This window comes from Fundulus heteroclitus, chromosome 1, assembly GCF_011125445.2.
Source record: "Fundulus heteroclitus isolate FHET01 chromosome 1, MU-UCD_Fhet_4.1, whole genome shotgun sequence".
NCBI lineage: Eukaryota > Metazoa > Chordata > Actinopteri > Cyprinodontiformes > Fundulidae > Fundulus > Fundulus heteroclitus.
In genome coordinates this window covers 3,519,424-3,663,602 of record NC_046361.1, presented here as the reverse complement: position 1 = coordinate 3,663,602, position 144,179 = coordinate 3,519,424, and the positions used below count along the sequence as shown (strand labels likewise).

The following is a 144,179-nucleotide window of genomic DNA, read 5'->3' as shown; positions in this document are numbered from 1 at the left end:
AATCGGGCAAATTATGCGATTAATCGCGATAAAAAATTTTAATCGTTGCCCAGCCCTAACATATATATATATATATATATATATATACAGTGTGCGATTTGCAATTAAACCAGAGGGGGGGATAATTTCAAAAGTTGTATTAATGAATCAAAGTTTTATTAATAATGGTTAGCTAGCAGGTGCTCTTTCAGGTAGCTAGCTAGATCCAGTAGGTTAGACTTTTGTTTTTAAACTTGCGCCATCTACTGTCGGGACTCAGGAGTGGGTATTAATTTACTTTAACCACTTTGAGCAGAAAATTTAATAATACTCTTTAAATACAAACAACAAAATTAATTTACAAATGTGAAGGACACAAGACATGTATTAATATCAATTTTGAAAAATCTATCATATTCAGGGGTTAAAGCAAAAACAATCAATTTGACTGAAAACATTTTCTAGTCAGCCCATATATTCCTGGGCCGTGGACGTCATGCCACCTTAGTAACCTCATTTGCTTATTGTAACAAGTCCACTTTAACCAAATCTGACAGTTCCATTGACAATTCCTGTCTCTCTCCCACCTTCCAGTTTCAGAGCCTTTGCACCATCAAGGACAGCCCTCTGCATAATCTCCTTCACTTTCCACATCCATAACATCACCTGGTTAACTTTCATATTTGCAGCATCAAGCAAGTTCTTCCTTCGCACTTTTGCCAAACTGGTCCACAGTCCACTCACCTTTCCACTTTACAATTTGAAAACCCTTCATAAACTGCAGCTAGTTCAAAAGACAGCAGCTTGCATCATTACATCATCTTCTTCACACCTGTACATTAACTCCACTGTCACATTCAATATAAATCAATCAATGTCCCCACCTCTCGCTCATTGACTGCTGGAGATGGTCAACAGCCCCTCCACGACCTTCTTTGTTACAGAAAAGCGCAGGTGGAATAATATTTATGATTTTTTTTTTACTTTTTCCGAATCAGACCCAGTCAAACCGGGACATCGTTTCACATTCCGACCCTCCTTCTTCTTCTTAAAAAAAAAGCGCGTCATGCTAAATTAGCCGAGCTACAGCGTTACTCTTTCAGTTTTAAATAAAACATAACAGCAACAGACACACTTACCGAGGGAAGTTGTTGTCAGCTGTTTTATGCACTGAACTTTCTGACCTGCTGGTTTGCATAAATCCAAAGAAAACCTTTGACTACCGCTACTTTCATGCATGCATCTGTGGTCAGTTTGAGATTTTCTTTTAAAAGTTAAAATGATTGAACACCGATAAACCTCAGACTGGTAGATTTCCGCTTTGCAAAGACCCGCCCTACTCTCCTTCTGATTGGCTAATGTCCTAGCTCTGCCAGATTTCATTGGTTAAGCGCAGCTTCTGTTTAAAATCTTGAATAAAAAGTCTACACGGAACATTTTGCGCTCATTTTTCAAATGACTAAAGTCCCTCACAGCGACGGAGAACATTAAACCCCTGATAATATTACTTATTCAGATCAGAAGGGGGAGGAATGTATCCCCCCCAGGGATAAAACATGAATGACCAGAGGGGGGGACGTCACAACCAGAGGGGGGGAAACCCCCCCAGCAAATCGCACCCTGTATATATATATATATATATATATATAACAATCATTTTACTGTAATCAGATACTCTCTCTCTCTCTCTCTCTCTCTCTCTCTCTCTCGACTCACACAAACAAGTTCAAACTAACCACCACACTGTAATACAACGATAGCTTCAAATCATTCAGTACGGATGCATATATTTAGCTGGTATTTATACACACTGGGCCTTGGTTTTTGCTTGTAACATAGTTCTCAGGGAGGATGGGGTGTGTGACACTAGCCCGGCTAATATCTATTGCTCTGCAGGGCAAGAACTAGAAAGAAAAGTCAGGTCGGGAAAAAGCGAGGCCCACAAAGGCAATTTCACGTTCTAAAACAAACCCAAAAAAAATGCACCCGCCAACTCATGAAAGTTACAATCGACTTTGGAGAAAAAACAAGCCCAAAGTTGCTTATAATAAGTGGACTTTGCAACACTGAAGCACGACTGAAAATAAGCCAAATAAATGTTACCTACCTGCACAAGACGCTGAATCCGTTGGTATCAGTTCTGGACATTCAAATGTTGGCTCCTTACCACTGATGTAATGTAAAGAGCACGATCGTGTCTTTGATCAGATTCCATAATAAAGTCCTCTCAGTTCAAAGCTCATATCCAACACTGACATTTCTTTCTTTCATTGTTCATCCGGGGTTTCGGAAAATCAATGCAAAAAGCTCCCTCCATTTGGTCACAATCATCATATGACGAGTCACTCTAGCAGACACACGTAAACCTACTCAAGCTTTTATGCTCAACATCTTTCTGAATCAAATTTGGCCATCTACTATGGCCACGGCTGGCACTGAAGCATTGTAGGGTCCTCCGATCCCCCACTCCCCTCTCCCTTCAGTTACAACCTGTCTGTCAGACAATTATGGCAGAAGACTACCAGGCACCAAATAATCAGAAGTGAAGTTGTGCATTAGACGCTGTGAGCATCAGTCTGGGGGGAATCTGATGCCACCCTAGATGAGAAGCTGCCTTGGGTGGCTGCCTACGTCGCCCGTATCAGAAACCATCACTGCATACAATTATTAATATGTAAATGAGAAAAATTGTATCATTCCCACAGGGGGAAAAATAATTAGTCTCAGCGACACGACGGGGTTAAATGCGTGGCTCTAGTAATAATTTTATAATCATTTAATTGAGAATAAATAAATGCAATGAAAAATATTCAATAATCATGAATAAATAGTGAAGTGTCCAAAGAATATAGTAGAGAGGATTTTTTATAATATTTACAGACAATCTTCTCAATAATAACACTTTCACAAAAGGAAAAAGTCCCGGATAAATCTATGCATGAATACACACTCTAGATAAAATAAAAGAGGTGAGAAAGTATTTTCTGCATTGCATGATGATGTCAGTAGCTTAAATGGTTATATGAAGTTTCTTTGTGTGATGCCATCTCCTCTCTGGTTTTTGACTGCTGGAGCACGGAGCACTTCTCACATTCCAGGCAGGTGCGTATAAGCACCAAGACGTGAAGAGAAAGACTCATTATCTGTGCTTCAAAGTATGCCCTGAAAGATATTGCTGGAAAAAGGGACATTTTAGGAAGTGCAGTGCCATTATTAAAAATATTTTTTTTTTTTTGCCAATGTTTAATTTTTCAGCTTGTATGGGGTAATTTTGATTCTATGTCAATGAAAATTCACATTAAAGTTTAATATTTGGGATGGAAAGGTGAATTCTTTCCTATTCAAAAAGAACACAAATTTATCCTTAAAAGTTCAAATAAACCAGACGTGTTGTGCCCATAATGAGTGAATGTAAATTTTTCTATGTTAAGAGAAATTTGTAATGCTAACAAACTAACCAGCCTTCAATAACTGCATATAGTTTGTCTTACCTAAATAACTGTCATCTTCAAAGTAGTCTCCTCTACGACCCTTCTAAAAGCACTATAAGGTTCCTAGCAGTGTAAGCCATACATTACCACTCAAGCCAGCTCTGCCCACAATACATTCTCACTTTCATGTCATTGTACATTCTTGTTTTCAGCTTATTTTGGTGACGCTGTGACATGTCTAAGTCCAACTGTTGTTTGGATGTCCAGTCTAACAGTGAAATGCTCATAGATGTGTGAAGTCTTTGTTATGACAAGATGCTATGACCTAGAGTTGTGAATCTGATTCATGTGCACATGCACAAAGAAGGTGAGTACACAGATAGCGCAATAAAGCACATCAGTTCTGCTCCTTTTTTACCATCAGATTTTATTAACCAGCCAGTGGTCTGAAGATCAAAGATTTGGGCATCGGTTCTGTGTCATGAAATAAGCTTGTAGTTGTTGCTGTTATCTGTGTTTATTCTGCTATGGGTTAACCATCAAATTTCAAAATCTCAGTGCTTTTCCTTTTTGCTTGAGGTGTGTTTTAATTCCTTAAATTTTAAATCTTCCAATGTTCGCCACCCCTCTCTTAACACGTCCTCTCAGCTCATTCAAACAGACGAAATAGAGGGCACACATTTTAGAACTCCATCTGTAATGTAATTTCAGTTTATTTTCCATCAAACATTTGAGATATTGAAGTATTTTGCAATTTTTCAGACACTTTCTTCATTTGTATCCTTGAAATACAGAGTGCTTTGCCTTGTGCCTCTGAACTCGTTCCCATTTTCTCTGTAAAACAGCCTTTGCCTTTCCAGTCAGCTACTTTAAATTCTTCATGCCCACAATGCCCTTCTGGGTTGCTCCCAATTTATACTCTTTGTTGGGATAACATACTGAATACATTTCAACTACAGAGGCAGAGAAAACAGAAATTTTACTTTTGGTCATACAATAGAGCTAATAATAATTTATTCTTAAGCCCTAATAGGTTGTAAAAGAGTGCAGGGAGTAATATTTGAGCAAATGTACAAATGGAGCAGGCAAACAGTGACAGAAAGTCTTTGCATTTATTGTGTTAGGGGTCTGGGGTGTGTAAGCATGGTGGCTGGGTGAAGCACAGGTGTTCTACATCAGACTTCATCAGCAGGAGGACAAGAGGAGCCGGCTACCAGCACTTCTTATACAGAGTGTTGCCTCACAGTGGTAACGCTAGTCTCTGAAACTCCTGTTGTGTATGTCTAAGCTTTGACTCTTTGCTCTCCAGATCCTTTAAAAACTGTGTTGATCTTCCGAGTGTGTTCTACAAGTGGGCCAAATCAATTGGTAAAACCATTAGATATTTGATTATAAATATCATTAAATATTATAATTGGATTTATAATTAATATGTTATTCTTGTCAAAGGTAAGCTACAAGGAAATTTTTTTGTTTTACTTCTAGAAAGGTGGGCTCAGCAGCACAGGGTTCAGGTTACAAACTGTGTTGCCTATTGGGAGCTGCACACCAACAGAAAAAAAAGTAAAAATTAGTCTTCAAAGCAAGTAGAGGATTAAACAAGTACTCCTGGTGAAGTTTATACTTTGGAGGTCATGGAGGGATTTGTCAAGGAGCATTGCAAAAGGGTTAATGCAGATATACAAAACAACTTTTACTTTCTATCTTGCATTTAAATACAGGGCATAAACATGGAAGCAATGTGTCTTATCTAATGTCCAAGTGAATTAAGCTCATCTGATGTCATAATCTTAATTTTATTAAAGCATTCAAAAGATTCACTAACAAAACATTAAACTTACAAGCCCATAAAGAACCTGTAAATATATTATAGTTTATTTTTATATGGAATAATACAACTGTTAATGGATGGATAATGTCATCACCTATCGCTCTGTCATGTTTCACTTAATTAACGTGAACAAACTTCAGTGCATACTTAAAGAGATATAAAACTTTAGCAATACTATACACAATCCATGTCAGTATCAGAGAGAAGAATACATCTTATAAAACGTACAACTTATTTAGCTATGATGCATGTTGGAATCCCGTTCTTATATTTGTAAATGACTCAACGCCCAAAAGATAAAATCAACTCCCATCAATATTACAAATATCTGTTGGCAAATTCATTGTTTCAATCGATTAGGCTAAAGAAACCCAACACATTATAAAAGAATCTATAGTTTAAAGTTAAATTGACTTCGCTGTGACAAATTTCTCAATATATTTAGAAATTACACTTATTTTTTATATAAAAAACTGCTCCTCTAAAAAATAAAGCTCAGTTCTTTTGAGGATTTTTCCCCTTTATTAGTAAGCAGTTGATTTCACTTTATACCAGTTTGTTGACTGAGTGCTTCCATCTTTAACCAGGCTACATTTTAAAATAATTTACACGCTGAAGCCATGTTTCTCTAAAAGTAGTGTGTTGCTTACACAGGTTTCATTTTCAAGGCATCTCTTTAATATTTTATTTAATTCCATTCTGTCAGACATAGCACACGGGTCTTTATTCATTTCTTCTTTGCTTTAACATCAGAAGTAGGGTACCTGTCCTCATGCCTCTACTTCTGTTTTATTCAATTTGTGTCCTCTTATTCAGTGTCTTTATACAGAAACTCGACAAATACCAGTGGTTACATCAATAGCCCTCAGACAGGCCTCCACCTGTGTCAAGAGAAAAACTCCTTATGTCCGAAAACAAAGAAGTCCACTTCTCCTGCACAGTTCTTCGTGTAGTGGCCGACCCATAAAGACACCTGGATAGATTGATCCAGATCTAGCAATTTTGTCCAGTCAGTAATGAAACACTTATTTGTTGAACACTCAGGGTCAAAAGGTTGAAAGGATATACATTAGTTCCAATTACAAAAAATTAACATATACCAAATGCCTAAACATTGTAATTAAGGATGCACTGATGTGAACATTTGGGCTGATATCAATATGCTGTGTAATGTTGTTGTTATAGCAGAAAACCGTTATGTTGTCACGATTCTGAGGTGCTTGGTTATGTTTTTTTATTTGGATTCATGTTTTTTGTCATTTATTATGTTCTACTAGTTTTGTATCTCTGTTCAGCTCTATTCACACTTATTTCAGTGTCAGCCATAGCCACCATCCAGTTAAGTTTATTAAGTTCACCTATTGCCTTCTCATCCCACTCACGCTTCTCACCTGTTCCCCTTGCTACTTAAGATCCAATTTCTCATTGCTTCTTGCTGGAATATATTTTTTTCTGTTCATATCATGCTAATTCAAGCCATCTCTTGTCCATGCTTGTTTGTTGCCATGTCGTTTTTTTTGTAGCTTTTCTTTAATAAGTATGTTTTTTTTTATCCTTACTAAACCCTTCAACTCACTGTGCTGCTTCTGCCTGACTGTTTGCACTTTGGTCCACTCCAAGAAACACATTCTTGACATTTGTACCAAATATAATATATACAGTGGATATAAAAGCTCTACATATCCCTGCTGAAATGTCAGGTTCTTATCATGTTAAAAAAATTACATCTAGATAAATATTTCACAATTTTTTTGTCCTTTAATGTGAGCTATAACCTGTACAACCCGATTGAAAAACAAACAGAAATCTTTCAGGGAGGTGAAGTAAAAATAAACAACTGAGATAATGTGGTTGCACAAGTGTGCACACCCTTTTATAACTGGGGATGTGGCTGTGCTCATATTTAACCAATTACATTCAAACTCATGTTAAATTACAGTCAGCACATACGATGGAGCTGACTGCACTTTCACATGTTAAAGTTTCTGCAAAGGAGAAAGTTTTCACAAAGATTGTAAGGTGAGTTCCAAAAAACATATATATTATTGCCCAAAAAGGCCTTGTTATGGCTTAGATAACATGCAAAGTCCAGTTGTTTTGTTTGTTAACTTTTTTTCAAATGATCATGACCTGGATGACTGAGAATCTTCACCAGCATACTGTAAGGTGAGGCTATTTCCAATTTTGAAGTTACCATTAAAATATAATCCTGCTTAAAAAGGTATACCTTCAGCCGTTTTACGCATTAGGATCTAACTTTATACATTTAGCATGGGTGTAAATGATATTCACCAGCCTATGGCACATGCACAGATTCTACTCCAGACTCCCAATGGTAGTTGGGAAGCCTTCACACAGATACCAAATGAAAGCCAATACCACTATGTTTATATATGAGTGTTAAGTTAGACGGAAGGCTCTGCTGACAAGAATAGTACCAGTAGATCTGGGGCTAGTGTGGCTAAATGATGATTTTGGGATATATCTGATGCACCTTCCTAAAAACTGTTAAACCTAAATCTCTTGGAAGACATCAAAAGCTGGATGACTTTAGATTTCCTGCTTTTAAATTCTGATAAAACAGAAGTTGTAATCTTTGAACCAGAGTCCTAAAAAAAATAAACTGGATGCCATTAAATTGGCCTCTGGTAATAAAGCAAAAAAACGTGGTGTTATTTTTAACCAAGACATGTCATTTAAATCCCGTATTAAACAGGTTTCCAGAGTTTCCTTTTTTCACCTCCGAAATATTGCCAAAATTAGAAATATTTTGGAATGACCCTGAAAAACTAGTGCGTGCATTTGTTACTTCAAGGCTGGACTATTGTCATTCTTTACTATCAGGAAGTCCACAAAATGCAGTTCAAAGCCTTCAGCTGATCCAAAATGCTGCAGCAAGAGTTCTGATGAAAATCAACAAGAGGGATCATATTTCTCCAATTTTAGCTTCCCTTCATTGGCTTCCTGTTAAATCCATAATAGAAATTAAAATTCTTCTTCTAACATATAACACCCTTAATAATCAAGCTCCATCATATATCAGAGCTCTGATTACCCCGTATGTTCCTAACAGAGCACTTCGCTCTCAGACTGCAGGTCTGCTGGTGGTTCCTAGAGTCTCTAAAAGTAGAATGGGAGGCAGATCCTTTAGCTATCAGGCTCCTCTCCTGTGGAACCAACTCCCAGTTTTGGTCCGTGAGGCAGACACCCTGTCTACTTTTAAGACTAATCTTAAAACTTTTCTTTTTGACAAAGCTTATAGTTAGAGTGGCTTATGTTACCCTGAGCTATCTCTATAGTTATGCTGCTATAGGCTTAGGCTACTGGAGGACATCAGGGCCTATTTTTCTCACTCTGCTGAGTTCTCCTACTGTTCTCCAGTTTTGCATTGCTTGTCATCATTTCAGCTTTTAACTTTTTGTTCTCTCTTTTTGCTTCATAGTAGGTACACCTGATCTGCCGTTCTGTTCGCTGTGACATCATCCAGGGGAGACAGATTATCCACTATTACCATATAACATAGAAATGATTCCTGGCTCATTGTGTGGTTTTGTGTCCTTTGCTCTGCACACATGGCAGCTTTTAAGCAGTTGCAGCAATTATGCCAACCAGCACCATCTGCAGCAGGCCCACTTCCAAAACCCTAAAAGAAAAGTAAGCAAATACCTACTGGGCCATAACAGTGCTGAGAAAAGGCCTTTTGAATGCAGAAAGTCTCTCAGAAAACATGAGGATTTTGTGGATCCACCGCCCAATCAGAAACCATTACACATTGTCAGACAAAAATTGGTAAATTCCCCTTCTGAGGGTTTGCTAATGGAATGTGTGGGACAGAGCTCTGTAGTTGAAAGAGCTACAGCTGTTGTGGTGTTAGTGATATCACAAGTGCGGTTCTATGAAAGTCCCAACTCAGCATGGAACTGGAAAATTTTTCAGAAGACATGTGGAACCATGCTTCTTCAAAATCTTTATCTCGACCATTGATGTGTTTGGCTTACAGCTTAGTTCAGCAAACTGAAGAGGTCACAAGAGGAGTGTACAAGTAATCAACCTCTTCCAGCAGCCTTTGTGGAAATAGAGAATTTTGTACTCAAAAGTCAACACCCATGGATAAATTTGTAAAGCAGTAACCACTGTCTGAGTCGGTGTAGAACCCTTTATCCCCTCTGCAGTAGAAACCAGCATGATACCTAACATGCACATGAAGTCCCTTCCCACATGATTTACAGGGCACATCTCCAACAGCAGGAACATGTCTGAAGGAAAATCCAGCAGGTGTCAGACATGCCATGGGTTTGGTAAGTAATTCCTTCATCATCTGACCATCTGATTGAAAAAACAATATTTCCTCTAAGCTTTCGAGGTGTTGAAAACTCATCAACTTTAATAATAGAAGATATTACTCCTGAGTCTATCATAAACAATTTATGCAGAACGAGTCCAAAGAAGGGCCAGACGTATCTCCAGTGATCCCACCCACCCAGGCAATGCGCATGTTTGCCCCTCTCCCATCAAGTAATCGCTTCAGAAACCTCAGAGCCAAAACAAATAAATTTAGAAACAGCTTATTCCCTAGAGCTGTGAGGGCAATTGCCCCCTGATGGGAGACAACAGTCCGATGCTTTAAAATCACCCCATTGTTACAAACCCGTCATACGTTACAATCATCTTAATGTTACTGCCTGCTGCACACTACCATCTCAGAATGTCTAAATGCACATTACTGTAAACGAAGCCCCAAGTCATCATTGCACAATAAGCACCGTATTACCTAATCATCTGCTGTCTGTGAGTCCTGAAGGACAACTAGTTCATACAAACATTTTAATCTTCCTTTTATTTTTTAATCTCTCTTGACTGGTACAGGAACAAAAACAACACTGTAACCCTTGTTCATTGCCTGTTTGTTTGTCTGTTTGCCTTCATTATGTGTACTCTGAACTGGAGTGGCCAAATAGAAATTTCACCACAGTAACACACAGTGACAATAAAGACTCTTTGAATCTTTGATTTTCTGGTTTGAAACTGTGAGAGCAAACATTGGAACAGCTTTATGGGCTTCTGAAGCAAACAGTCTAAGTTGGAGCACATTTCTCAACCTTCTTTTCTAAAACCATTATAGCATATTTTCACTTACTTAAGTTATCAAAGTCACTGCAAAGCAGTTCCTTCATTGCAGGAAACAATGTTTGTGTCAGAGCATGTGCTTGTAAGTTGCAGGTGTACAATGCGACTTACACACTCAGTATGTGTGCATGTATGGGAAAGGGAAGAAAAAGAAAATCCAGCTCCTGTTGTGCATCAGCAGAAAGAAGGATAGTGGTAGCAAAGTGTGTGTTGAGGGGGTGTGGTGCAGCACCACTGCAATGTGATGTCTGGCAGCGTGATGGTCCCCCTCCTCCATCTTAACTCAGTCAGTCCGCATGCTGAGGCAGAGGAAGGGTGGGATTTGGGCAGTTATGTCACCAGTGCCCTCTTCCCCAGCAGCTGAAGCAGACATCAAGATCATAAGTGTCTTTGCTGTCTCTGCACCCACATCCTCCCCAACACCTCTGCTTGTCCCGTCCTCTCGCTCTCCCATCAGAGTTAACGTGTTGACATGTTGCAGTCACAGCCAGGAGATTTTCTTCTCAATTCTGTCCTGTTTAGCCTTCTTTTGCTCCTCAGTCAGATGTTGAGCATGCCTGGGATGCCAGCGAACATTGGGGAGGCGAGGTTGTTCAGCCTAGCCCACATAAGCATCTTTGAAAGCCTGTGACACATCTCAAGGTCCTGGGCAGTCCAAGGTCTGAAAACCAGATGAGGACCAGTAGGCCCCATGACTGGGGTACACTAAAAAGACCCTCTATTATAAATCTGACCTTGCAAGAAAGCAGAGGGTGAGCGGACACTATTTGAATTTATACAGAATATCAAACATAGAAGTTACTTTCAAATTTCCAATCACACCAGACATACACACTAGATTCAATAACATGAATATAGAAAAGCTAATTTAAAATTACATTGTTAAGCAGAAGAGAATGAACATTTCAGAAAGGAAAAAAAAATACTTCACTATTTGTCACAATCCCCAGGTGTTAGGTGTTCAGCTTATTGTTAATTTAGGTTCCTGGGGATTGTGCATCTTTCTGTATTTAATATTATTTATTAGTCTAGATTCTATTCCTTATTTCCTGTTTCCTGTCATTGTTTAGAAATTCTATCCATTAAGGATTTAGTTAATTTATTCTTGCTTCTGTTAGATATTTGTTTTCCTGACTGTCTTCAGTTCAGTCATTAGTGGGTTTATTTAGTTATTGAGTCTCCTTGTTCATTGTGGTTTTTGTATTCTTTTTAAGCTGAGCATACATCATACGATGTTTTGCCCTTTTTGGGCCGATTCTTCAGTCGTGCGAGAATATTTTGGATCGGGCCAAGTTTCAGCTTCATCATGCGTCCTGTGTCATGTAGTATACAAGGGGGTAACAAGGGGGCGATGAGCCTCTCACAAGCACCCCCCTATCAGGAATCTTACGGTCGGATGAAAATCAAATATGTTTGAAATTCAGTTGGCCCTCATGAGGCGATCTTTAGCACATCCTGCTGTTGATGCAGAGCAACGACGTCTACGAGCCGATTTCCCCCAACCTCGCGCACTGCGCATGTGCAAACAAGGTAATTCTTCTTCTTCTTCTTCTTCTTCTTCTCAGATGAAAACATAGGAGTGGAGAGTGAAGCATGGTGGTGAGTGTGACATAGAGTCAAACTACGGTGGAGCAACTTGTAGAGTTGCCAAGGCAACGCGATTCGTTCTAGTAAGCCTCATATTTAACAATGAGCATCACACTTCCATCTTTTTCTTCTTCTACTGTCTACGTTTGGCTTCCGGATAAACCAGTCTGATAAGTGCCATCATTGGTTGCCGCTGAGTCTGACGTGTGGTTTTTGGAGGTACAGTGTAAGCAGTCAGATCGCATCAGAGCATCAGGTCATACAGTGTAAGAACAGATATCAGAATCAGACTCAGAAATACTTTAATAATACCAGAGGGAAATTGTTGTTTCAGTACAATCGCCATAACATAAACAAACAAACATCACAAACATTTCAGGGGGAGACGATTTACTGAGGCCTTGCTGCCAAGGTCACCACACGGTGCCCACATGGCGCTGCCATTACTCTGTGGAAAGATAGAGGCAACAAAATGGATGGAGGGAGGTAAAAAAACACAACTCATACTTTATCCTATAACAGGATACAGTTTGAGATATCAAAAACCTCTTGCACAAAAAGCACAAATAAGACGAGACACATATAGCAGAAGGTCAACATTTGAGGCTAGTCGCGTGTAAGTTCATCAGTTTATATGAGCATCAGTTATGTGTGTCTGTTTGGGTGAAAGTGTTTCTATTTCCGTGAACACTCTCCAGAGGCCATTGTCCTTGATGTTATCAGCCGGCCAACAGTTCAGATAGCATCTGCAGGTGTCAGCGGGGGAGGAGGGAGCGGGGGAGAGTTTCTGAGCACTCTCCGCCATAACAATCCAGGAGTAGAGATAGGGAGGGCATAAACCAAATATTTTATTTTTTATGAGACAAGCTGCACTGACTTTCCTGTCAGCTTTAAGTCTTTTGCTGGCTCCAAATTATGAAATCCAATTTTCCAAATTGTTAGGCTTTTCCGCACTTCACTTCCAGATTTTATCCCATCACCCCTTTGAGTTCAACCACCGAAGCCAGTCTGCGTACCAGCAGATCCAACCTTTCGGCTCTGTTCCTCCACCTTCCAGAACTGTCCGTTCATCGCCTTAGTGAGCGCGTCATATGCGGCCGGCAGCCTGATCAAGGCCAAATGGCTTCCGACATCCGCTGTATTTGCTGATACGTCAAAAATCCACCAAATCCAGTAAGTAGAAATCCAAGTATCCTGAATTTAAACATGCAAACATTTCAAATGTCCAGGAATGACAAAGTCGAAAGACACACCGTTTTCCATCCAAGAATATAGGGTGTATCCCACGAAATGAGTCAAATCAGGACCGTACGGGTCCCCCTTTCGTTGCCTACCTGTTGAAAAAATTTGATCAATAGCATTGAGAGACCAGCTTACCAGATCCATGTTGAGGGGGGGGGGGGGGGGGGGGGGGGGTGTGAAAGCTGGAGAGGAGAGAAAAACACGACCGACCTTGAGTTTTTCTCTCACCTCGTGTGTTTCACCATATCCCTTTAGGATATGGTGAGCTGTGAACTTTTAAACTCTGCGGTTTCATCATATAGTTTGAGCTGTATCTGAGTACGATTAAAAATATCGTGCAGTGTACACCTGTCATTATGTTCTGTTTTCCACCTGTCTGCGTCACATTATTGCTCTCTCTCAGCTTAATCGCTGTCATTTCTGTCACCTGTAGCTAACTACTCTCACCTGTGTACTTCCCTCTCTTCTTGCCTATTTATACCACTGGTTTCCTCTCCCTCCTTGCTGGATCCTCCAATATGCTATGCTTGATCAGATCAAGAACCCATGGAAGCAGTGACATGTTTGTAAACGCATATTGAATTTGTTGGGAGCAGCTGTAAAAACCATACTACAACTTTAATCAACAAACCAACAGCATACCTAACACGAAAACGCAAACCCTAAATGCAATTCTTCGAGACTAACTTTCTTCCACCATTAAACAAAAAAAAAACAGAAAAAGACTACCCATAGGCTTTATCTGATTTAAGATAAAAATAAAATAAAAAATAGATCATTACTTGGACTCTCTTGCAATGATAATGTTTTTCTCAAAGCATGGTGGCCTAAAACTTTGTTCTTGGGTTGGTATGTAGTCAACACTAGGTTCAAGTTTGATGATGATGATCATCATCATCATTATCATCGTCATCATCAGAATAACTCAGTGAATACTGATTCACTGCAGATCTCAGTTAAAGATCCAAAGTTCATCTTAAAGAATGTGAATTGAGGGTAAAATTAGCACAACTAATTCAGAACAACATTTGGTATGTGTTTCAACCCATTCACAATGCAAATCCTGAGTTAAACAAAACATTAGTTGATAAAATACCATTTTAAAGAATGATTTCCTCAGTAAAGATCAGTAAACTTTTAGAACGCTCAATTATTATAGAACGCTTTTATTATTGCGATTATACCTCCAGGAGGCTAGGAGTCGCTACAATCAGTTAATCCTAAAGTTACACAAAACACCATTAAATTGACATTAATACTCCATATTAATGCGGCAATAATGCTCATAGCATTATTATATTTTTTGTACAAAAAATATGTACAAAAAACATCCTTGTGCCATAAAATATTAAACTCTGGCCAATGATGACTTAATCGCTAATCATAACGCCCTGATGTTTACACAATGTGTAAACAAATGTGTAAATAAATACCTGTTTTCATGCCGAAATATTTTTTTGCCCTTTAAACAAAGATGGTATTACACACACACACACACACACACACACACACACTACACACACACTACATATATATATATATATATATATATATATATATATATATATATATATATATATATATATATATATATACATTGATACTAATTTTACAATTGAATAAAGTCAAGTTCTGCTTTGGCCAAAGAGTCTTTACCAATTAGATTTTTTCGGATGCAGCCTTGATCAAACTACAGTAGAAATAAATATGGGAACCAAATAAATACTAAACAAGGTAGATTCTATTCTCCAATAGTCCAGTAGTTTTCCAACAAAATTGTGGCTGTCTGACTAGGCCACACGTTGATCTAGCAGTGGGGAAACGGCTTTATCTCCTTTATGTTTTGTGGCTGTTGACAACCAACCAATGAGCATTACCACCACCTACTGTTTCAGAGTATGGTTCAGACTGTGGAAACACAGCGACTCAGGAGGAGTGCAAAATACAAGAGGAAATGCCCCCGAACAAAAATATTAACCTGTTGTTTTGTTGTTTAATAAAAAACCCACAAAACTAATTATTTCATACTTAAAGTAATGTTCAAAGTGCAATATCAAATTTTATAGCAAAGGAAATTAGAAACTCAGACATAACCATTAATACAACTTCTTTGAACATGATTGGTTAGCTTCATATGGAGAGAGAGAGTAAGCAGAGGAGCCTTTGGAGTGCCTATTGCAGCATGGATGTTTTGTAAAACCACAGTTTATAAAAATGTCCACCTTACGTTCAGACAACGTCAGGCAAATGTCAGAAGTGCACACTTTTTCAAACAAGACAATGATTATTTTTAACCTAATTTCTATTTCTAGCATCCTTAAAGGATTAAAAGATAAAAACCTGATTAAATAAAATTGTGGCAAAAACTTACTGAACATTCAACATTCGACTTATCAGATGAGGTTTGGACAATGCCATCTGGACATTTACCTGCTAGCTAGGTTAGTGCAGCAAGGATTGCTCAGACATTTACACTGGAGACACCAAAAAACAAATGAAGCTGAAGCGCAAGTTCAATAGAAGAAACTCATCGCCTGCCTCCATTCAATCAGAGTTCGATCCGTCTCTGATGTCAGCCAATCAGCTACGAACCGCACCTCCATGAAGCCAATCAGCATCCCGCGCTCATTTTAAAAGCGACTTCAAATCCACGTCTCAGCCTGCTAACCAGCAAGCACAAACGGATTGCATGTCGGATTCAACCCACCCCCAACTCCTTCTCCACCATCGTAGCTGAGTTCATCTAGCTTCCATGACGTTCCTCCATCCTCAACCATCAGAGTGTTTTCTCCCTTCAGTCTTCAGCGCTCCCTATCGCCTGTTATTGGTCCGGCAGAAGACCACCATGTTGGGCCTGGTTCTGCCAGAGGTTTCTTCCCAAAGGGGAGTTTTTCCTCTCCACAGTCGCTTCAAGCTTGCTCATCATGGACAGTTCATGCAAACCTGTGTTTATCAAGTTGGACATCTATCTTAAACAGATTATCATATGGACTGAACAAACTTCTTCTATCTCCACTCCACCACCAGTTTCAGACCTGGGGGGAACATCCCTGTTCTCATACATCTACTTATGCATATTAAAGTATAATTCAGCATTAATGTTCCTGCCGAGGTCTGAGCGCCAAAGGCTTAAATTATTGTGTCAATAAAATCCTTCTAATTGCCTTTTCTTTCCGTCTGAGTTTTTCAGATTGAATTAATATTGAACAGAATACTGATTGTGTAAAACTATTTAAGAGTATGGTTAGAGCAAGAGTGATGCTAGAATATAAATATTATTTAAAAGTAGATTAACTAAGTGATTGTGTCAATAAAATCCTTCTAATTGCCATTTCTTTCTCTGTGAGTCTTTCAGATTGAACTAGATAAACACATCTCATTGCGCACAGACACGTCTATATGAGGTCTTTTGTAGGTTGCATTTGCACGTCTAATGTTTGTCCCCTGAAGGTGCAGAACGTGACGCAAGACAACATCTTTTTCGCATCTTCCAAACATCTTATTTTGACCTCCACTGGACCCCTAAAAGTAGTTCAAATTTGATCACCATCAACGTCATTCCTACTTCCAATTTATACTAATTTTAGATGGTTAAATGTTGCTTCTACGCTGTGCACCATACAACTGAAATTGGGTAACATCTATAGTTGTTATTCAATTTCAGCTTTATGGTTACAGTAGTTTCATTAGAGCGCCCCAGATCATAAAAAAGCATATATTGCACAGAACAGGAGAGCCAGTGGCATGGGGCAAGATTAAGCAGTCCATTTGCACCTCAAGAACAAAGGACTAAAGGACACAGTTTTGATGACAAGTATGCTCAGATTTTAGACAAAGAGGACAGATGGTTTGAAAGAGGTATGAAGGAAGCCATCTTTTGACAAAAGAGAGAAAATGACACTGCTCTGAGGGGGAGGGTTGCAGTTTCAGCTTTTTAGCATCTATACCCCGCCATTAAAATGATTTCAAAGTAATTACACAAGAGGTCTCATCAAGATTCCAGTGAACAAGTAAACAACTCACACAAAACAGACTCATGACGAAGAGGAAGTCAAAGCAAGCAGTTTACATGCATCTAACTTAGGGTTCGCCTAGGACGGGGGTCTGCAACCTGTGGCTCCAGAGCAGCATGTGGCTCTTTATACCTTCAGTTTTGGCTCTTAAAAACTTAGACCAAAAATGCAGGGCGGGAAAAATTGGTTAATGTTTCTAAATGTAAAAGTAATTTAAAATTGCTAGCTTTAGGATGCATTTAGTTCTGCAACATATGCATAACATTTCCAAAAAGAAAGAAATGGTGTATAGAATATGTTACTATAGCTAAATGAAGTATCTTTTTGTCAAATGGTTGCAAACGACTTGCTTTTTCATCATTTTGATGCCATTTGCTATACAAATCAAATTGAAGAAAATGTGTTAAACCTCAACGTAAAAATACTGTTGGTTAAATAATAAAAACTGTTAATAATAATATAGTAAGAGACCCCTGTTCAAGGCACTTTGTTATGTTTTGATGGAAAAAAGTACATTACTAACAGAAGAAAAGAGACAGAGTGTAACCTTTCCCGGAAACTAAAGGTGACCAGCTCACCAGCTTCCTGCCCCCTTCAAAAGAGACCATTGAGACCCATATTCTGGGCAGGCAACTTGTTTGATCCAAAGATACCTCCCTCTAATCCTCCATTGAGTTGATGGGTCATTCTCATGGAAAAATAATGGCTTTGGTGGTCACTGATTGCACCTCTGTTATTGGCAGGGCTAGCACAACACTGCTCCGTGTATAACAAAGAAAATCATACATTCATTTTAGCCAAGGCAGAGAGGAGATCAGTATAGATTTGTGATGAATATCAACTGTTTAATATCACCACCACAAACATCTAATTTGTTTTGTCTGTCTTCATTCCAGAGTCAGTAATCTAAAAAAAAAAAATGGCTTTCCACTCTAGAATACAGATTTCCTAATGTCTGTGTGGATAGATAAGATCGCAGTACCAACAGAAGGAGAATGTCTCCAAACAATCCACCCAGTAACTAGTGGCTATCTCAGGCAAACTTTCTTATAATGGGAGAATAAAATAAATGGTTTCTTGTGTATTTCTAACGGGAAGGTTGCACTGTGGATGTGGGTGCCATAATAAATTGTCTTTGTACATTTTCATCCTGCTGCAGTGTTTGAGTGGCTTGTTGTCACTGTTGGAGTTGGCATTTCTGACTAAAGAGCAGAAAACACTCATGTATTACATTTCACTGGCACAGTTTCCTTCCATGTTCCAACAGCTGGTTTTTCTGTGTTAAACTAAAGTCAGATAAACATTACTCCTAGGGTTCAATTCAATTCACCTTCCAATCTAATCTAGAAATCCATTTATAATCTACACAGGGAAGAGATTACCCAGCATGTGGACTACTTCCAGTTGTTGAGTGCTATTTAAAGGAAAACCGATGCATGCATGATTGAGTTCTTGTTAAAGCAGAACTTGCTGCTGATTTCAGCCTGCAGTTTATCGCTTGAAAAACTGAGTCACACTCCTTGTCTCTGTGCTGACTGGAGCTAACATGCCAGACAAGAATTATATATATCTTGTGCACTTCCATAAAAGTTGGCTTGTTTGTTTGCAGTGACAGACTAGATAATTTGAAGAGTTTTTGAAAAGTTATTTTCAGAAATACTTCCATTACTTGCAGAAGACAGATCACACTAGGTTTGTAAAAAAAAAGTGAAGACAGAGTGGTAGAAGGCTGGCTAGACATTCTAAACTCATTTAAAAAAATTATAATCAAGACTATGTTATTGTATAATGTGTACACATTCAAGTTTACTTCACTCTTGTAGACTTAGGCCTCAACTATATTGTTTTTTTGAGTTTTTTTTTTTCTCTTTGAAAAAATAACATCCAGATGATCTGTTAGAATCTTGTCAAAAACCCTGAATGGCATTGTGTATGTGTTGTTCTGAGTTTAACCACTAGGTGTCATTATTACTTCCATCCATCCATTCATTCTCTATGCACGCTTGTCCCTCATGGTCGCGAGGCTTATTGCGCATTATTCCTTTAAAAATCTAACAAAACAATTGAAGCTTGTGTTCTCTTTTTCCTTTAATCAGTATCTTCTTTAGTTTATGTTTCAACTTTAATGGAAACAAAGTAATGACAAAGAGACTGCTGTGGGAAAAAAACCAAAAAGAAGAGACAACATAGAAGGAATTGTTTTATGGTTAGTTGAACTATGAACTACTACACTTTGGGTCATGCGTTTTATATTGAGTTTAAGTTATAAACCTTTAACTGTATTTATGTATTTTACCAGTGTATGTTTCTTTTAAAGATATTCCTTTCTGTAGTTTTGGATACAAATTTTCGATTTATTTTATTTGTTCAAATACATAAATAATATTGTAACTTGCAGCACAAAACAATTCTCACCTGCAGACAAATTTTTTAAATGCTGTCATTGTTGCAGTCTCTATCACTGAAAGCTAAAGTAGACATGCAATGCTAGCCATGTCTTTAAATCACCGGATTGGGGCAGCAAGTCAAGTCAAGTTTATTTGTATACTACATTTCAGCAGCAAGGTGGTTCAAAGTGCTTTACATCATGTTAACATAAAAACATGTTCCTGTTATTATGGGCTGAAAGCAACTCTGAGCAGGTGGGTTGTCAGTCTTGAGTTAAAGGAACTCTGTGTTTCAGCTGATTTGCAGGTTGCTGGAAGTTTGTTCCATATTTGTGGAGCATAGAAACTGAAAGCTGTCGTTAATACAGCAACAACAGGTCTTTAGTGTATTTTTGGTTTTAAGCCGTTCAGTGATTTATAAACTAATAGAAGTATTTTAAAGTCTATTCTCTTAGCTACAGGGAGCCAGTGTAAGGACTTTAGAACTGGGGTCTATCGTCCTGGTTTTAATGAGAACCCAAGCAGCAGCATTCTAGATCAGCTGCAGTTGTCTGTTTGATACTTTTTGATCAGCGTGACTAAAGATAAACGCATGGAAGAGTTTCTCTAGATCTTGTTGGGACATTAGTCTTTTTATCCTGGAAATATTCTTCAGATAATAGAAGGCTGACTTTGTAACTGTCTTTATGTGTCCTTGAAGGTTTCGGTCTGGGTCCATCACTACATCCAGATAACATTGGCCAGATCACTAGTTTGTAGTTGCAATGACTGAAGCTGCAAGCTGACTCTAGTTTGTTCCTCTTTAGGTCCAAAGATAAGAACTTCAGTTTTGTTTCTGTTCAGCTGGAGAAAGTTTTGCCACATCCATGCATTGATTTGTTCTAAGCATTGTTCAGTGCATGGACGAGTTCAGAGTCACCTGGTGACATCGTAATGTAGAGCTGTGTATCATCTGCATATTTATGGTAACTAATCTTGTTTCTTGTTATAACCTCAGCGAGTGGGAGCATATAGATATTGAATAGAAGGGATCCCAGGATTTAGCCTTGGGGTAATGTGACTTTTTTTCACTCACATGATAAGTTACCTGTTGACACAAAGAAGTCTCTGTTCTTTAGGTACGATTTGAAGAATTGAGTGCTGTACCAGAGAGTCCGACCCAGCTCTCCAGTCGCTTTAATAATATATCATGTCAACAGCGTCAAATCTGTGCTGAGGTCCAACAGAACTAGCACTGTGGTTCTTCCACAGTCTGTATTTATGTGGATGTCATTGAACATTTTGATGAGGGCAGTCTCAGAACTGTGGTGAGCATGGAAACTGCACTGAAAAACATCAAAGCGGTTGATCATTGTAAGGAAGCTATTTAGCTGTTGAAACACAGCTGTACTTGTATATCCACAATGCTTCCTCTGCTAAAGTCCAAGGCAACTCAGCCTTGCTTCTCTAAGTTTGTCTCAAACCTGCCCAGCCCACCTTTCCCTCTGATAAACCTATTTCTAATGTTGTCCCTCTTGATGACACTCAGAGAACATCTTTAGCTCCAACTTCTGTCTTTTGTTAGTGCCACCATCCTCAACCACTCATCAAAGCAAGGCTCAATGCCATCTTTTATTCCTTCCCTTTCTCTTTGCAGCTATCTCTTTTTTCACAGCTCCCTTCTCACACTCATCTCCATTCCCTCCCCTCCCTGCATGCTCTTCTACACCTCTCCTGTTCACTGTGTGTTACCTTTATTTGTTGACCGCAGGTACTTCGTGACACGTTCTCTGTCTCCAATAGCTCTGTTCCTGGCAGCTTCATTGTTCTACTTCTATCCCCTTCAGTCACACATTTTTCTGTCTCATACATCTTCTGATTTTTACTTCTGTTTTCTTCAAAGCATACATTCACCTCTTACCTCATCCACCTGCTCACTCTTCTTGAAAATGCCCAACTCCGCAATCACACATCTCTGATCGAACCCTTCATTCTACCTTTCTACAAGTGCCACAGTTCCTCTCTTGGCAGCACATCATTGTTGGTGTCATTTAAAAAAAAAAACGAAAATTTAAACTTGTATTTTAAATAAATATTCATTTGTGAGTTTGTTTATTACCTCAGGCATACTTTTGCGATTCCCTCCACAATGTTTGAAGGGTACACTGTGACAAATTGCTGTAAAAATACTGGATATTTTGAACAGTAGTATACTTTTCTACATTAATACAGTTGAAGACTGTAAATCTCGACGTCTTTGAGAGACAGAATATTAACGGCAAGCTTCTGTTAACTCTTACGGTACAAAGCAATATTTATTTTCTTTTTTTTTTTACAGAAAGCTACCATAATCTTACAGTATAATCTAGTATTTATTTCCTTTTTCAGTTTAGACTTGATCTTTGGTCCATTCAGTTAGACATATGAGCAAAAATTAGAAAATACATGGAATTTAAAATAGGCTTACAAAACAGTGTGTTTATTCAAGATTGTGGAAACAGTAACAAGAACAGAAAAATTAGTTGTCATCCGGACTCTTAAACTGAAAGCATAAATCTGGACGTAGCACTTCGAGGCACCACCTGTTTTCCCTCTTCTTATCAGCTGTAGCAGTCTGTTATTTAATGTTCCCCATCATTTTCTGCCATGTTCACATCATTCCATGTGGTGGTTATTTAAGGGTGGAACTAATTATTCCAGGATTAAGGTTCTGCACGGCCCCAATTATTCAAACTCAGCGAGCACGGCAGACAGACAGCACAAGTTCCCTGGGGGAGCGAATCAAGATGGCGCTCTGAACGGACGCTTCTTCAAAGGTTCTGACAACCAACATACAGTAAGTTAGAAGTGGACTTTTATCCAAAAAAAGACCTCAAAATACAGTCAGAGTTATTGATGAGCGGATTTACTACCAAGAACGACCATGAGGGGTTCCAAAAAAAAGGAAGAATGAATCCAGCAAGTCATCCACCGCTAGCTTAGCATGAGGGCAGCTAGCCGGGGCAAAGAATGCTGTTAATATTCACGAGTATTTCAGTGCTGATAAGGAAATAGAAGATTTTCCTCCTCTGCCTGTGACACCTTCCAAACCTCCAGCGGAAAAACAAAGGAAAGTAAGTGACCCTGAATCAACCATCCCTTCAGAGTTAGCATCGCTCACATCTCTGATAAATAATAGATCAGATGCCTTAGAAAAGATGACCAGGAGCAACTCTCCTGTTATTGCTGAAACAAAAGAGGCAATCAGGGATATCTCCAAACACATAGAGGGCATCAAAGAAACAATTGAGTTAATCTGTGCTGATCTAAAGGATATGGAAACCAAAGTGGTATATTGTGAAAAACAAGCTAATGATATTCAGAAAATCTGTGATGTGCATGAGAATGGCATTTCTCAGTTGGAGGGATATTCTCGCTGCTGGAATTTACGGCTTTTTGGGTTGGAGGAAAAAGAAAACCAGAATGTAAGAAAGGAGGTTGTCAGAAACTGCCGAGCTGTTCTGCCAGATCAGAAGGATGAACTTTCTCGAGCAGTTGATATCGCACATCGCATTGGACCAAAGAGGGTTGGTGGTGGATGCTCCAGAGGTATCATCATCATCCGCTTTTCCCTCTGGCTGTACCGCGATGCTGTGTGGCGCTCTGCTAAACACTCTGCTTTCCTGCGAGATAATAAACTGAAATTTGAAGATCTGCCGGCTGAGGATAGAGAGAGGAGAGGAAAGTTGAGGCCAGCTGTGGAAAAAGCAAGAAAGGTGAACAAGAGGGCCTTTTTTATCGGTGGATGGACAGAAGTTTTTCCCTTGGTTGGAAAAAGAAGGGAAGAGAAAGACAAAATACTGTTTATACCTGAAGTAAATCAAGAGACATTTTCTGTACATTTATACAGTGTAGCATATCACATTTTGATACTGGCAATTGATAATACTCAGTTAAAGCTTTTAAGGTTTACTAAAATGTTCTTCTGTTAGGATTAGATTTGTGTCACATAATGTTCTTGTTCTCAGGTTTTCCTCAACTTTAATTAGAAAAGTTGGTTGAATGTGAGCTTCTTTCTCTTATTTGTTAGTCAAAGAGAACTCTAATAACTTTTAAACTCATAACTTCTGTCTTTCTGTAATTTTCCTTTAGTTATTTTATGTCTCTCTATTATTTCTTTACATGCGAGAGGTCTTTAAAATAATTTGAAAAGAAAAGTCATATTTTTTTATTGTAAAAACCAAAATACAGATTTTTGCTTTATTCAAGAATCCCACTCCACTTCCCAGGATAACACTTTTTGGAGATCTCAATGGGGATCCAATCTTTGGCTGTCCCATGGGTCAGAGGGATCAGCAGGTGTAGGTATTCTCAAAAATCGTTTTAATGGAAATGTTTTTCTCTTTTCAGAATGTGACAAGGCCATTATGTACTGCTTACAGTGGAAACTGCCAATCATATTATCATATTAGTAAATATCTATGGATTCAATAATCATCTAAAAAATTCAGCTTTTATGAACAAAATAGAAGACCACCTTACATATTGTTTGTCCAATTATCCAAGCTCTCAAAATATTATAGGAGGCAATTTTAATGTTGTCATGAATAATCTTATGGAAAGATGGCCTCTAAGGAGCATTAACAGCTCTCAAAGTAATCCCTCTATCCCTCTTATTGACGGACTTAATCTAGCAGATTTATGGAGAGAAACGCATCCTTCTCAAAAAGAGTATACGTGGGCAAATAAATCTTTGTCAAGCCAATCAAGGATTGATTATTGGCTCGTTTCAAAAGAATTAAATATTGGGGTTGCAAAGATTCTTCCCTCAATTTGTTCTGGACCATAAATGTATACATATATTCACCGTTTTGGTCACTCTAAACCTTCCTATTGGAAACTTAGTAGCAGCATTTTCTAAAACGAGGAGGTCTGTTTAAAATTAGAAACTTTAATTTCATGTTTTTTGAGGAAAGCATCCAGTAAAAAGGCCTTCTGTCTTAATTGGGAATTATTAAAGCATGAAGCCTCAAAACTCCTTAGGAAATACAGAAGTGATTTAGCAGGAAAAAGAAAGAAAAGAGGAAAATGATGTTATTCTACAGATATCTAAATTACCTTCGATGATGGAAGACGCCTTAGATATTATTGAAAAATCAGAACTTCATGAGATGCATCTTAATCTAGATGAAATCTACAAAAGGAGAGTTGAGGCTGCATTTGTCCGATCATGTGGGCAATGGCTGGAAGAAGGTGAGCAGAGCTCTGCATACTCTTTTAGATCAGAAAGACAACAGTCAAAAAGCAATTCTGTTAGCCAACTAAAAATCGATGGTTCTGTATTTGATGATCTTAGAGAAATCTCTCAATTCTGCACAGAATTCTATAGCAGCCTCTACACATTTAGATTTTGTCAGCAATCCACTACCAATTTCTTTAACTCCCTCCCTGGTAATGAAAAACTAATTAAGAATGACACTGATTTTTGTGATAGGCCAATGCTATAGCTCAACTTAAAAACATAAACAAATCTCCTAGGCCTGATGGGCTTACATCTGAATTCTATAAGAAGTTTTCTTCTCATTTAGCTCCGTTTTTACATAAAGTTGCCATTGAAAGCATTCACAAAGGGATGCTACCCCCTACATTGCATCAGGGTGTCATTACTTTAGTACCCAAACCTTGAAAAGATCGTCTCCCCCTGGAGAACTGGTGTACAATCTTTTTATTAAAAAATTATATATTTTTTTGCAATTGTCCTTGCTAATAGAATTAAAGTTCTTATTGAATCAATTATCAAAGAATGCCAATCAGTTTTTTTGAAGAATTGCCAGATTTCTAATAATCTCAGACTAATTTCAGACATCTTGGACTACTACTTTTTTTGGACTTTCACAAAGCATTTGATACCATAACACATTAATTGATGTTTACCTCTCTTAAAAGACTTGGTTTTTGTGACTTCTTCTATAGATGTGCACAGACTCTGTATGCAGAAGGTAACAGCTCTGTCAAGCTTCTCTTCGGTCCCTCTCCTAGGTTTATTCTTTAACGAGGCACCAGACAGAGGTGCCCGCTGTCTGTAAATCTTTTCTTGTAAGCAGGTGAGTTCTTAAACACTCACATTTGGAATAGCAACATACAGGGTCTGTTTCTTAATACTGACAAATGTGAGCTGATGCCAGCGAATGAATGTAGACACTCTTCTATATGTGGCATTCCTGTTAAAGCCTCCATAACCTATCTGGGTGTCATTATCTCTAAGGACAGCAAAACAAGAAAAAAAAGAAGGATAGCTAATTTCACTCCTATCATTGAAAAATGAAGAAAAGTTTTTAATACTTGGTTACAAAGGGATCTGTCCCTGAAAGGTAGAGTTCTGTTCATTAAAGCCGAGGGTTTGTCTCGTCTAGCCAACGCTGTAGATTTATGTAGATGAATCAGTCTGCAAATCTGCTGACAGGATCTAAGTGGCCTTGAATTTGTCCTCCTTTGTAAGTATAGCGTTCCAAAAATACCCACAAAACTTTTCATCAACAGATACTCTTACCATGGTCGCTCATTTATAAGCATAACTTCTCTCCTTACTAATAAAGTTAAAGAAGTTTATTTTAAATTAATTCATCGTTTTTATTCTACCAAACAATTCCTACAAAAATATAAAGTAGATATAGATGTTTCCTGCTCTTTCTGTAAACTTTGTCCAGAGACATTAATCATCTTTGGAAATGTCCTTGGTCACAAAGCTTTTGGAAAGATATCACTGCTCTAATATCTGAAAGCATAAAGCCTAAGGTTCTTTTGTATTTTGAAAATGTTTTGTTTGGTTTTACAGACTTTAGCTCAAAAGGTTCATCTGCTTTTTTCACATAAAACTGATTCTGTTCTTGGCAAAGTTCCATATTCACAAAAGTAAAATAATGAAAAGGAAATCACTTTTTAGTCTATTTATAAATGACCCCAAACTTTATTTTGAAACAATCTCCGACGACTAGAGAGGCTATTAAGACCTTAAATATTGTTAACACACGTCTTTTCCAATGCAAGTATTACGTGTGTGTGTGTGTATATATATATATATATATATATATATATATATATATATATATATATATATATATATATAATTTGTATTTCATTTTCTGACCAGTTGTAACGGGTTGTCGAGAACAAGATTAAACCCTATCTTTCTCTAAACCTTGTGCCATGTTATTGAGGGTGCTACATCAACTGCCCAGCGCTCCGTCATCCACCCTGCCCCCGAGGCTTTGTAAAGAAGGTAAATATAGTTTTGCAAAAGTCAGAATAAAATATGTGATTCTGTGTTGGATTAACATTTTATGGACTGTTTTGTTTGTGTTTGTTTTTTCAAGTCAGTATTATGTGGTGCAAGCTACCATACAATTCATTCACTTTCTGTTGAAACACGTTAATACCTTGAGCTGGCTTGGTCATTTGATTTGGTTACTACAAAGTTCAATTTTACCATTTGTTGTGGTACTCTTTCACGTAAAACAATTTAAAGGAGTTTATTGGGAGATGCTGTTGGTTGATGCAAAAAAGCCAACATGTATGTTCAAACGTGCACTTAATGTAATATAGCTAACAGTTATCTAGTTGTTGGTTTGACTACTTTTTTTCTTGAGAGAATATTTTAAAGACTGTGTAGGTGAAATTATTCGGTTGTGAAGGTCTATAAGTAAAAACATGATAACTTGTAATATATTTGGTAAGGCCTGCAGGACCACATTTGCACATGTAAACACTTGGAAAAAGAGTTATCCCTCACGAGTCAGTGAGCGCAAGAGACTTTTGTTTTAACTTGATGAAAAGCAATGATGTGCTGATCATCACGGACTGTACATGTAAGGTTGATTTAAACAGCAAAAAACACGTAGTGCAGCATCCTAGTCTGTCATTTAAATGAATCATTTCAGACATGTTTTTTTAAATAATATTGTACCTAATGATGAAGTTTGATGGAAATCTGAACCTCGCAGCACCTTAACTTGACCCTGCCGTGACGGTGACTCTGCCCAGGAGGTGGAGGCAGACACTGCTCAGCGAGTCCATTCTGTAATGGTTACTGCTGGTGGAACCAGTACTCAGCCGGACACAGTTCCGTATTTTTAAAAGGTTTATTGAGAGGCTGAAATAATGGCAGGTGAGGCAGGCAAGCAGAAACAGACTTGGCAGATGAGTTATGGCAGAAGGTGCTGGCAGGCAGGGATGAGCAGAAGATGTAGGCAGTGACAGATCCAAAAACAGGTGATGTGGACCGAGGAACCACCAGAACGGGCAGAGCAAGCAGCTGGAACTCACGGAGAAACAGGCAGAACTGCAGCACGCAGACTCAAGCAACCTTTAACAGAAGAGTCCAGCTGTCTGAGCACACAGGATCTGGTAGAGACAGAGCACATCAAACTTGATGAGGCGGGAAGAGACGACCTAGCAGCGATGATTTAGCTGATGACCAGGTGAGCAGAATTGAATGTAATTACTGGCAGCAGACGGATCTGATTAACAGTAAGACATTGGCAGGAAGGACACTGAGCTGATTGGATAGTGGCAGAGAGGTGGAGGCTGATCAGAAAATTCCTGAAAAGTCCAAAGGAAAAAAATAAACAAGAACCCAAATCATGACACATTCTGGGAAATCAACAGACATTTCTGTCTGAAATCATTAAACTGGCCACGACAAAAATAATTTCATCTGAATATTATCTCATATGTACGGAAGAGTATTAGGGCCACTAAAAAAAAAAAAAGTCTACTCAATTCTGACTTTTTTCTCCGAATTCTGACTTTTGTCTCAGAATTCTGAGATTAAAGTCAGAATTTGGAGAAAAAAGTCAGAATTTAGTAGACTTTTTTTTTTTTTTTTGAGTGGCCCTAATCCTCTTCCGTACATATAGAATTTGTTAATTTCATATTTTGTGTAACTGTTCATTTTAATGAAATTATGCTATAATTATGCTATAATATTATTATGTTTTTTTTCATTGATATGTCAATGAAATACATGAATATGTAAATATATTAATGAATAGGGAAATAAAAGTCAAGTAGATATTTGTGTACGTCATTATTTTTTTGTTTTCTATATCAGTTGAGTTTTCATTGCAAGTAAGTATGAGCAAACTATCTCCAAATTATTCATAAATTCCAGAGACATGATGGATAATGAAAGACAGGTTAGTAAAGGCAAGGCAGGTTGGTGTTGATTGAAGATTATTTCAGAAGGTTAATCATTCCAAAGTCCAGACACTCCATTAAACTGGATAAAAATGTGTTCAACAACTGATTTATTTGGCCCTCATAATCTTCTAGTACTCAGTTGAAAAGCATCATTAAAATGAATGCTACCCTCTTTGTCATTGCAAATCAGCCTCTTGAGATCAGCCTGTTGCCAAAGACTGCCCTTGAATTTGATGAATATGTTTCTGCAACATTTGCAGAGGACTTGGATTTATAGGGAAAACTTGAGCCAGGGCCAATAAGAAAGGGACTTGTTTATTTTATTCATCACACAAATGCAAAGCACAGGAAGGATTACAGTGGTACAGCTAGACATTTGTTGTTAATCACAAAACAAAAATGTCTTATTTGAAACATTGAAGAGTTCAGTCTTGATGCTGTAAACATGGCTGTAAATCGTGACGTTAATGGCATTTATTCAAAACAGAAAAATATCAAACGTGATGTGGGTGCACTTGTTCCTTTTCTCTTTGAAGAATTCAATCTTCTATCATTAAACAAACACTGTGACTGTTCCTAACTGTGATGAGCAGTTTCTTCATCCTGCTTCAGATACAGATGCAAGTGCAAACTGCAGGAATACCAATACGCTCTCTTTGCCTTCTCCAAAGAACCTTAAAACTGACTGCCGAAAATGTGTACATAAATGAGCCGCATCAGTGAATATGGCCAGCCTTTGTCAAAAACGGAAGCGAGAGTATGATGAGGTTTACATCTCTGCTTCAGAGCCTAGGATCATAAAATACTGTCACTTTAATTAAAAGAGGCCAAAAGTAAAAAATTCTGTGTCATGGTTGAGTTTTGGTTTGGCTTCGTTTTTCTGTTATTTTCATTGTTTCTCATTTGGGTTAGGTTTGACTTTATTTATTGTTAGTTTTCATTGTCATTAGTTATTTTCTGTCATCTTCACTTCACCTCCTCAGCAGTCAGTCACACCTGATACAATTTACCAGTTAATTAGCCAGACCCTGGTTCCACCTGTTACCTGCTCTATTTAAACCTCCCTCTGCCTTCAGTTCAGCACTGGGCTGTCTTCTGTTATTCACCACTCCATGCCAGTCTGTGTCTTTGCCTTGGAAGTTCTGTTTCTGTTCTCTCGTTTAAGGTTAGTCCTGCCAGTTGCTTTGAAAGACTTTGTACCCTGCTGCTGTTCCTGGAGAAGCTCTGCTCTGTGTCCTGGTGTCTCCTGACGACTGCTAACCTGACTAGCCGCCCTGGAGAAGCCCCGCCTTGTGCCCTTGTGTTGCTACAAGGCCTGCTAACCTAGCAGCACTTCGCTTGCCTAGCCACTCAGCTTTTATGGACTCTCACTCCGGGCTGTCAGCTCCTGCCATCACCTTCATCCCTGTCTTTCTGCAGTCCTGAGCCTCCGGTCGTCATCATCATCATCTAAAGACCCTTAAACCTTAGTCCCGTGTGCGCTTCCTGAGTTCTTCTGTAACAAACCCTGACATTCTGCGCTGTGAACAAAAAAAGACTATATGAAATGCTAGTAAAAGACAAGGAAACCCAGAAGTTGAAAGGTGCTCCCAGCTTTGTTCAGAGGCATCCAAAAAAACTGCAAATGCAAACATTTTGCGAAGGTGTCCATTGTTCGAAAATAATTGGTTAAACATAAAAATAAAATACAAGAAATTAGAATGCGAAGATGAAGCCTTGAATGCCGCTCCTTTGAAAGGCCAGCAATCTATAAATGAGATTTCTGTAAATCCCACAACAGTGGCTATAGAAAAGCTGCATATTTTGTCATCCTCGCCACGTTCCAGTAGAGGAAACAGCATCTGTGATTGAGAAGGCAGTTAAAGAAATCATTGGACTGCAGGTGGAGTCAAGGGCAAATGCAAACAACTGTCGCTCAATTTGCCTATGAAATTGGAGTTCTCAATGATATTCAAATTGGTGAAGCAGTTGTGAATGATGAAAACGTCACCCTTGGATGGGTTGCAACTTCACTGTGCCCTTAACATGTGAATGAAGTTCATGTAATGGTTACTGGGGGTCCTAGTGAAGGAACAAAAGGGTTTGAACTCCAAATGAATTTTCTGCCCGGTGGAATGACGGAGGAATATGTTGGTCATATAACAGAAGCTCTTCAGGATATCAGTGATTCATATGCATCGTTCCACAAGAAGGACCCTCTGGAAGTGAGAAAAACTGTCATTTTAAAAATTAACAATACAGTATCTGATCGTGTTCCAGTGAATAACTGTGTAAGGCAAAAGTTGAGACAGATCTGCTAGGACTCAACTGCAACGTTTATCCCATAGATGGAATCGCTGTAGCAGCCAGGAGAGCCCTAAAAAAGATAGATTCAGAAAAAAACATGAAAGGGGAATGTTAGGAAAGACGCTGAAGAATGCTGATAATTTGATCTGTTCATTATCTAAAATGAGATTCAAACAAGGTACTGGTGATCCAAAAGGCTTCAAATTGTTTCTGAAAAAAAAAAAAAAAACAAGGAATTGAAACAAAACAAATTATGTATTATGTAGGCAATTGGTTTCACATTCTCTTTCATTTGGCAATTTTTTTCACACTGAAAAACAAATGAGTTTAATATCTGCAAGAATGTTGCGATACAAAAAAACAACTTGAGTGCAGCAATTTTAACAAATTTGCGCAATCCCTCAATCCTCCTTCACCTCAAGGTTCCCCGGCTGATGGGCAAGCTCGTTTTTATGGGAATGTAGAGAATAAAACAAACCTTGAAATCATTCCAGAGGAGGCAGAAGAAGCCCCGAGAGACTGCTTCAGCTCCACTATGTGGGATGAGCTGTGTGAACCTTATGGGGAAGAAATCAATCAAAATAACAGAACCCACGACTCCTGAAGAACAAGCTGGAGGGGTCAGAGGTGGACCACCAACCGTGGATACTCGATTACCTCACTGGTCGACCGCAGTATGTGAGGACATGGAGCTGTGTTTCTGACGAGCTCATCTGCAGCATGGAAGCATCACTGGGAACTGTTCTGGCACAGTTTTTGTTCACCTCTGTACTGCAGACTTCCCCATCAACTCATCAGGCTGCCACCTACAGAAGTTCTCTGATCACTCTGCAATAGTAGGTCTCATCACAGGTGAGGATGAGTCAGAGTATAGACAGTGGATCCAGAGCTTTCTAGACTGGTGCTAGACTGGACCTACCTCTCTGACACAGGTGCACCCAGTGCAGGTGGTGGGAGACAAAAGGACTGTAAGGAAAATCACATCACTGATAGACAATGTCTCCCATTCCATGCATGGAGCTCTTCCAGAGTTGGAGAGCTCTTTTAGTGATAGACTGTTGAATTCCAGATGCTGTACGGAGCGCTTCCACAGTTCATTCCTCCCTGCTGCAGTCAGACTTTATAATTTCGGCTGCTCCCAACATGCATAATAACAGCATAACAACAGGTTCTGATTCAACCATTAATTGTTTACACTGTTCCCAGATGTTAAGGTAACTTGCACACGCCTTAGCTAGGGATGCTGCTGCACTACTATGCATATTGTATTATCATACGTTATGTAAATATTGCATATTCTATTATTGTGTGTTATGTAAATTGGCTGGAGTTTTTCCCCCATTGTCAAATAGTTTTCCTTTGTTCAATATTTACTCTTATCGTCTACTCTTGGTATTCTTTACTTTAGATTAGACTGGTTTGCTCTGTTTTCTTCTCTTTTTTTCTCATTGCTAATAATTGTGTGTAACTGTCCGTGTGTTTGCCACTGTGACACCTGAATTTCCCCATTGTAGGACAATAAAATAATTATTATTCCTATTATTCTACAGGCCGAATGCATAATCACAGTCAGCAATATAATTGGTGATGCTTGCCTAAGTTTTTATCCTTTAGGGCCCTTAGAAATTATCATTAAGAAGTAATCACCATTAATTTCTCTTATGACTATCACATATGTGTAGTAAAATATTTTATAATAAATATTTTGAGTGTTTTCTGTGCCTACATTTTCTAAGAAAAGTCCAATCTTATATGGCAGGCTGTGGATGCTTTCGTGTCACTTTAGCGAAATGGCATGGGCTTAGCCAGACGGACATTGAAAGTGCTTGTGCACCTTGGACAATGACGTGCAAAATGGCAGATTTTATTCAGTTTTATTCGGAAATAAAGGTTTTTCAATCGTTTTTGGTTTTAATCGGTTCCTTTAAAAAAAAAAATAGATACTTCTTCGGTCTTAGAAAACACCCGTTCACAGGGAATGAAAATGCTGCCATGCATGAAAATGCAGGTACAAATTTGTGTAAATTGGGGTATAGTAGTTTTTGTCTCCTCCAGTACTCCAGTGGATTTTCCATTCTGCTAATATTAGGCTCTGAAAGGTAGTGCTGGACTTCAGCCATAGCATCTGCAGTTACATGTTGTGTTTTTTTTATTTGCATTCGGAGCACTCATGTCCAAACAATGCAACAGTTTGTTACCTAAGAGAGAACAGCAGATCATGTTAGAAAATGTTCTAATAGAAATAACTGATATTAAAAATGAAAAATAATAGATTACCTCCAGTGATATCATGAGAATATCTGTCAATAAGCATATCTAATGAATCCTAAGAATGTTAGATTTACCTCATTGGGATAAATCTAGTCAAAATATTTTCACATACGTGAAATCCTCCTCCTAGCTGGATCCATCCTCTATCCTCTCCTCAATCTCTTCAATCTCTAAGCTATCTTTCCTTCTCTCACCTATCTCAACTATCTCCACGCTATCAAAGCTGATAAATAATATCTAAAACCTTAAATTATGGCAACTCTCTGAATACGTTGATGCTTTTTCAAATCTCACAGGCAATCTGAACCGCTTCCCATAGCAGTCATGTTGTAAGGCTAGGCAGCGAGGCTTCGGACGTCATCATTTTCGGATCCTCCCCTAAATCAAGCAAGCCTTGATACGCGCTTTGCAGAAATGCCCCCTCGATTACTTAATGCCTCAGCTATCTCATAACATCACTAGTCACGCCTCTCCTTGGTCATCATCATCCAAGTCCTCTGAAACATCTTAATCCCTGGAGCCTTCCTTGGCTCCCCAGTCAACCGAAGCTCCTCTGCCGGCATCCTGCCAAACATCTGGCCTGTCCACCCTACATGAAGGAACCTCTCATCTGACCTGGAACTGCACCTTGGTTTGTCACTGATCACCACAACCAGACTAAAATTTCAGTATAGATATAAATGCTGCTAAACCAAATACACATAATTCTTATGATTTGTATAATCTGACCCAATCTGTATAATACGATTGAACTTGATTTTGTAAAGTGCCTTGAGATGACATGTTTCATGATTTGGCGCTATATAAATAAAATTGAATTGAATTGAATTACAGATAGCAAGTTTATTCTATTATTTTTCTAATTTTCACATCACCAAAATTAGCTAATCTTTGGCCAAATTTAAACCGTTAAGATTTCCAAATATTTAACCTGTTTTGACCCTTTTACTGTAGATAAGACTATGACAGGGCAGGCATATTCATGAAGCTACACATTTTTTTTAGATTTCTGGCTAATGGTTTGTTCTTGCCCTCAGCTTTATCTCCCCACCAAGCAGATTTCTCTTTCTATACGCTGACACAAGCACACCTGTCAATCCCAACAAAGTCAAGACATTTGCAACTGTTTTTGGATTTGGATGCAGTTATCCTACATTCCTACATAATAAAAATTATCCTCAAAAGAATATCTGTCTATCAGAAGAATCAGATTCAGGATGGTATTTCATGTTCATGTTTTGTGGATGTTTTACTGTAACCTCAAATGGCAAAGAGTGGCACTAATCATCTTTTAACTGGTTCAACTCAAAGATAAAAGCACTGAAATCAAAAATCTATTGGCTCATACAATTTCTAAATATAGTTAATTAGGTACTGTGCTAATGTGTGACCAATTATCATAGAAAGTTATATCTCATACTTAATGAGATGAATGAAAAGATGACTATGATTTGATTAGATTTGTGCAGAGTGCTAGCTCTGAGCTTGCTTTAGAAACCATTGCATCACAACTGTTAAGCAGGTTATAGGAATTATTTGCAACAGTACCATGTACACTGTAGGGGGGGGGGGGGGGGGGGGGGAAAATATACCTTTTGTAAGAATTTGGTCCTCTTTCTGTAAAGGCTACAGCAAATAGATTCATCTTTGTCTTAGACTGCTGGAGGACACACTGAACACTTTTCTTCTGTTTTTATGCTCTCCACTCTCTCTCTTTGTGTATTGTTTGCTCTTATTTTTGCCATTAACTTTGTGCTCCCTCCTATGGAAAGTACATCTTGCAGAGTGTTTCTTTTTTTTTTTTTTTTTTGCGTGTCTGTGCCAATCCTCTTAACTTCCAGTTGGTCATGGCAAGTGGACTCTACTGAGCTTAGCTCTGCTGGAGGTTTCTTTGCTTAAAGGGGGCATGACATCACTGTATAAACCGTTTCATGTAGTTGATGTCAATTCTCCGAAGAACTTAATTTAAAAAATAATGGCCGGTGCAACAGCTGGGAGGAGGAGAGGAGGGGAGGGGAGAATGCTGTTTGCTTGATAGTGTGCTCTGATTGGAGAATATAAATTAGGTAGAAACACAACCTATGTAAGATAGATAACCCATTTTCTGATCTGACCATTTTGAGATAAATATAAATCACAAGTCAAGAAATCCCTAATCCTGAGATTTTTTTTTATGTCTTCCAGTTCCTCAGCCGGACTTTTTGTTGTTTTTGCCATATTTTAAATAATTGTGGTTAAAAAACAAAAATGTGTCAGAAAGCCTTTGTGAGCTGCTCTGAACTAGGTCATGTTGTTTTTTCCAGGCTTTGATTTCACTGTTCTCAAAATACCTTTTCCAGTGTCCAATCTTGATGTGATCTCCCAAAAAACAGAACATTTACCAATACTGTACCAACAGCAATGTTGTAGTCCAAGCAGATGCTGTTTGGTTGCAATGATTTTTGATGGATAGTGGAAAAGTCAATGAGCAAGTTAATCCAGCAGTAGCAGCCATCTTGGATCTGGAACAAGCTACAAGAATACACCATTTAGATGGGCACAAAACCATTGAATCCAATTATGATGTGTTTATTTGCACCAGGCTTTATTCAGAATAGAAGCACTCTGACATGCACATTCCACATTTACCTGAAAACCACAGAAGAAGAAGTTCTACTTCCGTCTGTGTTGAAATTGAAAACAAGAAACACGGAATTTGGCTCGTTCCGTCTAATTTGAGTGCCCAGAATGGTTTGGTGTTATTGATATTTGTGCCACCAACCTGAGCACACAGTGAGATTGTGTGTGCATTTAAATCTCACACAGCACTCATGCAATACGTGTCTGGGACGCGCTCGACTGTGCACTCAGTTTGGTGGCTCAAATATACCGTCATATTCCTGCATTACGGGATGAGAGACATAGGGCACACCTCTGCAGGCCAGGCAATTTGGCCCAATCTGAATGACATGATTGCAGCCAGTCTTCAGATGGACGTTGTTTGGATTATGGATCGGGATAAACCACTCGTCTCATACATTTTCATTCTGATTGAGCTGAATACAATTGGTGTGTTTACATTGTGCATCTTTATTCAAAATGGCCCTTTATTCTGGCTACCTATGTATGTAAACATTGCTGTTGTAACAGTTCTGTTATCCTGATAACACTAAGAATATGGTGAGTAAAAAAGCTGGATTTTTATTACATATTGTACATATATTTAATATAACAAAAGCTTGATCTTGAGTGTCTTATTTTTTTATAATCATAAAGATCAGGGAGGCATGGATATTTGAGTTTTTAATAATTATGCAATCATTTTTTACCTGGTATTGGACACTGAATATGCAAACACTGCAGTCCATCAGTGCTTCATCGTCCTCTTAGACTGAAAGTATATGATGAAAGGATTGCTTTTGCACCCATTTTCTTGGCATTTACATAAGGCACAGGTCATAAGCCCTCAGAAATGCTCACTGTTTATGTAGCTGTTAAACGACCAGCTTCTTTGTACTGCTCTATGCATAATAAATAACTACAGATATCATCGCAAATGATTCAAATAGCTAACCATTTGCATTTAAAAAGTAACAGAGCGAACACAATCTGATAGGATTCTGCCTCTTTAAATGTCACAGTCAGGTTAAGTGTTATAGTCTAGTGTTTATTAAAGAGCCCCCAGCGGTGCACATTGCACAAGAGTACGTTCTGAGGAAATATCGACATTATTTCTGTGTAAAAGTAATATCAGATTCTGCTAGGTATTTCAATAAGTTTGAACAAGAGCAGTTTCTATGTATAGATGTTTTGTTGGCTGTACAATGTGGGCAGACTAATTGTTTTTGTACACAAAGGTATGCAATTATATGTGTATAAAAAAGTTTGTGTGTTCAACAAGTTTCTTCCCTTGTTGAACACATGCTGTGTAATTGATGTCCCCAGAGTTCATAAACAACAGGTAGCTTTGGTCCCCACATCTTTTTAAATGCCACAATTAATTTCTAAAGGTGGATACATAAAAAAAATCGTTTGTGGCTGTATTTGACTGGGTGTCTGATGTGCTTCCTTTGTTTTCAACTGCAAATTTTCATCAGCAGATGTATAGTTTTATGAGCTTTTAAAATTTATGATGACGCAAATAGAACCCAAAGAAATTCTAATATTCTAACTTTCACCAAGTAGCTTAAGAATTTCTTGGTTGAACCTTGAAAAATAAGCTTCACATTTGCTGACATTAATTGCTCCAAAAACTTTTTTTTTTTTACCCCTTTAGGTGTTTTGCATTTTGTCACACTACTAGAATAGGCTGCAATGGTCAACGGAATTTATATGTCAACTCAACACAAAATAACACATTGGTTTGGAAGAAAATCATGTTTTTAAAAAATATGTTTACACATAAAAATCTGAAAAGTGTGGCATACACTTGTTTTCTCCTTCTTTTACTCCGATACCCCTAAGTAAAATACAGTTCACATAATTACCATTGGAAGTCGACTTGCAAACACAGTCTGGCTGTGTGCAACTAGACGTTCAGGTCGGGCAGGGACGATATTAATCAGAAAAGCAGAGGATAAAACAACGTTACTTTGGAGGACCTGCAGAGCTCAAGTTGCACAATCTGAGCAGGACCATTACAATTTGTGCACAAATATGGTTTTATGGAAGAGTAGTGAAAAGGAAAACTATTTTTGAAAAAAAAAGCCATAGGAAGTCATGTTTACAGTTTGGCACAAGCAATGTAGGGGACACAAACGAGAAAAAGGTGCCTTTATGCCTAACACTATGTGGTGGAAATGAAATCACTCTGAACACAACCTCATGCTAGGGGATACTTTTTACCCCAAGGGTATATGGAGCTGCTCTTATGCTTCACTGACTACCTACCTCTGTTTGGGGAGTATAGCTGCCTCTAGATGGTGCCTTGTGTTTGTCTGCCTGGGACTGATGTGGCCTTCAGTAGCCACGGCCACCTCTAGTTTGTCACTCTTTGGTGCTGAGTTTTGCAAACTTTCTAGCCATCTCACAGTTGTACCAATTTGCACATCCTGATGACAAATTTCTCTCTCTCTCTCTCTCTCTCTCTCTTTTAAGTTGAGGAGTGTGGTTTGGCTGTTGGGGAACTTGTTGGGTGTGAAAGTGTGAAGGCAGCGTCCAGGATGAACAATGCAGTGGTTACATTGTTGGACTCGATTGACAAGGTGAACAGCGTAGTTGAGAGAGGAATTGTTTTGAGAAACACACAAACTACGGTTTTCCCTTTGATGAACCCTGCTAAAAAGATCATCCTGTCTAATTTGCCACCTTTCATCAGCGATGAGGTGTTCCTGAAGGAATTGTCACATCATGGTCAGGTTGTGTCAGCAATGAAAATGCTCCCGTCGGGTTGCAAATCAGCAAAGTTGAAACACGTTTTTTCTTCTAGAAGACAAGTGTCTATGATTCTCAAAAATAATATTGAGGAACTGAGCATAGTGATGAAGTTTAAGGTTGACGGCTTTGGTTACACTATTTTTGCGACAACGGAAACTATGAGGTGTCTTGGATGTAACCAGGAGGGCCATTCAATACGTAATTGCCCTGTAAAAATTCAAAAAGAGAATTAGTTTGGGTTAACGAAAATCCAGAGCCAGGGACATCAGCAGATAGTGTGAATAGAGCCACAGTGGGGGCAACTGGGGAGGGAGCTCTGGTGGCTGACGCGGGGGAAGGAGATCCAGTGGCTGATGCTGAGGTAGGAGGTCAAGAAATGAACGCTGGGGAAGGAGTTTCAACAGGAGAACAAAAGCAGTCAAGAAGAAATGGATGTTGGTGATTTAGTTCATAGTGGAAGAAATCTGATTAGGGATGATGAAAGTGTTTTTAAAGTACCAAACACTAAAAGAACATCTAAAGAACCTAAAGGGGTAAAACCGAAAAAGACTCAGTGGAAAGAAAGTGATTCAGATGCTGTATCTGATTCTGATAGTGATAGAGAATCTTCTAATTCTTCTATTCCTGATGGCCAGAGTACTAATGGATACAGTGTAGAACAGATTAGAAGTTTTTTGGAATTGACAAAAGGAAAACGGGATGTGGTTATAGATGATTTTTTTTTCCCAAATAGAAAATTGTTTGTTGACTCAGTTAAATGGTTAATGAGACAAAGGACATCTGATGGGACGCTGAAGTTTACAGGCTTCGAAAACTGGTGCAAAAGATCAGAGCCCGATTTAAATAAGTTACATGAAAGTTCAAAAACAGCTGATAAGATGCTGTATTTTCTTTTTTCTTTGGATTTTTTTTATGTGATTATGAGTAGATTTAAAATCTCATCTTTGAACCTTAATAGGGCAAGGGATGTGAAAAAAGGGCTGTATTTTTTTGAACTTTTAAAATCTAAATGCATTGATATAGCTTTTGCTCAAGAAACTCACAGCAATGTTGATAATGAGGTTGATTGGAAGAAAGAATGGGATGGGAATCTTGTTCTGAGTCATAAATCTTCGCTAAGTGCAGTAGTAGCTATTCTTTTCTCAAGGAATTTTCTTCCAGTTTCTATTGAAATTGAAGATGTAGCTGGAAGATTGTTAAAGGTTATTGTTTAGTATGAAAATATAAAGTTGATTTTGCTGAATGTATATGCTCCTGTGAATTCCAGCGAACGTTGTGTTTTCTTAGAAAAGTTAGCAAATACACTATTAAATTGTGGGTCAACAGATTACTTAATTTTAGGTGATGATTTTAATTGTACAATAGATGATTTAGATAGGAATCATTTGGAACCACATATACATTTACGGAGAATTTTGAAATGTATTATTGAAACTTATTATTTAGTTGATGTGTGGCGTTTTAAAAATGGAAAGATAAGGCAATATTCATGGGCTCATTCTAAAGAGAATTATATTACTTTGGCAAGATTAGATAGGTTTTATTGTTTTGGGCGTCATTTACAAATATTTAGATCATGCACTTTGTGTCCTGTGGGCTTTTCTGATCATAGTATCATCATAGGAAATGTGTTTATAAATAATTTAAGACTTAAAGGTGCATATTGGCATCTCAACACTGTTTTGTTAAATGATGGTTGTTTTAAGAAAGGATTTTCTTTTTTTTGGAAAAAGTGGAGACTAATGAAATGTCAGTTTACGTCTGTACATCCATTAGTAAAATTAAAATTCAGGAGTTTTGTAATCAATACACTTGCAAGGTTTCAAGAGAAATGGTAAAATTTATTGAAGAATTAGAGACTGAAATTGTGGTTATTCAGAGTTCTTGTGAGTCCACGGGAAATCAAGGCCATATTCAGACATTCAAACGAAAAAAAGCAGCTTTGGTTGATCTGCTTGGGCTCAGAGCACAGGGAGCTTTGGTACGTTCACGTTTTCAAAGTGTCTCTGAAATGTATGCTCCCTCAAAATTCTTCTTCAGTTTGGAGAAGAAAAATATTCAAAACCGTCTCATTCATTGCATTCATTCTGAAGATGGAAAAGAGTTGACGGATACCACTGAACTGAGGAAAAGAGCTGTGGATTTTTTTCAACATTATATGCAAGTGAGTTTAAAGAATATTCTGTGATAACAGAAGAGTTTCTTGATGACTTTCCAAGGGTGTCAGACCAAGACAATGTCTTTGTGGAGCATGCTTTTAATGGTGGAAGTACTGCAGGAGGCGCTGCTGAGCAAGGAAAATGGCAAAGCTCCAGGAATAGATGGCTTGCCTGTGGAGTTTTATAAATCGTGTTGGCCTGTGTTGGCTGAAGATCTGTAGGAAGTCCTCAATAGTGTGGCAAGGGTAATGTTGCCCCTTAGCTGTCGCAGAGCAGTGCTCACTCTTATTCCTAATAAGGGGGATCTTTATGAAATAAGGAATTGGAGACCTGTCAGTCTATTGTGTACTGACTATAAGATCTTCTCAAAGATTCTGGCATGCAGATGGGGAAAAGTGATTGATCAAGTTATACATGTTGATCAGTCTTATTGTATCCCTGGCAGATCAATAAGGGATTATTTGTACGCCTCTAATTTATTGGGCTTAAACTTTGGTCTGATTTCTATTGACCAAGAAAAGGCATTTGATCGGGTGGAGCACCAGTATTAATGGAATAGTTTGAGAGCTTTTGGTTTCTCCTCTTGGTTCATTGCCATGATTAAAACCCTTTATTGCGACATTGAAAGTGTATTGAAAGTCAATGGTGGTTTAAGTGCATCTTTTAATGTAAAGAGAGGTATTCGCCAAGGCTGTGCAATGTCAGGAATGTTGTTACCCTCGTTATGTCAAATCAGGAAAAGGTGTAAGGGTGTAAGGTTAAATGGAGTTTCTTTACTTTTTCAACTTTCTGCATATGCAGATGATTACGCATGATCCGCAGCTGCTCTATTTTACCCTGGTGCGCTGCGCGCGAGGGATAACAGTGGGGGAAAAGCATAAATAAAGACTGTATAGGGCTCCTTTAGAGGGAAGAGAATGAATATTGGGTCTGAACTGAAGCTCCGATGTTACAAGCTTGTTGAAATGACCCTTAAAAGTGCACACCTAAATTATATGTAACGTAATTTTGCGCACCTGAATTCAAGCCAAGGCAGCACGCCCACCGAAGCGCCACTGGTTCTGTGTCGTTAAAAAGAAAATAGCATGAAACACAGCTACGGACTCTCCTATTGATTTTAATTAGGACATATTGGTAGGAGTGGAGAGACATTAAACGTAGTGATAAGGCTGCCGTTGATAAAAGCCCCTGGGTCCGAGGGGAGGGAGGGGAGAGGAGCAGACCAGAGCGTTGAGGTACAGAAACACAGCGCACGTAGTTAAAAAAAAAAAGCATAATTAATAAAAGCGAAACTTATAAACAGACTAAGTGGCGTTTTAGACTGCATCTTACGGTTTGGATCACCGAGAACATTCATGGTTTTAAAAAACACAGTAAAGTCAGAATAACTTTCGGTTCAAAAGTAAAAACGAGTGTAGTCCAATCAGCGATTTCTTAGGTCTCCCACTGGGACGTACCTCTTCCGGTTTGTTAATGTTGCAGCGCTTTCCTAAATGTTGCAGCGCTTCCCTAAATGTTGTAGCGCTTTGTTATTGTTGGAGTGCTTTCGTTAATGTTGAAGTGCTTTTGTTAATGTTGAAGTGATTTTGTTAATGTTGTAATATTTTTGTTAATGTTGGAGTGCTTTCCTTAAAGTTGGAGTGCTTTTCTTATTGTTGTAGCGCTTTCATTAATGTTGGAGTGCTTTCCTTAAAGTTGTAGCGCTTTGCACCTCAGGGCCACCGTAGTTCTTGAACCCCCGCCAGGTCTTCTGGTAAAATTACAGATTATTATTTAAAATTTATTTTGGGACAGATTACATTGGGTCTCTCAGACTATTTTGTTTTTTACCAAAGGAAGTAGGAGGGCAAGGTTTGATTTGATTATGCATTATGTGTTGTCATTTCTGCTTTAACTTTCTGTTCTCTATCTTTTATCTTCATAGTAGGTACACCTGGTCTGGCGTTCTGTTAACTGTGACATCATCCAGGGAAGACAGATCACCCGCTATTACCATCTAATGTAGAACAGATTACTGGATCAATGTGTGTTTCTGTGCTTTTTTGTCTCTCTTTGTGTCTCTGCTCTGTCTTCTGTAACCCCCAGTCGGTCGAGGCAGATGACCGTTCATACTGAGCAGACGACTCTCCCTGTGGCTCTACGCTTCTCCAGGAGTGAATGCTGCTTGTCGGGACTTTGATGCAATCAACTGGTTTCCTTATATAGTAAATTTTTGACCACTCTGTATAATCTGACCCAATCTGTATAATATGATTGAACTTGACTTTGTAAAGTGCCTTGAGATGACATGTTTCATGATTTGGCGATATATAAATAAAATTGAATTGAATTGAATTAATTTAGATAGTAGGAGTGTAGCCTTTAGATTACAGTTTTTACAGAGTTTTTTGTATGGTGATCAAAATGTTTTGTGGAGACAAGTTGCAGAATATTTTCTTTTCCAAAATTGGTAATTTAGGTTATGGTAAAACTTTGTTTCTTGTTGACTTTTCAAAATATAGTGTTTGCCATCATTTTATGTTACTGTGTTAAAATCTTGGAACCTCATGGAAACAAAGAGAGTTGGAACATCCACATCTTTAAATTGGCTATTACTCGAACCTGTCCTCATGGGATCTCGTTTGGGCTCAGTTTGGGACAATATGGCTATGATTTCTGAACTGATGATGAAAAGGGGAGTGGTTACGTTGAAACATCTGCCTGAACTTGTTGGAACTGAAATGGATGATGTTATTTCTTTGGCTCGAAGAGTGGAGATTCACACTTTAAGAATTGCAGGCATTATGTTAGCAAGATTTATGTGAATGTTATCAGAAGATGACAAAAGACTCATAAAAGGATGGTTTGATGGACTTTTAACACCTGATAAAGCAGATCCTTTTGTTAAGATGTGTTTTAAGCCACAATTGGAAGAACTTGAATGTCCTAGATTTTTTTTTAGAGGAAGGAAAAAAATAATGGACAATTTTGGATTCTGTGAATGGAAAGATAATATATATGAAATGTGTTAAGGCTTTGAACAGCGTAAAGTTAAAAAATAAAAAAGACACTCCATGGAGAGACTTTTTTAAAGTTGATTTGGAGGTGAAACCTGCATGGGTATTACTTTATAAACCACCATTGACTAAAAATGTTGGTGATTTACAATGGAGAATTTTGCGTGGTATTATTGCGGTTAATGCTTTTGTTTCTATTATTAATCCTGCTGTTTCAGATAAATCCCCCCTTTGTTTATCAAGTGAAACTATCTTTCATTGTTTTGTGCAATGTTTTAGAATAATGGATTTATTTACATTATTAAGAGATATTTGGAAATCATTTGGAGAAAGTTTAACAGAACAGTCTTTAATTTTTGTTTTTTTATATGGCAAGAGAAAGAAGAAAGTTGGATGGTTGTTAAAAATGTTTCTCGGTCAAGCAAAGCTTGCAATATATTTAAGTAGGAAATTTAGAAATGAAGCTTAAAGCGGAAATTCAGTTGAAAAAACTCATTGCCTACCTCCAGCCAATCAGAGACTCATTTGCCTCGGACGCAAGCCAATCAGCTTTGAACTGCTCCTCCACGAAGCCAATAAACGTCCTGGGTTCATCTTAAAGGAACTTTGAATCCACATCTCAGCCTTCTGCCAGCGGGCGAGCAGTCGCTGCGCAATGTCTGATTTGGACTCAGATGACCCCGATTCAACCCATCTCCATCCCCTTCGCCACCATCGTAGCAAGCTCCGCCTGGCTTTTCCTACGGTCCTCCTTCAACCTCGTCCCTATCAGAGAGTAATTCTTCCTGGACTCTTACAGAATTCCCTGTCACTCCTTAAAACGGTCCTGCAGAAGACCGCCACGTTGAGCCTGGTTCTGCCAAAGGTTTCTTCCCAAGGGGAGTTTTTCCTCTCCACAGTCGCTTCATGCTTGCTCATGATGGACAGTTCATGCAAACCTGTGTTTATCAAGTTGGACATCTAGCTCAAACAGATCATCATATGGACTGAACAAAACTTTGTTTATCTCCACTCCACCACCAGTTTCAGGCCTGGGGGGGAACATCCCTAGTCTCATACACCTGCTTATGCATATTGAAGTATAACTCAGCGTGAAAGTTTCCTGCCGAGGTCTGAGTGCCAAAGTCTTAAAATATTGTATCAATAAAATTCTTCTAATTGCCTTTTCTTTCCGTCTGACTTTTTCAGACTGAATTAATATTGAACAGAATACTGATTGTGTAAAACTATTTAAGAGTATGATTAGAGCAAGAGTAATGCTAGAATATACATATTATTTAAAAGTAGATTAACTAAGTAATTTTAACTTATCACTTTTAAGCCAAACAATGCACTTTGTAATGCCTTTTGCCTTAATTGAGAAAAAAGACAAACACTTTCCCTTTTTAACCCTGTGGTTACTCTTAAAAATCCACATCGTTTTGAGCCTCGTATTGATACTATGCATGAAACAGCTACACAGAACACCATTTTCTAAGCTGTCTAATTCAATTTTTTGTCCAAGATTTCTGAAAATGCATTAAATCTGTTTTTAGCTATTTTTCTCTGCTTTCATTTTCTGTAAACCAAATTGTCATTCACAAAAAATAAAAGGACCTTGAAGATTGTAAAGCTGTGATGTATCGTTTGGCCTTAGAAAGTCCAAGAAGCAGTGTAAGGTAATTTAAATCATGATGCATATTTGTTTTTCCCAATGAGAAAAAAAGACCTCTGGTGGAAACATATCATTCTTAGGAGGAAAAACGATTTCTCAGTGTAAAACATTTCTGTACAGTGCCTTGGAAGACATAACAGTGGAGCACCCAAACAGATGCCTTACTGTGGGTGAGAACCATTTGTGTGGATGCAATAAACATGATTAATTGTGTGCTTGCAGGGACTTGCTTACTAAAAGAAATTAAGTTATCCACAGCATGGTAAGATCTGCAGATGCACCACTGTTGCTGGTGTGGGAAATAAAACATGTTTTCTGCATGTTTGTTTGCCATAAACAGACAAAGCTGCTTTGCAACGTTGGTTTAAACAGTGCTGGTTATTGCCAAGAAACCATTAAGGCAACATTTCCTCTCTTCCCGTCCAGTGATAATATCTCTGCACACTGTGAGTGGATCATTAGCAAAGAAAACCCAGCCATAAATGAAGTCCTTAGGACATTGTGATACATTGAGGTAAGGTCTACACTTGTCATCTAACATTTTTCCTCCACACGTAAGATATTACCTCTTTGCAAAGAGAGTTAGGAAAGAAAACATTCTCAATTGAACTTCTGCATTTTTTAATTGAATCCTTTTGAATAAGAAGTGAAAGATCTTACAGAAAAAAGGTCAATTTTTTTTCATACACTTGGGCTTGTCATTTACTTTCTTACTGTAGGTATAATGAGGCTAGGTTCAATTAAACTTATTATGATTGATTTTCTAATCCAGTCCAAGAGGTTTCACCAGGTGTTTGCACCACTGGGACATGCATTAATGGAGTACAGATCCATTTATTAATTTGTGTCAATTTTTGGTCTTTTTTTTGTCCTCCATCCTCTACTTCTACACCCGCTCTAATGCTTTTTTCCCTCTGCTCCCTGCTTGCTTGGATTTTCCTGCTTTTAACTTTTTATCTCCTTTTTATCTCTTTGCCAAAACTACAGAAAGTTGAATTTTTTCCCTCCTTGTGGACTATTATAGTTTTCAGCTATTCAACACAAGATGCCTCTTTACACCCCAGAGAAGTTAGAAAGACGTCTCAGAAATGACATTGTTACAGAAAAAAACTCCACATGAAGTGGATATAGAGAAGAACCAACTGATTCCAGCTAATCAGCACAAGACGCCTCTTTTCACCACAGAGGAATTTGATGAGCTTCTACAGAAAGTAGTTGTTATGGATCTGTAAATCCACCGACTTGAAGTGAATTTCTTATGTAAACGCTGCGTATGGAAATTAAACAACCCTGCCTGTAATTCCAAACTGTGACCACCAGCCCAGCAATTCAGCGTACAAACAGTTCCCTGAATAAAATGAGAATAAAACCACCTGCAGACCTCCGTGGAAAACTCTGGGCGCAAGGACAAAAGACCAAGGAACCCCTCACCTAGACAAAGAAAACTGGCCGAAGTGTCCCAAGAAAAGTGAAACAACAACGGGTTGTTCTCACAACAAACGAAAGGAGTAAACCTACTGGAAATGTTGAAATTTCACTACAGAACAGATTCACTCCACTTCAGCATGACACCCAGGGAGACCATGACAACAATCAAAGGCATGTGAATAATCTTCGCTCTAAATTACCAGAGAAATAACAAGTTACAGCGCCAAGAACCTTAATATTGTGCAACAGATCTGTGAGTGGAATGAAACACTATAACAAGAAGAGCACAGAGGTGCTGAGCCATAACTCTTTGAACTATGGCCTGGTGTCTAATGTTACAGAGATCCTTCCAAGGATCATGGAAGAACACCCAACGCTGAAAACTTGGGTGACACTGTCTGAATCACAAAACATCAGAAGTATTGAAAGAGGATTACATTTGTCTGCTAAATTGAGTTAATGGCCTTAATGTCAAGGTGTTTCTCAGTGGCCCTCATGTGCCCATTAATTGTGGGGATGAGTTCTGATGCTTAACAAATGGCTGAAAAACACATGCAAGCAAACAGCTGTAACCTTCACAGACAACATTAACATCTTTTGGAAGAGAAGAAATCTGTTCAACAGAGATGGTTTGTCTCTAAATAGGTCAGGTGCAAAACGCCTGATTTTAAACATTTTATTTTCTGTGAACCATGTCCCATCAGCTTTGTCCTACAAAGTACAGTAAGTGCAAAAAAGAAATGATGAGCCCAGTACAGCCCGAACAAGCCAAGATAAAGATAACCAGACAGATGACACAGAAAGAGACTACATCAGAATTACAGGAAGATTCATCCCAGATTTCAACAGACAAAAAGAAGGCTCCTCTTTAACTCCCACAGTGAACAATAAACCTCCATCCCCACAGACACAAATCCAGACTGCACCCACCTCCTCTTTTTCTCCACCAAGCCTAGATGCGCTCCCTTCCTGGGTTTCACAAACAACATGAAAGATGTTTTTAAGCTCGGCCTGTGATACACACCAGGCCCTAGCGGCAAATTTATCAGACAGGACACTTTCCAGCATCAGTCTAAGCTTTTTGTTGGAGATAGATATGATATATCTGTGATGATATGTGGCAAAAATAAAAAAGCTCACAGGATAGCAAACAGAAATAATCAATTGTATTTAAAAGTCATAAACTGTCAGATGCAACCTGCCACAGAGACAACATCAACCACTAAGTCATATAAACTGGGTTTATTAAACATTAGCTCTCTGTCAGGAAAATCCCTTTTAATTAATGACTTCATTATTGACATTAATCTTGATGTTATGTTTTTAACAGAAACATGGTTACATCAATATAATGAAGCATTCTGATTCATTAAATTGCTATTTTTTTTAGAGAGCAGACAGCAAAAGAAAGGTGGAGGAGTGGCAGCATTGTTTAGTGATTCATTAAAGTGTAAAAAGGTGTTTTTGGGAATGTTTGGCTCTCTAGGTAAACAGCCCGGTTTGAACTATGTTTTTGAATGTTTACAAGCCTCCTAAGTCCAAATCTAACTTTTTAAATGATCCTAATGATCTCCTATCTGGGATATGTGTTGATCATGACTGTTTGATTATTGTGGGAAACTTCAACTGCAAAAGAACTGTGTGACACACTTAGAAACTTTGATTTAACTCAACATGTTAAACAGCCAACACACAAACGGACATATTTTAGAATTGATCATCACTAAAGGTCTAAACATTTCCAAGGTCAATGTAACTAACATTGCCCTATCTGATCACGTTTCTGTTACCTTTGAAAGCATTATTTCCAGTGACTCATTTAGCCGAAGGGACACCATAAGAAAACACATCTTTAAGGACAATGTCTCAGAAACTTTTATCCAAGCTTACTCTTTTACTTCAGCCTTGTGCTGTAACTCCGTAGATGAGCTAGTAGATAACTTTCAGTCTAAAGTTTTAGACATCATTGACTACATTGCTCCAATTAAAGTGAAGATTGTTTCTGGGAAAGAAATAGGGAGTGTCAAAAAGCTGAACGCAGGTGTGTGAGCTGGATACCTCATCGGTTTTTGACTCTGGTCGTGACCCTGGACTGTTTAAAGCAGGGGTCACCAACAAGATGCCCATGGGCACCAAGTAGCCAACGTGGTGCCCATGCCATGCCTGTTCTGAAAAAAACTCTTCCCGTTTATTCACACTTGCATTTATATAGATTTAAAAACAACAAGATCTACAACAAAGCATAAAAAAATATGTTTATTTTACATGAAATTAAGATGAACTCTCACTCTTCTAGTTCAAATGTCAGTTCTTGCAGCCCTTCATATGACACATCAACAATGGTGACCCCTGGTTTAAAGGCTTAGGATTCATGCATAGCCCCTTGGAGAGTTTTGGCTGTTGAGCTCTCTGCATCCTGCCAGTTCAGCCGCCATCAGTCTGTTCTGCCCATCATCCCCGCTGTCACCAGCCTGTCCTAAGTTATGCCTGTTCCCTGCTCACATTGGATTTTCGCATGCCACCTCCACTCTTTTTTATTTTTTATTTTATAATAAAACCTTTTAAGTGCAACTCTGTGTTGGTTGAATTATCGGGTTCTCTATACTAATAATTACCGTTTTGTTTTTGCCAACTGCCAACAAAATTCACAAGAAGAAGGCTAGCTACTCACTTGCCTCTCTAATGCTAATGGAAGCAATTCCAACGCTAATGCCACCATATCAGTGCTAATGAACAGAACAGCAAAGGAAGGGAATTCAGCAGGTGACCAGCCAAGGCATGCTAGTCACCAGCCTCTCAAGCGAATACTCTCCTTCTGATTTTCCAGCGCTGGAGCATAGTTGGCTTCGATATAAGCTCCTACAACAACAAAGTAGCAACCGCTGGGTGCCAATAATCTTAATTTTGGCACTCAAACCACACCATATGCATTTACAACTACATGTGACAAAAACAGGAATATCGGATCGAGTTTGTTTCTGTCATTTTGAAGTGTGTTATGAGTGAGTATGGATTTATACCATGAAAGCTCCAATTCATAAAAAAAAACAAAAAACTTCGGGTTTGATGCTATTTGGGTTAAATAAAACAGGAGTTATATTTCAGTGTATTTTGGTGAGTTTAAGTACTTTGTGGGATGTTTTTGTCAACTGAAGAAGTGCATTGCTGCCACATATTTTCACAACAGGTAAAAAATGTGTACATAACAAGTTGGGCGTTAAACATTGTGCCACATGTTTTTTGTGCGTACACGTTCTTCGTACTTAAGGCCCCAGGTCTTTAAAATGTTTGATGATCTGACGTTGTCTTCCTGTGTGCTGAGAGTTTTTAACCAGCATTTCCTTCTTGCCAGATTGCCCTGTTACAGCCTCAACCACGATGCTGGACTTCTACCAAGATTCTGATTTCTGGACCAGGTCTCTGGACCACAACCAATGAGCCGTGCCTAGTTCCTAGATGTTCTTGCCTTTCTTTGATCGTCTATGTATGACCCAAACCTGTTTTCCAGCCACTGCCAACCAGAATAACACTGAGTGTCTCAAGCCAGCATGCTTTTGCTACAAGCTGCAGCCTCTTGTGACATCATCGTTATTACTAAAGCTGCCTGCTGGCTTCCCCGAGTAACAAAGCAATCACATCACAGAATCAAGTGCCATGTCTTTATACTAAGAAGGTGAGTGGCTTTATTTCTGAGTCTCATTACAATCTTAGAGACCTGCAGCCACTAATCTGTCCTCTCCTAATGCAATGGTTCCTGCCCGAGTATCCAGTGGTTTCCTGCCTCCCTGGTTTATTTTTTATCTTCAAAAATAAACCACTTAAAATAAACTCCTGGTCTGTCTCAATTTTCGGGTCTCCTGTTTGGTGCTTTACAGCAGCTTACCTTGCTGACTATGGTCAATCAACCAAAGTGAAATTATCTGATAAAATTGAACAGGGCTGCTACAAAGCACATTTGCATTTTTATCTGGACTGTAAAAACTTTGTGTATGGTCCACATCAATAGTTATACTGAAAAACATCTGATTAAGAATATAATAAACTTTTATTTGTCCCTTTGTGGAAAAATGTGCGTATTAGCAACATAGTGATAGGCAATAGAAATACACGATCCTAGACAGATAGGCATTCAACTGCACATTCACAATTTACATCTGAACAAAATTTTATTTCAAGACATCGAGTAAAAAACAGGAGACAAAAGAGAAATATTCTAAACACAATAAATATAATACTTGTCATTTGTCAGGCAAAAGACAAGCCATAATAATACTATAAAATATTTACACTACTGAATCTGAGGTGAATATATTTTTTTTTATAAAAAGTATAAACAATTCTCAATTGTTACCTTCTCTACTGTTTTGCAATGACACTCATAAATTATATATTTGTTTGATAATGGGTGCTGGATTTCTACTCATTAGTTTTGCCCTGATTAATCCAAGTAAAATATTGTCATATTGTTATAGGTAATATCTTTTGATTGTCATAAGAAAGAACCGTGAGCCTTCAAAAAAAGTTGCCACAGTGTCAAGTATTTTATTGAGCATCTTTGTCATTTACTATTATGAATCTTTTAATATGAAGTGTACAGGGTTGTCAAAATCCATTTTTTTTTTTTTTTACTTAGTACCGATACTTATAAAGACAGAGTACATGTTTGATCAAACAGCTGTGTGGTGTGGACCAGGATAACCTAGTGGTGTAGCTACAACATATCAGAGTTTAAAGATTATTTCCAAGTAATGACAATGACAATTTGACAGCACAAATAAGATATTTAGTCTCCAATACAACTGTTGGCTATTGTTATGAATGGGCCGCCTATAATTGAAAGTTAGCCTGAAGCAACACCATTAATAGGATATTTATTTAAATCAATTTAGTTCAGATGAACGTGGTAGTGGAGCCCAAAATAATCTGGAATAAATCCTGAGATTATTTCAGTGTCCATGCAGCTTGCTTGCTCTTTTCAACACATAAATTATAGTCAAATTACTTAGTGCTGACTAGCCTCATTCAATTTAATTGTAAAGTAGTTGGCTGGTTTAGTTTAAAGCTCAGTAATGGGGACCTTTATCTTAAAATTCTCCATTACACAATCTTGACATGGTACCATTTTTCTTATTATGACAATAACATTTCTTGATTCTTGATGTGTTACCATAGTGACATTTTTAATGAGACAGACTTGTCTCTCTCAGACATTTTTGATGAGACAGTTTTGTAATCTGCACACAGATTACAAAACGCTACTACTAACCTAGAATTTTGAGTGTACTGATGATCCGTCCCTACAGAATTAATGCCGCCTTTTTAATGTTGAGTTGTGTAGCTGAACGGTTCCAAGGTGAAATAACACGGGGTCCACTCACCAACTATCCCCACGTCATCAGCGCAGCGCCAATAGCGAGCACGCCTCCTTCTGTGCCAAATATAAAAGCTGCTGGGCTCCGACTTCCACATATCAGTTGGGATCTCCTCAGGGAGGACTAAACATATCAGAATAGAGGTCGGGAAACTTGCATATGTATTTGTATGTTTCATATATAAAACCAGGATGGATGTAAACTTTACGCTCCCAGAGCGCAACCTGGTCAGCTTTGGCGCGCTGGCACAGCGGCTTTTTGAGAATAAGTCGCTGTTTTCTGTTGGGAACGACACGGGCGCTCCCAGAACGGAGGAAGAAGACTTGGAGGTTAACACTGACATCTACTCTAAGGTGACAGTCACTGTCATCTATGTGGCTCTTTTCGCCGTGGGCTCTCTGGGCAACTCCATCACTCTGTACACCTTGCTGAGCAAAAAGAGTCTGCAGAACCTACAGAGCACCGTGCACTACCACCTGGCCAGCCTGGCCGTGTCTGATCTACTCATCCTCGTCCTCTCCATGCCCATTGAGCTCTACAACTTCATCTGGTTTCACTATCCGTGGGTGTTCGGGGACGCTGTGTGCAGGGGTTACTACTTCCTCCGGGACAGCTGCTCCTACGCCACAGCGCTCAACATCGCCAGCCTGAGCGTGGAGCGCTACATGGCCATCTGTCATCCATTCAAAGCGAAGAGCATCATGTCCCGGAGCCGCACTAAGAAGCTTATCAGCGCAATGTGGATCGTTTCCTTTGCGCTCGCCATTCCGATGCTCTTCATCATGGGCCAAATCACGCGCAACGGGGAGAAGATCTGCACCACCACCGTCTCTGCTGTCACCATGAAGACCGTGCTGCAGGTGGGTGGGCAATTATCTTTCTGCTGCTGTGTGCGAGGGGCTTTTCGCTGGCGTCTCCGCTGCTGATCTTTTCAGCCCGAAGTACAGTGGATGTTGGATCCACGCATTTACACATCAGTACTTCTAGAATCCCCAGCTCTAATAGAGCATAGTCTTGTGAGGCGGAAATGCCAGGGAGAAATTGACATCAAAGAGCTTGCCAGGTTTTTAACCGTGGAGTGAAGGCTTTACGCACACTTGCGTGTCTGGCGATTCCAGTTTGTGCATTGACGTGTGTGTTTCCTATTGTGCTGTGGGGTTATTTTGTTTAAATCCACCATGAACGTAAATCATGAATGTTTGCCACCTCATCAACCTAAATGTTTCCCCCTGATGATAATTGTTTTATCTAAAGTGGAGAGGATTAATTAGGGACATTTAAATCTGTCAGCGTTGAAAGGATGCTACAGGTGTAATCCAGCTGCCTGTTCACTTTTAATGTGCAAGGGATAAGGGTTAGATGGTTGGTGAATGACATATTTCATATCCGGTACTCAGATGCTATACAGAGCCTTTTCATAGACCAGTTTCTCAGTTAAACAAACAAATCAAAATTATCATAAAAAGAAAGTAGCATTGTTTGGCTAGGCAGTGTGCAATAACTAGTCAAAATATATACAGAGCTTTAAAAATTATTGTATAAATCATGTGAAAATTCCCACCATTCAATGTTTTGATGAGAGCAGCCGCTGTTATTACAAAACGTGCATGCCTGCCGACATTTGAATGCCCTGTCAGGGGAAGGTGCATCACCCAATAAAACCGCAATTGGATGTCAAAAACTGATTAAAATGTTAACAACATAGTTACTTCTTCCTATATTCCTCATATTAACACATTTCTCATTCATATACATCTTGGAAAACTCAAGAAATGGCAATTTTGTTATGAACTTGATTGAATCCATAGTTTTAAATGGTTTAACAATGTTTTAATTTGCGATTGCAGCTCTCAATCCTCACTTTTCCTCCAGCAGAGCAATATTTAAAGCTTTTTGTCACATTCAGATCTGTTAAAGTAACAATTATATGCCTGTATGGATGCATATGGGACACAATAAACGTGAGAGTGCCTTTACATCCGATGTTGATGGAAAGTGCAAAATCTGCTTTTCTGTATAAATTCTGTGAGATTGTGATAACTCACAGCAGCAATATGAAAAACATCCTTACATTAAAGTAGGTGGACATTTAAAGAGAGATAGGTGTGTTATTCACTATTATATGATTTGAAGATACCAAGTTAAAGGAGCAAGAAGTCATAAAAAATAAGATAAAGCAGATTACACTGAATGGTTGCTAAGTATCTGTTGTTGTAATGAAAGAAAGTTGTGCTTTTCTCTTGGAGTTATCTTTAGAATGATGTACACATCTTCAGACTTTTTTTAAGCATCTATAAAGTCATTATATTACTGCAATGTTAAATTATCAATAAGTTTGAACTAAGCCTACCTGAGTGTTTCTGTATGTGTGGCCTTCTTCAAAAGCTCTCAATTCACTTGCTATCATGCAGTTTTCATGGTATCATCATTACAGAGAGAACTGTATTTGCACCGTGGTGGAAATATAAATTTAGTACGATTTAAATTAAAAGTTCTACCAGAATCTGATTCTGAAATAGATGCAGATTAGGGATATTGAGGCCACAAAGTGAGGAAAGGACTTGTGAGAGACAAGGTTGTGTAGCTTTGGTAAAGTTTGATGTTACTAATTACCTAAAATGAACATATTACAGGGGCTGCACAGTGGCGAAGTGGGCAGCACTGTTGCCTTGCAGCAAGAAGGTTCTGGGTTCAAATCCAACCCTGGGTCTGTCTGCATGTTCTCCCTGTGCATGCGTGGGTTCTCTCCTGGTACTCCGGCTTCCTCCCACAGTCCAAAAACATGACTGTTAGTAGGGCTGTGCATAAAAATCGATATAAAGATTAATATCGATATTTTTAAAAACGATTTAATATCGATATTCTGGCTTTCAATATCGATATACCTTCCCAACCTCTAGGGGCGTTATTACAGCGCAACCATTACAGTTCACAGCGAAGGAGAGCAAGTGAGACGAATTTGTGGAACGGCCGACAGGATTTTAGAAGCTCCTTTGTCCCTAAAATCAGATGTTTGGGCACATTTTTGGTTTCTGTGACACGTTAAATGCATTGAAGCAAATGCACTTTATTTTCCTGTTAATATGTCTGTGATCAATAAATAGAACATAAACATAATATTTGGCTGATTTTGGTGATTGAATCACTGAGCATTAATTCAAAGTAATAAATATCGATATTGGAATCAAAGCAAGCTGAGCCATGTATCGAGAATCGTATCGTATCGTGAGCTGTGTATCGAGAATCGTATCGAATCGGCTCATCCTAGATGATACCCAGCCCTAACTGTTAGGTTAATTGGCCTCTCTAAATTCTCCTTAGGTGTAAGTGTGTGCCTGAATGGTTGTTTGTCCTGTTTGTCTCTGTGTTGCCCTGTGACAGACTGCCGACCTGTCCAGGGTGTACCCCGCCTCTCACCCTGTGAACGCTGGAGATAGGCACCAGCACCCCCCGCGACCCCATGAGGGATTAAGCGGGTCAGAAAATGGATGGATGGATGGAACATATTACAGTACAAAACTGTTAAGGAGTATATACTGTTATAAGTACACATTTTTGATAAAGTCTTAATTTTCTTTAAAATCAATTTCTCACAAAATTAACAACAAATCATACAAATTGTGTTACTAGCTTGAACTCGTGTGTTTGGTAACCAAGGCAAATGTTACTCACAAAAAGAAAAATAGGGGCTGGTGCAAGATTTCTCCCACCTGCTACTATGGCAGGTGAAATTTTTTTTTAGTGATGTTACGTGATGTGCCGAGGCTTCGAGGCGTGTGTCGAGTAATGGAGGGGACGTTTCCGTAAAGCGCGTATCGAGGCTTGCTTCATTTAGGGGAGGAGCCGAAAACGATGACGTCCGAAGCCTCGCTGCCCAGCTGTACCACGTGACTGCTTCGGGAAGTGGCTCAGATTTCAGAAGACCGGTTCATTCAGAACCAGTCATGGCTGCACGCTGGATCATAAAACAGTTCTGCTAACCAGATGCAGTTTAAAACGCCACTTGGTCTGTTTATAGGTTTAGTTTTTATTCATTCTGCATTTTTTAACTACATGCACCGTATTTCTTTGCCTCAGCGCTTGCTCCCCCCCCCCCCCCCCTTTCCCTCGGAGCAGGTGGTTTTATCACCGTTCACCATTCAAAACGTGAATCACTACGTTTAATGTCCTCACATCAGTAGCAACGTGTGCCAGTTAAAGTCAATAGGAGAGTTAGTAGCTGTATTTCATGCTCTTTTGTTTTTAACAACATAGAATCAGTGGCGCTTTGGTGGGCTGCTGCCTCGCGCTTTAATTCAGGTGCGCACTTTTAAGGATAATTTTAAAGTAACATCAGGGGCTTCAACTCAGACCTGTCAGTACACCTGTTCCCTTTATAGAAGCCCTTTACAGTATTTAGTTATGCATTTTCCCCACTGTTTATTCGTTGCACGCAGCGCACCAACGGGGGTTAAATCCGCCCACCTCACCGCCCAGAGCGTACTGACGAGAGCAATAGAAATTTGTCTGGTCAGCGACTGACTCAGAAACCTGTCGCTGTGAAAGGTGATGAGAATGTTATAAACTGTAACAGTCTAGAAGTGCATGGAGCTGAAAAGAGGGAGACATCAGCAGCTGGATCGTGCGTAAAGACGCAGCGTGAACCTCTTTTTGCTTCAGTGTTGCTGCTGAGGGGAAAATGTTGACCATAATCCCCCCCCCCCCCCCCCAATGCCTCATGAGGCTTCATCTCACCATCACTAATTTTTTTAAATCTCCACCTCTGACAAAAGCGGTTTTATAAGCCTTTAAAGGCAGAGTCAGTGATTTTTACAGAAATGTAAGTAAGTCCCTTTTTTTAATAACTGCGCATGGGCAAGACCTTCTTACTGGCTCTTTTGCTCCTCAGGGGGTTCATGTGAAACAAATCTCCCAAATCCACTCTGGTCTTATTTCTTTCTACTAAGGCCTTCCTCTTCTTCTCATAAACTTGTACATGGTGTGCTTCTTGCGATTCAGCTATTTTCAAAGTATACGGTGAGAGCAACGGAGCTACAATGTACGGCTACCAACTATAGTTTTATTACAGTGTCATGTTTTTCATGTATGTCAGGATGTATATCAGTATTTACATAAGAAATGAAAGTAGTGTACCACCAATGACCTTCTTGTGCGGGAATAGAACATATAAAATGTTTCCTATCAAAGTAAGTACCAATAAGCAAAGTAAGGCAGTTTGAAAAAAAATGCTCCGATGGCACAGGGGTAGTGAGCAGTGCCCAAGTACGGAGGCCTTAGTCCTCGACGAAGCAAACCTGGGTTCAATTCCGGCTCAAGGTCCTTTGCCGCATGTCTTCCCCCCTTTCCTGTCAACCTACTGTGAAAAACGAGCCACTGGTGCCGTAAAAAGCCCAAAAAACGAGTAAAAAAAATTAAATTCTAAAAACAACTTTCACTTAATCTGCTTTATTTATTTATTTTTGTTTTATAATTAGATTCATATCCATTACTGTGACCTGAAATGCTTTTAACAGTCCAAATACCTGTTTCACACAGGAAGATCATTAGTGGCGCCCTAACGCCATTACCCATGTTAGTACAAGACTTCTGTGTAAGTAATATCATGACGGTTCAAAGGTTCATAACATAGTATTTGCATAAACCAATATGAATATTTTTGATATTCATTTTGTGTTATGTTTTGAAATGGCAGATGTCCACTTTGGCAGAAGTCCACTTTGGTCTTTGCATTTTTGGATGGGCTAGCTGTTCTGGGCTCTGGTCTAGGGTTCATGCTATAAGAATAACCTAGAAAGTTGTCTGTTTTAAGATAATACTTTCTAAACTGGTTTAGGATACCCTTTACAAAATGCTGGGCTTTAGATTTTGGTCTTTGGTTTTGTTTTTGAACTTAATGACAGTAATAATCATGTTTTGTAACTATGGCAATTTTATAGTTCTAACTCAAATATTATTCCCGCTTTGTTGCAGCTTTTCCTGGGCTTTCTCTGTCTTTGCTGTGTTATTTTAATAGTTTAATATTATGCAAGTAAGGCATCGTTTTATTTAACTGGATTGTAAATTGTATATCACTAGATACATATTGTCTCAATACTTTGCAATCTCACTTGGTCCTCTGCATCACTATGAAGGTTTGCATTTATCTCCTAATTTATCTCCTTCCATCTTATCTTTGTTCTTCTCCTTCTTTTATTCACCATGCCTACATAACAATCCCTAACCAGAGCTGTTGATGCTGAAAGTCCTTATTGTAGGATGCTTAGATTGGATTTATGCATAGGAAAGTCTCAAGGATATATTTTGCTCCACAGAAGAAAAACTAACCAAATCCATAGACTGAGGAATCAGTGGCCAGGTTAGCAGCCACCTTGCACAGAATTTTCTTAGAGTGCTTGTATTTTCTGATTACTTGTTTGCTTTCTTTGAAATACTTTGCCTGCTGCTTCTACAGGCACCCTGCTACAGCAGAGGCTCCACACATTTAGGCTCTATCCAGAACAGTGAGTAACCCTGAGCAGTCAGAAGGTACATTTTTGTGCATTACCTAGTTTGTAGATGCTTGCAAAGACAGAGGGCAGGAAAGAGGATGGATGATAGTCCTTTGTGGATTATTTGGAGCATAGATTGAACTTTGCTTGGGGTCCATCCTACTTGAATTCAGCCCCAGCACTGCTAGTTAATGTATGCTCTAAGTGGCAAAAATGAGTAATGCAGCATATCTGGAATTCCTCTATACTCATGGGTTGCAGACATGCCACCCTTTTAAAAATGTTAATTTGTTTAAAAATTCAGTCGTGAAGGTTTCAGAGTTCGTAATTATACATTAAGGACAGTATTATTATCTGGTTGAACTGGATTGAGGTACATACATTTGTTGTTTTTTTCTTTGCTTTAGTACTTTAAAAATCTTATTCAGACAGACATCCCTTGGATAAATATTAATTGACTTCCATATATAAAATAAAATTGTTGATGGAAATCCTAAGACGGTTTGGCAGTGAATTGAAGCATCGTAAAGTGATTTAATACAATTACAACTGACTGAAGAAACGGTGATACAGAACAACAGAGCAACAAACACAGCTATAAAACAGTGAGAGGAGACAGCTCATGATTTTACTTTGATAGTGAGATGAGAACCGATGCTGGTTAAAAGTCAACTTCACTGGGATTGAAAATTGCACATTAACACTTTCTGAGCAGGCTTGACTTGCTACGGCTACCTCTTCCAGTAGATGGCACTTAAACCTATCTCCATAAGACATGGTACAGCACAATCTACTGATAGTGATATTGATGACAATAGGAAACTGGAATAGTTTTTAGAAATAATTTTTTTGCAGCTTTGTAAGAGCATATAACATTCGTAGACCTACATTTGTTGTGTTTACGGGCAGATTTGGTTAGAAAAAGTCTTTGACTTCTTCAAGATACAACCATTAGGGTTGGGTACCTTTCACATTTGAACTGATATGATACCAATACTCAGTACCTGGGAATCCATACCGGTACTTAGCGGGACCTATTTCGGTACATTTGTGTGTTTATGTATTAATAAAAGTCAGTTTATTAATAAAATCTCTAAATTTTTCATATATATTTCTCAATATATAAACTTGTTTGGATCTACAAATTAACCTTATTAAATAGATTATTAATTTTAATACATTGCCTGAAAAACAATAAAGGCAATTTAATAATAAAACATTTTAACAAAACAACAGTTATCAGAGGCACAAAGTGAATGAGGTCAATACAGGACTGAAGCTGTGTGTGAATAAAATTCAGGGAATTGTTTTAGTTCACAAGTTTCAGAAAAAAACAAAACAATATTTAAAATATGTATTATCCCATCTTGTAAATCAGGGCAGAATACATTTAAAATGAGGGAAGAAGCTTTCCTATCTGCTATCTTTGCTCTGACTGCAGGCGAGTTTCAGGAGGAGGCAACTGTCTGTCTGGGAGACTGCTTGGAGAAGCTTCTAGAAGTGCTTGGCTCTCCAAAGACAATAACTCCAGAACGATTGTTACTTTCACGGCCTCACCAATAACAGATGAAAGTGTTTTTTCGTCACTTTTTTGAAAGAAGGTCACTGGATTGGTCTGAAAAGTCGCTAAATATAGCGAAAAATTAGCAAAACTGGCAGCAGTGACCAGGTGTTTCCTCAGATTAGAAGGATTCCCGCTGCTGGCCTTGTACTTCACCTCAAAAAATTTCTAGCGAGTGGTATCTGTTTTCTATCAGCCAAGGTTTGTTGACTGGACCAGTGGCTACTGACATCATCACGCTCTTGTGCATGCAATGCTGTATTTATGTTCGGCATGGAAAATTGCCCACTCTTCTACTCCCTCGGTGTCACAGTGATGTGTTTAGGTACCAAAACGTGGTGTCGTTTGATTTTACGTGTATCGGTGCCCAGTAATACCAACGGGATTTGGTCGGTGCCTATAAAAGTATCGAATTCGGTACCCAGCTCTAGCAGCAACTGTATAATACTTTGCAAAGTTTTACCAAAAATATCTTAATATTTTAAACTTGCAAGGTCTATTAGCATAAGATTAATTACTCTGCTTTCATACACTGAAGAAGCCCCCACAGGCTGTAGTGACGAGCCCGAAGACTCCGGCGGCCATGGGTCCAGAGACCCAAGGCCCAAGAGCACACAACCCCCCAGCAGGGCTCCTACAGTGCCAGGGAGCTCAGGCTCCGCAAAGCAGCCGCCAGGAGTGAGCTAGCACACACCCGAGCAGCCAGCCCTAAACACTGAGAACCACCAATGCACGGGTCAAGAAACCAACCAATGGCAGGGAACCTGACTGGGATGGCCCTGAGACCTGAGATGTTCTGGATTAGAGGGGTCAGTCCAAAACCCAACGTGATAATGAGACAAGCACCTAATCACAGTTAAAAAGTCACAATCACTCGTTCCCACCCTAATGCCCACACACATGCAAACGCTCATAACCACACACAAGAAAGGACGCTGTACACACATGTGAAATTGCCAAACACAGTCAATACTCCCAGGTCCAGGTACTGACACCCCACAGGGGTATCCAGCCCCCAGAGACCAGTGCCGAGCACCGTCCCATACCGGCGACACCCGGTCCGTAGGGATGCATGACATCTCTGTCTGCTGTCTGCATTCATCCACGTACCTGACTAAATTAACTCATTCCATACAACTGTTTCAAGCTCTTTATACTGCAAGTCATTGCAGACAGCAGGACAGCACCAGATTATTGAAAGATTCTAGTGCAGGGGTCAGCAAACTTTATAATCATATAATCATAATTGTTCAAATTTTTCAGTGTATGCCTACATTTAAAAAATTAAATACTGAACAATGCATGCTTGTTTAATCCTTCCCGTTAATTTTTTTTTAAATAAACAGCACATTTCAATATAAAAGCATATAGTTGCAGTTTTGCTGTTTTAATAAAGGAAATATAAAATTAGAAAAACAATTTTCACAAGCCCATTTCAATGGGCTATCATCCTTTCCGGATTTCTTTCTCGGCCAGCCATCAGGCAAAACACATTAAATATACATTAAAAAGCTATATCAGCTCCAGTTTTTTTTATGTCTTATTTTTTAGTAATAGCCTATTAAATGCTACTGTTAATGTGACTTCCATTTCTGAAGCTCCATGCTGATCTTGTTTGGGCTGGAAGATGTAACTTTGATCTTCACACAGGACTGTAGGCTCTTATTTAGGAGGTGGGAGGGGTATTCTGCCTTTAAGTTTATGCTGGAGAGAACTTGCTTGCATAAGTTATGTTGAGCCAAAGATGGAAAGGATTCATATTTTTTCATAGTCATATAAGTGACAAGAACAGCACTCCGTGTTTCATAAACAGGGTTTTTTGGTTTGGGGAGGTTTTCAATATTATTCCATTTGTGCTCTTAGCGAGAGTGGCCTTTTGACGGACAACCTCTTAGAGATCTGCTGTCAGGGTTTTGACAAGAAATATGTAGGTACCAACTTGGTATAGAAAATTGATGTATGGTTGATATTTATTGATCCTCATGTAGAACCCGCAATGGAAAATTGGGGTGAAAAGAATCTCAAGCATACTGTAAGGTTTGCAAACATCATTAAGTGGACTTCATTGTTTTCATGATAAAATAACAATTTGTATTACTTTTCCCCCCTGATAATATGAAGCTAAAGCGGAAGTTCAATAGAAGAAACTCATCGCCTGCCTCCATCAATCAGAGGCCGATCCGTCTCTGATGTGAGCCAATCAGCTACGAACCGCACCTCCATGAAGCCCAATCAGCATCCCGCGCTCATCTTAAAAGCGACTTCAAATCCACGTCTCAGCCTGCTAACCAGCAAGCGCAAACAGCATCGCATCATGTCGGATTTTGAATCAGATGTTCGATTCAACCCACCCCCAACCCCTTCTCCACCATCGTAGCTGAGTTCATATAGCTTCCATGACGTTCCTCCATCCTCAACCCATCAGAGTGTTTTCTCCCTTCAATCTTCAGCACTCCTTATCACCTCGTTATTGGTCTGGCAGAAGACCACCATGTTGGGCCTGGTTCTGCCAGAGGTTTCTTTCCAAAGGGGAGTTTTTCCTCTCCACAGTCGCTTCAAGCTTGCTCATCATGGACAGTGATGCAAACCTGTGTTTATCAAGTTGGACATCTATCTTAAACAGATCATCATATGGACTGAACAAACTTCTTCTATCTCCACTCCACCACCAGTTTCAGACCTGGGGGAACATACCTGTTCTCATACATCTACTTATGCATATTAAAGTATAATTCAGCATTAATGTTCCTGCCGAGGTCTGAGTGCCAAAGGCTTAAATTATTGTGTCAATAAAATCCTTCTAATTGCCATTTTTTTCTCTGTGAGTTTTTCAGATTGAAATGTTAGAACAACTGCACATGCCTAGTTGTAATAAAAATCGGTTTCTTTTCATCATTTCGTTCCAACTCCTCAGATACTGTAGAACAGTCAACAAGTTTTACACTCGTCTCTGCTCCAGCACACCTGAATCAATGATTGCATTACTTCCTCAGCAGCCATAAAGGACTGCAGAGGCCTTCTCATCACCAATTTATTTAAGACTAGTGTGCAGGAAGGCAAACACCTAAAACACTGGTTTTAAGCTGGTAAAGAGCCACATTTAATGTGTGTACTTTATCAAAATACCACTGAAGCTTTTAAATTAAGCTCAGGTAGATGGGACCTTGTGCATTTTTTATGATAAATTTAATGTGCTGGAATTGTTGAAAAGAGCACACAGGGAGAGGATGTGATAAATCTAAAAGTAAACTTGCTCCAGTTCCCATATTTCCTGTATATTATTCTGTTAGATTAAGTTTATTTAGTCCATTGCCTCACTGTGCACTTAGAAAAGCCTGTGCACTTTTAAGCTTGTTTGCCTTTGCAACATTAAGTGGCCTCATGCTGTGATACAAGTTGTTTGTGCAGCACGGTGAGTTTGAACTGCAAACCCACTAGTTCATCCATGGGGAAGGACTTTGCATTATTGCTTTTTTTGCTTAGTTGAAATGTTGATTTTGATGTGTGTTTTCCCCTCCTTGTGGCAGTATCAACAGCAGTTTTCAATATCTTCTTGAGAACCTGCAGGGAAATGTTGAAGTATTTCTAATATAAAGTCAGATTGCTTAAACCCACATCTTTAAAGTAAGTAGACAAACATTCAGTAGTATTTGTGAAGTAGAAGGAAAAAATAGAATTTTCACAAGTTTATAAATGATTTGTAAAGCTACTCAATGCTTTTGCAACTGTAATTACAAGTGTAATACTGTTAGGGTATGTCTCTGCTAGATATGCACATCATTAGATTGCAATCTAGCCCATACCCTGTTACAAATCCACTCAAGCTCAGTCAAATTGTTTTGAGACCATCTTGCCACACATTGTCATTGGGATTCAGGTCTGACTTTGAATGGGCCATTGTAACATGAGTACGCTTTAGTCTAAACCATTCCTTTGTAGCTGTGGCTCTATGTTTGAGGTAATCGTACTGGAAGATGATCCTCTGACCCAGTCTCATGTGTTTTTAAATCTAATAGGTTTTTTTCCAGGATTGCCCTGCATTTAGCACCTTATCCGTAACGACTCTAACAGGCTCTAATATGCTGATGCTGGCATCAGCATATTTCACAGCTGTGATGGTATTTGGTGTGATGTGCAATATTAGTTGTCTTCCACATATATTGTTTTGCAGGTATTCAAACACACTCAGTTTTAATCATATATGAAAAGAGTATCCTCTATATGTTTGCAATGTCCCCTACATGTCTGAGGAAAGCTTTTGGTGGGACTTCTCATGGCTTCTTGCCACTCTCCCATCATAGATTTGTGACAAATAATTGTCCTATTGACCAGTGATGGCTCGTCATTAATGGTCACATAGGTGCCACCCACAAAAAAATTGCAGGATAAAAAAAATATATATTTTAGACATCAAGTCATCATCTAATTAATTCCTGATGCCTCTCAAAGTTACACCCCTGACAGCTTAAAGACACAGGCCCAGATGTCCCTTAAACATACAGAGACAAACTGTCATCAGCAAGATAGGACAGAATGGGGAGAGTGAAAAAACATCTGCCATCTATAGAGTAACGATTTCACGAAGCATTTGCTGGAGCAATAAAGAAGCTTGGATCAGACTGACCAGACTTGAATTCAGCAGCAGGAATGTGGCAGTGGATGGATGCCTGGGCTGTGCCAAACATAGTTGGTTAGCTGGATGTGATGTTAAAAATGCTTTTTATTGCATTCTCTGCTTGTTTTAGCAAAGTGTTGGCACTGAAGTTGTGTGTACAGGCATTCTCATTCTCACTGGTGATCAGGTCCTCTATTTATGCTACCCCTGTGTCTTGTCGGCTTCTGGTTTTTAGTCACTTTGCCAACCCTTGGCCGTAAGTTTTGTTGTTCTGGATTCAATAAACTGTCATTTACTCAACATGCGGCTTCCTAGCTCTTGTCTGGATTTAGGTCCTGCTAAATCTACACAAAAAGTGACACACACTGGCATTGTGGGAAATGAGATTGAAGATCAGCTAGCCAAGGAAACTCTTCTTAAGAATGAAATTGATGTCAACATTCCTTTAGGTAAGCTTGATTGTCATAGTATTTTTAAGGAGATTATTGACCAGTTGTGGCATAAAATGTGGGAAGGAGAGTCAAGAGGTAGGCATAACTGACTCCTTTTAGCATCTTGTCAAAGGGATCAACATAAATTAACTACAATAAGACTGGGGCATTATGGACTGGACATGTCAAAAAAAGAATTTAACATGTCAAGTGCCAGTGTGGGCAATTAGAATACTTATATTGATATGTTGTCCTTGTTATTCCTATGAAAGTCAGAATTTATTTAAAGTTTTATCAGATTTAGGAAAAAAAGCTGTGTTGAAATTTCTCCACTGACCTCTATTCAAAAAATTGAGATGACATAATCAGTATATGTGGGGACACAGCATTACATATTGCCAGTGTATAGCATGCTGCAAGTGATTAGAAAAAGAAGAAGTCTTTATCCTGCACAGATTTGGAAAGCCAAGTCTCAGAAACAGCAGCGATATCAGCACCCATGGAATCAGCCCAGATTCGGACCATCTCCATTATTGGGCGCAAACTACGGACATTTATATGTAATATATGAAGATCACTTGTTTCCTTTTTAAAACATTACATTTAAAGTATTTTTAAAAGTGTATTGCACCCTCTGCAGGGTTTTCCCTGCTGGTCATGGTGGGTTGCAGGAGGTACACTTGGAGTGTTGCGTCATGCAGCTCGAAGGAGGGGCACATCGGGAATGTAGTGTGCATTGAGCAAATAACAGTTAGCATGTTAGCTTATGTACACCGGGAGGTTTCCCCCCAGGTGGAAACTTTAATGTTGCCATCAAACATCGAGGCATTTTAAATAAACATTGCAGTATACTTAAGCCAGGGCTGCAAGGCTTAACTCACCACCCCCAGCCAGGCTTATAATACTTTGGGGGAAACCCTGCTGTGAAAGGACCAGTGTTTGGCTGTATACCGAAGAGCAGCAAGAGCATAACACCGAGACATTTTCGTGTAATCTTTGGCTGCATCTGAAAACATATTTTGGGTAAGGATTCTTCAGCCAAAGCGGAAGTGCTGTCCGAATAGGGGAGTGTGTAGAGGAGGTAGGAAAAGGAGCCTGTATGCTTCCTCTCATAGCTCCTCGCGAGGTCCCTTACCTCTAAGGAGCTATAGGAAACCCCCAACAGCCACAGTGCTAAAGTCCCCGGGATCTGTAGCTCGCGGGCTCCGCCAGCAGCCAGCAACGCCGGAGCGGATCCAACAATGGGCCCAGAGACTCGAGGCCCAGGGGCACCCCACAAGGCAGCCACCAGAAGGGAGCCAGCAAACATCTGACCACCCAGTCCCAGACACCAAGAACCACCCACACCCCAGAGGGTCAAGGCGCCAGCCAACAGAGCACAGCAGTACATGTTTTTTTTTTTTTTTTTTTTTTTTGCATAGTGACATATGAGTTAAGGCTGTCCAAACTCACACAGCAGTCCAAAGCTCTTATACACGTAAACGTGACCTTCCATGGCACTATGACACATACTTGCTGATGCACATAGTCAGAAATGCACTTACTCACTCCCTTTTTTCATTAACTTTGAATTGCAATTTAAAGATGTTTGCATGTCAACATGCTCCTGGCTATAGGCTGGGTCTCTTTTTTGAAGCTGTGCTTCCTGCTGTGGAGGAGAAAAGCTCAAATGGTGTTGAAGTACCAGCAATTGATAAGTAGGACTTGGCCAGCCTTGCCAACGTTGGATACCTATCTCTGCTAGCCTCCCACCACTGCAAAGCATTTCCCCCCCCTTGGTAAGGTTCTTTTCTCCAAAGTATGCAAGGATTTCTCACTTGGTTTTTAACATCCTCCCCTTCTGTTGTTATGGTATAGACGAAGACAGAGCTAGCAAAGAGGGAATCCAGCAGGGGGAAGGAGGTGTGGATTCAGCAGCTGTTGGTGGAGGTGCTACTGCAAATGCCATGCTCCTGCACATTCATCTCCCTTTTATCTGCAAGTGCCAATGTTTGCACATTAGTTTGGGCATGCAGGACTTCAGCGGGTGAAAGAAACGCAAGTCTCCTAAACCGTGAGCCAAGGGCTGTTGCAGGAATCACTGAGTGAGCAGCTGTATCTGCGAAAGCACACTCCCCTCTCCATCACTCCTGTAACCCCTTCACAAGTGGAGGTATGGCAGATATTGTTGTGTAATTCTTTCCACTCATGAACACAGTGGAATATTCAAAAGGCTTTGAGAGTTCCTGAAAGCTGTTCCAGCAGGCTCCACTGTTCTGGTTTCGAACCAAGTATCTTTTTCCTCTCTGTGTGACAGAGCTGTTAGACAATGTTGCTCTTACAGGCCATCTGTGCTCAAACAATTTAATTTCAATTTTATTTATACAGCGCCAATTCATGAAATATGCCATCTCAAGGCACTTTACAAAGTCAAATTCAATCATATTATACAGACTGGTAAAAAATTTCCTATATAAGGGAACCAGTTGATTGCATCAAAGTCCGACAAGCAGCATTCACTCCTGGAGAAGCGTAGAGCCACAGGGAGAGTCGTCTGCATTGTCCATGGCTCTGCAGCAATCCCTCATAGACCAGTTCATTGCTATTGTTTTGATCCCTTTTTTTCACCGGACTGGTAGGCAACAGGGGAACACAATGGCGGACAAAAACAAAGGAAACCACAAGTTCTCGACATATTTTTGTTCTTTAGATAACGTATCACAAGATCGTTATAAGAGTAAGTTGATGGTTGATGGTATCAGATTGCCAGATCCGTCCAGCAAAAGCCTGAAGGGATGGAGCCAGTCTGTGAAATGCTGGCAAAGTGTTCCGTACGGCGACATATACAGCTACCTTATCAACACGCCAGGCCAATACACACGAGAGAGCATGAAAGCCATGAAATCACTTGACAGCTACAATTATTTCATATCAGGACATGTTCAGACATGTTTGTGTAACATACGTAAGCGGAGTCGGATACAGACAGCACCTCAGCAAAGAGGAAGACATTGTTCACTAAGGATTATTTTGGTGTTTTTATCTTATTAATCCTTTTCACAGACTCATGCGAGAGGGTTTGCATACATTGTACATGTACATATATTATTACGAAATGAACGTTTATGTCTTGACTTAAGTATATATCCTAATTTTTTATTTATAAAATTATTTAAGTAGAACAATGACTAGTGCAAAATTAAGTTGTATTTACCGGAGATGAAGTGTAGACTGCAAATTCTGTCGTGGTATGATGACTCCCACAGTCCATTGGGAGTGTCTGCCTGCTTCCTTTTCATTGAAATTATCCATTTCTTTCTTCTTTCTTCGTCCTTCGGTAAAAGAATGAAACGTACATCTGACGATTTGCAATGCCTCTGTGTGCAACCGGGAGCACAACAAGTGGTAGGCATTGTTTAGATTACAACAAACTAAAAGCACGCTCTAAATCAGCTGTCTCGCTGGTAGACAAAAACAGTACTGTTTTCGCCTACCAGCGAGACCTGGATGTAGCTCGTGAGGTCATACGTGAACTGGTCTATACTGAGCAAGCATGAAGCGACAGTGGAAAGAAAAATTACCCATTAACGGGAAGAAAAACCTTCAGCAGAACCGGGCTCAGTGTGAACGGTCATCTGCCTTGACTGACTGGGGGTTAGAGAAGACAGAGCAGAGACACAACAAGACAGACAAAAAAGCACAGAAGCACACATTGATCTAGTAATCTGTTCTACATTAGATGGTAATAGCAGGTGATCTGTCTTCCCTGGATGATGTCACAGCGAACAGAACGGCAGATCAGGTGTACCTACTATGAAGCAAAAAGAGAGAGAACAAAAGTTAAAAGCTGAAATGACAACAAGCAATGCAAAACTGAAGAACAGTAGAACTCAGCAGAGTGAGAAAAATAGGCCCTTATGTCCTCCAGTAGCCTAAGCCTATAGCAGCACAACTATAGAGATAGCTCAGGGTAACATGAGCCACTCTAAATATAAGCTTTGTCAAAAAGGAAAGTTTTAAGATTAGTCTTAAAAGTAGACAGGGTGTCTGCCTCACGGACCAAAACTGGGAGTTGGTTCCACAGGAGAGGAGCCTGATAGCTAAAGGATCTGCCTCCCATTCTACTTTTAGAGACTCTAGGAACCACCAGCAGACCTGCGGTCTGACAGCGAAGTGCTCTGTTAGGAACATACGGGGTAATCAGAGCTCTGATACATGATAGAGCTTGATTATTAAGGGCTTTATACGTTAGAAGAAGAATTTTAAATTCTATTCTTGATTTAACAGGAAGCCACTGAAGGGAAGCTAAAATAGGAGAAATATGATCCCTCTTGTTGATTTCCATCAGAACTCTTGCTGCAGCATTTTGGATAAGCTGAATACTTTGAACTGCATTTTGTGGACTTCCTGATAGTAAAGAATTACAATAGTCCAGCCTTGAGTAACAAATGCATGGACTAGTTTTTCAGCAACAACTGGCTTATAGAATGAACTATTCCATCTAGTGCTAATGTCTTGAACAAGGCTATGCTCAGGTGTTGCCATTTGTTGTTGTTTCTCTTTAAGCTTAATGCAAGCCAGCTCCCTTTTCTTTAAACGGTCAAGTAGACATCTTGCAGCCCCGAAGGCTTTGTCAAGACTCGGATGCTTCAGTGCAGCATTACTCACAAGTTGCAAAGTATGGCCAGTGTAATGCAAAGAGGACCACCCATGCTTCTCCACCAACATGTCTGCTGCTGTCACAATAGTGGCACCATTGTCATGCACTATGGTGATTTTACTTGGAGTAATTTCAAACTTTGCTAGTACCTCCTCCAACCATTCTGCAATGTAAGATGCAGTACACCTATCCTGCAGTGGCATGGTGGTGAGGGAGATTGACTTGCATGTCCCAGTCATCTGTGATGTAGTGGCAGGTAACCCCAAGGTAAGCCTCATTGGATACACTTGTCCATATATCGGCACTGGGAGCAAGTTTGCTGTGATTTGTGTTAATAGCTGTCTTCGCTTCCTTGAAATTCTCTTCATATTTTCACTCATGCAGCACTTTGAATCGCCTTAGGACTATAATGTGCTTTATAAATAAACATGCCTTGTCTCCTTGAGCTTTGAAAAATGTGTCTTTGAGGGAAGAGGGTAACTTAGATTAAAAGTGTGGATCATTTATTGAAGCCTTTGTCTTCGTCCATCAACAGAGGTCTCATGTCAGTGACAATCATGTGAAAGATGCTTTTACTCATGACAGCTGCTCGCCGTGGTGTGCATGATGTCTTTCCCACCATAAGTCCATCATCGTTTGCTGTTTTTTCTGGTATTACAGCACTATTTACAGCAACCCATTAAATGTCTTGTTTTATTTGCAGCATTAGATAAAGTATGTGGCCTAAAGAGCAATTAAACAAGACACACATCTACATTGTTTATTCATACATACACACATCTGTGCAAATAACATAACATTATGAAACAGATTTTTATTCAGGCTTTTCAATTCAAGCATAGGGCACATTAAATATGACAATATTGACATTATTGATGTTACAACAATAAGTAACCCAAAAAGTCATGTTTTATTACATGTTTGTTAAAAAAAAGAGGCTGATCACAGAGAGGTAAAAGACCTCCAAAAATACTCAGCTCTGTTCAAGGCATCCAGCAGGAATGGTTGCTTGTTTCTCTTGCAAAAACTGGCAACGCTGGTTGCCCATTCGAGCATTTTTTTTTCTAAAATGCAGCAGCCTGGGCACAGAGGGATAGAATATTCCTCTGAAATGCCTCCACTGCTGTGTAAAAGTTAAAATGTTAAAAGTCAGCCTTCCTGAACTAAAACAGCTATTCCCTCAGCCATGCAGCTCTGTACACATTCCTCATTCACCATATGTGTGCGTGTCTGAAGACATGACAGACTGAGTGATGGGTGGTTGTTAGCGGCTAGCGTTAGCTTCCTCAAATTTCCATATTTATCATTGGTTTAACGATAGTGAAGCTAATATTTTCTTTTGCAGAATGTTAGGAATTTCATAATATTTAGCAAAGGTTTGTGAAGCTAACCTTTTGGTTAGCTGTGCCCACCACTGCAACTAACAAGCACACAGCAGCATAAGATGAGCTACTGGGCAGACTAGCTAAGTAAACTGAAAAAAGTAACACATGTACCCTGTCACTGTCATTAACCAACTAAAAAGCACACAGCAGCATTATGTGAGCTACCGGAGAGACTAAAGTTACATTTGGTCACATGAAAATGCAACAAACTTAAAACATTGTAGTAACTTACCCTGTTGTTGAGCTCCCTTCATCCTCATCAGTGACTTCAACATGTTTGCGTTTCAGGTGTGTCATTACTGTCGTGCTCCCGCACACTTATTGGTTTTGTGAAGAGTGAAGTGCTCCCAAACATTTGAGGATTTGGATTGATTCTCTACATCTGTCATTTCCATAGTGTAATTAATTTCCATACAAGATACCACCTCGCTCCGTTCAACTCACTCTGTACCCAATTGACAACACTAGGCAGATGACGGAAATGGCTCCACTCCACATGCAACAAAATGAACTGATAATGAAATTCGTTCCCAACGCTTTAAATTTTTTTTTTTCAATTTTATTGATTTGTTGTTGCAGCCCTTAATTTCGCAACCTCCCTGCAGTACTTCCACGAGCCCCACTTTGAAGACCACTGCTCTACACCAAAGTATCAGAAAGTTAGAAGCCTGCTAGTAACAACAGAAATCCCTTAGACAAACGGTAGCTATAAAATTGGTCCTTTGCAGTTTTTCCAAGAAATATTTTTTTATTTAACAGTAGTATTTCCTGTTAGACTGATGTTTTTGTTATAATTTTAAATCATTCAGGGCATATTGAATGTGCTTTTTGGCCTGGAGGTAAGTTGGTTTGTTGTTTCGTTGCTTCGCTATTTATTCCAGCTCTCGGTGAAGGCTTTTTCTTCTCCCATTCCGTATCCTCTATGCTTGTGCTCTCTTTCTGTCGCTTTGTAACTCTCTGAGCCATTTTTTCTGCAAATCATCCGAATAGCAAATCATGGTTCTGGTCAGCTGGTCACGCAACGCAATTGATCGCATTTTTTCAATGAGAAGACATGGCAAAGAAGAGCCCAACCAGTCTACATGTGCTGATCTGGAGAGGCATTCGACCGTGTCCCCCTAGGGATCCTGTGGGGGATACACCAGGAGTATGGAGTACCGGGCCCCTTAATAAGGGCTGTCAGGTCTCTATATGACCGGTGTCAGAGTCTGGTCCGCATTGCCGGCAGTAAGTCTGACTCGTTTCCGGTGAGAGTTGGACTCCATCAAGGTTGCCCTTTGTCACCGATTCTGTTCATAACTTTTATGGACAGAATTTCTAGGCACAGCCAAAGTGTTGAGGGGATCCGTTTTGGTGGCCTTAGGATTGTGTCTCTGCTATTCGCGGATGACGTGGTCCTATTGGCTTCATCAGGCTGTGACCTACAGCTCTCACTGGAGCGGTTCGCAGCCGAGTGCGAAGCGGCCGGGATGAAAATCAGTGCCTCCAAATCCGAGACCATGGTCTTGAACTGGAAAGGGTAGAGTGCCTTCTCTGGGTTGGGGAGGATGTGCTGCCCCTAGTGGAGGAGTTCAAGTATCTTGGAGTCTTGTTCACGAATGAGGGGAAGATGGAGCGGGAGATCGACAGGCGGATTGGTGCAGCGTCTGCTGTGAAGCGGGCGCTGTACCGATCCGTTGTGGTGAAGAGAGAGCTGAGCTAAAAGGCAAAGCTCTCGATTTACCGGTCGATCTACGTTCCTACCCTCATCTATGGTCATGAGCTTTGGGTCGTGACTGAAAGAACAAGATCCCGGATACAAGCAGCCGAAATGAGTTTTCTCCGTAGTGTGTCTGGGCTCTCCCTTAGAGATAGGGTGAGGAGCTCAGTCATCCGGGGAGGACTCAGAGTAGAGCCGCTGCTCCTCCACATCGAGAGGAGGCAGTTGAGGTGGCTCGGGCATCTGGTCAGGACACGCTGGAGGGACTATGTCTCTCGGCTGGCCTGGGAACGCCTTGGGATTCCTCCAGAGGAGGTGGCCCAAGTGGCCGGGGAGAGGGACGTCTGGGCCTCCCTACTGAAGCTGCTACCCCCGCGACCCGACTCCGGATAAGCGGTAGACAACGGACGGAAACATTTCAGTCTGCCTTAGACAAAACAATGCGTTGCTATCTGAATTCTGAAAATATTTATCTTATACTAAAATAGCTATAAAATAAATATTTAAATTAATCTTAGCTGAACACTCATAATTCATTTCATAAGAAATCATTGTGTAATCACTGGTTAAACAGGACTTTATTACTTCATTAAGGATGTTGTTAAATGGTGTGTAAAGATTCATGCGTTGCTATCTGAATTGTTCATTTGCTGGTTTTCTCTGTCGTACTATCTTCGGTAAATTTTTTCCACTGAATGCCCTGTCCTAATTCTGTGTTTTCCTGTGCAAAACTATTCTTGTAAGTTTTCTTTGTAATTAAAACTCTTGAGCCTGATTACAAGTTCTACCATACAATTAAGTCCTCTAAACTGAACCATGACACACTAGCAATGTTTTCATCCAATTATCATGCGATTTTTAAACAGAGCTTTAAAATGTTGCAAAAAATAAAATGCGAACTAGGCATGTTTCCATCTACTGGTTTGGAGTGAATTAACCAGGCTACACCAAGCGTAATTTCATCAGAAGTTGATGTTACGCTAACCTTGCCTGCCAGCTGAATTCTGGCAATATTTGTGCATTCACAAACACACGAGACTCCATCTTGTCCCATTCCAGCAAGATTTTCCAAGCCCACAGCCAAATCAAAACGAACACGGTAGTTATTTGGAATTTTGCCGATTCGATCAAACTTTTTCTAATGTGACTCTTCAAAATGTGCATCGAAAATATTGATGGAAAAATTGCTACTGTCTAGCATCCTAGCACTACTAAACTAAAAGGCTAAATGTTTTTTAATCAATCTACACTGAATTGTATGAGTTGTTTCAAATTCTAAAATACCTTGTCTGATCAGATCTGAACTGGATTATGCTGCTATGAACAGAAATTGCTTAAACATTATTTGAAATGTACTAAACATGTCTTTATTTGAAAACAACAAAATTTAGTTTTTTAGTTTCCCTCAAATTATTACTAATATAGGGTTGCAAGATGGAGAAGTTGGTAGAATTGTTGCCTTGGAGCAAAAGGTTCCTGTGTTTGAATCCCAGCCTACAGTTCTCCCTGTACATACATGGGTTTTTTCTGGGTACTCCTTCCTACCATCCAGAAACATGATTCTGGATGATGAAATCCGTCCGGGGGTGTACTCAGCATCTCATCCATTGCCTGCTGGAGATAGGCATCATTTCCCCTGCAACCCTGCATAGGCGAGCGGATATAGCTACTATATATATATGCTTCCGATTGGCAAAATTATCAGACAGCATGGGATTCATTTCCACTGTTATGCTGATGACACTCAGCTATATTTATCCATAAATCCTGATGAATCCAATCAGTTACTTCGACTGTAGTCATGTCTTGATGACATCAAAAGCTGGATGACTTTATATTTCCTGTACTTAAATTCTGACAAGACAGAAGTTGTAATCTTTGGACCAGAGTCCTCAAAAAATAAACTTCTTAATCAATCACTTAATCTGGATGGCATTAACTTGGCCTCTGGTAATAAAGTTAAATATCTTGGTGTTGTTTTCGACCAAGACATGTCATTTAAATCCCATATTAAACAGGTTTCCAGAGTTTTCTTTTTTCACCTCAGGAATATCACCAAAATTAGAAGCATTCTGTCCAGGAGTGATGCTGAAAAACTAGTCCATGCATTTATTACTTCAAGGCTGGACTATTGTAATTCTTTACTATCAGGAAGTCCACAAAATGCAGTTCAAAGCCGTCAACTGATCCAAAATACTGCAGCAAGAGTTCTGATGAAAATCAACAAGAGGGATCATATTTCTCCAATTTTAGCTTCCCTTCAGTGGCTTCCTGTTAAATCAAGAATAGAATTTAAAATTCTTCTTCTAATGTATAAAGCCCTTAATAATCAAGCTCCATCATATATCAGAGCTCTGATTACCCCGTATGTTCCTAACAGAGCACTTCGCTCTCAGACCGCAGGTCTGCTGGTGGTTCCTAGAGTCTCTAAAAGTAGAATGGGAGGCAGATCCTTCAGCTATCAGGCTCCTCTCCTGTGGAACCAACTCCCAGTTTTGGTCCGTGAGGCAGACACCCTGTCTACTTTTAAGACTAATCTTAAAACTTTCCTTTTTGACAAAGCTTATAGTTAGAGTGGCTCATACCCTGAGCTATCTCTATAGTTATGCTGCTATAGGCTTAGGCTACTGGAGAACATCAGGGCCTATTTTTCTCACTCTACTGATTTCTACTGTTCTCCAGTTTTACATTGCTTGTTGTCATTTCAGCTTTTAACTGTTTGCTCTCTCTCTTTTATCTTCATAGTAGGTACACCTGGTCTGGCGTTCTGTTAGCTGTGACATCATCTAGGGAAGACAGATCATCTGCTATTACCATCTAATGTAGAACAGATTACTGGATCAATGTGTGCTTCTGTGCTTTTTTGTCTCTCTTGAGCCTGGTTCTGCTGAAGGTTTTTCCTTCCCGCTAATGGGTGGTTTTTCTTTCCACTGTCGCTTCATGCTTGCTCAGTATGAGGGATTGCTGCAAAGCCATGGACAATGCAGACGACTCTTCCTGTAGCTCTACGCTTCTCCAGGAGTGAATGCTGCTTGTTGGGACTTTGAAGCAATCAACTGTTTCCCTTATATAGGAATTTTTTGACAAATCTGTATACAATTGTTGATTTTGACTTTGTAAAGTGCCTCAAGATGACATGTTTCATGAATTGGCGCTATATAAATAAAATTTAATTGAATTGAATTGTATTGTTACACTTCTAGTATCCAAATGTGTTGTTAGAAAGTTGACCTAAATTTTTGATGAATGCAGTCTGTTGGTTTAAAAACATTTCTGCCAGTAGAGAGAGTGTGAAGTTTATAAGCAGTTGACAGTGATGTTAATGTCTGTTGGTACAGTTAATCTCAATCAGACCCACTTACAACTGGCAATGTGAAACTGCAGGATTTGCATTAAATTCAAACTGTTGAGGTTCAGGCTCAGTGAGGCACATATTCAGCTCTGCCATCTTTATCTGGATCGGTTTGTTCTGGCTCAATTTCTGCTTTTAAGGTGGGGTTTATCACAGCTGTTGCCTCTGATGTTCTTGAGAAAGGTTAAACTTTGAACGAAAATCTTTGAAATATTTTCTGAGGAATGCTTTAAAAAAACATCTAAAGGAAGAGGGTTCTGCCTTTTTGTATCTTATTGGGACTTATTGGGAGAACAATTGAGATTGATGTTTCAACCTGAGAATGGTATTGTTATTTTTTTTGTTTCACACTTTTTCTTCAGTGAGCCTTGTATTCGAAGTATGATGCTTAGTTTGATAACAGTTTTTTTTCTTTAGTGTTTATTGCATCCGTTTGCATTTAAATTTTAATAGGTTAAAAATACAAATGACAAAATTTCCCATGGTAAATACATGTTCTATGTTTGCATTAAGTCTGCTTTGTTCATGTTAGACACAGCATTCGACAGAAGCCAGGTTCATTGATGTCACTGTTTGTTTCTGCTGGGGCTATAAAACAGCACAGGACACGTGGTATTTGGCTGTGGAAAGACTTTGGTTTAAACAGTGTCAGAATTGTTTAAATATTTGGATTACTCCCTGCTGAAAGCGATATGGAGCATTTATTTACACATTAAGAACGGGGTCAGGCAGTTCCCTTGGAAGGAGTTCCTCAGGGGAAGGAAGTATTGTCTAACAAATATTTTAACCATGGCAATTTTAATGTTTTAAGCTCTTTATAATTTTCAGTGTTTCTGCATAAATATGACGTAAAATATCAAATTATGGCATGCAAATAAACCGACAAGTAAAAACAGTAAATTAAGTAATAGCTCATTAAAGGAACTGTCATGGGAAACAAACTTGGGCACCCTATTAAAGTGTGTGTTTTTATTTATTTACTTTTTTATGTATTTTGTTTAAAACAAACTTCTGGTATTATAATGAAACAATGAATCTAAATTGTGTGTAACAGCTGAACTCAACCTTTTATTTTGGCAAACCCCCGCTCTGCCCGGCCCAGTCGTTGTGTCCTTGGGCAAGGCACTTCACCTGCTTTGCCTACTTATGGTCAGAGGGCCTGGTGGTACTGACTGCATGGCAGCCTCACCTCTGTCAGTCTGCTCCAAGGGAGCTGTGGCTGCAATGTATGGAGGACAATATATCACTGAAAAAGAAAAACAACCATTTCAAATGTAACAGTTAAATCACACATTTATAAATCCAATTTGATTAGCGTTTCCTAATTGCTCTTTTCAATTGACTCATTAAAGAGGAATTGTAAGCTGTATTTATTAATAATTAAATACTGCAATGTGAAAATGTATTTTCAAATCCGATTTCTAAATGGAGATTTAAAAACCGCAAGTAATAAATCAGTTCAATCTGAAAAACTCACACGGAAAGAAAAGACAATTAGAAGAATTTTATTGATACAATATTTTAAGACTTTGGCGCTCAGACCTCGGCAGGAAACGCTGAATTATACTTTAATATGCATAAGCAGGTGTATGAGAATAAGGATGTTTCCCCCAGGCCTGAAACTGGTGGTGCAGTGGAGATAAACAAAGATGGTTCAGTCCATAGACGCTGGTTGGCGAGATGATCTGCTTAAGCTGTATTGGTGAGATCCAGTAGACTGCGTGAGCTGATACCAGTGCTTCACTCAGGGACCCAGAAAGATAGATGTCCAGCTTGGATAAACACAGGTTTGCATGAACTGTCCTTGATGAGCAAGCATGAAGCGACTGTGGAGAGGAAAAACTCCCCTTTGGGAAGAAACCTGTGGCAGGACCAGGCTCAACGTGGCGGTCTTCTGCCGGACCGATTGAGATATGACAGGGAATGCAGTAAGAGTCCAGGAGGAATTACACTCTGATAGGGACGAGGTTGAAGGAGCACCATGGAAAGCCAGGCGGAGCTTGCTATGATGGTGGAGAAGGGGATGGAGGTGGGTTGAATCAGGGTCATCTGAGTCCAAATCAGACATTGCGTAACCACTGCTTGCTCTTTGCCGGGTAGAAGGCTGAGACGTGGATTTGAAGTTCTTTTAAGATGAACCCAGGATGCTGATTGGGCTTCGTCGAGGAGCAGTTCAAAGCTGATTGGCTTGCGTCGGAGGCTGATGAGCCTCTGATTGGATGGAGTTAGGTGATAGAGTTTCTTCAATTGAACTTCATATTATAAATATCTTTCACTATCAAATATTTAAAAGGGTAATTCCTGTTTCTTTTCCCCTTGCATTTTCAAATCCTTTTTGCAGTTGCATTTACTTTTTACTTTACCCACTCCATTTAGTTCTTCCGTGACCCTTCTGTTCCCTGAGCAGACTGAAAACCAAGTTAAACTATCGTAGCTGCTCTTCGGATATAAACGGCTTTCTCATTGGTTAGACATCCAGACTTGGAGCACAACACTACGTCTACCCTAGCCAATGTAACAATGTAGCTTATCACAATCAGTGTGTAAATTTGAGGGAATGGGTGAATGACTGAATGAAGGGTAAAGCGCTTCGGGGTTGTCTCACATGATAAAGTGAGATACAAGTGCACCCCACCCCCGCCTATGGGCATAAATAGGTTAGCACAGCAGTCATTAACTACAGTTACATCTTAAAATATAAGCTAGACCTGAAATCAATGAACCTTTTCAGCCTATTAACTAGAAGATGTCAAAGAGCCTACTATTTGTTCTTCTATGATTCAATATAAACATCAGTTCCAACCAAGCCCTGCACTTTTATCTGCCACTGTTTTTAGGTGGTTCCTGCTCCTCGTCTTCCACCACCTTCTCCTTTTTATCCTGTCCCTCCTCCTCCTCCTCATTCCTATGACTGGCATTATTTTGTCCCTCTGCATCAACTCCACAACCTCGATGGACACTGGCATCCTCAGCTACAAAAAACAATAATAAACATAGAATGCACATTGTTAGAACACAAATACATTCATCGCTACAGCTGTCTTTAATTATTAGGTAGAAAGAAAAACAGCCACACACTAATTCCATTAAACAATTGCACTGTAGAGTAGATCCCCCGTAGTCCCGTGTCCTGGTCCATTTGAGAGATCCAGAGGTGAACGGCCTCTCACCTTGGCCTTTTCTAGACTCGTCTCAGCCTGTCAGCCTCTGTGCAGTGCATATAGCTGCAGCTTGTTCTGACAGCAAACAGGGGTGCCTGTAGTTGCACACTGTGAGGAATTGGAATTTTGGGGTGCATATTATTTTTAATTTCATTTCTTTCTTTTTTTTTTCCTTTTTCTGTGTCATTGAATAAAGTGCCGCCCCGGTCGGCTGCCCGGTTCGCCTGTGTGATGAACCGCTATACCGGCTGCAAGGGTGCCATTTCCTCACACATTAATAGATAATGGGAAACCACTTTTGGGGCGCAGATTATTTTTTTATTTTTTTTCTAACTGCTCATGCTGTCATTGACAAAAATGCAGCCCCAGGCGGCTTCCCAGTTCAACTATGCCGAAGACCGCTACTGCCATTTACCATGGCCTGCACTTGTATAGCACCATGTTCAGTGTGAGTGGCCATCTGCTGAGACCAACTGGGAGGTTTGAGAAGACAGAGCATACACATGGAAAACACAGGACTGTTCCAAGAGTACTTTCTAGGTTAAAGAAGTAGTAGAAGTGTTTCTGCTAAATAAGAAAAGTAGGAGTACTTTTCTTTCTTAGCATAATGTTCTTTACAAGCTTAGACTGTTCAGGTTGGATGTTTTCCCAGCTAATCTGTTGAAGTTGCTATGAAATGGCTTTAAAAGAAACAGAACACAATGAAAATAGTATTTATCTTTCCACTTCGAAGTGTCTTCAAATGACATCCAATCCTATATCATAAGATTCCCTAGATCATATTCAGGCTCATACATATGTTCGAGCCTAAATATGAATATGGGAGTCGAAGTTAAAAAATGGGGACTATTGCCTTGGCTCTATTCCATGTTGGTACTCCGGGGCAGGGACGTGCAGAGGGGGGGGCGGAGGGGGCTTGAGCACCTGCCCCTTTGCCCCTTGGTGCCCAAAGTGCCCTTTTGTCATTTTTTTTTTTTTTTTTTTTTTTTTTTTTTTTTTTTTTTTTTTAATTTTTTTTTATGTGTGCGTGTTTGTTGGTGTGTGTGTGCATGGTGCATGTCCAAAAGAATAATAATTTAGATATACCGTGGCTGGGTGGCTGGTTACATGATCCACATAACGTACCCTCACTCTGCCCTACTTTTCCTCTCGCAGCTCCCAGCTCCGCTGCCTCACGCTGGCCAGTCTGTCCTGCCCACTGAGCTATATTATACACTGGAGTGCTAATCACCGTCTGTTTGAACGAGTCGTTTTGAAGCCACCAGCCGCCATATTGGTACTCCCTATTTCCCCCCAGTAACTAGGGAATATGTGAGCTACAGCATCGAATAACGAGGATTTTCCCATGTTCAGGGGGGGGGCTTAAGACTTTTAAAATGTCAAATGCCATATACTTTTATGTTATGTTCTAAAAATATCAAGTACTGAGAAAGTCATGTGCTGAAATATTTTGCATTTTATTCATTTAAATAATATGTTTAACATTTATAAATATATAAATAACAAAGTACAAAAACATATATTTACATATGTGTATACATATATATACATATATACATATACACATACTTATATATACATATATATATATATATTTAATATGAATAACATGTAAAATATTTCAGCACCTAATTTCCTAGTAGTTGATAGTGTTAGTACATCCACTGACTATAGAATTACCTGTGAAATATTTTCACTCAGCCAGAAAACTGCTTGTTGTTGCAACCAAATCCTATGGGATTCTGTGAGAGTAGGGAGTAGCAAGATGGCGGCCAGTGACTTCAGTTTTTCGGCAAAATCAGCACTCCAGTCAGTGTATTATATAGCTCAGTGGTCCTGCCCCTTTAAATCTGCAGCACACTTGACTGTGCACTGTGCTGTTTAACTCCACTGTCATTGGTTATACTGCTTTAAATCCCGCCTTCCCTCTTTCTGATTGGCTGTTTTCTAGTCTGTCCGTGTGCGTGCTTGCTTGGAGCGGAGATTTCAGTTTTGAGTCATACAGGAATACTGTGGTTACCACAATTAATACTAGGCTACGGAACTAGTCCCAGTTAAGAAACTAATTATCTGCAGTAAAATAGGTGAAAGCTGCTGAGTGCAGTTCTGTAAAGAAGCAGGCGAGAGAGTTTTGATTTATGGAACTTGAGAAATGTAAGTAACCAACGTTAGCATCTCAAAATAGCATCTAATTCTGAAGTATAATGCATTTATCTACAGAAACCTAATCTGTTTTATAAAACTAAATATTTTGTGCCAGGCTGGAGTTCTGAAGCCGGCTGGAAAGATGGAAAAGCAAAGACTGTAGACTATTAAAAATTCTGATTCTTAGCCACAGCTGCCTGAAAAAGAAAAGGTGAGGGTTTCCCTTTTACCAATATTTCGTTGCTATTATTGTTTAATTTTTTTGTTGACCCTCTGATGCAGTTCAGGTATAAATAGCAGGTGATATTTCTTTTATATGATATACAACACAACAACACTATATGCTGCCTAAACAACTGCTATATTTTGTTTAGACTTTTACTTATTTATAATAGCGTAATTAGAGTTTCACATAATGATAGTGCTATTTATTTCACTATTTCTACTTCTAGAATTAGAATTACGACAAATACAACCGAGGAACACCATTTACATTGCTTTTATTGTACAAAGATTTCCACACTGTCTATTAGTAAATTAGTGCAAACCAGGGGCGGAGCTAGACATTCTTATCATCAGGGACTTAATCCATAAAATATGACTTCATTACGAGGGTAATTTGGTACACCAAAAAAGGAAAAAGTATTTAATCTGTTGATATGGTCGTAAAATTAATTTAATATAGGCCTTAACATATCTGAAAGTTTTATCTGCTGTTCTTTATTAGTCTTACTAGTATATACCAATAGTATGTGGTTCTCATTTGAGTAATGAAATGGACAACCACTCATGAAACAATTCAGTTTTGGTGTCACCAATCTTACTCAAAGTACAGTATTGGGTCCTCCATGCTCCTTATGTATTAAGATTTACTGCACATTTAAACATCGACAACTCACTATTGTTAGGGAAATAATTTAATCGTCTGAGAAGATGTAGGTAAGGAGAAGCTGTTATCTACTCTTCAGATATATGATGTAAGAAATGTGTTTGGAATGTTGCAGATGGTAAAAATTGATAGGTCTCTGTTGCTGGTAAGTTCAAATGCAAACTTTTTCAAAGTGGGAAAAAAGTCTCAATTCAACGTTCATCAGAACGGGCGCTGCTTTATAATTTATAATAATAATAGAACTTTATTGATCTCACAATGGAGAAATTAACTTCTGCATCTTTACCCATCCCCTTGGTGAGCAGTGGGCTGCCACTGTGCGGCGCCAGGGGAGCAATCGGGGTTAAGTGTCTTGCTCAGGGACCCAGAATGGTGGTCTGTGGGAGTTGAACTCAGAACCTCTGGGACCCAATCTCAGTGGTCTAACCACTAGGCCACCAGATTAACAAAAAGCATCTAGTGTGTGTCGTGCTTATAAAATTTGTATAAATGTAGTAAGAAATACTGCTTTTCTCTTTAGACAGAAGAAACACGGCCTGACGCTCAAGTCAAGCATAAAGAAATAGGAGCATGCATATTGCGTAGGACCAATGATGTCAGAGCAATGAAGTGTCCCTAGGGTTAAAGTTCAAATTAAAGTTCAAATCAAACCTACGCCCTTGATTCCATGTTACATTCTTTATAGTATGGGTTGGTACATTTCAGCCGGATGTATAGCAAGGTATGTTTCTGTATCGTGTTTTAAATCCGTGCCCCATGTGCCCTCTTTTAACTTTGAGCACCTGCCCCTCCAACGGTCTCTGCACGTCCCTGCTCCGGGGCATTGTGCAGTTGGTATGTCCCGATTATGAATATTCTCACATGATTTGAGTGACATAGCATGATTTGATTTACCAAGGGTCCCAAGATGGCAGCCCCTGTGAAAAGCACAGAAAAGATAAATAATACCTGCTCTATATAGGCTCGCAATGGTACAAGATTACTAGTGATAATTCAAGTTCACCATTATATAATGAACAAAAAATAACGTTTGCAGGGTTTTGTTTGATTTTAAGCCAGACATTATTCATATCTCTGCAAATTTAGTTGCAGAGATAAAAACAGTTATTTTGTCTAATAAATTTAAATGAGATAGGGATTTCTGTAAAGACAGCAAAGTAGTGTAAAAAACTATACATTTTTTAAGGAAATAATTTCTGTTTTTAATCAACATTATAGGGAACATATCAAATATGATTTATACTCTTCTAAATAATAAAACGGAAAAATCTTTATTGGCAGTACAACAATAAAGGCTCCACTTTCTGATGATCTCAGTCTTTGAGGTTGAAAGGCCCTCCTACCATCACCCTATTAGATTCAAGACACAACTCTGGATGAGAAATTATATCCAAAAAATGGATGTAATTTCCTGTCAGAAAAGACATTTTGGTCAGTAAATAATTTAAACCAAAATAAGCTGTGAGTTTTATGTGTTGTGTAAGTAGTTTTCAGTCTTTCAATTTACGTCACTTTAAACCAAAATCTGCCTGCGGTGATATAATGTCATGTTGTGTGTTCTTTGCTGATCTGAATGTAATTTGGTCTGTAGCTTTAGGTAGACCTGGCCTTAATGTTTTGTGTTTTTCTAGTTTTATTGTCAGGGTTATTTAAATATCATACTGTAGTTCAAAGTTAATTTCAGTTACTGTATCTGGCAGAAGTTCTTATTTACTCATTATGGGCAAGAATGTTATATGGGCTTTAATGGATTAAGTTTGATAGGGTTTAGGTCAGGTTCAATTTTGTGGATTATGGGTTGGATCAAAATGCAGACGAAAGCTTGGAGCGTACGTGGTTGAACATTAATTAATAATAATAAAAAAAACTTGTGAAGGATTTTGAGAAAAATGTGAAAAAAGAAATAAATGTGAAAAAAGAAATAAAACTTGTACTGTAAACTATTTTTTCGTTGAACAAACAAATGATCCAAAGGAATATTAAAACATTCTAAATTATATCAATTTCCATAACTACTGGAAGTAAGGTTCTCACTGTCACTGTAATTGTGGTGGAGAGTTAGTTTGAAGACAAGGCAAGGCAAGTTTGTTATAGCACACCTCAGCAACAAGACAATTAAAAGTGCTGTGCACATGAACAGAACATAAGAAAAGGCCATGGAATAATAGCAGTAGGTCAAGATAAATTGGACTACAAACTTAATCTAAAGAAGCTTTAATTAACTACAACAGTTTGAATTGAACATTAACATTTAAAGGCAATCTAAACAAATAGTTTTTTAACCTTGATATAAAGGTTAAATTGAATTGGTTTTGGTGGGGCTCCACACTTGGACTCTTACCTAATGGACTTAAACACTACTACTTCTACGCTTGCCCAAAAAATCTATACAATAATATCCTTGACAGTTTAGAATAAACATGTCCTGTTTCTGTTGTTACTCTTTTTGTGTTCTCAGTTATATTCTGTCCTTTTCTCATCTCTCAGCCAGTTTACCCGCAAAAGTCTAAACTAAATACTAATTTCTGAAAAGCATCTTTAAAATGTGTTTAATTACTTTTATTTCTTGCATTTTGCCCAGTACTATTAATATTAACAAATACCAATATTTTTTATAGCTAACATTTACTGATGCGGTGCCACAGCAGGGCCTCGTGTTTTGCTGATTTACTGTCTTTAGATCAGGGATGTAATTAACAAAGGGAAGTAAGTAATTTGTTGCCGTTGTAATGTGCATTAAGCTAAAAAATAGTAATGAATAAAATACATACTATATGTCTATTCCTGCTGTAACATTCCATTTGCAGGATTATATTAGTTACAGTATAGGACCTAATGGGATACATCGGATAGTTCAGATAATTAATTTTTCAGTGCTTTCCTCATTTAGCTTACAACTTCTGTCAGGAATAGCTTATAACATGGACTTTCTATGAAAAATCCAAACTATATACTGTATTATGGTTGTAGTAATACAACCATGCATTAAATTTCTCTGTGATTGTTTGAATATCGACAACAGGATCAATCTTGTTGTGTTCTCTCTCTGTCCGTTCCTGTCTAATAGGTACATGAAGTTAGCAGGTTTTTTCACGAACTGACATTAATGTGCACAAAGAAGGCAGAGAGCCAGGTTTCCTCTAGGATTTCTAGCTTTTAGCTGTGGTGGTCCACTGTCATTAAAATCTAATTGAAATGCAACATACGTTACCATTACTTTATGAAATAATGTATGAATATGTATAAATTGCTTAAATGCACACTACCTAATTTGACCAAAAACATAGTAATCAGAGGCACACCCATTGAGCGAGGTGAATAAGTGATTCAAGGTGTGCGGTAATGAAGTCATCTGTGCAACAGTTTCAGAGGGGAAAAAAAGAGACTATTAAAAACTAAATGTATTATATTTATATCCAGCTTTGTAATCCAGAGTGTAATAATCTAGTCTGGCCAGCCTGACTTACACCGTATACACTGTATATCAGTCTAGTAAGGAGCTGGTAGAGCCCAATTTTCAAGGCGGGACTAACAGGGTCGGATAACTACAGATGTGACGCAAAAAACCTCCAAGTGACACGCTCTGTTTTTTCAATTTTTAGTCCGTACAACATGTCATGCCATCGAGTAAACTCTCCAGTGAACAATCTTTTTGCTGCTTTTGTCTAAAAAAAATCAGAGGATTATGGTAGCAGACAGGCAATGCTGCATTATGAGTAATCGTAAAGTCCCGACTCCCGCTCTGTGATTGGGAATGGAGCCTTACCAGACTGGTTTCCGCTTAGTGTAATTCAGTCTGGCTGGCCAGGCTAGGAATCAGCAGCAGCTTTGCGTTATACATTTGCAATGTGTAAGCAGAGCAGGTCTCCTCGCTGTTCTGGACTGTGACTGCATGCAGGCCTTTCAGAATGAGGCAGACGCCTGTGCATGTGCAACAGTGCTGAGGAAAGCAGGGGAGGTCTCACAGCAGCTGCCTGTGCCAGTGAGACAGGGATGAGGAAAAAGCAGAACCCACACAGCTCTAGCAGCTATCCTGACTCAGTAATGTTATACAGTTTGCGGCTTTCATGTGACGTTGCTAAATTGCCAAAAACACAAAGAAAATTCACTAGACTTGTTTCTAGTAGCTTTGTTGGATACAAGTTGATAGAGGGGTCTGAAAAGTCCCCAAATACAGTGACAGAGCAACTAAAATGGCATCATTGGAGTGTTGTCCTTTTTTCCTTCAGTACGAGCACAGCATCCAATCGTCACCAGTAGGTTCGTACACTAGCAGCGAGACGGACAGGAGCCGGAGCGGTTGGTTCTTAAAAAAAAAGTAAACTTTAACATTTTATGATGTCTAACTTCATTGTAAACTCTAATTATGATTGGAATAAGTGCACAAAAATTATAGTAGCTCTGATATATCATATGCTTTACATTGCTTTAACATATCTTTGAGTTCATTCTGAAGGTGTGGCCACTTTTATTTTTGTGTGGCGGTGCCCTACAATCAAATATATGCAGCAGGAACCCTGGAGAGGAAGGGAAGGTAGAGCTACTACTTATTTTATATAACCATGGTAATCTTGTACGACACTTTTAATCAAGTTTAAACACTAAATTAATTAATATTCATGTTCCTCTGGCCAAATGAAAAATTAACCTATGTTGTAGTGTTTAGTGTTTTACCTTCACACTCACGCACCACACCTTAAATTAAAGCAAACCATCTAACTGAATGTATCAAGTTACTCTGGGGTGAATTGATAAAGGTAAAAGATTTCTACATGGCAAATCTCTTCATGCTTATTTATCACCATTGTATTTGTTAAAAAATTTAGAAAATCACATAACAAAACTGCATTTTAGAAAGTTTGACAACTATTTCACTTGTACTAGACAAAAAACTTGATTAAAACAGATATAACAGGCAACAGTTATTGCTCACATTGTAGAGTCTCTGTTGAATGTTGTACATGAATTTGGTAAACTATTAAAATGGATTCTCCGGGAAATCTGATGTTGAGTGGAATTGGCCAATTTTCAGCTTTACCGGTCCTGACTGGTGACTGGCCATAACAACAACAATTAGATATTTTTCCAATTAGTCCACGAAACATACATTAGCTTGTACAGTGCTGCTAGGTTGTGCTCACAACAGACCATTCACTTTGGAAGTTATTACTATGAGATGATCCAGTTAGCTTTTTTAGTATCAGTGCAGTAGTTAACAATATGAAATCAGAAGAAGCACAGAGATGTAAGAAGTTGTTTAAAAGAAAACTGCATTTCTCACAACATATCGAAGCATTTAGGCTTACTTGAGTCTGCAAACGTATTTGAGCCAGACTCAATGTGGACTCAAACCGGACGTCTGCCGGACATGTGCACACAATGCTCAATTTTTATGACCGCATACGTAACATCACTCTGTTAGCTGCTCGCCGGGAAGAAGTCTTTACTTTAAAACTATTTAATTAACTTTTACATGTGACATTAAGCTGCTTCAAGTGGTCAGTCATGAGGACCTACAGTGCCACTTTGTGCCACACTGACAGGTGCAGTGGGTGCATGGTGGAGAAGAAACGTCACTAGGCGCTCAATTAGATCATCAAACTTCCCCTTTCTCATCCCACGGGCAGAAAGTGTGGGAAATATAGAAATTTGTCACAAGAAATATAGTAAATTTGTATGCTTGAGTATGAAGTCTAAAACGTCCGCAATGACAACATACTTGGACAGTGCGTCCAGTATGCAAGTGGGAGCGTTTACTGTAAGTTAATAAAGCTGTGAGAGCCTTTGTCATTGTTTATGCTGGGTTTGGAAGTGTTGCCTGTATTTTGGAAATTCAAGCACCAATTCACCACACAAAAAATACCTCAAGGCACTTTCCAAAGTTCTTTCTATCGAATCCTACAGACAGATTGTAAAGCAATTACATAAATTCTAATTGGTGGTAATTATCAAACAATGCAGTTAACTTCAGTTTATAATTCAAATTGGTTAAAAACGTTTGCAGCAATGCCTCATACTAAGCAAGCGTGTGGCGTTATCAAAAAACAAAACTCCCCTTTAACAGAAATAAACCTTTGGCAGGCCGTCTGAATGGCCATCCTTCACGACTGACTGGCTGATGGTCTCAGAGCTGAGATAATGCCCTATTTTGTTGAAGGAATACACAATCAGTAAATGCTGTTTTACTATTGCTGGCCATGCTAGCTGTGATACTCACCAATAAACAATACCAAAGACAATATAAATTCCATAATCAGCTACACTCAGTATTGGCAGGTCTTTATGGCTTTATGAAAACAGCAGCACAGAAATATGCTGCAAATGCATATGGTGATCATTGCATCTCTAATGCATCATTTGAGTCTCGTTTTTTAAATAGATGCATAGTTGATGTTGGTGGATTGCCTGCAAACTATGACAGTTGTATCAGTAATTGTGCTGTGTGAAATTGTACTTGTCATTGATTGAGATGCAAGTGGAAAACAATTTACCTTCATATTCCCACAATGAATACATTCTTTAATTTGTTTATGTATTATTGTTTTTTTTTTACATCCTGACAGTGCTTTTTTTATAAGGCTTTATAGGCCTTGAAGTGATACTGTTTGTTTTTTAAGAGTGGTATGCTTAAATAGTTTTCTTAAAAAAACATGGTTGCATGCTTATACTGGGAGATACTGATTTCTAGTTTTCTTTGAGGTCTGAGCTATTGATTCCAACTTTGACAGAGTCCAGTTATCTTTCTATGTAATACAATGTTGTAAGGTTTTATTTCAACCATTAAATGTATGAAATGTTCACCATGAAGCTAATGAGTTTCAGATTTCCTCATAGAGATAGGGGTTTTATGTTGAACAGATAATGAAGGAATAAAAAGAGATTTGCCACATTTCTGTATCAAAGCACATGTCCCTAACGTTTATGGAAATTTTACACAACTCAAAACCAAGAAACATGCAGTTTTATTTTCTTCTATTTTACAACTACAAATTTTGCAATTTTCAGTTAATGTATTATTAACAGGGAAGAAAAGAAAATCAGATTTATTATTTGTTTGATCTGTAAGCCCAAACAGATTAAGGGAAAATTGTCTGATTTTGATTACTTACCATCAGCTAAGAGAGCTGAGTTTATCAGTGGCAAGCCTGACAGTTTGCTCAAATCTTTTTCCCCTGATGAAACTCTTTTTTTTTTTAGTCACACACTAGGGGATAAACAACAAAAAACAAATAGGCCTACTTGAAGTATTTTACCTACTTTGTAGTGAGCTTGATGAATGTGGACTTTAGGTCTACGAGGTCATCCAATTACCTTTGGAATTTACTATTTCAAACAATCTTGTTGACAATTCACATGTAGAAACGGTAATCAATGGTTGGTCACAACTAAACTGTCCCAGTAATGGTGTTAAGCTTGAGCTTAAGTGTCCAAGAACCAAAGACTGAAACACTCAGCCAAAGCAGTTGTCTCTTCTTGTTGCTACAGTATAAGGTGGTTTAAAAATATAGCTATTTTATAGCTTTATTTCAGGCACAGAAAACATGCTTTTGTGTTCAAAATAAAAGCAGTGTGTTTAACAAAGTTTGTATAGCTTCACATTTTTATTCCAAACAAATTTGATGAAGACAAATTCATCAACGTTGTTCTTCAGAAAACGAGGTTAGAGAAAATTAAACTAGTAAACAAAAGCACTTTTCTTTACAAACCAAGATGTTTACTCTGTAACGTGAAACATGTTTTAAGAGTTAGCTTTCCTCTGAATCAATCAACTAATACATTAAAAACATTTAGTTGTATAACCAACTTTTGGCACCAGCAGTTAACCAGCCATGGTTAATTAACTGCCAAAAAGCAATGTAATTTCTACCAAAACTGACTGATTTGGCAGTGATGTTGAATTGCTGTTATTTTAAACACAACTGAACATAGATCTTGTTGTTCTGCTCTCCCTCATGGTATGATCCCCTTTACTGTTGTATTTAAAAATCCCATTGACCTTGGATTCAGGGTGAAAAGATGAACACAATTCATTTTCGTCATTCTCTAGAAAAAAACAAAACAAATCTGGTCAATGCTGTCAGAGGGCATTTTCACCTGCAGACTGATGAATTAGACGTTTTTATCAATAGAGCTGTTAGAAACTAACCTCCTTTACTTTATTTTATGCTTTGATTTCAAGGCAAAATTTATTTTATAACGCTGAAAATCTTTCACAGATTTTCTGTGGCTGTTGGTCTCTTTTGCACTCAGTTTAAAATGTCAGCATATCATGCAGTATTTGCCCACTAAAATGCATGAAAGCTTAGGACAAAGTAAAGTCAAAGAGGCCCAAAAAAAATATATCCAGCAGATAAACCGTATTTGATACTCATGTCTTTCTATAGAAAGAAAGAAATCCAACAAAGACGAAACATAGGACCTGAGAAAGGCATGATTCTGTTTATCATCTAATGTATAACAAGTTCCTCTGGCTTTTCAGGATCCTTTTTTCTGTCTGTCAAACTGTTGCCTGTGTGTGTTCTTGTACTTGCAGCTGTGCGAGAACATTTTGTGCTAATTTTACCAGTAAAGTGAGGTCTTTGATATAAATTCTGGGCTAGAGGTTAGGTTTAACACTATTTATAAACCCATATAAGGTTAGGGTTAGGGTCAGGGTTAGGCCTTAGAAAGGCTTGAAGATAAATGGAAGTCTATGGAAGACAAGGCACTGTCCTCACTATGTACATGAAAGAAGAATATATATGTGTGTGTTTGATCTTTTACTTGCAGCTGAGTAAGAACAGTTTTTGCTCATTTTACTAGTAAAGTGAGGACTTTGAAGTAAAGTGAAGACCATTTTTTGGTCTTATTTTTCATTAAGACTATGCTTAGTTGCTGTTCTTCCTCAGGGTTTGATCCCAAGTTGCCAGATGCATAGGTTGCAGTGTACGCAAGGCGAAAAACAAGGTCAGCCAGTCAGAGTCCTTCAGAATAAATGCAATGTTGAACAGCATTGTGCCTGTGTAAAACAGCTGACCTTCAAGCAATTTTTCTCCTTTGCACCTCAACATATGGGAGCAGCTGAGCTTTTAAAAACACACAAAAAAGCCTCTGTACCAACTGTAATGTTTATAATGTTCAATGTAGGCTTTTACTTTGAAGTCTCAAAACCGAGCTAAAGACAGAAAATGTTGTGAGGTGTCGAGGTAACATGTTGGAAATACCCTTGGCTAGTGAATTGGTCCAATTAAACATTGATTAGACTCATTTTGTCAACAGTCAATCACACCGATGTAGAAATCAGCTCCTCTCTGACAGCATTAGTTTTTTTACTCCACTGTATGGGCCAAGTCTATAACAATGGTCACACATGTGACGTCAGCACTGTATGACACACTCGACCCTAAAACTCTGTCTTGTCATGTACTCACTCAGGCTGAAAAACAGAGTTTTTAGAAATCTCCACTTGGGCCACTGTTTTCAGAATCATTAGTTTTTAGAGATGCAAAACGCTGTTTATGTGTGGATGAAGGGCCTAACCGCATAAAAATGTGTTTGTTTTCACAGATATCTGGCTACGTGTGGACCAGGCCTTAGACTTGTGGCTTTAGGCTTGATACTTAGACTTGGAGTTGCCCCTTAATGACTTAAAAATACATGTGAACATCTCTGATAAAAATCCTATTAACTGCTTTGTAACAATGCATGATTATGCTTTCTTTTTCATTTCTGCCAAGTAGCTGTTTATTTTTTGGTGTTTATTGTATTTGTTCATTATGAATATCTATGTATTTTCTCTGACAAGAGAGTCTCCATTTTATTTGTTTTTAGTGAGAATAAATGCATTCTGACAGCTGAAAGCTAACATGGTAATGTCTCATTAATTCTGTTAATGTGGCCGGGCTGTTGTAGCTTCTTTGACATTTTATTAACAGAGGTCTCTGACATTAGATCTTGGTGAATACATATAATACATTAATGTCATTAAATTTAGTCAGACCAAAATATTTATCCATTTTTACAAATTAGTTTTGCTCTGTTAGCCTAATCAGATCCAAAGTCCAAATGTCTGCTTTGTTCTTGATTACTCACCTGCTGAGCTCTGTCTGCCTTGGTATTTCACCAACATTGCAGCAATGTGAGCATAACCCTAAACAAGTTATAACAGCTTTAACTCCTTCTTTACCGATTGCTCCCTGTGCTTCAGCTTCCTCCATGCTGCATGGCCTTTTTAACTTAACTTAGTGTCTCAACAATCAGCAATATCCACACCATAACCCTGAGTTAGAAAATTAACTATCTACCTGGTGAAACAAAGGTACAAATCCTTAACCTGCCAACCACACAGAGGAGCCAGGCTCTGTGAAATCTTACTTGAAATTTGAAATTTGGAATTTGGTTTACTTCTTGTGAATCACTGGGAGTTACGGTCATTATCTGACAACCTACAACACGAGTACCTGTTAAATCAGACGAGTGTGCAACAAATTACGTTAATGCTTACCCTGGAAATAGTTTTAGTCTTTTTATTTCCATCAGGTGACAGAAACAGGAAAAAGGAATAAAGACAAAGTCTAAGAAAATGGTACAAAAGAGAACATAGTATGATTCAGATATCTACTTTTCGGTTTGACTTAAAGAGGAAAAAAAGAGAGAGTTTAAACAGAGGAAATTGAAACTATTTAAAAACACACAGATCAGACAGAACATTATGACCACTGACAGGTGGACTTGATCAGAGGCGTGATTTCTCCATCATGCCACGTGTTCATGGGTTGGATGTACTATCAGGGAGGAAGTGAATACTTTGTCTCCAAGTTTATGTTTTAGAAGCAGGAAAAATAGCAAAACGTAACAATCTAAATTAGGCCGACGAGGATGACATTGTGAGTTTACAACAATATAATGAAATAATGGAAATAGAAAACTATCAGCCTTCCCAGTTCTAAGTGTCTTCTTGCTGATAGGTTCTGAAGGTCTAATGAGTAAGACATTAACGTGAATTTGGGACTCTCACTTAATACATTTTTTTATTTTTAGGACCCTTTTATATTGAAAGCTTGTGTCAGATGGAGATTCTCAGAAACGCATGAGCATTATTGGACAAAGAAAAACTGATCTGTAAACAGGTCAACAAACATATGTTTCTGTTTCACATAATAGTGTTAAGATGCTGGAGATGGTGATAATGGTTCAGTAGCTTAATCCATTAAAACACTTTCGTATTCATACAAAACTCAATAGCCTCTCTGTTCTGTTCACTCTCTGTGTTACAGTTTCTGAAAATTGTCATGGCAATTAGTTATATTCATTAAAGGAGTCAGGATGGGGCTGCTGCCTGAGATGCCTTACATTGGGATATACAGAATGTCTGTTCAGTCTTCTCAAACCCCCAGTCCGTTGTGGAGAAAACCTCTTTACCAGAGTGGAAAGTATAGCATCATCCTAGACCTTCCTTGGACCCTCACCTTTTGTCTTGTTATCAGTATTAATATTTCAGTTACTGATACTGTATACATATAATAGTATCTGTTTTATTTTGAATAAAATGTATTATTTTATGCCCCCATGAGGGGTTAAGCGGGTCAGAAAATGGATGGATGGATAATATTACATAATACACATATTGTTGAGAAAAATAAAGCAATTCGTTAATATTTAATAGGTCTTTTTTTGTGATCATTTGCTATGGTTCATTTCTTTTTATTGCTTCAACTTTAAACAACCCAACTGAATTGGCACAGAAAAATGTGGTAGAGAAGAGGGAGGCTCACCTTTGAACTTAAAGTGCAGATGTGTTATATTTTCTCAGTTTATTGTGCAAAACCTTTTTCTGTCAGCAGATAATTGGACCTGATGCAGGAATGAAAAGCAACATGGTGATTATATATTTTTAGCTACTTTAGGAATAATTGCTTTGAATTTCACTGTATCAAACACCTTATAATTTTCTTATCTCGATGCAAATCCATCTAGAAGCTCCCAAATAGGGTTCCTTTTGTTTTCTATCATAGCCAGAGCTTTTAAGTCTACCTGAATATCAGGTGAAAGTCTGTTCCTCAGAGAACCCTGCTGATGATTGTTAGAGTAAATTACTGATTTCTTGCTATAACAAGAGTTGTATTGTCATTTTGTAACCAGAATTACATTTTTTAAATTGTTTTATTAATGATTAGCCATGACTTATAACCAGTCCATTCTAGGTCAGCATTTAGCTTTTACTGCTAACTTCAGCCCGGGTTATGTTATCTCTTGCTGTATGCACACACGCACCTGGCTCCTCTCTTGCCTCCGCAATTGCACTGAAATAAGCCGTGTCCCTTTATTGTAGCCCAGTTTGAGTAATGAACAAGGCAGGCTGACAGCCCTGGACTGTCAGTCCATCCCTGCCTGTGCGTGACTACGCATAGTTGCGCAGCTGCGATAACAACAATTTTTCCTGTCTCATCGTCAGGTTGTGGTGGAGTGGGTAGGTACAATAAAGCTGTCTATTTTGTTCACTCTTCTCAGTGGCTTTTAGCTAGTGCCTGGCCAGCAGCCTGAGTAACACACAGTCTGTAGTCCGACCAATCAAATTGCATTATAAAGTAGATGCAGGTCCATGAGAATTCTTTGTTTCTACCAAAGGTGTGGCACAGATCCAGGGCCAGTTTGATAGACATGAGAACAGGCATGAAACCCACATTTAATCTGACTTTGGATCAGATAAATAACCAACCACAAAACATGAATCTATAAAAATCAAGAATGCTGGACTGGGGGTGGGGCATAAGGGGGGCTGTTTGCAGGAGGGTCTTAAGATGGAGTTGTATCGATCATAAATGCTTGAAATACAGTATGTGTGATTCGAATCCCTGTTTTTGTAAAGTGCTTTGAGATGACGTGTTGTGAATTGGTGTTATGTAAATAAGTTGAATTGAACCTTGTATGGGTTTGAATATACTGGCATCCTTATCATTCCTAGATGCCAACAGAACATGTAACAACCAACCCACTTTAAGTCACAGAATCCCAACCACTTCTTCGTAAATCGCTGGTTACAGAGATGAAGCAGAGAAATGGTTCCTGAGCCCATAGAGTAAGAGGTATTTACTACCCACAGATGTCTGCTGGCACTCAGTGAGAGGAACATTCAGGTCTAAATGGGACTACAGCTGGTTCATTTAAAGTCTTTTTGACCTCACACTGACTTTTTCTGTTAATGGTGGTAAAGCATAAAAAACAGGTAAGGCCTATAATTTTCTCTGTAGGTCTCTTCTACCCCCACCCGTTAAATTTGCCTAATATCTCAGTTTCCTTCCACTTCATTCCTAATTATCCACATCCACCAGCTTCCCTCGCTGCTTTCTGTGATTTTCTTCCCACTCAGCTGGAATTTGGCACTCAGAGAGACGCTGGGCCTCACCTTGCAGATTTTCCTCTCTTCTCCTTTTCAGCTTTAATCAGTCATCAGAGTCTGGGAGGAAAGGGAAACTTCAGAAGTCAGCCACCCTGTTCATTAAGACCATTAACATTTTTCATCCATGATAATCCCCTTGAAAAACAACATCAAATCATCCGAGTGTGTGTGTGTCTGAGTCACGTATTTAAGGGAATGTTGTCAGGAAGAAATGATGGGAAAACCATTACAGGTGCATTGATTACGCAGACGTCTAACCTAATTACTGCTCGACGCATCTGTGCGCATTTTAATCAGCCAGACATCTCCATCATAGCTGCCAGAACTGGTGTCTTGTACTACCTCCTCGTTCATTCCTCTTTGTGTTATTTTTTTTCTTGACTTCCACTAATTCTTTGTACATTCCCTTTGTTATTCAAAAGCAGATAAGCCAAGGTAAAGTGCCTATGAAAAATAGTCAGTTTGCTTCACTAAAACCCCAATTTTAATGTATTTTACATGATAGACCAACACTAAGCAATGCAGATTTGAGAAGTAAAATGACATGGTTTTCAGAGATTTTTTACATAAAAATAAAGGCAAAGTGAGTTTTGTATTTAGATCCTCCTGCATTCACTCTGACACATCTATTAAATTTCATTGGAACAAATTGCCCTCAGGGGTCACCTATTTATGAAATGCAGGAACGTAATGTGTGTATAAATGCAGCTGATCTGAGAAAGGACATTTGTTCGCAGACAGCATGATGAAGATCACAGAGGACAGCAGACTGGTCAGGGAGAAAGTCTGTAGGTTATAAAACAATTGTTTAGTGCATTATCTGCAAATGGAACAAGTAGGGCACAACTCCATGTCTGCCAAGATGTGGCCATGCACCGATACTAACAGGGAGGTAAAATAGAGCACGATGCAGAGAAGCACACAAGAGGACAAGGGAAACTCTGAAGGAGCAACAGAGATGCGCTGCTCAGGTGGAAGTATCTGATAACAGGACGATTACTGGCCATGTATTCCACAAATCATTTTGAAAGAGTGGCAAGCTTGGAAGAAAGCTCTATGAATTTCTATTAAGGTGTTTTGGAGTGTTTCATAGAGAAGTTTTGAATGTTGTTAAGAAAACAAGACTGAAAGGAAATGGGTTCAGAATTTTTCCAGGCAAAGGAAAACAATAAATTAAACAGGCAGTGTACTTTATTAATTAGAGAAATGTGTTCAAAGGACATATTGCTTTGGTGCATGGGTTTCTTTTTTATTGTGACAGTGTTATTAACCTCCTGGTTTGTTTGAATCAACTTTACATCTTTTTTTAGTGTCATTCATAAATCTCTTTTTGGTTCATTTTCTATCCAAACATAACAACGGCTGCCTTTAAGTAGTAACCTTTTACATTTGTGTATTAGTTAGTTTTCACATGTAGCCTAGCTACCTGCCCACACCTTATCACAGTAAAATAAACTTCCAGTGACAAAAGGTGTTCATTGAGATTTGAACAAGATGTTTCTTGATCACACGAAAGATTGGATTCATAAATCCTTCATTTAACTTTAGATGCATTTTGACACTTATTTCTAAACAAAGATAAGGTTAGCAGACATTTACTCATCTTTGACCTGCTAATACAGAATTTAGCTCAAATTTCTCTAAAAACTGAAATAAAACAGAATAAGAAAAGGATATTTTTTTCCAGCTTACCTGCTGCGTGAAGTCATCAGCGCAGAGGCAATATCATGCCACATGTGCCGGAGAGCAGTTGCAATAAAACCGTGTCTGTTTTAAAAACCATCAATACGAAATGAATACAGAATCAAAATTTTAAGCTTTCTATTGCATCTTATTCTAGCAATTAGCGTGGGTAAGACAGCTGATCTAAACTCTGTTTTTGTTCCCTAAAGCAGTGGTTTTTAATCCTCTGCAGCAGTTTGTAGTGTTCTGAAGAAATCATGCAATCGTTCGATTCAGGTTTGCTGGAGAGGAAAAGAGAAACATCCAAAACATGAAGGACAGTGTCCCTCAGAGCCAAGGTTGATAACCACTGCGCTACAGAACATGGATTATTTTCTTAACTATAAGAAATCCAAAATGCTGCCAGCACGTCCAAACCCAGTATGTTCCATAACAGACTGAGGTTGAAAGCCTAAATAGACAAAACAGAACAACTTTGCTGTAACATATTCTACCTTCCTGTTATCCCCTCTCTCGGTCAGTCTCTCTCTGTTCACTGCATTTTTGCTGCCCTGACCAGCTGTCACACTAATAATGGTCAAATCCTGGACAACATCTGATTTCTTGGTGCCGGTCTAGTTTTACAATGAAAATAAAACATGCCAAAGCACTTCTAAGGAAGTTTTATCTTTTTTCACATAAACATGGTTTGCAGTTAAGCATAGATGACAGCTTGGGACATATGTGAATCAGCCTCATGGTGCCTGTGCTCCAAAGCAGGATTAGTGGCTTAGCAAGGCCATGTCGGGTTTAATGAATGTGTTTCCCATTTATTGGGCCATGTTGTCATGGCAGCCTATGCTAGAAACTGAACCTTCTGTAGTGCAGGTTAGTTTCAAGATAAGAGATGCTATGTAAAACCCATTTTTCTAAAATGACCTTCAAGTCTTTTCTTTGAACTAACATTTCTTTAGTTGCGTGAACATATGAGTATCAGTGCATGTAAAGTGTGTATTAATTATTGGAAACACACCTTCAAGTTTTTAATCCCAGACACTGCAGCACACAAATCAATCTTTTTCCACCATCACACTGTCCTGATCTGGTGTCTGCAGAGGATTTCAGTCCCAGATTGATGTGTGGTTCTGTAGGCTAAAGTCAAAGATATTAAACAGTCTGACTCTTGTTATAAGTTGCAAATATCAGTCTTTATTCCTTAATAACAGAGATCCGATCTGTTATTACTCAGCGGAAACAGGTCAGAACCAATCAGACTCTGTAACTACAGATATGACAAACTCCAAGCAACATGCTCTGTTTTTGCTTTTAAACACAGCCAGATGTTGAGTTTTTAAAGCTATATCCAGCTCATTTAGTGTAATGAACCAGAATTTGGACCGAAATTTAACCAGACCCAAATACTTTTAAGAGATTTATTGGAGAAATAGGTGTAGCCAGTGTGGGAAACGTCTGCAACCTCTCAAAGGAAGAGAGAGAGGTTAGTGGCTGTGAGTCCAACAGTGGGAATTGTTGAGCATTGTATTAAAGTCACTAACCTCTCTTGAATCCGTGGTGTAGCATTGAATCCAAGAAGTGGTTCCAGGAGGATCTCGGCTTATCCTTTGCTTGCAGAAGCAGGGTCCAAAACTCAACTAGATACAGTGGAGAAAATCTGGGGACAGTCCATGGTTATGCATGGGGATTCTGAAGCAAGCTGAGGTATCAGAGGAGGAATACAACAGGCAGAGTGCAGAGTCTGGTCCAGGGTCTAGACCAGGGGTGGCCTACTCCGGTCCTCGAGAGAACCGGTGTCCTGGAACTTTTAGAGGTTTCCCTGGCCCTACACACCTGAATCAAATAGCACAATTAGCTCCTCAGTATGCAGTCAGGTTCTTCAGAGTCCTGCTAATTAACTGATTATTTGACTCAGGCAAGTCAAACCAGGGACACATCTAAAGGTTGCAGGACACCGGCTCTCGAGGACCGGAGCTGGACACCCCTGGTCTAGATCCTCAGGGCAGAAGTACAGGAGAAATACAGGAGGGCCTGGCAGAGAGACGGAGTCGGGCAACAGGCAAAGGTCGATGTCCAGAAACTGAGAACAAAAAGGAGAGTCCTACAAGGGCGAGGCAAACAGGCAGGAGTCCAAACATACACAGTCACTCACAGGAAGGCAGTCAAGGACCGCTGCTGGAAGGTCTACTCACACTACGGTTTGCGAGAAGCTGGCGCCTATAGGCAACACACAGGTGTAGCAGCGCCCCTAATTAGAGAAATCACAGGTGCAGGAAATCAGGGGATAATTGCCAGAGGAGCAAAGGGAGCGAAGTTTAACATTAGCAGCAGAGACATAGAATCACAGCCAAAAGCTGTGACATTCAGGACATAATAAAGGACATCATTAAAGCGTTGCTCCATTGCAGCCTCCATCTTGACTGTTATGGTTGGCCTGTCCAGACTGACAAGCTGTGTGCTAAACACACGTAGTGTTAGTCAGTCTGGCTGGCCAGGTTACCTTTCCTCACTGATCGATGGCTGAGAGGCAAAAACATGCAAATTCCAAAACCCCAAAGCCGAATTATAAAAGTAATTATTTCCATTTATTTCCATGCTCACTTAATTTTCAAAAAAATTAAGTGAGCAAATTTTGAAGCGCTTTACTAAGCCTATATAGGTACAGGGAGAAGATAAACAAAGCAATGTGCATGCAAGCTCTGAGCTCCTCTGAGCTTTCTCACACATATTTACATTTACAGAGTCATTAACAAAGAGGTTCCTTTGATCTGATGTTTCACTGTAGCACCTGGAACTGATCAGGATTTATCAGGATGGAGTAGGCCAAAATAATAAATCCCTTTGTAACCTTGAATTCAAACAGCATTCTTCCTTGCAAAGCTTCATTAAATCAACTTTTCATGACAGGCTGTAACACAATAAAAGATGCACACACATCCACCCCTCCAACTCTCTGTAAGGAGAACACTTACAAATAATAGCTGTGTATTAAATGTACCATTACACAGTATAACAATAAATCAGACTAAACCGTCCTTCTTTTCCTCTTTCCGATAGGTTGACCAGTTTTTTTACTATGTGCTAAATGCTAGGACAATGAGACATTTTTAGAGACCTTTTGTTGACCTACATTTCTTAATATTTGATGGTATGAGCTTTTAAACTAAATAACTTCGATCAAACATTTTGGTTAAGCATTTAGTTCCACGAGCTGTAGTTGACTGTAGTTTTGGTCCATTCCTTCTGACAGAAGTGGTATAATTGAGACAGTTTTGTTGTCTGCCTGGCTCTCACATCCCTCAGCTCTGCCCCACATTTTATGGGACTGAGATCAGGGCATTATGATGGCCAGTCCAAAACATCAACTTGTTGTCCTTAAGCCCCTTACAACTGATTTGTCAGTAAGCACGGGGTCGTTGTCTATTTGGAACACTGCTTTAGCCTTAAAGGACCAATTTGACCCACAAAATCTTCAATTTTAGTTTAATCAGAAAACACAACATATCTATTTGCAATATGTAATCTGGCTTTTAATGCTGCTTTTTAAAATATATATTGTACTTAATCTTTATATCTAAAGTGATCCACAAAGTCACTCCACAACTTCATATGCAAACCCTTTTATTGTTGTTCTTATTTTTATGTTTTTTAAAATGTATATTTCCTCTTGAATTGCATCCTCCATCTCTTTCTTTGAACATTTCCTGCATGTTTTTTTTTGTAATAAATTATGTCTTGCTTTGTATATTATCTGCATGGTTTTAAAAAAGCCAGAAAATTCAATTTACGTCATTTTATAAATAATGCATTTGTATGTTGTTTGTATCCTACTTTGTGTGAGTTCTTTATTGCTTTTTTCAGAATTTGAATGTCGGCTCGAGCTATTTCCACACACCTCTGCAAAATAAGATAGTTATGGTGAAAATATTGATGGGTGTAGAATATACAGCAATTTAGGATCCAGACTATGGGTTATTCTTCCAAGAATTGCTGTGCATTTTGCCAATTTTGCTCTTACATCACCAACATGACTTTTCCATCAGAGTTTGTGATCCAGGTTTACACCAAGAGATTTTATTTAATTTACTCTATTTGTGCGTTGTTAATTTCTAGTTGCACATGAAATTCTATTTTATGCCTTCCAAATAATGTTGTGGATGTTACCTAAACTTTGTGTGCTGCTGCCAGTCTTGGCCAGAATTCGCTTGTAAAAGAGATTCTTAATCTACATGGGATTTTCTTGGTGAAATAAATGTTAAATGAAGCCTAGAGGAAATTCAACTGAAGAAACTGAATTACTTACATTCATCCAATCAGAGGCTCATCCGCCTTCGACACAAGCCAATGGGCTTTGAACTACACCTCCACGAAGCCCAATCAGCATCCTGGGTTGATCTTAAAAGAACTTCAAATCCACGTCTCATCCTGCTACCCAGCCAAAGCGCAAACAGTGGTTGCGCAATGTCTGATTTGGACTCAGATGACCCTGATTCAACCCACCTCCATCCCCTTCTCCACCATCGTAGCCAAGCTCCATCTGGTTTTTCCATGGTGCTCCTTCACCCTCCTCCCTATCAGAGTGTAATTCCTCACGGACTCTTACTGCATTCCCTGTCATATCTCAATCGGTCCGGCAAAAGACTGCCATGTTGAGCTTGGTTCTGCCACAGGTTTCTTCCCAAAGGGGAGTTTTTCCTCTCCACTGTCGCTTCATGCTTGCTCATCATGGACAGTTCATGCAAACCTGTGTTTATCCAAGCTGGACATCTATCTTTCTGGGTCCCTGAGTGAAGCACTGGTATCAGCTCATGCAGTCTACTGGATCCCATCAATACAGCTCAAGCAGATCGTCTCGCCAACCAGCGTCTATGAACTGAACCAACTTCATCTATCTCCACTGCACCACCAGTTTCAGGCCTGGGGGAAACATCCCTATTCTCATACACCTGCTTATGCATATTAAAGTATAATTCAGAGCTAATGTTGCCTGCCGAGGTCTGAGCGCCAAAGTCTTAAAAAATTTTATCAATAAAATTTTTCTAATTGTCCTTTTCTTTCCATGTGAGTTTTTGGGATTGAAATAATATAATCTTAGTTTTACTCACATTTATTTATTCAAAACACATTTTTAATTTGTTTGTTTCACTTGTAATCATTTCCAAGATCTGCTGGAAACTTTTCCCAGAACAAAAGAATATCTGGATCATCGGCAAGCAACAAAAATGTCAAATTTGATACTTTACATATGTCATCAATGCACATTATAAAGGACGTTGGTGCTATCCCATGTGGTACTCCACATGGGATTTCCCTGTATGCTGATTCATGTTCATTTATTTACACAAAATGGTACCTGTTCATTAAGTAGCTTTCGAGGCAGCTCAACCCAACCCTCTTATGCCATACTTTTCAAGTTTAATCAATAATGTATTCTAATCAACAGTATCAAATGCTGTTTTTAGGTCTACAAATATTCCTACTGCCATTTTTTTTGTGTTCTGTGCGATTTTTAATTTCTTCTATTAATTCTACTAGCATCTTGCCGTTTTTGTGAATGTGAATAAAGCAATAAAAACTATAGGTCTATCTCTGATTATTCTGGCATTTAGGTAGCATAAAGTATTACGGTAATCCCTACCGACCTAAAACAGAAAACGTTTTGTATAATTTAATGTCAGTCGGTTTTATCTGTACCTGTGTAATAGTATTCTTACCTGGTATTAGTCCATTCTAACTTAACCTGGCTTTTTTATTTGTCCTTCCCTATACAGGTGAATGCATTCCTGTCCTTTGTGGTACCTATGGTTGCCATTTCTGTGCTGAATGGGGTCATAGCCCGTCAGCTGCTGCGGATGTTCCAAGAAGCTGAGCAAGATAACCGTGTGTCTATCACCAGAGGAAATCCTACCATGCTAAACATTACAGTGGAATCCAACCGTACTCAGTCGCTTCGCCATGGAGTTCTTGTCCTCCGTAAGTACAAACTACTAAAAATTTTATTTCCACAAAGAAGAAAAAACAAGTTTGAGAACATAATTTGCTGGCAAACTGTAGTTACCTCCTTTTTCTTTTACCTTTCAAGTCTCTCCTTTCACTGCCATGTTTTCTGCATTCTTCGTGCTGTCTTTAGTTATCAGAGGCAAATCACAACATGAAAAAAAAAAAGGTAGTAGAAAATATTTGAGGGTCAAAATCTGAGACAATAGGTGGTGGCAGAGGAGGCAGACATTCCTTTTCATTGAATTCTTTTCTACTTTCTGTATCCTCTACTGGGAAGCATTGATCAAGTTCTGAACACAGTAAAATGACCGGCCATGCAGCAATCAGGCTCTGATCCTCTACGGTTTGGTAGCTCAATTTTCTGCTTGTTTTTCTATTCCCATTTTCTGCTCCATGTCTGCACTTTATTCATAACGCAGATAGCTTTGATAACTGTCCAGTCATATATCAAGTCAAGTTTATGTGGCAGCTTTCCTAACTTATCTTCGGTCATAGTTTTATTACTTCAGAAACAGAATAAGTTTTGTTGGCCAAGTTGCTTCACACAAGGAATTGAACTTTGGGCCGACTTTGCTCACAACAAGGACATTTTACGTACAATATACAAGAAAGGTAAATAAAAATATTTTTGTTGTAAATCTGAATATATACAGTTTAACAAGAAAATAATTGGTGCAAATAAGCAAATAACTCTGTCAGAATACTCGTTTAACAATCCAGGTTTGACCTGCAACACTAACAAATAATATCAACAAGAATGTGGTAAAAATGCCTCTTACCTTATGACGGAAAAAAAAAGGTATTCCTGAAAGTCATAAGAACAACAATCCACTAAATAGAATTTGTATAACAGTGATTGATGGGGCTGTTTTAAAACGCATTGCAAACAGCAAACTGATGTCGTTTTCCCCATGTTGGTGTTTTCAGTATTTTAAAAAATTAAAGGAAAAAGTTATTTTTATAGGTATAGATAAGCTATGATCATGGTAAATGGCTTGTACTTGTATAGCGCTTTAACTAGTCTGATGTCCCCAAAGCGCTTTACACTACAGTCAGTCCTTCACCCATTCACACACACATTCACACCCTGACGGTGGTGAGCTATGTTAGTAGCTACAGCTACGCTGGGGCAGACTGACAGACATAATGCTGCTATACATTGGCGCCAGCAGGCAATGCTGGCGAAGTGTCTTGCCCAAGGACACAACGACTGAGAACCAGCAACCCGCCAATTGTGGGACGAACTCCCTAACCTCTGGGGCCACTGTCGCCCCATCATGTCCCTTAATGACGCTGTGCAGTCTGTAGTCATGTGACTCCACCCCATCCTGTCTGAAACAGGAAGCGAAACAGATGGCTTGGTTGAGAAAATGGAGGTCATTTTCAAATGTTGAAACGACGGAGGAGTTGCTCGAGAAGGAAGAGCTGTTAAATACGTTGCAGCCACATCTGATCCCTGGTCCAGTCGCACAATGGACCCGTAAGTTAGTCTGACTGTATAACACATCTATGATCAATGGAAACTGTACACCAGAGTGCTTGAGACGGCATATTTTCCCCGCCGATACCTGGAAGACGCCCGGACAAGTTTTAAGCGGGATGCTGTCTGCATGGAACATTAAGGAAGAGGCCTTGTCGGTATTACTACTGACAATGGTACAAACAGTTGATGCCGTAGAGCTCAATAGATGGATGCAAGTGCAGTGTATGAAGGTGAGTTGCCACGGTCATTCACTGGGAGACAGATGCATGAATACTCAGGCAGGAAACGGTAGCCTGATGGGGGGGGGGGTCCAGATATCAGATTGGCAGTAGACATCCATTATGGGAGAGGCAATGATGGACTAATCCAAGGGCATAAACATGGTAAATAACAAGGAGACAGGGGAGAATAGGGAAAGACCGCTGGATTTCTACTGGCACGGGGGGGGGGGGGGGTCGATAATCTGGTAGAGAGGCAGAAATTGGTAGAGAGTTTCAGAAGTGCTGTGCACAAGTGAAATGGAGAGCAATTAGGCATGACACAGGTGGGCATCATGAGGCTGATGAAACTGATAAACATAGCAGGAAGAGTGTTGAAGCAAAACAAAAATTCCCAGCCATGGCACAGCAGTAACGTAAATCATCACATTTCCCCCAAAACACATCACAGGCCTTATTCAAATGTAGCTAAACAGCACTGAGATACAACGTATGCATAGTTTGATTAGCAAAACTTTATTCATGAAACCTTCAATTAAATTAATTGAATAAAACATAGTGGTTTGTATGAATTGTGTGTGTGTAAAAGTTTGGACTGGATTTGCTTGGCTGTATTACGGACAAAAGATGCACATTGTTTTGATTTTATGTTTGTTTGTTTTTTTAGCAAAACAAAGAATTGTTAAATTTGAAAGATGTTCTAAAGTGTTATGAAATCCAATCTTTTTGAAATCACTCCTGTTGTTGCTATGGCGCTAACATGACTACTAAGACATTGGCAAACATGCTGCTCTTTGCCATTGTTCCTTTAGCCAGAGTGAAAATACTTTTCCTTTTTCATATAAACTGTTGTACATTTAGCAATGAAGACAAATAGCAAAGAAGATTGTAAAATTACAGAGGGAAATTAAAAATGTATTTCCTAGAGTTAGGAGAACATGTACAGAGCAAACTGCAATATCTGCCTCATGATTTCATTACTAGTCATAAAGGAATATGTGACATTTACTAAATAAATTGAAGAAAAAAATGGAAGCAAAGGCCACGAAAATTCAGGAGGAGTCCTCTGACATTTATGTAATCTAATTTAGAAAGTAATGTAAAAGTGAGCAAGGGTCCAATTTAACTATAGTGAAGCATGCTGATCTTCAAATCACACCCTGACAGAAAGCCACTTTATCTCCTGCAGTATCCCAGCAATCATGTAACTCTAAATTTTCTTTTCAATCAATTATCAAACTGAGCAGAAACCCATGCAGAATGATTCACTTCAGTTCCTTTGACTTCAATGAGCAGTTGTGAAATAACAGGATCAACACCAGCACGAAACTGAGAGGGGAAACAAGCTACATTTAAAAATGTTAAATACTGTGATTTCATTAAGTCAAACTTAAACATAATTAGCATTAGCACAGCGCACAAGTTCCACCTTAAAATTATTTACCTTGAAGAGACTTGAGGTTAAGGTTTCACAATATTTTAAATATTAAAATTGTAACAAGCCAAAAGTGTCCAATTCTTTATATCCAGAAGAAGACATTTTCTATTTCACAAACTGATTGGCTCTATCCAAATAACCTTAATAATAGCCTCTAGCTCCTACTCCCAGTCCTTGACCTCTCACGGGGTCAACAGTAAGAACTCTGTTATGGGGAAGAAAATTATTCGGACTGCTGTGTCGATTTCGGACAGCCTTTAACTCCGACGTCATTACTTGATGGAGACACACTTGAATGATGAGTCATATCCGGGCCTACAGCCTTCTGAAAATAAACTACAAAGTGTACACTCTCTTCTCTCCGGACATTTTCGATGATTTCCATGAGGGGCTTGTGCTTATACGTCATCCCACGCATAGGATTGTGGGATACCTTAAGGCTTCTTAGCACCGGTAAGGGACGTCATTGGGTTCCTAGGCAACACTAGCTGCGAGAGGAAGCATACAGGCTCCCTTTCTTACCTCCTTCCTTACTGACTGCACTATTCAGACAGCACTTATGGTGACCGCTGACGCTCTTCCACTTTGGCTAAAGAGTCCTTACTCAATAAGGATATGCAGATAGAGCCATTACCAGGGTTACCTGGTGGGAGGGTGTCAGAGGTAGTGTTGGTGTTTGAAAGTATAAGACCCTGTTGCTGTTTGTAAATTTCCCTGCATCATAGGGACCATTTCTAAAGATATGCCATGTTTTTTTCCTTAGTCTACGTGGAGATGTTCTCCAAAACAGTAACTATTCTGCTGAGGGGCAGACTTCCAGCAATTTGACCAAACTCCACAATGTTTTAAAATCGCTACATGTGGAGTAAAACCAAAACTGGTTGTCACCCTGATAACAACATCCTCACAATGACAGATGGTAATGGCACCATCATGCTGTGGGAATCCACTTTTTCAGGAGGGACAAGGAAGCTGCTCAGAGTTGATGGTTAGATGTATGGCGCAAAATACCTTAATGTTATAAAAAAAAAGGTTTCTACAAAGTATTAACTTTGAATGGCAACAACAGATGACACGCTTTTCAGAGACCATTTGTCTTTCACTTAATTATGCTCTAAGTTATGCTATAAATTTGTCTTGGATTAAAAAATAAATAAAAGTACACTGCAGTTTGCAACATGACAAGCTGTGGAAAAGCTTAGGCAGGCAAAAGCTGTTGTCAGATCAGGGGATAGTAATGCCTTTGCAAGACATGCTTCCTTGGGTCTGTCTGATCATGCAACCTTATTTCCGTTTAGAAATAGCTAAACAACATTTTAAAAACATAAACATATCTTGGTTTGGACTGATTTCATCACCTTATAAGGAGTACATGATACTATTGTAGTGTAAACTCTCAATAATACATTTTTTCAATTGCTTTTTTTTAATTCTTTTTTTTTTTTTTACAACAAGATGCTGAATCTATTCAAAAATTAATCACTAGCACATTTAGGAAGATTGATATTGATCCCAAGTGATGTACTTAGTTTTTATCTAATTAATTATCTTCACCAGTCTCCTCTACGTTCTCCTTTGATTAGTGTGTGCAATCAGTGCTTAAATCTGCTTGGTGTCTTTTTTCCCAGTGGGAAGTGCAAAGAACATTTACAAAGACTTGGAGTGAAGCTCATGATCCCAAACACAGTGTGTATGCAGCGAGCAGACAGACAGAACACAGCAATGGAAACGGCATTGTCTTCAACGCCCCTGTTCAGACACAGAATAATGTGTTGATAAATGTTGGCAACTCAGTTCCTGACCTGCATATTGATGGACCGGTTGCTTTTTGCCCCAGCTGCTGTGTCAGTGCACGCACACATGTTATTCAACATCTTGTGCATATCTTAATAATGCTATTAGCACTAAATCTCAAGCGTTAACCCTAATGACTAAAATGACTGCAGAGAGCAAATAAAAGAAACATTACAATACCCAATGTTTTGTTTATATTCACTCTGGATGATTTTGTTTTTAAAGTGAGGACATTTCCACATGTTGCTGAACAGTGATTCACTCAGCTGAAAATACTGTGCGCCCCCTTGTAGGTCCAAGACGCCTGAAATAGTAAAACGCAATTCATTGATATATTGAGTCCAATATATCTCTTGAGTCCAAGAGAAAATAAAGGGATTACAAGTTATCACCATTAATTATATTTTTTTCTATTTATGCTTTTTTGACAGTTAATGTTTCAGATCATACAAATTTAATTTAAAATAATCTGAGTGAATACAAAGAGTGGTTTTCAACTGCTGATTTAATTTATTAAGGGGAAAATCCAGAGTAACACAATCATTTATGAAAATATTGCCCATATATTAAATCATAATTTAACTAATTAACCATATCCTCATGGTTTAACCTCACCAGTAACACCCAGACCTGATTATAGCTCTGCTCTGTAGAATCAGGAAATAACTTACATATGTCGTCTGACAGCATGAAAAAGCCTAGAGGAAAACATATGTTGGTCAAGAAATTTAAGAAAACAAAGTCCTGGATATCTATCAGCTTTGTGGGTATTACAAAATCAATTCTTAGTTTTTGGGACTCCAGTGAAGCACAGTGAGAGCCACCACCCACAAATGTAGACAGCATGAAACAGTGGTGAACCTTCCCTGGAGTGGCCAGGCCACCAAGACTGTTACCAAACGACCCATCCATGAGGTTACAGAAGAATTAAAAACAACATTTGAAGCACTGCAGGCCTCACTTGCCTCACAAAATTAAATTGTTCAGAATTCAACAATAGAAATAGACTGAAAATGCCTCCACGCTGTTCAAAAAGAAAACGTCGCTTGCCTCTGTTTTGCCCCCCAAAAATCCTAATAATCCTTCACAACTTTAGGGAAAATATTCTAATGAGACAAAGTCTGAACATTTTGGAAAGTGTGCATCCTGTTGCATCTAGAGTAAAAGTAACTCTAGATGTAACAGGATGCACACTAGATGTCTAGATATTTTTTATGTATTCATCATCGTATAACTCACCAAGACGAATAGGATGCCTTCTTTTGTTAATTATATCTGTCTGGGGAAACGTGTGTTGAAAAGGTAAAACCCCAAAAAAAGTAAGCAATAAGTGAAATAACTTGTGTACTTAACAGAATTTGCACAGTCTTGAGATAGTAGCAGTAATTTTTGTACATATTCTTTTTGTATTTTGTCATTTTATGGCAGTGGTGGGCTAGTTGTTAAAAAGCCGAGCGCTAGTTTTAACTACTTTATCTTATTAAGGACTAATTTTTATTTTAGGTATGCAAAAATCTAACTTTATTATATAGTTTTAAATTTTTATATTTGTATTTTTTCTCCATTTATGTTTTGTTTTAAAATGTGATCTGGTTTTAATGCTGTTTTGCTGGAGGGCTACAAAATACAATGTGTTTTGGTTTGAGAAAAAAATTATTACTGTTCATTTCAACAAGAACAGACACCAACAAACTGCTAAAAAACTCATTTTACATGGAGAAACATAGATCACTGAGAGTATATGAAAACATCTAGTTCCTTACAGATCTTTGGCAGAAGTAACAGGACTCCAACAGCAGGTATCTATTCTCATGTTTCCACTTCTGCTTTCTGTCCCCCCTCACTCTGTGTTCACAACATTTACGCTGCGTCAAACACTGAGTCACTATTGTCATTACTCAGACAGGTTCATTTGAAGAGTCCCTTTTGGCTCCATAACTATGAAGGGAATTACCTCCTCGCATGCTACTCCATATTTGGCGGCGGCTGGAAAACCTTTGCCCGTGTCTATCACCAGCAGATCTCCAGCAGTTGCAGGCAGGTGCTTCTGCTGTGTGGTACCTCGTTCTTTCCCCATGGAAGTTCTCATCTGCTGAGTGTCTAAAGTGGAAACATATCCTGCTCGCAACATCTCGAACTGTGCATTCATTCTGCTTGCAAACAAAAAACACACCTGGAGTAGCCTAGTCAAACAGTACATAAATTGATTGGGATGTTGTGTAATGACCTGAAGCAGGCTTTTCATGCTCAAAGTTCTTTCAGCACTAATGTAAGAGAACTCCTTATGACTTATTGCAAATGTCTGATTGCAGTTGGTGGCCAAACCGGTTATTAGAAGTTAGGGGTAATTACTATTTCAAATGGGGCCAACTTGGTTTGGATATCTTTAGTCTATTAATACATGGAACCATCATTTGAAACCTGCTTGTTGTATTTATTCAGGTTATCTTGGATAGTAAAATGTGTTTGATGATCTGAAAGACTAAACTGGTATGGAAAAGGAAACAAAAAGTGAGAAATCTGCAAGGGGCAAATATCTTTTCACAGGACTGATTGTTATGTTTGTTAGATTTTTACAAAACAAAACGAACATGCAAAAACCATAAAAACATACATTTTGGTCCCTTTTATAGGCTTCAAATTCTGGATATGTTTAATTAGCAGGAAAAAAATGTAAATCCTAAAACTGCTGGAATTTTAAAACTGGCAGATACTCATTTGCCAGTGTTATTCATGTTATGTATTAAGTCTGAGTCTATATGGGATTTGTATTTTCTTGTTAGTTAAAACTGAAAATTTTTACTGGAGCACCACTGAGCTCAGGGCCACTCATCCCCGCTTGTAGCTTTAAAATTATTATTATATTTACTTTCTAGCTTTTGACTTTTTTTTTAATAAATGAAATTCCATAAAAAATACAACTTTTCTATTATGCCTGTGTTATATAAAGTGTGTCATTTACGTATATTCACCCGATGTACCATGATAACCCTGAATAAAATCCAATGTAAACAACTCTCTTCAGAATCCACCCATTTAGTCCTCAGAGCACTCCTGTGTGCAACAGTGTAAAGTAGAGTTGGGCAAGAAAACTACATCCCAGGATTTTAACATCTCTTGGAGCACTGTTAAACACAGAAAACAACATGGTACCTTTGTACAATATTTTATATTCAAAAGTCTTTTACTAATATGATGGTTATATAAATGCTTTTGATCATGTTATGGACCAAACTTCATAACAGAGATGTCAGATTTCCTTTAAGATTAATTAGGGCTTTCTTTGGGTTAACCTTCAATCACAGTTACATTTGAAGGACTCTGCATGCCTTATTGTTATTTCCAGGAACCTATTTTTTTCTACTCTGTAGAGGATGTTATTAAATTTGTAGAAAAGTGAAAGTAACAGAATTATGGCTGGCTCTCTTCCTTTTTATTCTTCTCAAGGACAAACAGACTCCTGAGTTCCTTCATCACTGTCTTCTCTGTTTGCTTTGTTATGATCAAAAGATGATGTGCAAACACAGTTGTGATTCTTGAAATTATTTTTTTGTTTGTATTCATGAAACCTTTTGTGTTTAGCTGCACTTTTGAACACATTTTAACTCTTTTATTTACCAGCTTATTTAAGCCCATTCCAGGCTGTCAGAGAAGCAGCGATGAACTGGCATACTAAAAACTCAACATAGCCACATTGCCCACGGTACATTTAGATTCATCAGCAGTGGCAGATTGGGCACTAGGCCGATGCCCCGATTAAGATTGCTGGCAAAAAAAACAAACAGAGTAAAACATAAATTACAAAATAAAAAGTACGTATATCTTGTCACTCATAAAATGTGTGTGACTTTTATTTTTTAGCGTTGCCAGTCCATTTTTAGTTTATTTGTGGTTATTTAAGATTTTTGTGTAGGTCTAATTTTAATGTTACAATGGTGAAAGATGCATGCCAGATTAATGTTTATATATGTTTTTAACTTTCAAGAGGCTTTTGCTAAAAGGAAAAAAAAATAGAAAAAAACAATTTTGACCAGACCGACCAGACTTTAAAATCTAGCAGCATGCAAGTGGCTATGGATGGATTTATGTTCATGAAGGGTGTATTGTAATCCCTTCATCACTTCTTCCTTGTCAGACAGGGTCACATTACCACCTTAGGGCTGGGTTGTTGGAAGAATTATTGGTGGACATTTTTTATCCAACTTCTTACTTGTGCCACCATTCTTAAGCAGAATCATAAGAAAGCCCTTGAGATTGTTTGAATCACCGCATTATAGACTATATGGGAACTTCGCAGCTGGCACCATCTGGTACTCATGGACACTGTCATCTATTCTTTTCAAGACAAATTATTATCTTTAGGTCAGCATGATTTTTCAGAGCACACACCTCTTAATTTCATCCTTGTACTCCCTGTAGGACCTCAGTCAGTCTCTGATATTTGACTTGGACAACATTCTTCTCTTTGGAACATTTCTTCTCACCAAGGTGTTGTCAAAAGCCTTTTCAGGTCACAGCACAGTCTTTTTTCTTTTTCTTTTACCCACCTCTTGCCGAAGTTTAAGAAGCCCAGCTCCAGTGGTAACACAACTCTGAAGTGCACCCATTCTTGGCTGACAGTCCCGGTGCTTGCTTGACTCTCTTGGACATTCTGAAACTTTCTTCAAGAGAACATCTTAACTCATAGTTTTTAATGATAGAAAACTGTTCTTTCAGATGCGGTGTTATCAACAGCAATTTCCTCTATGTGAAGCCATTTTGATACAAAGCAATTATGGCTATATGTGTTTTCTTGGAGGTAACCATTGGTAACAAATAAAGACTGATTTTTCCCTCTTTGGCAGCAATCAGTTACTAGAGTGATGGGCGATTTCAGCTGGACTCTCACAGCTTGACCTGTTTATTTTTGGGCCAGGACTGAAATACAGTGAAAATGGCCTTCATTTGTGACCTTTTAAGTATGGGAATAATTATTATGTAGGACATTTTAACTCAGTTCTTGCTAGCCAAAGAGTAGTCGATCGTATCTAAAATATTACCAGATGACGCTACTATGGTTTGTGGCAGTGAGTTGGTATTTGTTTCTGTAAACTGTTTTTGTAAACCTCAAAAACAGAAGCCACAATTTTTGAGTAAAAATGTCACGTTATAACTGTATGGCAATGGTATTATTGTGTAATCACTAATGTTTGGTATTCATTGTAAACTTTTTGAAAACAAAAATATAATCTGCAAAATATACCTATGAAATGATTCGGCTATTTTTCAAAATTGAATGACAAATTATTCGCTGTTGATAAAGACAAGGAAGGAAAAAAAATCTATTTTTTTTAATTATTCTATTCAATGTATTAAGTTACCGCCTCATAACAAATGTCAGAACAGTGCACTTTACACACCAACAAACAGGTCCAAACCAGATCTAGTTTCTTTGTCCAAAATCTATACTGGTTGTACTCCAGGTAAATTCATCTAGAACAATTGGAGAGAAAAAAAATATCTTTTTGTGACACAAAAAAACCTTCAGTAGAACCAGGCTGACATGCAACAATATGTCTTTTTCAATGATGTGAAACTCTTAGGCTTAGATTTACAGTTTTTGCCGCAATTAAATGCAGTTTATTTATATTGCAGCAATTCACAACACATGTCATCTCAAGACACTTTGCAAAGAAAAGAAAGGGAATTTACATCTAATCATACAGACGGATTCCAAGTGAATCTGTTGGTATGTATTGGTTACATACCAATGGATATGTAACTAATACATACCAGTTGGTTTCACGTATTTTGAAAAAATACAGTAGTTTGTATGTTAGAGAAAAGTAAATAAGGAAACAGTAGTTGTAGCTCTATTGGTAGCTTTATTTTGGTGAAAAGTACAAGTCTATAGGAAGCACATGCACATGGAGGAACACATGGGTGTGGGTGTGTGTGTGTGTGTGGGGGGGGGGCAGTTAGCCAATTTTGCTCTTAGACAGGAAATTGTTACACACAATGACGGATTCAACAACTTTAACTTTTCAGAACAGGACAGTAAGGGAGAGTTTCTGCATGGCCACCACAAATCCCAAAACTGCCGATTATGTAATGCTTTGCAAAGCTGCAGCCGTGTCACTGGTTCATGCACTGGCTGCATGAACCAGTGTATCCACTTCATAGTTTCCTAGCAATCCAGTGAAACGGTTGTATTAGGTAAAGTACACATGGTCACACACGTGTGCATTACCGAATGGATTGACCCATGTTTTGTCTTATTTTCTGGACCGACTGAGAAAAACGTGTTCTAGCTCACTCCAAACCATAGCTAAATACATTATGAGTATCATCAAAGGGAGAGCACACCTTATTCCAGCTATTACCAAGTTGCTCCACTTGCTTCCTGTTTGTTTCAGAATTGATTTGAAGATGTTTTTTGAGGTTTAAAAAAGTGTTAATGGTCTTGCTTTGCTTTTATCCTTTGAACGTTGCTGACTCTTCAGGTCTACACAGCAGCTGTCTGATTTTACATCTACAGCAAAAAGAAAAACAAACAATGAAGCATCCTTTTATTATAGTGGTTGTAATTATGAGAAGGTTGCAAAATTGTTTTATATTTATACATGAAAAACAACCATCTACCTTTATTAGATTTCTCTATTTTATAATTTTCCCCCATTTGTCAGGTTTACTGCTCTGGTTTGTATCCTATTTAAGTTTTAGTCTGGATTCCAAATCAATGTGAGTTTAACTGTCAATACATTAATTCAATTGTCAATTTGTTAATTTGTTCTCTTCTAAGATTTATAATTTATTTTATTGGTTGTCTTTTATCATTCATGTTATTATTATTTAAAATTTGTTTTTACTCCAGATTGTACATTGTTATGTTGTCCACCCATGCTGACACTAAGTTTCCTCACTTCCTTAATGTTTTTAGGTTTCATTTAAGAAACATGGTTGTGTATTTGCTAATCAGAAAATTATAAATTAAGTCAATGTCCAGACAAAATGAATGTTGAAGGTTTTAATACAACTAGGTAGATAATTGTGTTAGAAAACAAGTGTGTTGTTCTGTCCTTGGAGCAGGTCGGGCCACACTTCCTCTCAGTGAGACGCTTCAGGGGGATATTAGAGAAACATGTTTTTGGTGGTGCAGCAGGGCCCATTTATTTCATTATCTTAGATAATGAAGTACTGAACATGTTCAGAAAATTATTTCAAGAATAGATGCCTGTAAGCCTTAAAGTAATCTCAGTTGTACTTTCCTTATGTTTATTCAGTAGTTTGTAAGGAAGTTGCTTCTTCCTGTGTTCTCAAATCCAAACACATGCTCATTTATGGAGGAAACCCTTGCATGACCCTAACAGGATATATGGGAGTATTGCTTTGTTTCCCAACCAAAGTTACCCTCTCGTCTGTGGTCTGTGGCTTTCAAAGTTTACTAAACACTGTTAATACATCAGCTGCTTGTGATTTAATGAAATTAGACCATTTAAAAACAGTTTTTATAATTTTTGCCTCCTTTAATGTGACATACATTGTGTACAATTCATCTGAATAACAAAGAATGCATTAAAGAGGGGGGGGGGACTAATAATAACTTTTTTAAACAAACTCCTAAAACAAATACATTGTTTTACACACCTTTCAATCCAAATTCATAATTTAGCCCTCTTAGGTTCATACATAGCATCAGTTAAAGATATTAACCTGAAATAAAGTTCAGCTGTCACTGTCAGATTTTCTTGACACTAGCGTCTTCTAGTTGAAGTCATTGTTTGCTGAGAGGAGGTATTTTACAGGAGGTTACAAAATAATCTAATTTCATACAATTTTATGTAGCAAGGCAAGTTTATTTATGTAGCACTTTTCAGTATCAAGACGATTCAGTGCTGTTAATCCCAAAATTCATAACAGTTAAGCCCTTAATTACTCATACACCTGGCAAATTCAGGTTTGGATCCATCCATTGTCTATAGCTACTTATCCTTGCAGGCAGAGCTTTAAATGTGCCAGCATGCACTGGCAGTACATGTACTTTTAAATTTTACTTCTCAACATATCGGTACTTTTTTTCCAGTGACTTAGAGCAGTTTTGTGCTGTTTTCATATGTTGTATTTGTTTTATGCAAACTCTTAAAAACATCAAAAAGGTCTGACTTTACAGAAGAAACGATGCCTTGCTAAAATAATTTTTTTGTCTCCAACAATAAAAACCCCCAAAGGTCCTTTCTGTTTCTCTCCCTGTGAGTTGCTACTGAAGGGCACCCACATCTGCTCTGATCACACGAGTAGGAGGTAGACAGAAGGTGGAACAGAGAGGAGCTGTCACCCTGACTTTTTAAGAAATGGGAGAAACAGCTGAAACAGAAAATGAAATGAGTCAAACTACAGAGTAGGCCAGGTCAAAAAAATACAGAAGCATGTGTGTTAATTGTGCATTTAAAAAAGATGCCCGCATTAACCTGCATTTGTATTTTAACTTTGACAGTCCTTGTTGCAAGGTTGTTTCTAGATTCACGTTACCAAGTTGTTTTCTATTCATCAACTCACAACTGTATCTCCTCTAGAGTACTTTTTTTTTCAATACTCAAAGGGTTCATGGGGGTACACCATGGGTGAGACTAGAGAAAGGACCATCTTTTTCCTGAGCAAAAATATATATATATTTTTTTATATTGCTTACATATATGATTACTATAATAACGATTATTTTTCACAAGCCTGATTTATTTGCCTAGGGTACATCCTGGACAGGTTTCTGGTCCATCACAGGGTGTCACAGAGACAAACAGGAAAAACAAAGATGTTCTCCGACTGCAATCTGGAGTTTGTGGCTTGGAGGAGAAGCAGGCCACCTGGTTGTGATCTGGTGTGGGAGTGGGCATTGGGTCCTGGGGGTCAGCTGGGGCTGTTGCTTTTGCTCTCCTCTGGAATATGGGGGTAGAGCTTAGGTATGGAGGGCAGGGTGAGGGGGGAGGTAGCGCCTCAGGGTTCATGGGGTGGGCTCTGGTTGGCTTATTTTATGGGTAGGAGTGTTTGTATGTTGGGGCACCAGGGTGGGAACATGTGAATATGACGTATATATACGTAGTTTTATGTTTGTCTTTTTGTCAGGATGGGTTTGGACAGCCCCCTCTCCAGGGACATCTCAGGTCTCCACTAAGTGTGGAGACCACCCAGTCCTAGTCCCCTCTGCTGGCTTGCGCCTTGACCTGCAGTGTCCCGGGTTAGATGCTCGCTCCTGGCAGCTACTTTGCGGGGCAAGGGCCTCCATGGCTCTATTGGGGGTATCTGGGCCCAATGTGGCTGGATCCGCTCCGGTGTAGCTGGCTGCCAACGGAGCCCACGGGCTCGTCGCTGCGGCTCCCGGGGTCTTTGGCACTGTAGCTATTGTGGGTTCCTGGGGCTCCTCTCTGCTCTTCCCTGGGGTGGGAGAGGTAGCTTTCCATGTGTTGGTCCCTCTCAGGCACCTATGCTCGGGGGGTCCCTTTGGACATCTCGGGTTCTGGTTCCCCTGGTGTCTGCCTTTGGCTCCTCAAAACCACTTTGCTATTGAGCATTTTTCTTATGGATAAACCATACATAAACAGGTACACTCTTGCAAACACCTACATGTGTTTAATCCAAGTGATTTTCCAATGATTACAGGGGTATAAATGTTTTTTAACAAGCAATAAATAAAAAAATCTGATTAAAATTGATGCTCTTTTTACATAGCTTTTTTCTTCTTCTTTTTTCTCTTTTGGGCCTGTCTAATTCCCTATGAGAAATACTTTTTTTTGGTTGAATGAAAATAATTTTAAATCCAAATTTGCCAGATGTTTGACTAATTTTGTGCTTAACCATATGATGCAGTGAATGCAGTCAACATTAATGAAGAAAAAAAAACGGGATAAATGTGACATACCAGAAAAACGGAAATTCATCCAAGACTGATAAAAAACAAGACAGAAACTGGCCAGGTAGCTAAGAGGCAGAAACTTTCAGCATCACAAGTCCAAACATGTTCCCAAAGCAACACAAGAATGGCTCCATAATAGTGAAAAAAGCTATGTTTTATAATGATCTGAGTGCAGAGTCAAACCAAACAGAAAATCTGAGGAGTCACTTAAAAGAAATTGTGGGCAAGAGGCATCTTCAGAATTGTGAGGAAATTTCACTGAACCTTTATTAGGTGGAGTGAACAAATATTAGCAAAGCATGATGATTCCAAAACTAACAATGATTCATCGTTTACATAGATCCCTTAGGTTTGTTGCAGTCTACAGCAATACTTATATCTGTCAATTATGTTCACAATGTTTGCTGAGAATATTTTCTAAATTATGTGAATTTTGCAATTATGCATACATTAACATAGTCATACATACACCTGAGAAAGCTTACGATGAACCTTCTTATAATGTTCCTGTTTTAAAATGTCTTTCATACAATTTCTGTTTTGCAAATGTCTTAGTAACAATCACAATATTTCACTATATAAAATAGGACATTTTTGATGTTTGCCTTTCACAAAAATAATCAAATAATGAATGTAAGAACTTCAGCTGTGCAGAGGTGGTGCAAAGCTTTCATAACACATCCTTTTCTTTCCAGCTATCTGAATTTACATTAGGCTTTCTGATTGATGTCAGAATAAACAGGCTGAAGTATTTCAGCGAAAATTGCAAGATAAGTCTGAGTAGGTGGGAGCGCCTGAGTTGCATACAGGTACAGTTAATGGATAAGGTAGATTAGTTTTACATATATGCTTTACAAAGACATCTGAAAGAGATATGAGTGAAATGAATTTAAATCCTGACAGAAACAAAACGTACTGCATATGACATTATTTTATGAATGTATGGAGAGCTGATAAATATTGGACAAGAGCAAATAAACTAAGTAATATATTTACTGAGACATTTCAATCCAAATCAATTCAGTTTATTAATGGGGACTAGAGCTATCACAGATTATTACTTTAGTAATCAAAATTCTATTGAGAATTCTGAGGATTAATCAGGTAATCGGATAATAAAAAGTGGCACATTCTGCAGATTTTGCACTTAAGAACTTAAGCTTATTCTGAGTGATATAAATAAATGAAAATATGCAAATAAGCAAATAATTTAATTTCTTTTTATTTACGTCACGAGTGAGGTGATGTGACGATCTGGCAGTGAGTGGGTCAGTGAGGCAGGTACAAGAAGGCAGGTGAACAGCTGAGCAGAGTTGAGAGTATTTACTGGCAGCAGGTGGAGCTGATCGGACTGGACACTGGTGACTGAGGTGTGGACAGAGCTAATAGGAGGGTTTTCTGTGGCAGAGAGGTGACAGAGCTGAAACCCCAAATCCAGAAAAGTTCAAAACAAACAAAACAAAAGCCCTATATCATGACAATTCTTACTTATGTTTAGTAGAATAGAATAAAATAGTAATACCTTTAGTGTCCCACAGTGGGTAAATTTGGTTGTGACAGTAGCAAAAACAAGTAGACAGAAGACACCAGACTTACACACAAGATTAAATAATACGACAGAGCTACATCTAAAGTTAAGCTATACAGCAGAAGAGAAAGACTTACCAGACTGGGAGAAAATACTGTGCAATTATCGATAGGTAATAAGGAATTTTCAGATAAAAATTCAATATTCAAGTGAAAAAAGAAGAAAAAACAGCAGTGGATTTACAGAACGATGTAATGTTTTAGTAAAAAAATTGTGTTCCACAAATTAACAGCAAACTGCAAAGAAATCTACAGAACAGAACCAGACTCTCCTCTAAATGGGCAATTCTAATATGTCTCTCCATGTAATGGTTGGTGGCTTCTCTTTTGTTTTATGTCTTTACTCAGAGCCTGCAACAAATTTTCACTTAAATGTAAATTGTGCGGAAATCCGGTTGCAAAGACCTGTATAACTGAGGATTTGCACAGAAAAATTTAAAAATGTACATTTGAGTGTACTTTTCACTATTCAAATGTTGCTCAAATGGGCAGTTGAATGACAATAATGTCTGTCCAAATTTAAAAAGTCTAGTAGAACCTGCTCTTAAAGTTATTTTCAATCTGCAGTCTGGGTGCTGCGCTTTGTTGTTCCCAATGTCTTTAAACTCCAGCCAGGTGCTTTGTTTTCACATTATCCCTCATTGTTAGACTATAGGACAATGCAACAATCTCACACTCTACTCAGAGTTGCACCCGTACTGCCATAGGCTGAACATACCTATGGACCCAGGATTGAACCCTGCCAAACACTGCTTCTAATTCCTAAAAATCCTGGCAGCCCAGAAAACATTCACTTCTATCTCTTCTGACTCAAAGCAGATATAGATGTACTGATGTTGCAACTTTTGATCTTTTAATCTAAAATAACTTTTAAAGTCCGGTGGTTCAAACGTGGTGATTATAATCTGTTCAATAATCGTCTACACCAACAACTGAACATTTTGACTTATCCATTAGTAGCTTCTGAATCCTTGAGCAGAGACTACAAAATCACTGCAAGTAATAAAAATGGCAGATGAGGTACATAATAGATAAGAGAGAAAACTAAACAGACTGAAAAATATGACCCAAATAGAATATAAACATATCTATGCAGCAAATTTGGATCTATGCAGAAAATTAAAATTTTCTGCATTCCTAGAGGCTCCAAGGGCGCAACATGTTTTTAAGGGCTAAAAAAGTGGATTTTGTATGATACGTAGCTGATCTACAAAGTTACTGCAACACGCTGCCATATTGTGTTGTGCAATTCTAGAACAAGATTCTATTCTTAATCTAACATATACAACAGACAGAGAGAAATGTTGAGTGCTGGTTATTGTGTCAGGTTCAGGTAGAAACTGCCGTTAACATTTCACATGTCTTCAATGGACAGCTGTTAAGCTTTGAAGCATAAAATAGCTTTGAGTGCCAGTTACAAAAATGGGATCATCTCTCTCTCCACTTCAACCCTCTCTTGAACTCAGAGCTTTCACAATGTGGTGCGAAAAATAAAAACCCACCAAGAATAACTTTAACAGTACGGGTGGACATAATGTTCTGGTTCATCAACAGAGGTTCATGATTTTGATGTAGCTCTGTTGCTGGAGCATGGGTTGCCATGGTTTCAACATTACCTCATGATGATCAAATAACCAATTTATGGAGTCTTGGAGTCTTGGATTGAGCTGCCCCTCTCAAGCCACCATCTTCTTGACATTGTTCAGTAACAAACACCATCCATTTAAGATTCTGAATCTGACCTAAACTTTAGTTTGAGGATGCCATAAGATATATTGCCAGATAGTCATTAATGTGCTTTACCCTTGGCCTGACACCTAACATCCCAAATAATAGGTAAGTAAATATAAAATCAAGAGTCTTTATTGTCATTATGTAGCCATAACAAAATTTGGTGAGACACTAGCTCAGAATTCACATACAACACATGGACACACATCAAAGACATCCATGGAAAACAGAATGAGCCTTCCTCGAGGAGACCCTCAAAAATGTAAAGACACAATAAATTTAAAGGAGCAATAAGCAATAATTCATTATTTTAGATAGAAAAAACTAAAAATAGTGATGTGACAATATCTTTTTAGATAGAATATGGTATGACGTTACACATCATCTCTCTGTGTTGTTCTCCAGTTACTAATAGACGCGGTCTACGGGGCACGCATGTACATAGCCAGACCAGTGTAGCATAGGAGCAAAATGGTAGTGAGCTCATTCAGTGGATTGAAATGTTCTCTTGCTAACAGCATTATAAAGTTACAAGCTACTTACTTATTCACTAGAAAAGATTTGCCAAAAGGTGATGCTGTTTTGCTGTGTATTTACCTTAAACATATCGTATCCTCGTATGCGTAAATATGCGCATACGAGGCGACAAACAGTACCAATAAAATGAAAAAAGAAAGCCATTCAGTGACGCTTTCTCCAGAATTCAATTCAATTCAATTTTATTCATATAGCGCCAATTCATGAAACATGTCATCTCAAGGCACTTTACAAAGTCAAATTCAATCATATTATACAGATTGGTCAAAAATGTCCTATATAGGGGAACCCAGTTGATTGCATCAAAGTCCCGACAAGCAGCATTCACTCCTGGAGAAGCGTAGAGCCACAGGGAGAGTCATCTGCATTGTCCATGGCTTTGCAGCAATCCCTCATACTGAGCAAGCATGAAGCGACAGTGGAAAGAAAAACTCCCCATTAAACAGGAAGGAAACCGGGCTCAGCATGAACGGTCATCTGCCTCGACCGACTGGGGGTTACAGAAGACAGAGCAGAGACACAACAAGAGAGACAAAAAAGCACAGAAGCACACATTGATCCAGTAATCTGTTCTACATTAGATGATAATAGCAGGTGATCTGTCTTCCCTGGATGATGTCACAGCGAACAGAACGCCAGACCAGGTGTACCTACTATGAAGAAAACAGAGAGAGAAAAAAAAGTTAAAAGCTGAAATGATGACAAGCAATGCAAAACTGGAGAACAGTAGAACTCAGTAGAGTGAGAAAAATAGGCCCTCATGTTCTCCAGTAGCCTAAGCCTATAGCAGCATAACTATAGAGGTCCTCAGGTCAGTTAGGCTGCACTGGATATGGACTGGATCTGCCTCAGGAGATGCCAGTTGATGATCACTTTCTCCAATCCCTTTTATGCATTTCATTGTCCTCCCTTTCATAACTTCTATCATACACTCCTCACCTTTTACTGCAATTGTTCCCACCCTTTTAAAGACTGCAGTTATTAATCATATACTGAACAAAACCTGGATCAGATTCCAACAATTCTAATAATCTTCACCCCATCTCCAACCTACCATTTATTTCCAAAAAACTTGAAAAACTTAGTGAAAATATGAATTATTCCAGTCTGGTTTCCGTTCCCTCCATACTCATTTTTTTTATATGAGTGTGGCCTTTGACATCATGTCCCTTACTATTCTCAACAGGTTATCTTTGATTGGTATCTCTCATAACTCCTTAGACTGGTTTTATTCATACCTTACCAGTCACACTCAGTCTGTCCAACTCAAGTAATTCAGTTCCTGTCCCTCCTCTGTAACTCCTGGTGTACCTCAGGGCTCTGTCCTTAGACCTCTGCTCCTCATCATAAATACTGCTCAAAAAATAAAGGGAACACTTGGAGTTACATTGTGTTGTTTAAGTGTTCCCTTTATTTTTTTGAGCAGTAGATTTTCTTCCCCTTTGCAATTTTCCGTAAGTTTAACATTCAGTTTCATTGCTACGCCGATGACACCCAGCTCTACCTATGTTTCAAGCCTAACTCAGTGCTTCCACCTTCCTCCCTCACCATGTGACTGTCTCAAATAAAATCTTGGTTTACTACCAATTTCCTAAGATTAAACAGTTATAAAACTGCTCCTCCTTGTTGGAACTAAATCAATATTATCCAAAATACACAGCTCCATTGACGGCTCCACCATTCTCCCCTCAACTCAGGTTAAGAGTCTGGTTGTCATCCTTGATAGCTCTCTATCCTTCACGTCTCCAATCACTATCACTCGGTCTGCATATTTACATCTGCGTAATATTAAATGCCTACGTCCTTGCCTTTCCCCTCACTCCACCCTCATTCTTGTTCACAGTCTTGTCACTTCCCGTATTGACTCCCTTTTGTTTGGTCTCCTGCAAAAAAAAACTCTCCATAAGTTCCAACTGGTCCAGAACTCAGTAGCTTCAACAGGTACATCTTCATTTCATCACATCACCCATTTTACAGCAACTTCATTGGCTCCAAGTCAAATTCAGGATTCAATCCAAAGTTCTTATGTTTACATTCAAGGTCATCCACCTCCTCGCCCGTCCTTACTTATCTGATCTCCTCCATGTCATCTTAGCCTCCCGCTCCCTCCCTTTTCCTCCTCAATCCATCTCTCTGTTCTTGTTTTTCGCCTCAGTACCTTTGGAAGCAGAACATTCTCTGGCTCTGCTCCCAAACTCTGGAATTCTCTGATATATGTAATATAGACACTGTTTAAATCCAAATTCAAAACACACCTCTTCAGTACTGTTTATTCTCTGTGATTTTAACTTTTATTGATGATGTTCTATTTATTTTGTTGTTGTTGTTTTTATCTTGTAAAGTGACCTTGAATGTTTTCAAGGCGCTTCTAAATACAATGTATCATTATTATTTTATTTAGCAAGACCTAACTTCCTAATCAGCAGCCTACAAAGGTTCACAGCACACTTTTAATATAACCAAGCTTTTTTTTTTCTATTCAGCCAAATCATTCAGACTTACATGGATGTCTTGTCTTTAGATGTGTGCCTCCTGCCAAGTTGTTCTCAAATTAAGAAGTTGATTTCTTAGAGCCCCTGCCTTTATTAAGTTTAATCCACTGAAGATGGAGTACTTAATGTTTAAGTGATTACTGACTCTTGCAATCAAATTGGATACAGTTGGAATACAGATAAGATACAGATCCTTGTGATTAATACATCCAGATACTTCAGAAATCAGAAAATACATGACTTTTTAAAAGCAAAATCAAGTTTTACCACCCATACGCCTAAATAAGCTCCTGTTGTGAAAGGTTTTTGCATACCAAAAATAATTGGTTGGAATTCACAACCAGTGTTTTGATGCATATGTGACTTTTTTTTATTATAATTTCATATGTTTCATATTAAAGGATCAGCTGTGCATCTGGTGAGCAGCATGTATGTGGTGCAGGGTTAAATGCAGAGGAAGGTGATGGAGGAGAGTTATTTTCCTATGGCACCAAGTGTAAAGAAATTAAAGCGATTTGCAGATATATTATAATGTGAAAGGACTGTTGGTTTTAGCAACCACCAAAACTATGGCACGCTCCCTCCAGGTAGCGGGTAACTCTCTGTTTCAAGTAGAGAAGTTTCAGTGCCTCACTGTGTTGTTCACGAGTGGATGTGGGATGGAGTGAAAGACTAATGGATCAGTACCAAATGGTGAACAATGGTGAAGAAAGAGAGAGGTGTAGATTTTGATATCCCTGCCAAAATTTATCTGTCCATGAAATAAAGATCAGGGGCTTCATTTATAAAACATTGTATAGAATCCATACAAAAAATGAATGTACAGCAAAAAAATTAAAAAAAAGTTTTAAAAAATGGCGTACGGCTAAAAAAATTCTGATTTATAAAACCATGAACATGCACACAGCTGCACCTGAACGTTTGCGTACCAGGTTCCACCTCATGTTGTGTACTCTACATGCCCAGATTCAACCATGAATGTTAATGTCTAAAGTACCCACCTCACACCTTCTCACAATTTATCTGTTTAACTGTTGTACACATCACCCTGGTGCTAATCGGGGAAATTAACTCGATGCAAGAAACCCATGATGATATGTTGTGCATACTCTGATTTAAGATGGCTTATGGGCCTTTTTTATTCATTTCATGTTCAATTCAATTTTATTTATATAGTGCCAATTCATGAAACATGTCATCTCAAGGCATTTTACAAAGTTAAATTCAATCATATTATACAGATTGGGTCATATTATACAGATTGGTAAAAAATTTCCTATATAAGGGAACCCAGTTGATTGCATCAAAGTTCGGCCAAGCAGCATTCACTCCTGGAGAAGCGTAGAGCCACAGGGAGAGTCATCTGCATTGTCCATAGCTTTGCAGCAATCCCTCATACTGATCAAGCATGAAGCGACAGCAGAAAGAAAAACCACCCATTAACAGGAAGGAAAAACCTCCAGCAGAACCGGGCTCAGTATGAACGGTCATCTGCCTCGACCGACTGGGGGTTAGAGAAGACAGAGCAGAGACACAACAAGAGAGACAAAAAAGCACAGAAGCTCACATTGATCTAGTAATCTGTTCTACATTAGATGGTAGTAGCGGGTGAGCCGTCTTCCCTGGATGATGTCACAGTTAACAGAATGCCAGACCAGGTGTACCTATTATGAACAAAAAGAGAGAACTAAAAGTTAAAAGCTGAAATGATGACAAGCGATGCAAAACTGGAGAACAGTAGAACTCAGTAGAGTGAGAAAAATAGACCCTGATGTCCTCCAGTAGCCTAAGCCTATAACAGCATAATTATAGAGATAGCTCAGGGTAACATCAGCCACTCTAACTATAAGCTTTGTCAAAAAGGAAAGTTTTAAGATTAGTCTTAAAAGTAGACAGGGTGTCTGTCTCACGGACCAAAACTGGGAGTTGGTTCCACAGGAGAGGAGCCTGATAGCTAAAGGATCTGCCTCCCATTCTACTTTTAGAGACTCTAGGAACCACCAGCAGACCTGCAGCCTGAGAGCGAAGTGCTCTGTTAGGAACATACAGGGTAATCAGAGCTCTGATATATGATGGAGCTTGATTATTAAGGGCTTTATAGGTTAGAAGAAGAATTTTAAATTCTATTCTTGATTTATTTGAAAGGGTCTTATGCATAGTTAGGGGTCATCAGCGCAAGCATGAATAACACTGCAGGTTTTGAATGCTTAAGCTAAAGTCCATCTATGATTAAAGTCTGATATGAAGTGATTTTGATCATCAGAGGAATCATGATGCAGTTTGGCTGTAATTCACTACTTTACCATCTGCGTCTCCAATTTCCCATCTCCAAAACGCATGGGTCAGAATTGCAGGAGGATCCCACATTTTCTTTTTTTAAAGAACACAGTGTTTGCGCGGAAAGTGACATGGACAAGTTTCAGGCCCTGTTTTGTGCATACACAAGTTTTATAAATGAGGCCCCAGGGCTGAAAGACGTCCCAGTTGGTTAGAACAAAACCCATCCATATGGTGGGTGGGCTTAGCCTTCAAAGCAGGTTTAAGACTCTTCTGTGCGCATGCGTGAAGCTGCATGCTGCATCCTGTTACATTGCTCCAGCCTTTGAGTTCGCTTTTTTTACTCTCATACTTTTATTTTCTTTTGATTGCTCTTGTTTTTTCACGGTAACTCTGTGAAGTTTTGTTCTCTCTAACGAGGTCGTTTTCAGAGAGTTTTCAGGCTTTTTTCGTGTTTGTTTTTATGATGCCGGTCCCACCGGGACATCTGTCGGACGATGCTGAGGATGCTTTATGAGTCTGTTGTTGCCAGTACGATCTTGTTTGCTGTTACATGCTGGGGCAGTGGGCTGAAGGTCCGGACTAAACAAAGTGATCAGGAGGGCCGGTGATGTTGTGGGGGAGAAGCTGGACACTCTGACGACCGTGGCAGAGAGGAGGAGCCGTGGCTCTACAACGCCTCCCTCAGTGATTGAGACACCCCCCTCTGTAATTGACATTTATTCATTCTTTTGCTTTGCACATCGTCACTATCACTTTATTTTAGATCTGTAATTATATATATATATATATATATATATATATATATATATATATATATATATATATATATATATATATGTGTGTGTGTATGTATGTATAAATGTTGTTTGTATATCTGTATATCTGGAGCGTGTAACGCAAATAATTTCCCTCTGGGATTATTGAAATATTTCTGATTCTGATACTGACCTCCAGTCACAATTCAATCGTGGTTGTTTTGGAGGTTTTCCAGGCATGTCCACCATGGAGATGAGACCTCTTGCTTGGCCCCCAATTTGCAGGAAAAACTATAGTATATTTTACCTCTGGTCTGGAAATGCCATGAGATCTTCCACAATGAGCTGGAAGAGTGATTTCCAGGTTGTGAACCTGCTTTGAACCTACATTTGATAAGTGGAAGAAGATGGATGGATGGATGGATGGATGGATGGATGGATTTTCCTGAGAATATAAATAAATAAATGTCATGCTCATTTGTTTACTGTTTATGGAGCTTTGTACCACATAAAATCTTTTTTAAATCACAGTACTGGTATTTATGTGCACTAATCCTAATGAATACTAATGTGAAAATATCGTTGTTACTGGTGCAGAAAGTTGACATTTGCAGCACATTTTTGTATTAAATAATGAAGAGGGGGTACAGGAGAAAATTACTCCGTTAGTAGAGATGGCAATTCTTCGTGCTGTGCTTCCATTAAAAATATTTGACAGTAATCCTTTTTAGTGCATAATTTATCGTGAATCCTTGAATCCCTTTTGGCGAGAGGGATCCAAGTTCACATCGTTTCATTTCATTGCTTGTGGAGGGCATTTAGCATACAAAACTATGCCTTAAAGCTGTAAAAGTGCTGAAAGCCTGAGTTCCTTTAAATCAAGATTAAAAACACATCTGTTTAGGATTGCCTTCGACTGTTCTAATTGAACTGTATTACTGAAATATAATTAGTTTACTTTTTATTCCAACTGTTTTTACTTGTTTGCTTTTAATTTTTATTTTCCCATGTTCTATTTTGTTTCTGCATTTTATTCCTGCTTGCTTTTATTCTGTTTTATTTTCCTATATTTGAATCATGTAAAGCACTTTGCATTGTCTCTGTACTGAAATGTGCTATATAAATACATTTGCCTTGCCTTGCCTTAAAAATAGCAGCATACTGCAAATTACTTTGTTCAAGCCTTTTGATGTCAAGCACAATCAAATACAAATTACAAGTAATTTCCTTTTTGGGAGGGCTGCATGCACACTGTCTCTGGGTGTGTCTGGATGTGGGGGTGTGACCTGTTTGTCTTTTTAATTAAATGCATGAAAGTCATAATTATCTCTATTATTATTTCCTCAATCACAGCTTTGCTCCAGCCTGATTCTTGAAAATTATTACTCACATCATCTGAACATTGTTCTTATTTTAAAGGGCAGCCTTTTCACTGTTTTGTTACAGTTTTATGAATGCACTCTGCTGCCTGCAAAATTTCAAGTTATTTGCATCTGATTCCCCTTTGATCTGTCTTGTGTTCAGGAGCTGTGGTCATAGCGTTTGTGGTCTGCTGGCTGCCCTATCATGCTCGTCGCCTCATGTATTGCTACGTCTCCGACTGGTCAGAGTGAGTAATGATTATTTTCTCCCTCTTAGTTTCTTTAATGCATTGAATGTTCAACAGTTTATTTGCCAACTAAAAACAGCAAGACAGCAGTGTTTTGTGACAGTTATTTTAGACCTATATGTGGGTTAATGTTTATACCTTTACAGGAACATATGCACAAATGAACTCAAGTATTGACTTAAGAAGTCATTTAGAGAAGCATCAGCTGAGAGCATCTGATAAAGACGACAGGAAAGCTACATCTTGTTGATTAAATTCTCGTCCTCTCACTCACTTGCTTTTTCCATGTTTTTCTTTCTATTTTTAGTCCATCAAAATATTGTTTGTTCGATTAAATCAGAGCACTTATCAGTGAATTAATATTAGAGAAAGAAAGTCGCTTCCATCTGCTCTAATGTAGGCGGAAAAAAGCCATAATTAGAGCTTAAATGACCAAAAGCAGGAAAAAACACCAGTGTATTTCTTTAGGTGCATGATTTGGAAAATACATCTTGCTAAATATTCTCAAGGTGAATATATCTTTATATCTATATATGTCTATATCTATCTATCTATCTATCTATCTATCTATCTATCTATCTATCTATCTATCTATCTATCTATCTATCTATCTATATATATATATATATATATATATATATATATATATATATATATAAATACATATATGTGACAGCTGACTCCCACGTGTATATATGGTGTGTATATATACATGTATACATGTATATATGTATGTAGTGGGCTTATATCATCATCCAATGTTGGTCCATGGGCAAGACCATAAAGGCTAACTGCCTACCTCATATACATGATGAGAGCACATAAACAGAGAACCATACTGGCCAAGACGTTGCCCAGTGAAACAAGGTTTGCGTCAAGTGTTGAGGAAACAGGGCATGTTGATGACAAATGTGCTACTGGAACACAAAGGACTCGAGAAGATAATAAGGCACTATTAGACTACTACTACTCCAGTAACCTTGGACTGCAGGAAATATGGATGCTTCGAAACCCTCAGACTAAACTAACAGTGAAACAGCTAGTAACTCTGTGTTCCAACATCCACAAATGGCTGCTGCTTTCATGACTTGAGATCCAAGAGAGTGTCAGAACTAGAGCAAGGGGAACTAAGACACAGTCAGATAGGGGGAGTTAACATCAACCCTCCAGAGATTGGTTACCAAGCCCCAATGATGCAAGAACAACTGAATAGGAGAACGTCTGACCTAAGAGATAAAAGCATGGCAAAATTAAAAGCCTGCTAACCCCAACATCGACTTGTGAAGCCAAGTCACGTGCCTCTACAGGATCTCCTAGATGATGTGAACACAGCACTAAGTACAATCCCTACTGTGACCATCACAGAGACCAATAAGGTCATATAGTACAGCACTAGTGTTCCTTGAAATGCTTGGCAAAGATAACTTTAAGACCGACCATAATGGACGATGTCCACCATGGAAGAGAAGGTGAAATCAAGGCAACACGGAAAAGAAGTAAGCAAATTGTCAGAACTCCAGAAGGGTGCATCCAGAAAGGGAATTCCCCTGAAATACAAACAGATGCCCATACCTGAGATCCTGGAAACTGCCCAACAAACACTTCAAGCCTTGGCTGTTCTTCTTGGCTGTTGCAGTATGTTCTCCACTGAACCAGCTAAAGTGCACTCCCAGTGGCAGGGTAATAACACAGGAGCCAACCCACCAAGGCAAGAGACTGAGCAAAACTGGTAAGGTATATGGGAGAAAGAAGCATCACGTAACAATGTTGCACAGTGGCTAATAGATCTAAGAGCAGACCACAACAATCTCCCTGAACACAGTCCAGTGCACATCACAATGGCAGACATCCAACGAAAACTCTCAGGTATGAAGAACTGGACAGCACCAGGACCAGATATGATCCTCGCCTATTGGCTGAAGAAGCTGACTCTCCATGAACACCTAGCAACACAGATGAACCAACTGCTGACGAATGGGACCCACCCTGTCCTGATAATGAAAGACTCCCAGAAGGGGACGGCCCCTACCAACTATTGATGAATAACCTGTCTCTCCATAACATGGAACCTCCTGTCAGGCAACATAGCAGCTAAGTGGGCACATGGATCAGCACATGACAGAGAAATGCATAAGTAGAAACACCTGAGGAGCCAAACACCAGCTGCTGGTTGACAGAACAGTCGCCCTGGACTGCAAAAGCAGACAAACAAACCTGTGCACTGCATATATTGTTTGCAAGAAAGCCTAGGATTCAATGCCACAAACATGGATCCTGGAATACCTGAAGCTGTACAAGGTCAACAACACTCTGAGAGTCTTCATTGTCAATACCATGAGGCTGTAGAAAACCACCCTTGAGGCCAACTTCAAGCCAACTGCACAAATCAATCAATCAACAACTTCGCCTTGCCAGTCGATGGAATCGCTCCTTAGAGCATCTGAGATGCAGCAGCCTGTCCCTAAAAAAGCTCCCCAGCTCTGCTATAACTCCATGCATGGGGTGGAAAACATTGTGCTAAGATTATATGCGGCGCTCCCTCCTTAATGTCCTTGTCTTCTTTAGTTATGTGCCTTAATCTCTTCCTTCCTTATCTCCAACTTCTTGATTGAAGGTGAGTCCATCTAGAATCTCGATTAAGTCCCCTTAACATTTTACACACCTTTGAAACATTGCTGATATTGTGGCATTTTACGGTTTGACATTAAATAGATTGCATCAAATGGATTTACTTCTTTTACAAGATTTGTATAGCAATCCTAGCAGAGAGGATGTGCCTGCTATTTCCATCCCTCTGAAGATTACATTTGTACTACATGGATTTGGAAAGCTGATGTATCTGAGAGTGTATCTGTGAGATTCCAGCAGAGGAGAAAAAAAATCTTCTTACCATCCGTTTCCTGCTTTGACAGCATTAAGAAAGTTGGTGGCTGGCAGGAATCCCATAGCTAAATCTCGAGAACCCTTCGTTAATGGCTTGTTTTTTGGTAGTGGACCAGAGGCTTAAAAATGTGCTTTATTCGTTTAATGCAGCACATCATCATTAGTAAATATGGTGAAAGAAAAGATTATTTAAACAATAACTAGTTTTGATAATTTATTATTATATTGGCGTTTTGGACCTCAGTGAGTCAACTATGCGTTAAATTCCAAAGCCATGCTGTCAAGGAAACTTTAGGTTACTTTCGTAACCCCGGTTCTCTGAGTAGCATGAGTGAGTGTCTCACATTGGGAACGCCTTCAGCGTGACCTCATCAGAAGCTCCTTTTACATTACGCCAGCCAGGATTGGCTGGAAAATAAGCCTGTCAGTGTCAGAGAGGGTAGAGTCCCTCCCCCCCTATATAAGGGGCTGACACTGCACTGACAGTTATTCAAAAACAATCACCTCTTCCTCGCAACGTTAGAGCAAGGAGGGTGGTTTGGTGAGACACTCACTCATGCTACTCAGAGAACCGGGGTTACGAAAGTAACCTAAAGTTCTCTTTCATAGCATTCGTTTCGTGTCTCACATTGGGAACGAAAAATATTCTAACTCCCGTATTGCTCAGCAGATCCCACACTACGTGCCTGCTGTCTCCATCATAGCTTTTTTTTTTTTTTTTTTTTTTTTTACTTAGTGCTTGTTGTCACACTTAGAACTGAATGAGCCAGTGATGGAGCTGTGACATCAAGTTTGTAAAACCGAGTAAATGTGTGAGATGATGCCCAGCTTGCTGCAGCACAAATCTCCTGCAGGGGTACTCCTTTGAGTAGAGCCCATGAAGAGCTTAAACCCCTAGTAGAGTGGGCACGCAGGCCCTCTGGAGGCTGATGTCCTTTTGAGCTATATGCCAAAGAAATTGCATCAGTTATCCAATGCGCAAGCCGCTGTTTTGAAACAGCCTTTCCATAATGATTTTTAGCCCAGGAGACAAACAGCTGGTCACTTTTCCTGACCTGATTTGTTCTCTTCAGATAAATCTGTAAAGCTCGCACAGGACAGAGACTGTGTAGCCTCTCTTGTTCCTGTGATGAAAAAGGTGGAGGATGAAAAGCCATCAACTCAATGGGAGAGTATGACCCCAACACTTTAGGCTCAAAAGCTGGGTTGGGAAGTAAAACTACTTTGGTCCCGTTCGGAGAGAATTTCATGCAAGATGGATGCACTGATAAAGCGTGAATTTCACCCACGCGCTTTGCAGACACCAGTGCCATTAGAAGTGCTGTTTTTAGAGCTACTATCTTTAGTTCCACCTGATCCATTGGTTCAAAGGGTGTGGTTGTGAGAGCATCCAACACCAGGGGAAGATCCCACGATGGAGCGATGGGTCTGGAAACAGGGAGCTTTCTGCGAGCTCCCCGCATAAAGCGGCAGACCAAGGGGTGTTGGCCGACAGTTCTCCCCTCAAAGCCAACGTGGCAGGCTGAAATTGCTGCTAGATAGACCTTAATAGTGGAAAATGCTTTTCCTTTATCAATCAGGTTCTGTAGGAAGGTTAGAATCACAGCCACGGAACACTGAGAAGGTATTTCTTGTGTTTCCGAGCACCATTTTTCAAAAACCAACCATTTGTACCCGTACAGAGAGCGTGTTGCAGGAGCTCTAGCATCCTGTATCGTTTCAATAATATTTTGTGGGAGCCCTACGGACTGTAGGTTAAACCACTCACGGGCCAAGCCCATAAAGCCAGTCTTTCTGGGTGGGGGTGAAAAATCTGTCCCCGTGCCTGAGACAGCAGATCCCTGCGTGCAGGGAGCGGCCATGGCTCCTGCCAGAGGAGCTGTGTTATCTCTGCTAACCAATGTTTCGCTGGCCAATTGGGTGCAATGAGGATCATTGTCAGACCTTCTGCTCGTACCCTGGCTAGTGTAGGTGAGATGAGAGCTATTGGGGGAAACGCATACAGCAGAGTGCGAGGCCAGGGGTGGGCTAGTGCATCTACCCCCAGAGGTGGGTTCCGATCGTGCAGGGAGAAGAACATGGGACACTGATTGTTCTCTTGAGAAGCAAAAAGGTCCACGGATGGCTGACCGAACCTCTGCCAAACCATCCTCGCCACCTCTGGGTGGAGCTTCCACTCTGCATATGTGGGATTCCCCCTGGAGAGAAGATCTGCGCCGCAGTTCAACACTCCCGGGACATGAGTGGCCCTCAGAGACAGAAAATGTCTGCTGCTCCAAATGATTAGTTTGTGAGCCAGCGTGTGGAGCCTCAGTGATCTTAGCCCCCCCTGCCTGTTGATATAAGCCACCACTGTTGTGTTGTCTGATCTGATCAGCACATGGTGAGCTCTCAGAATGGGAAGAAAATGTTTTAATGCTAGGTGAACAGCCATGAGCTCCATGTAATTTATGTGCTCGGACTGCATCTTTGGACCCCAGGTTCCATTCACCATTTGCCGTTCGCATATACCTCCCCAGCCTGACAAGGAGGCATCTGTTGTGACAACTTTTCTGTTCTGCACAACTCCCATTGGGACCCCCTGAGTCAGTGCATCTCTGTTCCGCCATGGGCGCAGCGCTGCTGTGCAGGCTGCAGTAACTCTCAGCCTGCGCTGAGGAGTATGTGGCTTTAACCCTTGGGAGGCTACCCATCGCTGGATTCCTCTCATGTGGAGACGTCCCAGAGGGATTACCACTAATGCTGCGGCCATCAGTCCCAACAGTCTTCTGCAGAGTCTGAATGATACCAGGTTTCCTCTTTGAAACATGGACAAACAGTTGACCATTGCTTTCACTCTGTCCTCCGTTAGGCTTACTTTGGCATGGATTGAGTTCAGAGAGAGACCTATGAAGGATGTTCTCTGAGAGGGCAGCAGAGAACTCTTTTCCGGGTTTATTTTGAAACCCAGATCCATCAAGTGCTGTTTTATCACAGCTGTGTGTTGTGTGGCTTCCTGGTGGGACGACGAGGCAATCAGCCAGTCGTCTATGTAAGTTGCCACACGTATTCCCTGCCTCCTGAGCGGACCCACCGCTGCCTCTGTGCACTTCACAAACACCCTCGGGCTCAGAGAGAGTCCGAAAGGGAGGACAAGGTATTCGTAAGAATTCCCTTGAAAAGCAAATCTGAGGTATTTTCTGTGTGGAGGGTAAATGGGGATGTGAAAATAAGCATCCTTGAGGTCGATAGATGTAAACCAATCGCCTGGACGCAGGAAGCGTAGCAGAGAAGCATGTGTCAGCATCTTGAATTTGTATCTTCTCAGATGCTTGTTCAACGCTCTGAGGTCTAAAATTGCACGCATTCCTCGGCCGCCTTTCTTCGGCACGAGGAAATAACGTGAATAAAAACCTTCGCTGCTGTGTTCTGGTTGAACCAGCCGTATCGCTCTCTTTTCCAATAACGAGGAAATCTCGTCCTGCAGGAACCGAGCGGCTTGTCCCTCTGCCCGTGACTGAATTACTCCTCTGAACCCTGGGGGAACTGCAGTGAATTGCAGTCTGTATCCCCTCCTGAGAGTTCTTAACACCCACTCTGAATTTGTGCATTTCGCCCAACGGTGGATTTTCACTGTCAGCTGGCTGACTGGCCAGTCTGATAGCGAGCCGAGAGCGCCCTCTTTGGGTGTAGGGTCGTAAACAACCCCGTACTGCACTGCGCATGCGCGAGGCGTCTGGTGCGCCGTAGGGCTGTTCACGTTGGGGATGCGTCTCACTTCCTCCGAAAAGGAAGGGACCAGATCCCCAAGTGAAATTTTGTGTTTGTTTTTCAACATTTTTGACTGCGCCCTTGGTTCTAGACCTGGATGCGCCAGTCTGCAAGCATTTATTTCTTCGGAACATGAAGATGTGCTTGTGACACATAATTGGGGTTCGCTCTGGATACCCCTGCCCTGAACAGAGTCTTTGGACTTCTTGGCGTGATGAGCGGGATGGAACGTCCCCTCGGCCATACGCTGTGTCAAGCTGAACTCTTTGAACAGGCTCAGGAACGGAGCCACGGAGGAGAGCGATCCCTGCTCGCTCTTTCCATCCAAGGCAGGTGTTAGGCCGGTCGCTTCCTCCTCCTCACCACCGTGGTGGAGGTGGGGGGTGGTTGGTCTGTGCGAGGACCTTCAGGCTTTTTCTGCCAGTGAGCCTTGGGGGCAGGCGTCTTCTGTGCGCCTTGCGGAGCTCCATGAGCCTTTGGGAGCTTTGGGATCCTGAAAGCAGGAGGAAAGCGGGCTGCTGCCTGGGCAAAGGTCTGGCGCTGGGGGGCCGGGGCCGCAGTCCCAGTGGCAAACGTGCGTCTGGGAAGGCACAGCTTTAGGGCTTCATCGTCCCTTTTCTTCTCCTCCCACCTCTTTTGCATCGAGGTTACCGCCTCTCCGAACAGCCCTTGGGGTGATATGGGTGTGTCCAGGAGGTCCTCCTTCTCCTTAGTCGCCAGAGTTGTGAGGTTCAGCCACCTGGCTCTCTCCTGCAGAACCATGAGTCCCATGGATCTGCCCATCGCCTGGATCGCTACCTTATGAAGCTGCAGGCAGTGATTGGTTATGACGCACACCTCCTCCCAAAGCGCAGCGTCTGGAGCGGCGGTCATTTGCTCTTCCAACTCTGCTTGATAGGCCATCAGCAGAGACGACGCATTCAGAGCGCGGACTGAGAGCGCGGCTGCCCTGTAGGACTTATCAGTCAGGCTCGACTGAAAGCGGTCCGCTCTTGACGGAAGGGCGGGGCCTCCGGCTGACATGGAGGTCTTCGGGTGCAGGTGCGTGGCGACGGCCGGCTCGACGGGTGGTATTTGGCGGAGGCCGCTATTTTCCATCCCGTCGCAATCCAGGACCGAACTGCCGGCCACTGGGTGCTTCTCCTTAAATGGCTTGCTGCGCCAGGAGACGGCCAATTCTTCCAGGAGCTCCGGGAAAATCGGTAGGAGCTGTCTGGATGTTTTGCGGGTCTTCGGCAGCCTTTTCCCGTCGAAACGGGAGCGGGGAGCTTCAGATTGGACCTCTGGCCACTGGATTTCAAGCTTTGCAGCGGCGCGTTTGCACACGTCGTGCAAGTCAAAATCCAGCTCCGATGAGGACCCGTCATGACCAGGTTGGCCAGAGCCCACGGGAGCGGGTTTTGCAACCCGCACCGGGGGCGCGGGAGATGGGTCATAGTCCTCATCGTTGTCCGAGAAGGGCAGCTCCGACTCCCAGTCAGAGAGCTCCTCGTCCCCTTCAGGCAGCAAGCCGAGCTGGCTTGAAGTGAGACCGAGCTCGGGCATTCCCTGTGGAAGTGGGTCCACGGCATCGAGGATTTCTCCCCAGCTTGGTCCGGCTTCTGGATCGGTGGAAAGAGGACCAGCCTGGTCGGCTGGTTCTTGAGCGGATGCTGTAGAAGCCATCACCGGGTCGTTAGCGGACATCGTCGATTGACGAGCCAAGCGGCGACGGAGAACCTTCAGGGAGAACCGGCTACAGTGCGAGCACTCCTCCGTGGACTCGAGGGCTGCCTGGGTGTGTTTCAGACCCAGACATACCACACATGAAAGGTGGGTATCCCAGCTCGAAATTTTATTGCCACACGGGCAAGTCCGTCCCTTTGGGCTCACCTCCGCTTTCGCAGGGGATTTAACGATCTCCATTATTTCAGGGAGATTCGTTGTAAGGCTACACAAAAATTAGCTTTTGACAGCTAGGCTAGCCAGGCGTGACTAGGATGGGGACGGCGTTTCGGCCACCCGGGGTGTAGCTCGAGAGTATTGCTACTCTGAACCGATCAACTTACAACCGTGAGGCGGTAGTTGACTTTGAGTATTGCTACTCGCGTAATGGTATTTCTACCAGGATAGCTTCACCGTGATACCGAACCCAACTCAGAGCAAAGCGCCCAGCGATCGAGCTTGCGCGTGGATCTACGGACAGTTAAGCTAGGCTCCAAGAAAAGGCGGGACAGTATCAGAGAGAGAGCTAATCGGGAACTTCTGCTCGTTGCGAGAAGAGGTTTTTGAAAAACTGTCAGTGCAGTGTCAGCCCCTTATATAGGGGGGGAGGGACTCTACCCTCTCTGACACTGACAGGCTTATTTTCCAGCCAATCCTGGCTGGCGTAATGTAAAAGGAGCTTCTGATGAGGTCACGCTGAAGGCGTTCCCAATGTGAGACACGAAACGAATGCTATGAAAGAGAACCTTCATGCGCATGTTCAAAATTACTTGATCACCTCATCAGCTTGTCATTAAGTTGTGTAGATGCCAGTTAATGACTGAAATAATAATTTCAACCAGGTTTCTTGCAGCAGGGACCCATATAAATACTGCATGTTTCAGGTATACTGGGACAAATATGAATAATTACCTCCCACCTGAGGGTGGCGTGGGGCTTTGGTTTTTCTTACACACTTTAAAAACACATAATCACCTCTGCATCCCCACTTGGATTAAAATGGAAATCTGAAAATAATTTCAAATTTCCATGCTTTTAAAAGAATGAAAGAGGCATTCTGGTGTTGTGTATAGATGTGATCATCCCTTTAGCTTTGACTAAACTTTCTTACCATATTCATAGAAGAGCTTCCAGCTGCAGTCAGACAGAATTACTACAGAAATGTTGGGGTGTTGACACGGTTTTAAATTTAAAACTGCTAGAACCACTGCTTATTAATAAACACGGTAAGAGGACCCTGTATTGATTTTGGAAAGCATGATGAATAAAACTCTCATATTTCTAGTAAATACTTGTCTTTTACATTTTCCCCATCTGTGAAAAGCTATCATGTTAGCAATATATTTATATTTATGTGCATAACAACTGAAACACAGACCTTACCAAAGAACCTTTTGTTAACAAAATAATTTCCTCTCACACTAGTTTACCAATAACACCCATGAACTGAAATGGGGCATACTTTGTTTTGATTATAACTGTAAAAGAAATCCAACTTAAAATATATGCTGGATAAACTCCATGGCAAAGTGACTGTAATTTTTTGATATGGCAAAGTGACTAAATTTATACAATCACAAAGGTGCCCACATTCATATCCGCATAACAATATGCGGATTGTTAGGTAACTTGCTGTACAGTGCCTTGCCACATCGACATGCAACAGGAGGATGTTGGAATTGAAACCACAAATTTACAAATGCAGGATGATTACGCTACACAATGAAATGCCCCTTCCCACCACCACCACCCATCCCATTTCCACCGTTTTAGTGAAATTACTCCTGCAAGTGTTTTACAGCATGTCTCCACGAGCACCTGCTGACAGAAATGTATACACATTCTGTTTTGCAAAATAGCTCAAACTCAGCAAGATTGGAGGGGAAGCATCTGAGCATGTCAGTTTCCTGGTCCTGCCGCAGTTTCTCATTTGGACTCAGGTCTAAACTTTGACTGGGCCATTGTATCACAAGTGCTTTTATCCAAACTGTTTCATTATGGCTCTGGCTGTTTGTTAGGGCTCATCGTCTTGCCGGAAGGTACACTTCATAACCTTCAAAGTCTTCGAAAACATTTTCTTCCAGAATTAGCTTGGGTATTAGCTCCATCCATCTTCCTGTCATCGCTGACATATTCCTATGTTCCTGCTTAAGGTACATTACAATGCTCACAGGTGGTCTTTGTTTACCTATTAGGGGACCTCAGAAGGTAACTGGTTGCCCTGGATGTTTTTAGGGATCTCAGAGGAAAGAGAGCTTATAAAAATCATTTTAGATTTTTATTTCTTAAATATCTGGATAAGGTTGTATCTTTTTTTCTTCCACTTTATAAATTGGAACAACATTGTGGAGCTCAAAAACTCACAATCCTTATAAAATATACAAAGATTTGTGGCTGGAACATTACAATGTTTAAATTAAATTTTATTTATATAGCGCCAATTCACAACACACATAATCTCAAGGCACTTTACAAAGTCAAATTCAGTCAAATCATACAGCCAGATTGGTCAAAAGGTTTTCTATATAAGGTAACCCAGCAGATTGCCAGCAGATTGTCTTGACAAGCAGCGTTCACTCCACATGAAAGAGTGTAGAGCAACAGTAGACAGTCGTCTGCATTGTTGATGGCTTTGTAGCAATCCCTCATACTGAGCATGCATGAAGCGACAGTGGAGAGGAAAACTCTCCTTTAACAGGGAGAAAAACCTCCAACAGAACCAGGCTCAGTATGAATGGTCATCTGCCTCGACCGACTGGGGGTTAGAGAAGACAGAGCAGAGACACAAAAAAGCACAGAAGCACACATTGATCCAGGAATCCTTTCTATGTTATAAAGTAACATATAACATATATTAGCGCGTAGCAGCGTTACCCTCATGGTCTAATGAAGGTATCATTTTGACAACAACGGCCGTTACGCTGAACGTGCGCCAGATAAACCTTGCTGGTTGGAGTTGTTAATTTACCACATTCATCCTCCCAGGCATGTTCCATGTCATTCAGCTGGCTGTGGATGCAGCTGTGTAATTTAATAGAGTACAGTTTATATATATATATATATATATATATATATATATATATATATATATATATATATATATATATATATATATATAGAGAGAGAGAGAGAGAGAGAGAGAGAGAGAGAGAGAGATGTAGAGATGTATAGATGTAGATAGATATAGATTGAATATGATTATATATATATATAATCATATTATTATATTGCACAGTGGCGCAGTGGGTAGCGCTGTTGCCTTGCAGCAAGAAGGTCCTGGGTTCGAGTACACCCCTGGGTCTTTCTGCATGGAGTTTGCATGTTCTCCCTGTGCATGCGTGGGTTCTCTCCGGGTACTCCGGCTTCCTCCCACAGACCAAAAACATGACTGTTAGGTTAATTGGTTTCTCCAAATTGTCCTTAGGTGTGAGTGTGTGTGTGTGAATGGTTGTTTGTCTCTGTGTTGCCCTGCGACAGACTGGTGACCTGTCCAGGGTGAACCCCACCTCTTGCCCAGTGAACGCTGGAGATAGGCACCAGCAACCCCCTGCGACCCCATGAGGATTAAGCGGTTTGGAAAATGGATGGATGGATGGATGGATGGATATATATAGATGTATATAGGTATAGATATATAGATGTAGATAGATATAGATAGATAGATAGATGTAGATAGATATAGATAGATAGATGTATATAGATATAGATAGATAGATAGATAGATAGAGAAAAGACTTCCATGGGTACGAATACTTTTGTAAGGCACAATACGTACAACTTGTAAATTAAAACCTACAGCAACTTGTTGCTTGTTTAACATTTTGTTTTCTCCCCATTCCTCTCTCTTGTGTGTATTCTCGCAGTGACTTGTATGACTTCTACCACTATTTCTACATGCTGACCAACGTGCTGTTCTACGTCAGCTCAGCCATCAACCCAATCCTCTACAACCTGGTGTCGGCTACATACCGCCAGATCTTCTTCGCCACGCTGCGATACTCCTTCATGCCCTGCCGCCACACGCCCAGGAGGCAGCTGCACCCACTGACCCGCCACTCCATCAGCATTTCCAGCAACCACACCTTTTCCACCAACATCATCAAAGAGACAACATACTGAACGGCCATACCATAGAACCATTTGCTGCTCCATTGTGGTTCTATTTAACGTTGGGTAACGTCGTGGAACTGTGGTGACCATCATTTGTCGTCTTGGTGAATCAAGTGCCCACCCAGAGACCGCTGCATTTTGACTTCAGACACATTGTGTTGTTACTTCATCCAGTATTGCATGAAGAAGGAAAAAAGTACATGGACATTTCCAGACAGTCGGATACGGACATAGATATTTCATAGATGTTTAACTGACTGGTTCAATCATTCTTTGAAGTAAACCTTTTGTTCCTATGATGTTAAGTATGAACTTCAGAAACTCCTAAAAGTTGTTTCTCTATAAACATGGCCTTCAGCAATACTTTTAAAGCAACAGCAGCCATGGTGTAACCATTTTCGTGGTGTTGTCAGCTTCTGCGGATAAACCTGACTTTGATGTCAGATGAAGAAAAACAGGGTAAAGGGTGTATTTTTCTCTGTAATCCAAGCAGACATCTGTGGACGGAAAACCTTTCATCATGCCCCTTTTTACTCATCCTACTTGTGTTGGCTTTATCCAAGCAAAGAATCGTTGCCCAGCCTGCAGGAGGTCCTTGTTGTACAGCTTACACTCTTATGATCGTGGTGTTTTTTTTTAATCCACCACAGGATAATGTTTATTTCTGACATTATTTTTCAATATTCATAGCTGCGTTTTGCAAAACCTGTGAAAGCATGGCCAGAACAGAGGAGGCTGTGATTGATTATTGTATTTGTGCATAACTTTATGGCAGAAATCATACACTTGCTGTAAATAAAGTCATTTGTAGACTCGTGTCCGTATCTGTTGAAAGAAAGAATTCATCAAGTGAAGGACTTGCTGTAGCGTGTTCCAGGCAGCTGCTGCAGAGACCTGGGGACTCACTGTTTTTCTCTTGGAGCAAAGCAATCATTTAGAAACAATCACAACTGCTTTGCAGCAAAGGCACATAAAAACCTGAACAGACGATAAAGGGATAGCAAGCATTTTCAGACTAGTGTGAGATTTATGTTTTATTTTTTGGGGCGGGGGGGGGGGGGGTTGTTTTCCTAACACACTAGCAGCCTGTTTATGACACAGCACACTCAGAGCAGAGAGCATTGCTTATGTGGAAAGTGCCTTAACTATAGTTTGGCTTGAGGTTAGAGAAACACTCTGTACCACTTTACAATAAGACCCTTTTATAGGATTAATGAACAGTTTACAACCATGTTATTATTTAACTTGTAATGGACAGTATTTAATATACTGATGCCCAATCATCATATATCAGTGAACAAGTCACTTATAACCTCTCTCGTCCTTTGACTAATTCCTGCTTGGTATATGGTGTGCTTAAATCTAAATAACAATTAAAGGACTTTATGAGTCATTAATGATGGTAGCTTCATTGTAAAATCATACCAAATATTCTGTTCTCTTGTTGTTTTCTATGAACATATTGCAACATTTTGAGCATATTCCTGCAACTTGGCCTTGAAACAAACTCCAAAACAAACCATTACAGGATAGGTCAACAAAAGTCTGATTAGCTACTATGAGGTTGTAGTCTTTATTTTCTAAATATTTTCTAAAAAATACTAAGCCACTGTGTAAAATCCATAATCCTACTCTGTTGAGATAAATCGATGCAGAAATATGCATATATTTAACCCAAACTGAGTGTTGTTTTTGTTTTTTTTACACCAGTAGTTTAAATAGTGCATGATTTATTTGGTAAATAACTATAGACATCTATGTGAATAATCTGATGCAGATGGCAGTGTAAATGTTTATATAAATATGTTTATATGGGCCAAAATTGGGTTTACATTATGACTACAGTTAATTGAGCTTTTGACTAGGCCCTACCCAGACAGGCTATTATTGCTGTTTAGACTTGTTGGTCCAGCAATATTTCACAGACACGCAACTGGATTGAGATCTGTGGAATGTACAGGCCATGGCAATGGCTGAAACATGTTGTACTTCTCCAGCCATTCCTGAGCCAATCCAGTCACATGGAAGGATGGCTCTACACTGTTTCCAAGGGTTAGGTCTGCAACAGTGCCTGCGTAGCTGGTTTGTGTCAAAATAACATCCACATGAAAATGCAGGCATCCTAATGAAACAATTACAATTTCAAGATGGTAATTGTTTCTCTCTCTCTCTCTCTCTCTCTCTCTCTCTCTCTCTCTCTCTCTCTCTCTCTCTCTCTCTCTCTATAT

The 144,179-nt window shown here is 39.4% G+C and overlaps 1 protein-coding gene across 1 annotated transcript; it reads left to right on the top strand.

The window, feature by feature from the left end:
* The first annotated feature begins 52,381 nt into the window (after positions 1-52,381).
* On the top strand, positions 52,382-142,769 carry ntsr1 (neurotensin receptor 1 (high affinity)). Its single transcript, XM_021312956.2, has 4 exons — positions 52,382-53,134; positions 103,466-103,667; positions 129,420-129,504; positions 141,705-142,769. Exons 1-4 carry the CDS (start codon positions 52,466-52,468, stop codon positions 141,958-141,960), a joined length of 1,212 nt encoding a protein of 403 aa, XP_021168631.2. The 5' UTR covers positions 52,382-52,465; the 3' UTR covers positions 141,961-142,769.
* Positions 142,770-144,179: the final 1,410 nt, after the last annotated feature.

Excerpts from the sequence above, each read along its gene's own strand:
- ntsr1 (XM_021312956.2), top strand. The coding sequence starts at position 52,466 with ATGGATGTAAACTTTACGCTCCCAGAGCGCAACCTGGTCAGCTTTGGC. Across the intron at positions 53,135-103,465 it reads CCATGAAGACCGTGCTGCAG|GTGAATGCATTCCTGTCCTT; the intron begins GTGGGTGGGCAA and ends TTCCCTATACAG. Across the intron at positions 129,505-141,704 it reads TACGTCTCCGACTGGTCAGA|TGACTTGTATGACTTCTACC; the intron begins GTGAGTAATGAT and ends GTATTCTCGCAG.